We start from the raw sequence: 104,566 nt of genomic DNA on the forward strand, positions 1-104,566 counted from the left end.
CAGCTTTGGGCGCGCGCGACCTCGCCGGCGCCCGGCGTTGTTTTATTTTGGCGAGCTGCCACGGTAACGAGCCTGTTCGTCTGGCTCTTTCTGCGGCTCGGACGCACGCGTCTGGAACCCCGCTTGTATTTGGGGGCCCTCCAAGTCCTCTCGGCCAGGCCCCTGTGGGCGCAGGCTTACGCAACGTCCCCTCACGACGGCCGGTTGTGTAACCGACTGCCAATAGAAAACGCCGGGCTGCAGCCTCGCAACACCAACCCAGCGGCCTCTTTAAGGGACGGCGGTGCAAAAGCTGACGAGTCGTCATGTGGAGCGTGCCAAAACGGACCTGTGTTTGGTTCTTCCTCTCATTTTATGGCCTCTCGCTATATGCTTGCTGATTATCACGACTTGGTGTTGAGATCTGAGAGTTGATTGGTTAAACGGCGCCGTGCGTGTGCGTGCGTGTGCGACGTCTCACTTTGCACACTGATGGGCGCTGTATAAACATAACGGTATCGTATAAACGCCGCTCTCACGCCTCGTTGCGACGCTGCGACGCCTTGTCCGCGTATTTACCGGCCGCCCCCGACGTGGCGTCCGCGCCGAGTGTGACGCGTCGGGACGGCGGACGGGAGCGAGGCTCGTCGCTTTAATGAGCGACCAATCAGGGCGCTCGCGCTGCCTCGGTGGGGGGGGGGGGATTGAACCATCATCCACCTTCAATCTCGAGCAGCTGGAGGAACGCGCGAGTCGCCGAGACCTCGTCCCGCTGTGATGGTGGCCAGGACCTGACAGCCGAGCAGCGCGAGAGGGGGGCAAGATTACGTCAGCAGGTGACTGTAGAGTCCAGTACGGTACATCTTTCTGAATATACGGTGGGGAGGGGGGGTGGGGGTCCTGGTCCTGGCTTCGTGTCCGGCATTGTAGTCCTCACAACAAACGGCACGTATCTCTTAGCTGCTGATTAATTTGGCCGTGGTTTCGTTTTTGCTTTGGTGTGTTATATCTCTTCTTCTGTTGCCTTGGTGTGGTAGAATAATGCTGAGCGAGGTGCCACTGTGATATATATATGTATATATTTATATAAAATATAAAGTGGGGCTTGACTTCGTCGTGGGTTTCCGCGGATGAAACTGTCGGTGACGCGGTTCGCAGGTAGTGCCCCGCTCTCTGTCACGCGCCGCGGGAACAACAACAGTGGTCACGTGGTCTCGCGTGTCGCCGCGCCGCTTTCGCAGGTTTACGTAACCCGCGCAAGAAACGGAAGTTACGCCGCGTCGTAACTCGAACCAGCGACGGTTTTCTAAGCGCGGGCCTCGGTAGCACCTGTGTGGCCGGTGCGCCGCGGTGATTGGCTGACCCTGTCTCGTTGCCCCTGTGATGTGAGGCTCGTGCAGTGCAGGTACTCCGCGTGAAAACCTTATCTGTGCTTTAATTACCCCCCCTCCCCCCCCCACGAGGAGGATCAGCCCCACGTCCTCAGCTGTGCGCGTGTGCTTTTACAGCATTTAGATCAGCGTTGTTTCTGGAAGATGCGCGCGGCCGTGTTATGATTTACGAGTACGCCCCCTTCTGTTTCACAGGTGCGGGGGGGGGGTGGTGGTGGGGGGAAACACTTTCCACCACGTGTTTATGACGCGTTGATTGGCGGTTGGCAGATTATTAATGACAGGGCTGGGATACTCCCGTTTTGACACGTCTTCCAGCCCAGGAGCTGAGTCACGTTACTCCTACCGGAGCCATGATGTTCAGAGGGGGCCATGAGGATGCTCATGGTGTTCGTTTCCTCCCCAGTGGATGATGGGCTTATAGCCCCCTTCTCCCCCATATGTTGGATTAGGCACGCATGAGGAGAGGAAACGCTCGTTTGTCCCAGATTTCCCCGCGCTGGGCTGCAGCACGCTGGTCCGAGAGCCACTGGCTTCTGTCATAAGCGATTAACCTCAAGGTGTAAATGAGTCTACTTTGTTTGCCACGACTCCTCTCGCATCCAGGTCAGCTCCTGAAACCGAGGGCAGAAATAAATACTGCAGGGCTCGCTGCTGGTATCACCATCGCCCAGGTTTTGTGTCGTAGGAAAGTCTCTAGAGCAGTGTTTCTCAACCCAGTCCTCAAAGACCCCCTATCCTGCAGATTTTCATTGTAACCCTGCATAGGTAGCCCTGCTTGTACTTACTCGACCAAGCATCTCGCAGCACTTAATTATGCAAGGTGTGCAACATCTGACATAATTCATTGCTGATTGGTTGAATAACTACAAACGGGTACCTATTCAGGGTTGCAAAGAACATATGCAGGATAGGGGGTCCTTGAGGACTGGGTTGAGAAACACTGCTCTAACATCTAACCAGGGTCGGTGAGGGGTTTGCCTGGACTAACTCACAACAGGAGCTGGTGTGTAGTTGGAACAGCTGACAATTTTATTGCCTCACACAACAGCAAAATATACACAGCGCTGACTTTTACATAAAAGAATTGAAATAAAACAAAATAGAGCTCGTTAAAGTGAATGAAATAATAAACCTCGTTCAGATCACAACCCTCAGTGAGTGTTAGCAGTTGGAGGTGAAAGAAAAGGTCGGCTCCTTGTCCGTGAGTGTGTGTGTTGGTCCAGGAGTTCGGTTCCTGATCCGTGAGTGTATTGGATATGCTCCAACCATGACTATTTCTACCCTGGTAGAGGCAATAGGCTGGTGTGTATGGGTTCTTATCTGCTGTCTGGATGATGATTCAGGCTCGTCAGACGGTTCCTGGGCCAGATCCTACAGAAGGCCACCGCTTCTGTGATGGTCCACAGTCTCACCGGGCTGGGCTCGCCATCACCATCTTCCAAATTCTATCTGGTGGTTCAAAAAAACAACAATCGGACTTCCAAACACTTAAAACTCAACAGACCTCCGTCTCGTAAGCTCACAGATGAGATTCTGATCATACACAACACTCTTCACAATCGAAACATGTCAATAACTTTCCGAGGCTACGTATAATGAAATTCAGCCGTCGGCTCAAGAGCACAATTTCCAGGGTGTTCACAAAAAGAAAAGAGAGAGAGAGAGAAAAGAAAGAAAAGTAAAACCGAAGGCTGAGTTCAACATCAGTAATTTGATAGTCGCCAGGAATTTCATCACATTTCGTGTTTCACGACTTCCTTTCAACACTAAATTAGAGCTGCAGGATGACCAGTAGCTGAACTGGACACACAGGTTGGCCTTCACGCCGATACGAGAACATCTCAACACGAACCGTCCTTAATGAGGCCAGGTGATGATGCAGTTTTACATCGCAGACTTGGGGGGGGGGGGGTTATGTCTTAAAAGCATAAATCGCAAAACAAAGCAGCGGTGACTGGATCGCCGTCAGATTCCCAGGCCCATCGGGACGCGTCTGCCGCGTTCGGCGTCGTTTGTTTTGCACCGAGAAGTTACGTAAGGACCCCTCGGCCTCCTGCATGTCGACACGCACTGCGGCTCCGTTTGTGTGGACGCCGCTGCCAGCGAGGAACAGTGCTGCTCCTCACTGTTTCACCACACGCGGATGGATGACATCTTGGTCTCTGGTTCGGGGGTGGAGGGGGGGACAGGGACAATGTGGGGACCTCAGACCTAAGGCCCATGTATGATGATGTAATCCCCCCTCTCTCTCTCCCCGTCCCCGTCTCCCTCCGACCGTCCTCTCTCTCGTTGTCTCCCGGTGAGGACGCGGCCGGCTGCGGTCTCCGGGGGACTCGGCTGAGAGGAGCGGGGACGGGGACAGACCGGGACATCGGAGAGGTTTCGTCTGGTACAGTCAGGTCCTGCACAGTGGTGCAGTACGGAAACAGCGGGGTTTGTAGCGGGTCCACCGAGATGACCTCCCTGTCCACCAGGGAGGACGCGAGGCCTCATTCGTCTCACTCGGCCCCGGGGGTCATGTGGCAGGCAAGGTGCGTTTGGTTTCGATGGGGGGATGGGGGGGGGTCAGCCGTTTGGGCAGGCTGGGAATTGTGGTGCAACGGTGGTTTCCTTTGCCGTTAGCGATCGGCTGACGGGGTTGCATTCCAGAGCAGCTGCCTGGCTCGGACAGCGGTCCAGATAGAAAGCAGATGGGGTCTCGGCATGCCCAGTCACCATGAAGGCACGGCGGAGGAACAGCCTCCCACACACACACACACACACACACCTCGCACAGACGCCCCAAATCCCCCCGTCAGCGGCGGCGTCCTTCACAGGCGTGCACACGAAACCATCTGCCAAACCAATAGGATTCGTATATTTCCGTGTTTTTGGTATCGGGTGTCGGTGTTGTGTCTTGTCTTGCCGGCCAATCGCTTCTCCTCCGAGCGGGTTGAGCGCTCCAGCCGAGGCCTCGTCTGCCGTTCCTATAAATAGATGCTGTTCGAAATGGGTCAATTTCTAGTCAAAGCGCTCATCTGTGCACACGTATCGCCAGAAGGCGAGCGTGTATGTAAGTGTATGTACGCATGCTGTCATCCAGTCACGCGGCCTCCCGAGATCGGGCCGCAACCAAATGGCGTCTCCTTTGTGTTCGGCAAAATGGAGCCGAGAAAAAAAACAAAAAACGGCGAAAGACAAGAACCGTTATACAACCGTGGTCCCTCAGCATGTGAGACTTAATGGAAATTAGCTTCTTGGGCTGCGGTCAAACCACAGCAGCCGGAGTGGGTTACCAACATCGCGGTCGAACCCTTTCCGGTCGTGTTCTCCAGGCGGACGCTTTCGGTTTGGCCCCGTGCACATTTCATATCCTCCTCCGACGCTTTTTATGATGTTTTTACGTGAATGTGTGTGTGTGTGTGGGCCCTGTGACGGCGTTGGCGGCCTGTCCAGGGTGTCTCCCCGCCTGCCGCCCAGTGACGGCTGGGGACAGGCTCCGGCATCCCCGCCACCCTGAGAGCAGCATAAGCGGTTCAGATGATGGATGGACGGATGATTTTTATTTTGTTCCCATCTCTGTTTCCGTTCACGTGTGTTGCCGGTGTACCGACCCGGTCCTCCTGTCGAGGCCAGAAACGTTCCACCTGATTCTGTCTAAAACACAAATTCCCGGCTTAACCAAACACCCGGCAGGCAGCGAGCCAGGTACAGATGATGACGGCCTCTGCTTCCTACCATGTCAGCAATATCATGAGTAGAACTACTGTAAAAGAAAAACAGAACTCCGTTGCTGAACTGAGCCGCAAGTGAGGAATGAAACCATCCATCCCATCCCATCCTATCCATCCATCCCATCCCATCCCCTCCCATCCATCCATCCATCCATCCCACCCCATCCTATCCATCCATCCCATCCTATCCATCCCATCCATCCTATCCATCCATCCCATCCCATCCTATCCATCCCATCCATCCTATCCATCCATCCCCTCCCATCCTATCCATCCCATCCCATCCTATCCATCCATCCCATCCCATCCTATCCATCCCATCCATCCATTCATTGTCCGAACCGCTTATCCTGCTCTCAGGGTCGTGGGGATGCTGGAGCCTATCCCAGCAGTCATTGGGCGGCAGGCGGGGAGACACCCTGGACAGGCCGCCAGACCATCACACAGCCCCCCCCCCCTCACACACACACACACACATTCATACCTAGGAACAATTTAGTATGGCCGATTAACCTGACCTATATGTCTTTGGACTGTGGGAGGAAACCGGAGCACCCGGAGGAAACCCACGCAGACACGAGGAGAACATGCAAACTCCACACAGAGGACGACCCGGGACGACCCCCAAGGTTGGACTACCCCGGGGCTCGAACCCAGGACCTTCTTGCTGTGAGGTGACTGCACCGCGCCGCCAGAATGAAACCAAACAAATCTAATTTTTTCACCATCTCGTTTCTCGGTCCCTGAACGTTGCAGACGGCCTGCATCCCAAGTCCTCACCCCGATGCGACTTGAGGAGACTTTCTCACCCGGAGGACCAAAGCACTTGAGACAACTGACTCCGAATTGAAGGGAGAGGGTGAAAAGATTCCTTTGTTGCGCATCGATTTTGCTCCCGAGTGGGGACACAAAGGCCGATACAGAGCAAGGACTCTATAGAGGAGGATGAACAACGGCCACAGAAAATAATCAGCCGCTTACTCAACCCCACACATTCATCATCCTCATGATCACCATCATCATACCACACCACGCACACCACGCCAACCTGCCATATCGGGGTATTACACCTTCTGAAACTGAAACTGAAACGTTTCGCAACTTGAGCTCCGGTGAATGAGTGGAAGATCAGGTTGTGACGTCCAGTGCAAGATGAGACAGGATCGTCTCAGCTGACTAATCTAGTAAGGCTGGTGCCTACTTCTAACTATCATCAGATCTCACGTTAAGGTCTTGCAGGAGACCGTTAAGGTATCAGAAGCCTCTTTTTTGACTCGACAGTAAAATCAGACCTGAGAACTAGTTGTGGGTTGGCGTGTAGGCGTTTGGTGGTCAGCTGATGTTCTCTGTAGCTCCTGTAGGCTCATTATATCTTGTGCCGCACGTCCTTTTGAGTTGAGAAAGATTGAGTTGTTTTCCCATCTCAGATGATTATGCTTTCATTAACCAGTCCTGGAGGTCTTTTTTCTTATCGACCACATGAAGCTGTGTCTGATGACTACCAAACTAAACCAAGTGAAACCGAAAAAGTGGATTTCGACAGCTACTAATTGAAAAAACAGACATTTTCAAGAAATATATTGTGTGAATTTGATTTCAATTATATATGAAGCTATAAATGGTTGCTTTTATCGGTACTTCTGAGTGATGTAGAAAATAAGTTGTATATTGAGTGATGATAGGATCTCAGTGGCACGGTGGCGCAGTGGTTAGCGCGGTCGCCTCACAGCAAGAAGGTCCGGGGTTCGAGCCCCGGGGTAGTCCAACCCTTGGGGTCGTCCCGGGTCGTCCTCTGTGTGGAGTTTGCATGTTCTCCCCGTGTCTGCGTGGGTTTCCTCCGGGTGCTCCGGTTTCCTCCCACAGTCCAAAGACATGGAGGTCGGGTGAATCGGCCGTACTAAACTGTCCCTAGGTGTGAATGTGTGTGGGCCCTGTGATGGCCTGGCGGCCTGTCCAGGGTGTCTCCCCGCCTGCCACCCAATGACTGCTGGGATAGGCTCCAGCATCCCCGCAACCCTGCCTAGGATAAGCGGTTCGGATGATGGATGGATGGATGGATGGATAGGATCTCACTGTTGCAAAACAAATGATTTCCCATCCATGAGCGCGACATACTTTATATATCATCTTCTACTCTGAGTGATGCATTTGACATAAGACTGGAGCTTTAACAAACCTGAAAAAGTCCATCTTGTCTGACTTGGCCCCGAGTCCTCGATGACATATGGCCAAACCCCTGACACCAGTAGAGATGCTTGGCGATGTCGCCATGTGTGTGTGTGTGTGTGTGTGCGATAGACGGGCATGTCGGGCCCAGACAGAGAAAGCACCGGCACACTGGACAATGGATCCCCAGTGTCCGTGCCCCTGAATGCCATTTATTCATACCCATTAATAATCTCTTCTTTCTGTTCACCTCGAGAACTGATGTGCCACATGTAATGGCCTCGCGCAGGGTCAGTTGTTGGGTCTGCTGTAGGCCAGTTGAGTGTAAGCCGTTCACATGTGTGATTGTTTGCAACGCAGTGATGAAAACAAAAACCTTTTTTTAACTTCATGCCACAGATGAGTGTGTGTGAGAGAGAGAGAGAGAGAGAGAGAGAGAGAGAGAGAGAGAGAGAGAGAGAGAGAGAGAGAGAGAGAGAAAACACTATGTTGGCATTGTGAAATAAAGAGACACCCTGTGGGAACACAAGTAGCCGGGGCAGAGATTTTAGACTACATGGGGAACAGCATCTCCCAGCACTTCATTGCTCATCGTAGGAGTAAGTGTGACTACCGAAAAGACGTTTTGAGAGACGTTGTTGGGGGGGGATACTTTGCCATGGCAACAGAGGTTTTTGCAAGGATGCTGAGTTAACTATGGGAACGGCTGGAAGGTGAGCTCCACGTGCATCGCTTCATGTTTCGCTCGCGGGTACGTCGTTGTTACGCATGCGGTGGGTTTGTGTCGTGCTGAAAACGCGAGGATGCTCTTTGCACGTCGCGAGTTTTGAAAGCAACTCAAATTTCCCCCCTCGCGTCGCTCGACAAATGACCAAATAAGCCTTTTCGAGGAGTGTCGTGACCAGGCGGCGGTTGCGAAATACGATCGGTGTCTTGTGCCGAGACACAAATCAAGCCAGTGATGTGTTTAGAGAGGAATCCCGGTCCTCGGACTTGATGAACTCCTCCCGAGGCTGGAGAGAGAAGGAGCGAGCCGCTGCTTGGACAGCAGCTCTTAGCAGGCGAGCGAGAGAAGCAGAGCCGGGCCCGGGTCAGGACCCTCAGAGTAGGACTGCCGCACGGACGATATTCTAAACAAGGGCCATAATCTAAACAAGACGTGTGAAAGTAAGTTGTGGTTTGCAATGACAGTCTATCCGCGGTCGGGTTCCACTTGCAGGTGTTTGTGATTTGCACTTAGGAAAACGATGTAATCTGGTTCGGTTTTTCTCAGGCCAGGATTGGACTCGAGTTGAATGTTGTCCTGTTAACGTCTCGAGGAGTAGCTACGGAGATGTTATCGCTTTATGTGCTAAGGGTTTTGGTTCAATTCCATTTCAGCACGGCTATCTCGCAAGATGCAAGAGTCTCACACGTGGCTCTTGTAGAACAACACTCACATTTTCCATTCTCTGCTTTCCTTCTATCACTTTCCCCCTCAATCTCATGCACACGCCCACAGATATGTAGACACATAAAGGTGTACACACAAACACCCGCTCTCAACGTATTCATTTTTATTTTCATCTGTTATTTTCTGCAGCACGAAGAGAAAACAGAAGTCGACTAATCTAAACAGTGCCGAGGGGGAGCCGAATTCCTGCACCAGCATGGCGGACCAGAAGTAAGTTGTGGCAAAGATCTGTTAAGATTTGCGCGAGCCCCGAGTACCGTGCGCAGTTGTGCACGCACGGTGCATCACCCTGCACGTTGTGTGTTTTCTTGATTTGGCCGTCCATCTGTTTTCTTGGCACTTGATTAGTCTGTTCTTGAGCTCGGCAGAGATCTATTAATACCCTCCGCCGCGGTGCCAGAACACTTCACACATCTGCTCATTCACAGGCGGCCCTCAGTTGCAACACCTCTCTGAAAACTGTCTAAGCTTGCCCCTCGGTACACAGCTACCGCACAAAAGGGAGCGACGGAGGCGAATCGGCAAGCTGTGTCTTGACCGCGAGGTGAGCGCTGCTGTTCGCTGTTGCAGCAGATCTTGAAGAACAGGGTCAGATCAGATAGCCGCACATTCACCTTCCCTTTAGAAGAAATGTGTTGTAAGTGCACATTATCTCTACCTCCTTGTTGATTTGTGTTCTCCCCAATTGCACTTGGCCAATTACCCCACCTTTCCGAGCCATCCCGGTCGCTGCTCCACCCCCTCTGCCGATCCGGGGAGGGGCTGCAGACTACCACATGCCTCCTCCGATACATGTGGAGTCGCCAGCCGCTTTTTTTCACCCGACAGTGAGGAGTTTCGCCAGGGGGACGTAGCGCGTGGGAGGATCAAGCTATTCCCCCCCAGTTCCCCCTCCCCCCTGAACAGGCGCCCCGGCCGACCAGAGGAGGCGCTAGTGCAGCAACCAGGACACATACCCACATCCGGCTTCCCACCAGCGGGCATGGCCAATTGTATCTGTAGGGACGCCTGACGAAGCCAGAGGTAACATGGGGATTCGAACCGGCGATCCCCGTGTTGGTAGGCAACGGAATAGACCGTCACGCCAACTGGATGCCCATTGTTGTTTTTTTTTTCAAGGATTTTGGCAATTTTTGCTCCACTATGCAGTATAGTAAAGTGAGACAGGAAGTTTGTTCAACTGTTGCCGCTACTTTTAGGGTTGATCAACAAGTTGAACGGTTTGGGTTGGAATTGTTTTGCTCGCCAGTGTTTGTAGTTGTTTGTTTTTTTTCCTTAATTTAACTGCACTTTTGAAAATACACAGTTCAGTGTGTTGACGCGATAGTTTGAAAGCTGTGTCAGGGATTCTACACAAATACACAGTTTGCGTGACATCATCAGCCCATATGAAAATTCCTGTGATGAGTTGTAAAATTGTCGGAACGTTTCTCGGTGGACAGAAAATCATTCCATTTCCGTAACCTGAAGTCAGTCGCTGTTTTCCATTTCAGAGACAACATAAACGATTTCAAGGTCCAGACGGCCAAGCACCCCGGCATCAGCACCGTTCCGTTACGACCACCCAGCGAACACTCCAAGGACCGAGCCTCCAAGAGGCTCTCGTCCGAGTCCAACGGAACCAGCGAAGGAGGCGTCGGAGCGTCCACGCCGGTGGAGGTGACTGCTTTGGAAGAGTCGTTCCGTCGCTTTGCCATCCACGGCGACACGCGCGCCACGGGCAAGGAGATGCACGGCAAGAACTGGTCCAAGCTCTGCAAGGACTGCGGGGTCATCGATGGAAAAAACATTACCCTCACTGACGTGGACATCGTCTTCAGCAAAGTCAAGTAAGACAACCATTGACTGTGCAATGAAAACTTTTTTTCATTACATTTTGGGTTTTTTTTGCCTCCTCTTAAGAATGTTGTGTTTATGTCAGCATCCCAACAAGTCAGATTCTTCAAACTTACTTTGCCAACAATAAAGAAAAATTGACCCTGTGATGGCCTGGCGGCTTGTCCAGGGTGTTTCCCTGTCTGCCGCCTAATAACTGCTGGGATAGTTTCCAGCGGCCCTGAGTGGGATAAGCGGTTTGGATAATGGATGGATGGATGGGGAAAAAATTGATCCTACATTTTGAAAAACTAGATATTGCTGAATCCCATCTGCCAGGGATCCAGGAAGGACTGTTCTGGAGGCCAAGTCTCGACACAGCAGGAAAATGCTTCTGTGCAGCCTAGTATAGACCGAACACACATTAATGGAAATCTAACACTGCTCAATGTGGAGTTAATATTGTGAGTTAATAGCCTATTCTTGGTTATAGCTTTTACAAATTTGGCTGCAGTGTATAGTTTTGATCCTATTTAGCATTTCATCGTCTCAATTAAACATCCGCATTGTTCAAAATGGGATATTAGACCAGCCCAGCTGATCCAAAATTGACTCTTGACTCACTACGCTGGTTTTTTTCCTTTTTAATTCCTGCTTCATGATAGTGAGGATTAGGGCTGCATAATATTGGGGGAAAAAAATCACATTGCGATATCCCCCCCCCCCTCTGCAATATATATTGCGATAAGAAAAAAGTACAGAATTTTTCACCAGGTGACTTGAATAAGCTCTATTTGGAAAGAATTAATCATCCTAGAATGATTGGGGGTGATTTTGTAGGGGACTTGTTGGGAACTTGTGAAAAGTAAGTGGGACCTTTTTTCGCCATTAGTACGGGAGGAGTATGGGAAGATGGAGCCAGACCGATGACGCAGAGCAACAGCCGAGAAGTCATGCGTACGCATAATGATCCACCCGCCACCCACCCGAACGAATTATTTTCTCCTAGTCAAGGTTCGACTCTTTTTACTGACTCGAGTTTGTATGAGTCATTCACTAAAGAGTGTCGGGTTTTTGAGTCACTCGAGTTACTGAGTCAGTCATCCAGAGTCCGGCGAATCCCCCACTGACCCCAGCGCCTATAGAGCATGCGCACCAGAGACTTTCTCCGATTTAGAGACCCGCGCCCGATCACACATTACCGTTGTTTCTCAGTGGGATATATGTAAGTGTGAGGAGATGGTAACATATTACACCATGTTTGAGGTACCAGTTTTGTGGCAGTACCAGTTTTCTTCGCAGCTGTTGCATATGACATACCCAGCACTTGACTCGTCATGGTTAAGTATTTAACACAGAACTTTTCTGCCCTTCATTTTTGTATTTAATTCTCCTTTTTTTAATTTTATCTCAGTTGGTGTGATGATGAATGTTATCAGCGCATATGCCCCGCAAGTTGGGTGTGAGATGGAAGAGAAAGAATTCTGGAGTGAGTTGGATGAAGTGGTGGAGAGTGTACCCAAGGAGGAGAGAGTGATGATTGGAGCGGACTTCAATGGGCATGTTGGTGAAGGGAACAGAGGTGATGAGGAGGTGATGGGTAGGTATGGTGTCAAGGAGAGGAATGTGGAAGGACAGATGGTGGTGGGTTTTGTGAAAAGGATGGAAATGGTTGTGGTGAATACATATTTCAAGAAGCGGGAGGAACACAAGGTGACATAAAAGTGGAGGAAGGGGCACACAGTTGGACTATATCTTATGTAGAAGGCGCCATCTAAAAGGGATTGGAGACTGCAAGGTGGTGACAGGGGAGAACGTAGCTAGGCAGCATCGGATGGTGGTCTGTAAGATGACTTTGGAGATCAAGAAGAGGAAGAGAGAGAAGGCAGAGCCAAGGATCAAATGGTGGAAGTTAGAAGGAAGACTGTTGTGTGGAGTTCGGGACGGAGTTAAGACAGGCACTGGGTGGTAGTGAAGAGTTGCCGGATGGCTGGGCAACCACTGCAGAAATAGTGAGGGAGACAGCTAGGAAGGTACTTGATGTGTCATCTGGACAGAGAAAGGAAGACAAGGAGACTTGGTGGTGGAATGAGGAAGTACAGCAAATTATACAGAGGAAGAGGTTGGCAAAGAAGAAGTGGGATACTCACAGAGAGGAAGAAAGTAGACAGCAGTGCAAGGAGATGCAGCGTAAAGCGAAGAGAGAGGTGGCAAAGGAAAAGGCGTATAGTGAGTTGTATGAGAGGTTAGACACTAAGGAAGGAGAAAAGGTCTTGTACCGACTGGCTAGACAGAAGGACCAAGTTGGGAAGGATGTGCAGCAGGTTAGGGCGATCAAGGATAGAGATGGAAATGTGCTGACAAAGAGGGAAGGTGTGTTGAGAAGGTGGAAGGAGTACTTTGAGGGGCTGATGAATGAAGAAAGGGACAGAGAGAGAAGGTTGGATGATGTGGGGATAGTGGATCAGGAAGCGTGGTGGATTACCAAGGAGGAAGTGAGGGCAGCTATATAGAGGATGAAGACTGGAAAGGCAGTTGGTCCAGATGACATACCTGTGGAGGCATGGAGGTGTTTAGGAGAGATGGTTGTCAAGTCAAGTCAAACTATACAAATGAATAGAACAGAAATAAAATTAATAAAGAAATGACAAGAATCCAGTAACAAACAGTATATTTGTACATAATTTTTTTCTTTTCTTTTCTGTTTTATTTTTTTATTCAAAAGTTTTTTGCCTTATGGCTAACGGCAAATGACTAATGACTGATGGATCAAACCAAACCGCTGAACCTGCCAAAATAAAAGGGAGGGGGGAAAAGGGAAAAGGTTTTTGGTCATTGAGAGGAATCCAGTTAAAAAAAACCTTCGGGTTGCATCAGTCTCTTTCACACGGGGAAGCTGCACATACAGGAAGTCCGCAGGTTACAAACAAGTTCTGTTTTTGAGTCTGTTCTTACATTGAATTTGTATGTAAGTCGGAACAGTAACCTACAATTCACATCTAGCGTCAATTAGTCAAAGGGTTGTCTTAAAGTATATATTTGACCTAAAACATCATAAACATAATAATGCAGTAATAATAATATAAATGTAACTACAGTATAGTGTTTATAATTGGCAGAATGTGTGTATAGGTATAAAGGTAAGTGAAAAAACGATGAGCGTTTCACCTCTCTGAACACTTTATTTTCACTTTCGTTTCAATCGTGATAGTTTTCCTTGTCTTTGACGCATCACCATCACCTGCATCAGATTTACGCTTTGAAGCCACGATTATGAGGGGAAAAACACGAAAATTCTAAGTCTAAACATGACGCACACAACAACGTTTACGCGGTCTGACTTAAAATGGCGAAGACGCCTTGGAGTTGTTCCCCCTCAGGCCGATGAACCGCCTAAAACGCACAGTGTTTTGAGCATCGTTCATTGCGCAAAGTAGTCCGTCTGTTCGTTAGTATGAACCATTGTGTGTAACTAATTTTTTAAAAATAATAAGGTTTTACGGAGGTCGGTTCGTAAGTATGGGAGTTCGTAAGTTGGGTGTTCGTAACCTGGGGACTACCTGTATTCTTAAAAACATAACTTGACAATGGCAGTGGCGTTTTTAACTAGATTGTTTAACACGATCTTGGAAAGTGAGAGGACGCCTGAGGAGTGGAGAAGAAGCATACTGGTACCGATTTTCATGAATAAGGGTGATGTGTTCATCATCCACAGCATGAAGATATGGGAAAGAGTAACAGAAGCTAGGTTAAGAGGAGAGGTGACGATTAGCGAGCAGCAGTATGGTTTCATGCCAGGACAGAGCACCACAGATGTGATGTTTGCTTTGAGAATGTTGATGGAGAAGCACAGAGAAGGCCAGAAGGAGTTACATTGTGTCTTTGTGGATTTAGAGAAAGCATACGACAGGGTGTCGAGAGAGGAGGTGTGGTATTGTATGAGGTAGTTTGGAGTTGCAGAGAAGCATGTAAGAGTTGTGTGGGATGTGTATGAGGGCAGTGTGACACTGGTGAGGTGTGCGGTAGGAGTGACAGATGGGTTCAAGGTGGAGGTGGGATTACATCAAGGATCGGCTCTGAGCCCTTTATTGTTTGCAATGGTGATGGACAGGTTGACGGACGCGATCAGGCAGGAGTCTCCGAGGACTATGAAGTTTGCGGATGACATTGTGATCTGTAGTGCGTGATCAGCCTCAAACCATCAGATCACAAGTTGCTTGTTTTTGTGTTGTAAGTACACATTTGACAAATAAAGACTCAGATTATGTTTCATTAACGTTCTGTTCAACTTGTTTGAGCAGGAGATAGTTTAACATTAGATGCTAATGCTAACGCTATCACAAATCGCTAGTGACCAAATGCTAAGGCTTGATTAGAAAGTGCTGTGCTGTCACTTTCAATTAACCCGCAACACACCGTTTATAAGATGCTGATCTACGTAAGAGGAGAAGCATGCAGACAAACGGACACAGCTATACTCACACAGTAGTGTTTGATGAAGCAGATCTACACAGGCAGATTTGAGGGACTTTCATCATGAAATTCACTCTTTAAAGCTGTTCCTACGTGCGGTTGATATAGATTTAAAAAAAATTTTTTAGGGTATTTCTAGGCAACAGAGGAACGTTTGCTTTTTACGGCAAAATCTCGATTATTTGTGCTGAACATACACCAGAAACATTGCAAATACAAAGTTTTAGATTATAATGGCGGTCTATGGAGAAATGCTCCTTTTGGCACCTTTTTTTCCACCCCCTGCAGACTGAAATGCTTTTGGCTTCAAAACCGAAAGAAACATTGATCCCCTGAGTAGAACAGTAAAGGTAGAGGAAAAGAGGTAGAGGAAGGTTGCTCCAGTTTTGAAATAAACAAAGACTTCATCTCTCTCTTTTATGCATTAATGATATCTGAAGGGCATGCTGCAGTGACACCTCGCTATCGAATGACTGACTGCTCGTTTGGTGCGACCCATATTTTGAAGTAATACCGAAAGACATTAGAAACGGCAGCTAGAGCCAGGGGTCACGGAGACCTCATCCTGTTTCTCTTCAGGCCTGATAGTCATCCTTTACTCCCTGGTTTAAGTGGGTCAGGCTCTAATAATAAGCAGCAACCTCGAAAATATTTCACCACAGTAAACCCCTTTATTTGTGGAATGAAAATTCTGTTTAAGTGTGTGGAATGTGCTGAATGTCCCTAAACTAAACAGACTAGGGGCACTTCGAGAAACGGGGGAATACGTCTGCCCTGGCATATTGAGCATGATCCTCTAAATGCAGGTGAAGTTCGTTTGCCTCACATAACAGAGATCCAAATAAGAGTCTACTACTACTACTAGAAATCCAAATAAGAGTCTACTGCTGCTACTAGAAATCCAAATAAGAGTCTACTGCTACTACTAGAGATCCAAATAAGAGTCTACTACTACTACTATTAGAGATCCAAATAAGAGTCTACTACTACTACTACTACTACTACTACTAGAGATCCAAATAAAAGTCTACTACTACTACTACTACTACTAGAGATCCAAATAAGAGTCTACTACTACTACTAGAGATCCAAATAAGAGTCTACTACTACTACTACTAGAGATCCAAATAAGAGTCTACTACTACTACTACTACTACTACTACTACTACTAGAGATCCAAATAAGAGTCTACTACTACTACTAGAGATCCAAATAAGAGTCTACTACTACTACTAGAGATCAAAATAAGAGTCTATTACTACTACTACTACTACTACTACTAGAGATCCAAATAAGAGTCTACTACTACTACTACTAGAGATCCAAATAAGAGTCTACTACTACTACTACTAGAGATCCAAATAAGAGTCTACTACTACTACTACTACTACTACTACTAGAGATCCAAATAAGAGTCTACTACTACTACTACTAGAGATCCAAATAAGAGTCTACTACTACTACTACTAGAGATCCAAATAAGAGTCTACTACTACTACTAGAGATCCAAATAAGAGTCTACTACTACTAGAGATCAAAATAAGAGTCTACTACTACTACTACTAGAGATCAAAATAAGAGTCTACTACTACTACTACTACTACTAGAGATCCAAATAAGAGTCTACTACTACTACTATTACTACTACTAGAGATCCAAATAAGAGTCTACTACTACTACTACTAGAGATCCAAATAAGAGTCTACTACTACTACTAGAGATCCAAATAAGAGTCTACTCCTACTACTAGAGATCCAAATAAGAGTCTACTACTACTAGAGATCCAAATAAGAGTCTACTACTACTACTACTACTAGAGATCCAAATAAGAGTCTACTACTACTACTACTAGAGATCCAAATAAGAGTATTAGTTGGATAACGGAGCTTTAATAATGTTCGCTATTGTGTGTTTTGTGTGCAGTCATTTCGGAGCTCTTCAGTCACGCACAATACAGCTTCGATTTTTTTTCCCCTTCACTCTGGGTGAACACCGAGAATAAGAATTATTCTGCTAGACAGCATCAGGACAAAACAGCGTGGCTGAGAGCCAGTCATCGGCTCTCCGCTGCTGCAGGGATGAAACGTCAACCAAGTCCGCTCAGGAATCCCGCAATGATTTAGGGGAGTTTTCCACCTCCTGTTTGCGTGCGTCCCTGCACAGTGCAATGTAAGTCACAATACGTAAGCACTAAGATTAGTTAAGGGCTCCGAAGGGGTTCTCGGAGGTGTGGCTCTGCTCGGAAGTCGCGCTGTCCTGAGGGAAGTCGAGCTAAAAAAAAAAAAGAGCTCAGAGATCCTAACTAAAGATAAAAAGTTATATAAAAGAAAAGCCCTTTAAGCCTCTTTATTTCATTCCTGAACAACCGCAGGTCGGGGTGACTACACTCTTTCTAGTAAGAGTGATTTTTTTTTTCCTTCTAGGAAGGGGTGATCAGTGTATAATGAAAGCAAACAAATGTGGAGTCGACGTGATAAGTGTATTTCTCTAAAGTGCATCAAGCGATTAGGACTAAAAGACTTCCTGTGTGGCTCGATTGCATCAAAGAGAAGAAGAAAAAAAATGTTCTTGGTCCAAATTCAAAACGCATTAACTAGAGTTCACGTCAACTCTCTGGCCATAGACGATGATTTCCACACTGCAGAACAAGCCTTTAAAGCAGCAGGCCTTGAGAGGCGGCGGTTTGCTGTTTAATTTACAAAACTATTTGTGCCATTATCTCGCACATTTGTCGAGATTTGCCATTTTAATGTCGTTAACTACCTTCAAATACCATGCTTATTTTCTGAACTTGTAGTCAACCTCATCCACAGCGTCAGGGTTATAGGCATAGCTTTGTGTGTTAAGGGTTACCTCTGTATGCACCACTTGCCTTTTTTTGTTGGCGACTGTGTTAAGGGAGAAACTGAATACTAAACAGATAGATATGGGCTAATACAGCAAACCTTTTGAATGTAGGCGTTACCAAGGTGTGGTTTTTTTAGCTTGTTTATGTGTGCCCAAATCCCCGTCTGTTAGAGATAGAATAATTAATGTGAGTACAGTTGTAGGTGTGTGTATAAAACACTAAATGCGCATGTTCATGTTTCCACAGTTCATTTATACACTTGTGCACGTGTGTGTGGTGACGGTGTGCAACATATTATACATGCATACATACATACATACATACATAGATACATACATACATACATGAGGCCCCTGGACTCATTTCTGGCATGTGACTCTCTGGCCTAAAAGGCCTGGGTCCTTTTTTGGGCTTCGAAATTTCCCAGAAAGCCAGCTCCTTAGCCTTGTTTTGTCTGTGACGCTGTGTTCAAAAGCAAAATCCTGACAAGGCATGTGGTGTGTGACTATTCCAGAGCCAGGCAAAGGATGGGGAGGACTCTTAATCAGAATCAAAGCTCTTTGCTAGCACATAAAGAATTAAATGGCGTAATGGGCACAGTATGGCTCAATAAATTTTTATTACTGCTGGACGGAAAGGTCTACTTTACCGCACCAAGTCTCGGCTGTTAATGTCTGCCCACTTAGATCCCGAGTACCACAACATAAATTATGACTGAGATCGAAATTGAAATCTGCCGTGGACTAATTAATTACAAGAATATTCCCATTCTGACTTCATACGCCGGGCTTCAGCCAGCCGGCATTCTATTCACCAAACTGTCTCACAGGTTGCATGGCAACATCTGCACAATCTTCTGCACAATATATATATATATATATATATATATATATATATATATATATATATATATATATACACTACCGTTCAAAAGTTTGGGATCACCCAAACAATTTCGTGTTTTCCATGAAAAGTCACACTTATTCACCACCATATGTTGTGAAATGAATAGAAAATAGAGTCAAGACATTGACAAGGTTAGAAATAATGATTTGTATTTGAAATAAGATTTTTTTTACATCAAACTTTGCTTTCGTCAAAGAATCCTCCATTTGCAGCAATTACAGCATTGCAGACCTTTGGCATTCTAGCTGTTAATTTGTCGAGGTAATCGAGAGAAATTGCAACCCACGCTTCCAGAAGCAGCTCCCACAAGTTGGATTGGTTGGATGGGCACTTCTTTGAGCAGATTGAGTTTCTGGAGCATCACATTTGTGGGGTCAATTAAACGCTCAAAATGGCCAGAAAAAGCGAACTTTCATCTGAAACTCGACAGTCTATTCTTGTTCTTAGAAATGAAGGCTATTCCATGCGAGAAATTGCTAAGAAATTGAAGATTTCCTACACCGGTGTGTACTACTCCCTTCAGAGGACAGCACAAACAGGCTCTAACAGGTACTATTTAATGAAGATGCCAGTTGGGGACCTGTGAGGCGTCTGTTTCTCAAACTAGAGACTCTAATGTACTTATCTTCTTGCTCAGTTGTGCAACGCGGCCTCCCACTTCTTTTTCTACTCTGGTTAGAGCCTGTTTGTGCTGTCCTCTGAAGGGAGTAGTACACACCGGTGTAGGAAATCTTCAATTTCTTAGCAATTTCTCGCATGGAATAGCCTTCATTTCTAAGAACAAGAATAGACTGTCGAGTTTCAGATGAAAGTTCTCTTTTTCTGGCCATTTTGAGCGTTTAATTGACCCCACAAATGTGATGCTCCAGAAACTCAATCTGCTCAAAGAAGTGCCCATCCAACCAATCCAACTTTTGGGAGCTGCTTCTGGAAGCGTGGGGTGCAATTTCTCCAGATTACCTCAACAAATTAACAGCTAGAATGCCAAAGGTCTGCAATGCTGTAATTGCTGCAAATGGAGGATTCTTTGACGAAAGCAAAGTTTGATGTAAAAAAAATCTTATTTCAAATACAAATCATTATTTCTAACCTTGTCAATGTCTTGACTCTATTTTCTATTCATTTCACAACATATGGTGGTGAATAAGTGTGACTTTTCATGGAAAACACAAAATTGTTTGGGTGATCCCAAACTTTTGAACGGTAGTGTATATATATTCATTCATCATCAGCGGCTTCTTTGGGGTTGCAGTGGCAGCAAGCTAAGTAGGGCACTGCAGACGTCCCTCTCTCCAGCAACGTCCTCCAGCTCCTTCTGGGGGATCCCAAGGCCTTCCCAGGCCAGATTGGACATGTAGTCACTCTGGTGAGTTTTGGGTCTACCCCGGGGTCTCCTCCCAGTTGGCTGTGCCTGGTAAACCTCCAAAGAAAGGTGCCCAGGAGGCATCCTAATCAGATGCCCGAACCACCTCAACTGGCTCCTTTTGATGCGAAGGAGCAGCAGCTCTACTCCGAGCTCCCTCCGGATGTCCGAGCTCCTCACCCTATCTGAGCCCTGGCTTGGTAACCATCAAATGTGGCATATACCAAGGTGATGATAACAGACATACAGGACTTTACAAGCACCTGGGTATTCCACAGGCAAATGGAAACCACGAGGAGGCAGCAAGGAGGTCAGCTACAGCCAAATACCTCCAGAGAGTGAGGCAGGTCCTGAGGAGCCAGCTCAATGGGAAGATTAAGACCCAAGCCATTAACACATATGCCCTACCAGTCATCAGATACCCAGCTGGAATAATAAGCTGGGCAAAGGAGGAAGATAAAGGCCACAGATATCAGGAAACAGAAATACATCCACATGGACTGCTGCACAAGGAAGCTGTGGTATATCCAAGTCCAAACCTGAGTTTTTGTTTCTGTTGTTGTTTTAATGACCCCCTTCTCAAATTTAATCACAGATGCCCCTGATGCGGATTTGTTGTCTAATTACATAGCTGGACTAATTTGCATACTGCTGCGAGTTTAGTTGTTTTAATGGGGGGGGGGGATTTTCAGTGAGATGTAGTTGTCTTCCTGGGACAGAACACGCCAACTGGAAGTCCAATTTCCCTTCTGACATTAGACAGCATGGAACAGGCACAGGAATGAGGCTCTCAAATGTTCAGCACTGACGGATTGCCCAAACAAAACCAGTCACTGAAGAAGTCAAATGAATAATAAACCAAACAGGCCTGTTTACTGTAGCCTGTTGCTATGACAGCAGGTATCCCAGGGAGACCGCAGGCTTTATAGGCTGTTGTTTATGTGATTTATCACCACAGCAATGGCTGTTTGTGTTTGTGTTACTATGCATGTTTAACATGGAAGTGAAGGGGGCAACAGGCCAGTTAAACAACTGTGGCCCTCTCAGAGAAAAGAATGCAGTTGCGGAGGCTGATCCGGCTCATGACTGAGATACGGAACCGTGTTGTGCTATTGTCAGTAGGAACAGTCATTAGAACAGCCATATGTCTACGGTTGTACATCTTATACACGGTACAGCAGAGCACAGCATGAAGAGACGGTCGCTTACAGTATGCAGACATTGCATGAGCGTAGATTTGTTTGGGATATAATTTTTCACGGCACACTGCACACATCACACAATCATCGCATGCACACATCTGCAAATGTGCTTGGACAGACACACTTATATGAACACATATGGAAGCCTAAAAGGTACTTTATTAAAAGGACAATTTAGACTTGAAAATGAAATTCCACAACAGCATTATAATTTCCCACATATGTATGGAGTAAAAATGAAAATGCGATAATCCAATGTGCATTTTCATTTTCACATACTCATATATGCACTATGGCCATGTCAAAATGAACATGGAAAAGATGTTTGACATTTAAACTTTAAAGTCATAACCCGGTGATCAGCAGCCAATATTCAAACGTTAATTCAAATTTGAAAATCCCCACCTGCCGCCCAGTGACTGCTGGGCCAGGCTCCAGCATCCCCGCGGCCCTGAGAGCAGGATAAGCGGTTCGGATAATGGACGGATGGAAATGCAATATAAACAATGTCACCTGATTTATGCAATCAATGTTTAAGTCACAATTAAATTAAAATGCAATTTTCCAACAATTTAAAAATGCAAACAGCATTATTTCATCTTCAGAGACTTTACCCCGCTGAACAGTGGACAGTATTCAAATGTTAATTTACACGTGAAAATTAAAATGCAACACAAACAGCGTAACTTCATTTGTCATTTATGCAAATTTGAAGATGAAAACGACATTTGACATTTCATTTTCAAGGACTTAACCCAGCTGTACTGTGGACAATAGTCAAATGTTAAATCAAATTTGAAAATTAGAATGCCATATAAACAATGTAGCCTAATTTTACATTAATTACATTAAAACACAATTTTTGAACAATTTGAAAATGAAAATGGCATTTGACATCTCATTTTCAAAGACTTACCATGCTGTACAATGGACAATATCCACATGCAATAAGCGAAACAGAGCCGCCAGTCTATTGCGTTTACATTTACATGTAACCATGCTGTTTTGAGGACGACATTAAAATGGAAATCCAATCTGTCTGTCCTCTCATCAAGCAAGGCTATAGCCTGGGAACCAGACGAATGTGCTAGCTCTTGTTTTATTTGCTCTGCCAGATGCGTCTGGACCCCCTCCCCTTCACACAGCATTCCAGCCGACCTGGCCCGGGTCGGACCAATCACAACCGTCTGGGGCGGGTTTGATGCGATGACTGTACAGAGGAGCGCCGTTGAGGCGTTTTCATAAACAACCAAGATGGCTGCCGCTGATAAGGAACGACCTGCGGAATCCGGTATCGCGACAGTATTGCAGCGAATTCCGGGGGCAGTCTGGGAGACCGTCGCCACAGCCGGGACGCGAACCCGTGTCTCCCGCTCCGCAAGCGACAACGTTAACCAGTCGACTAAAGGGTCCGACCCGTTAGTCAAAGACCAACGTGTCTACTTATCAATGCACGTTACACTACCCCCCTCCTTCGGGAAGGCTCCCTCAAGCCTCTGGCCGCACGCGCTTCCGATGACCTCACGGTCTCACCATCCCACTTCTGATACCAATGCAGCGAATTCGGGGGGCAGTCTGGGAAAACGTCCTCACAGCCGGGACGCGAACCCGTGTCTCCCGCCCCGCAAGCGACAACGTTAACCAGTCGCCTAAAGGGTGCGACCCGTTAGCCAAGGGCTACCGAGCCCATTCATCCGTGATCGTTCCATTGCCTCCTTTCCTTCGGGAAGGGCGTCCCCGGTTGGACCGTCACAGACGGGGCGCGAATCTGGGGCTCCCGCACTGCAGGCGACAACGTTAACCAGTCGACTAAAGGGTCCGACCCGTTAGCCAAGGGCCAACGTGTCTACTTATCCATGCATGTTACAGTATTAAACAAACTGGACGGTTTATGTTCTCTCAAAGAAGAACAAACAACCGCACTTAAAGCTTTTGTTGATAATAAAGATGTTTGCTGTACTTCCGATAGGCTCGGCGCTACGTCACACATTGGTTGTAGCCTGCAACCAATTATATCTAGCATGCCTAATATCTAGCACCAGCTACTTCCTGCTCCCAACTACTGCCTGTAATACCCGAGTTTAGCTAGGATAGCTAGCTAGCATTAACATCATGTGACAGGAAGGTGCAGAGGACAGGAGGGGATGGAAACGGATTATCTGCTGTGGCGACCCCTAACGGGAGCAGCCGGAAGTAGTAGTAGTAGTAGTAGATAGCATTAAAATAGCCTATGCAGTTGTGGGCAAATACACATCGAACTTATATAACAAGAGCAAAGCTTATTAATAAACCAGTCCAATAACACCTCCTGGAAATCGAAAGTGACCTGTGAGGTTAGCAAGGTTAGGCCTTTGAAAATGAAAATCAAATGTCATTTTCAAAGTTTTAGAAATTTGCATTTTAATTTCAGTTGCAACTGAAATAATCCTTGCATAAATAGCAAATGGTACCAAATTCCTGGAGAGGGGCTGGACTCTTTTCCAGAGTTGGCCAAGGTGACAGGCACCGGATGGGTGTGGGGATACAAGTCCCCGGTTGAGCACCGCCGTGTTGGAGTTCTCCCCTGGGAATGAGATGGTCGCCTCTATATGACTGTGAGTCGCTGGGGTGAAGGCTCTGACTGTTGTGTGTGCTTATGCACCGAATAGCAGTTTGGAGTATCCGGCCTTCTTGGAGTCTCTGGTGTCCTGGATAGGGTTCCGCCTGCGGACTCTATAGTTCTGCTGGGGGACTTCAGCGCTCACATGGGCAACGATGGCGAAACCTGGAGGGGCGTGATTGGGAGGAATGGCCTCCCCGATCTGAACCTGAGTGGTGTCTTGTTGTTGGACTTCTGTGCGAGTCATGGATTGGCCATAACAAACACCATGTTCGATCATAAGGTAGTTCAAAAGTGTACTTGGTACCAGAACACTTTTGGCCAAAGATCGATGATAGACTTTGTCGTCATATCATCAGATCTGCAGCCGTATGTTTTGGGCACTCAGGTGAAGAGAGGAGCAGAGCTGTCAACTGATCACCACCTGGTGGTGAGTTGGATCAGATGGCGGGGGAGGCTGCCAGACTGACCTGGCAAACCCAAACGTGTAGTGAGGGTGAACTGGAAATGTCTGCCAGAGGCCCCTGTCTGTGAGGTCTTCAACTCTCACCTCCAGAAGAAGTTCTCATGTATCCTGAGGGAGGCTGGGACATGGAGTCTGAGTGGGCCATGTTCAAAGCCTCTATTGCATATGCGGCAGGTAGGAGCTATGGTCATAAGGTCATCGGTGCCTGTAAAGGCGGTAACATAAGAACCCGCTGGTGGACACTGGCGGTGAGGGAAGCCGTCAGGCTGAAGAAGGAGGCCTTTCGAGCTTGGTTGGCCCAGGAGTCTCCTGAAGCAGCCGTCAGGTACCGGAAGGCCAGAAGGACTGTGGCTTCGGCAGTCACAGTAGCAAAAACTCGGATGTAGGAGTTCGGAGAGGCTATGGAGGAGGTCTTTTGGTTGGCCTCAAGGAAGTTCTAGCAAACCATTCGGCGACTCAGGACGGGGAAGCAGGGCTTGACTCAGGTTGTGTTCAGCCAGGGAGGGGAACTGCTAACCCGGACTGGGGATGTTGTCGGGCGGTGGAAAGAACACTTTGAGGAGCTCCTGAACCCGGCTAACACATCTTCACTGGAGGAGATAGAGTCTGAAGACTCAGGGGACGCCCCACCCATATCCTTGGCAGAGATCTCTGAGGTAGTTAAGAAGCTCCTCGGTGGCAAGGCAGCGGGTGTGGATGAGATTCGCCCTGACATGCTGAAGGCTCTGGACACTGTTCGGCTGTCTTGGCTGACAGGCCTCTTCAGTGTCGCATGGAGGTCGGGGACAGTACCTGTGGAGTGGCAGACTGGGGTGGTGGTTCCCATATTTAAAAAAAGGGGACCAGAGGGTGTGCTCCAATTATTGGGGCATCATACTGCTCAGCCTCCCTGGGAAAGTCTACTCTAGGGTGCTGGAAAGGAGGCCCCGACCGATTGTTAAACCTCGGATCCAGTAGGGACAATGCGGATTCCGTCCTGGCTGTGGAACAACGGACCAACTCTGTACCCTTGCGGAAGTGTTGAGGGAGACATGGGGGTTGGACCAGCCAGTCTACATGTGTTTTGTGGACTTGGAGAAGGCTTACGATTGTGTACCCCGGGGCACTCTGTGGGGGGTACTGTGGGAGTATGGGGTACTGGGGCAGTTGCTACAAGCCATCCGGCCCTTGTATAACCAAAGTAAGAGCTGTGTCCATATTCTCGGCACAAAGTCAAACAATGTTTTCGGTGGGTGTTGGATTCTGCCAAAGTTGGCCCTTTTCTCCGATTCTGTTTGTGATATTCATGGACAGGATCTCAAGTGCAGCCAAGGTGAGGAGTGTGTCCATTTTGAGAACCTCAGAATTGCATCTCAGCTCTTCGCAGATGATGTGGTTTTGTTGGCTTCATCAGAATGCAACCTCCAATGCGCACTGGGGCGGTTTGCAGCTGAGTGTGAAATGGCCGGGTTGAGAGTCAGCACCTCCAAGTCTGAGGCAATGTTTCTCTACTGGAAAATGGTGGATTGCTCCCTCCAGGTTGGGGATGAGTTGTTGCCTCAAGTGAAGAAATTTAAGTATCTCGGGGTCTTGTTCACGTGAGGGTAAGATGGAGCAGGAGATTGACAGGCGGATTGGTGCATCATCAGCAGTAATGCAGACGTTGTGGTGAAGAGGGAGCTGAACCAGAAGGCAAAGCTCTTAATTTACCAGTCAATCTTTGTTCCAACCCGCACCGATGGTCATGAGCTTTGGGTAATGACCAAAAGGGTGAGATCGCGGATACAAGCGGCTGAAATGAGTTTCCTCCGTAGGGTGTCTGGGCTCAGCCTTAGAGATAGGGTGAGGAGCTCAGACATCTGGAGGGAGCTTGGAGTAGAGCCGCTGCTCCTTCGCGTCGAAAGGAGCCAGTTGCGGTGTCTCAGGCATGATTAGGATGCCTCCTGGGCGCCTTCCTTTGGAGGTTTTCCAGGCACGTCCAACTGGGAGGAGACTCCGGGGTAGACCCAGAACTTGCTGGAGGGACTACATGTCCAATCTGGCCTGGAACGCCTCGGGATCCCCCAGGAGGAGCTGGAGGGCATTGCTGGAGAGAGGGGCATCTGGAGTGCCCTACTTAGCTTGCTGCCACTGCAGCCCGACCTCGGAGAAACAGCTGATGATGAATGAATTGAGTTAGGCTCAGACCTGGGGGAAAATTAACACTTTCAAAATCTTTAGATTGCATTTTGATTGAGTAAATCAGACTCAGGACCTGCTATGAATCATCAAATAAGAGACGTTGCTGCCACTTGCCGAGGCCAATCACATTTGTGCATAATAACGTGCTCGAGCGGGCTGACCCTCAGAGCAACGACTAGCCAAGCAGATAGCTAACTAGGTTAGTCTGACGTAAGCCGATTTAAAAAAAACAACAAATGTGGAAAAACCAGAAAGAACTCAAGCAACCATACAAAAATATTCCATTCCATTTGGCTCTTTAACCATACTTTACACCATCCTGGATGCTTCTCTTATTTTCTGTATGAACAATAGCTTATGGTAAAATACGATAATTTCAAGGTCTCAGTGCGATATTTCTATATTTTCTATCCGGCAACACTGGGAGACTTTTCCCCTCTGTCCTCACCCTAAGCAACGCCTATAGGCCAGTAGTCTTAGCCCAATGTGTACACCAACACCAGGACAGCAAAGAGCGAAAAACAATGGGACTGGGACAAGATCCAAACAGCAACCACTTTCATACCATTTATCTCGTGAAGACACCATCTTCCTGTTGCTTCCCTACATCTGCTATGTTGAAGTGCTCCAAAGTGGCCTTAATCACACAACATTGTCTGGTCAGCTTCCTAGCTCTCAAGTCTGTAACAGGTCTATAAAAGAGATGCATTCATTTACCTTGGCATGCTCAACTGGAGAATAGCTAATTACATGGATCAGTGCCAAACATGGTTCACTGACTGAGTTTTTTTTTCTCCTTTTGCCTCCACACCCATATTCTAGGAAGAAATCCTCTCGTACCATTATATTCGATGAATTCAAGGCAGCACTTGCAGAGCTGGCCAGGAAGAAATATAAGGAAAAGGCAGTGGAGGAGGCTGAGGCGGAGGTGTTCAAGTTGATCGAAGGGAAGGGGCCCATCATCTCAGGAGTCACGGTAAGAGTTAGCCCCGTGCAGGACTACTAGCTCAAACCACTATGTGGGTGCTAGTGGAAATGCATTAACCATTTCCTGGGAAAATGCATTTTGCACCATTTGCGACACCTTTGACTTGGGTTGGGCAAGGTTTCCCGCCCAAAATTTTCCAATCTGATAACCTCTCTGAAATCCTTAAATCCTTTTTCAGTTACCCAAGTGAAGCATATTTAGAAATGTATGTTAAAAAAAAAAAGGAAGCATGAAAATCCACCTTTGTATGACTTAAGTCCACTTTCAAATGCATGGGTCAATATGGACACTCCTGTTCCTTCTATGCCTCGTTTTCTGAATCCATAGAGGAACACTGAACACATTTTTTTCAAGAGGCTTTTTATCATTCCTCCTTAAAATAAATAATTCTATTTCATCCAGTATTATTTCCATGATGGTAACGAACAATTAAGCTACGGGGAATATTTTCCCGGCGCACAGTAAAGAAGTATAGAAGAACTGGAGTGCTCATATTGACAAAATCTTTTAAATGTAGACTTGGACAAGCAGCACAGATCTTATCAGAGGTGGGACCAAGTCATGGCTTTCCAAATAACAAGTAAACCAAGTGATGAAATCCTAAACAAGTCATCGTGCTCTTCATCAAATTTAATGTCTTTTCATAATTTCAACAATGTAAAAGTAAATATATGAAATTGTGCAAATCTTGAATGCTTTTTAGAATTTATATTTATCACGGATTGATTCAAAGTGGATCTGTAATTATGGAAATGAAGACTTGATTGGCTGCACTTTTTAAAAGCTGCTTTTTTTTAACCTGTGCTGTCGGCAGGCCAATGTGTCCTAGACAGAGTTAATGTGCATGTGGAGCTCAGGTTCTCCGCCTGCAAAAGTAATCTTTATCAACTATCAAGAACTGCTTATAACAAAATACTTCTATGGGAGGACAAGAGCACAGGGTTTCTATAATACATATACTGTCTTTTTATTACACAGATTTTATATTTGGGCTTGGAGAAGATTTCAAGTCAAAAGACTCAATTCCAGGTCAAGTTACAAGTCATTGGTGTCATAATCAAAGTGGACTTTCGGCGTTCGGGCAGTGTAGCAGTCTGTTCCATTGCCTACTAACATGGGGATCGCCAATTTGAATCCCCGTGTTACCTACGGCTTGGTCAGGCGTCCCTCCAGACACAATTGGCCATGTCTGTGGTTGGGAAGACGGATGTGGGTATGTGTCCTGGTTGCTGCACTAGCATCTCCTCTGGTCGGTTGGGGCGCCTGTTCAGGGGGGAGGGGGAACTGGGGGGAATAGTGTGATCCTCCCACGCACTACGTGCCCCTGGTGAAACTCCTCACTGTCAGGTGAAAAGAAGCGGCTGGCGACTCCACATGTACCAGAGGAGGCATGTGGTAGTCTGCAGCCCTCCCCGGATCAGCGGAGGGGGTGGAGCAGCGACCGGGACTGCTCGGAAGAGTGGGATAATTGACCGGATACAACTGGGGAGAAAAAGGGTGAAAAAAATACCCCCCCCCCAAAAAAGTGGACTTTCAAGTCTTTTTCAGTTTTGTCAAGTCTAAAGTCATCAAATTTTTGACTTGAGTCCAAGTCACGTGACTCAAGTCCACACCACTGGATTTTATATATTTATTGTAATTATTTTCAAACAAGATGTTTCACACGGCTAACAGAGAATGGTTCACGGATTTCAGACAGCTTGACTGACAAACGTCAGTCAAGAAGTCTTGCCCAACTCAAATCAACAGTGCCGCAAATGTCGCAAAAACGAGTTTTCCAGGAAACGTCTTCCTATCCACGGGACTACCACCCACGCAGCTATTCGTGCTTGTCCCAAACAGGCCTAGGTAAGACAATGACATAATAATCACCACGTTTTAAGCATTCTGTGGTCAACTGTCTTTATCCCATACGTCCCCACAGAGGGCAGTGGCCTCGCCGACGGTGTCCCGTCTCACGGACACCAGCAAGTTTACCGGCTCGCACAAGGAGCGTTTCGATGACAGCGGCCGTGGGAAGGGTAAGGCGGGACGAGTTGACGTTGTGGACACGTCGGGATACGTCTCGGGATACAAACACCGGGGGTCGTACGAGAAAAAAATCAGCAAGCCCCTGCCCAACAAGCCTATGTGAGGGAGAAGAGGAGGAGATAAACATTAGATCAACTACTAGGATGATTTTATATGGAGAAAAAAAAAACAAAACTCAATGAAAGCACAAAAGGATAGCATTTCATATATTTTCCCACCCATCGAATTGTGTGTGTGTGTGTGTAAATGAGAAGTTTTGAGTTCCTCTTTTTGTGAAGTGTGACAACTGGAATACTGTTTACATCCATTTTTTTTCTAAATCATCACCAGCTGGTACATTCCTTTCCGATAGCAAATTGCAGCCAAACACTGAAATCAATCAACGAGGAAACGGTTGTCCTAGGAGTTGAATTTTGAAGCTTTGTGATGACGATAGGGCCTGACAACAATAAGCACAGTTAACATTCTGAAATTACACAACAGTTTAATGAATTAACAACATTTGCACTTTCCCATTGATGCTCCAAAAGCTGCATTACATTCAATTTAAGAATTTGTTTGCTTAGTCTCAGTGATCATCGGCACAGATCGCTGGCGTGGAGAATCTTATTGCTTCTTAAGACCAAGACTGACAAGTCAGCCACTGTGTAAACAGTCTACATGCTTCCCCTATGGCCCACATCGCCGTCAAGTCTTATTCTAGCGTGCCATTCATTTGTTTTTTTTCAAACCTCAGCAGTTACACACGCCGGCCCGTCAGTTCGCCTGGAAGCCAAAACCATAAACAGGAAATGGAAGATTTGTGCATGCCTATTTTGAAGAGCTTAAGAGAAACACGGCGATGCAGTTAATTTTGTGAGATCCAACATCTGTAATCTCTGCATGAACATCCATCTGGCTTTATGAAACGTTAATTTCTATGAGAACATCTCCAAGGTCCTCGTGCGTGTAAGCCGAATGGGCCTGCTTAGAAAAGCCGCCGTTTGGAATTTTGAATTCAGTAAGATTTATCTGCTTTAATCGTCTTTCTCACTGAGATGTGGTGTTGTTATATTATGCTGACCCTGAGATGTTCCCACACACACGGACCCTTCTCACAACATGCATTTTTCAAGAACTATATAAAGAACTGGCGGCAGGGGGAAGGACTTACTGCGGTTGATGATAATGATGATGAGCTGGGTTGGTTACGATTGTATTTTTAACATTTTACCCACATCGTTTCCTTCTCCAATTTATACGGCTCTTATATATTTGTGGTATGATTGTGTATACTTCTAAAATGTATAGCCGCATGGCTTCAGTAAAAACACTGTTGTTTTTTTTTTCTATAATTGCTGTTCTCCGTGCATGTTCTCATGTATACTGCATTTGATTCAGAAGCACATAGACTATAGTAGGAATCAGCCCGACGTCTGTCGCGTACCTTTTAAACTGCTGTGCCTGTTGTGAGGACGGACTACTAGACGGACTAAACCACCCTCGCTTACGAAATGAGACGAAAAAGAGGAAAGCGCAGCTTTGCAGACCAGTTCAGGGATGTCGGAGAGTGACTACTTTGAACGTAAATAAATAAATAAACAAAACCCGCCACGCTTTCAAAGCACTAACTCGACACGAAACCAGGGTATTACTGTTGCAACGTAAAAAAGAGATACTGTATAAGACAAAGGGAAAATTTACTGCCGAGAGGTTCTACTTTTATAGGATATCTATTTTTCAGACATAGCGACATACTGTTCCTTTCACACTGTCAAACTACTTGTAGCCTCGGCTGATGAAGAGTCATGCGTCAAGCGGAAGAAGAAGCCCAGCAGCCCTCAGTGTGTATTAGTTTTGTCGTATGCTTTAGTATCTTTGGTAGGCTCTGTCTCGTGTGCTTAATGCCAAATACTGTGCACCTTTATTACGTGGAGGAACAATATGGTCTTATTTTTTCAAACTAACTTTTTAATGTACTGTTGTGCCATGGGTGCATGCAATGTTTTTTTGGTTGTTGTTCTTTATACCTTTTTAATGTGTGTTCATGATTTGTAGTGCATTATTGAGAATAAAAAAAAAAAACAATAATAAAAATTATAAAGAAAAATGCTATCCCAGAGTCTCTGTGGGGGACAACAGGGGTGTCGATCATAAAAACCTCTACATAGCATAGCCATGCTGAAGTACTTTGTAGTGGTCGCTGGTGACTTACACCGCTCACTTAGCTGCATAAAGAAAAAATAAAATTAAAATAAAATTAGAAGTTATACGTGCTTATTGTATTTGCTCTGATTTGTATTAACATGGCAGTCTGTGAGAGATCATCCCTGTGGCATCCCTCTTTGTGTGTTTGTGTGTGTGTGTGGGGGGGGGGCATGCATGCACACATTTGTGTAGGTAAGCTTCTCTCCAGCCTGAAGGCAGAGGCATAAATAAAGGCTCGGTGCAGCTGGAAACCGGGCGCGTTCCTTTCGCTGCAGCCTGTTCGGCAGATGGAGAAACCCATTACCAGAGACCGGGGGAGGAAAAAATCAAGACAGAATCCCACCGCCGATGCAGCAAGTACACACTGGCCTTCTCAGTAACCTTTCCTCGCCAATTACCATTTGCTCAACATAACAGGCTTGTCATAGAAACATGGAAAAATAAAATCTTTGGATATCTCCGTAGCCGAACGGTTACAGCTCATACCACGTGGTCACATGGTTGCAACTGTCGCCGGTTTGATTCCAGTCGGACACCTTTGTTTCACGTCATACCCCCCCCCATTTCCTGTCTTGCCTTTTCACTTTCGCTGTCTAATAAAGGCAAAAATATAGCAAAAACATTTCTTCCACTGTTATTTACATTGCCGGGCAAACTATTTTTAGAAAAATAATTCCTCAATTTGTCCAACCTAAAAATGAATAAATAAAAGGTATAATTTACACTGCAGTGATATGCAAATAAAGCTACATTTATAGCATATGTGATGGAAATATCATCTAAAGGAAAGGGAAAATAGGTAGGGGTCAGTAGTTAATAAGGCCACTGCAGCAAACCAAGGTGAAGGAGAACAATGGTTGGTATTTTTCAGCACTCATGCAGATAGACCGCTCGGCAACCGCCTGAGACTTTTGTACTTGTGCCGTTTTTCCTCCAGATCCTCAGCAACGCTCTCCATTTGACTTCAGTCCACCCAGCAAATGCTCATTGGTCGCCACCAGTGACCTGTCCAGTGACACAAAAACAGGTCAAACAGCATCAGTTCAAGTAACTGGGTCTTTGGAGAAGACAAATTGAGAAGCAGGATTCATATAAATACAGGATTCCTAAAATGTTGTCAAATTCCTTCTTGTTAGGTGTGCAGATACAGTGCAAAAAAAAAGAAAGACAGATGAAGCAAGAAGGATCACATCTTGTTTTTAACACACAACAATAACAATATCATCAATCTCACGGTTACTTCCATGACAGTGTCGTCTTACCTGTGGCTTTCCTGCAGCATATCTGCCAATTCTTTCACTTTCTCAGCCTCCCAGACCTTTTCTCTAAGCCCCTCTATCTCTTTCCTAAGCCTCGCCACTTCTGTCTGTGCCTCTGTGGACAAACCCAAAAGACAGTGTCATAGTGGAAAAGAATGGCTTGACAGGGTTTATAAATCTCACTGAAGGTTTTTTGTTTTTTTTGCATTTTTGCCAATTTCTGCGTTACAGTGTGGTGGCAAGGGACCTATACTCAGGCCTGAGCCCACATGCCATGCACTCACTCATACAGTTAATCCAGCAGGATGCCTCAAATTCTGTTTTTCCATCCCTTTCATCTCACCCTTTATCTGAGTAATAGGTGAATTGTTCATCACGGACTTGAGGTACTGCTGTTCCAATTTGATCTGCTGTCTCTGCAGAGCAACATTCTCCTTCAAGACAATCCTCAATTGCTCATTCAAATTGTCCTGTTATGAATAATAAAAAAATGTTTTTAAATTTTTTAAAAAAAAACCAAGACCGTGTTAATATCAGTATTGTCAAGGGCGCATGTGGATAAATTGCATCGCTGCTGCTGTCGTCCAACTCACCACCGCATTCTGAGCCTCCTCGAGCTGGGATGAGAGATTACGGACTTCTAATTTATGCGCTTCCTCTCGTACATCCGCCTGCTGGCTGAGTGCGTCGACTTCCCCTCTCAGGGCCCTGACCTCGGCTTCTCGACTCGAGATGTCATTTTCCATCATGGAGAAGATCTTGACCGCCTCGGCTGGGAAGGGAGGGGGTGAAATGTCACGACACTTAGTCAGGGAAAGACGAGTACGAGAGGCTCAAGTTAGCACGGCCACACTTAGGTGGGTTCCAACTCACACAGGAAGTTATTGTTGTGATGGAGTGACCTCTCCCCTGCCCAGTGCTTGTCCACGAGGTTGAGAAGCATCTCCAGTGGTTTTCTGTAACCGCCCTGGAAAACATACTGAAGAATAAGATTACACGACAAAGAGGCAGAACTTGACATAAAACCTTCAATAGTGTAATTTCTAGAGACGGCCAAGTTTTATTAACACTAGCTAAGTAAGTTTGCACATGCAATCATTTTGACTTGGTGGGTTGCTCATATGAAAAAAGAAACTACACAGGACATAACATGCTACTCCTGAGCAGAAAAACTAAAGCATCTAAAAATAGCTAGAAGGAGGTATCTAATTAACTATGGTAACTAACTAAAGAACATCTGTATCTAAAATTAATTAAGGTTGGTGAAGGAATTCAGGGAATGACACTGACGATGTCTTTTGTGCAAAGGAAATGCATGCGTGCATGGATGAATTAACTGATTAATTATTTAATGAGTGAAAAATCAAAAGAGCTTGATGTTTTCTCTTACTCTTCTTCTCTGTTGATGAGCTTTTTGCGGTTGGCTGACGCCCCCTGCTGTCCGGTCGAAGCTAGAGTATGAGACTCTTGGAGGATGCAAGACGGGGTTGGAGGGGTCAGAGAGATTCAAACCATGATTTGTTGGACTGGGAGGCTGGGTGTTCATCGGAGAAGAACATTGGTTCCCCATCAAGTGACCTTGAGCTTTCAAAATGTGTTAAGACAAGGAGGAATTCAGCTTTGTGAAGGAAATCAATCAATCGATCGATCAATCAATCAATCAACCAGTTGCATTTTATATAGCAATTGAAATGAAAATTATTATATTATAAATAATAATTATATGATTATAATAATTTATTCATATAATGTTGATTTATATTAATGTTAAATACAATAATATTATTATCATATTAATTTATAATGTTGTTATAAATAATTGTGTATTTATTGTAATTATTATGAAATACTCAATGAGGGAAAGGTCTCACCAGGATTAGGGGTAAAATGGCCTTTGGCTGCTGGAAGTCTGGTTTGGCCAGAAAAGCCCTTTTGCTTTGGTTTTCTTGAGACCGGTTTGTATTTCTCCACATAGGGACCAAAGGACACCTTTGGTTTATCAGTCACTTTTGATGAGGTAGAACTTTTTTTCTGAGATGACTCCGTCATCTGTGGCACTTTGGACTGGGTAGGACCTGGTTAATGAAAGACACCCCAACATTAATTATTAATACCATAGTAATAATGATTTCCCTTAGCTAGGCACAAGATCAGACCAGACATCGACCTTAGCTCGTGCATCTGTCTTCATCTACTGGTGGTTTTATGTATCATAGCATTGATAGCTTTTGTTATGATGGAAGTCCAATTATGGGGCACAACAACTGTGGCAACTTGGAGAACAAACAAACCTTGATTTCTACCAAAATTATAGGAGATGTAAGGAGAGGCAAACAGGGGGTAATTATAGAGATTTCACTTATTTGGTCCTTCAATTTGGCAGAATCCCTCAAGCATATTTTTTTTACCAACTAACAGGGGTTGTGAGCTGGGATTAGACTGCCGTGAGAAAGGCTATTTTTAACCAACTATGACAAGATGTTGCAATACTAATCCTCAAAATAGATGGAACTTTTACAATCCTATTGGGAAACTGGATCTAGATATGCTCCCTCTACACAATCCCCATTTTCATTACTACTCTCAGTTCATCTCAGTGCAGCACAACAGGATACAGTGCAGACTCACCATGGTTCATCTCGGAATATCTGAGGATGGATTTAGTTGTTTCCTATGGACAGACAGCAGATTCATACAATAATACTTCACATGCGTATCATATTATTCAACAAAATCCCTACAATTTCAAATATATTACCTGTTTTTGAGAAGTAGAACTCTCCGGTTCTGAAACATACCCATCTCTGGGTTCTAGGACAGAACATCGTCACAGATGAAGTGGTGTTTCAAAACAAAAATGGGCCCAGTTGATATGTAATACATTTTGTTTTTGATTAATCTTTTCTTGCAGTTTATAATAAAATTTTGATACTATGTTCTTATTTTTAGGGACAGGGGAAGGAGTGAGGCTTACTTTGGTAGTGTTTAAGCTTTGTCACAAAGTTCAAGACAACATCATCAGTGGCATCCAGGAGAGAGAGCTTCTTAGTTAAGCAGTCAACTGAAGCCAACCTCTGAGCACTGCTTCTGTAAAACCACAAGCAAGGTAGCAAATACATCCATCAGTCGGTTTCTTTCTACAGATTCCAAATACCTTGGCATTACAAATTTCTAGATTTCTTTGTTCCAGTATTCAACATTTCTGCAGGAAAATGCCCATCATGCCCTAATTCCTTTAAGTAATTGTCAATTCATATATTCTCAGATACCATTCAGTTTTTTTCTTTAGAATGTTTCCTCTATGTCTTTAGAGTTCCTTTTGTTGAGCATTCCACAGTCAAATTCTCTGTACAGTATTTTCAACTTAACCTTACAACAATAATAAAAAACTTGAACTTGCTGCTGAGTACTGAACTCAAGGGACAGTCAAGTCAGGTCAATTCAATTTTATTTTATCCTTAGACCCTCGCATTGGATAAGGAACAACTCCCTAAAAAAACCCTTTAACACAGAGAACAAAATGGGGCGAAACCTCAGGGAGAGCAACAGAGGAGGGATCTCTCTCCCAAGACAGACAACGTGCAATGGATGTTGTATTTACACAATTTACAGAATACGACATTGAAAGAAGATAACAGAATTATAATGGAATCATAAAATTCAGTGAAATATAAAATTCAGAGACAGTGGTGGGAATATTAAGTTACCTCAAGATAACTGATATTACAAAGGAGATGAGAGGTATTCATGAAGTCCAGTGTGGTTATGAATACATAATTTATGCTAATTTTCTTTGGATTCTTTTCAACATTTTTTTGCAAACCCCATCATTTGCAACATTTAAAGAGGCAATTATACTTATCTTCTATATGGTCCAGACATGAAACCAACCCTCTTTTCCAAATAGAATTTGATCTATAAACCTGACATGCATATGACATCCAATGTACCTTTGGTCAACTGCTGGATTCAAAGAGGGTTGCTCCTGCTGAGGTACAAACGATGAGAACTGGATGATGGCAACTTTCCTCTCCGTGTCCCTGACTGGACAGTCGTCTAGAAAACACAGGAAGACATCTAGTAATACTAAGAAATGGTCCGAGATGTGACAAACGTATTCAAGGTAGTTACTGGTAATGATGATGACGAAGATGTGCAATCAGTATTTGAATTCTACGTGTGACTATTGCTTACCTAGTTTGCGCAAGCTGGACATAGTATGCACCAGATACAGGCGGTAGTGTGGGTCGTTTTTGGTAAAAGGGTTCAGCCTTAGGTCTAACTCTGTCAGTGCCGGGAGGTCACATAACGGTTTGACCTCTTCCATGGAGGATATGCAGTTATAGTACAGGTTCAGCCTCTTCAGCATCTTCAAGTGATGCAACCCCTTCATTTAAGGAATCAGATGGCCAAACAGTTCACGTCACCCTTAAACTTGTCCACAACATCCACGACAAAACTAAGGGGGGGGGGGGCGTAAACTCACCTGAACAGAGACCAGGGCATTACAGGAGAGATCGAGAGTCTTTAAACGTACAAAGTTCCTCAGTGCACTTCCTATGTGTCTGATCTTCTCCTCGTAAGTCCCTGGGAGGCTCAGTGATCCGACATCTCCTGTGGGGGGGGGGGGGGGGTACATATTATTTTGATTGTGGTATTTTGGCACAACCCGGGTGACAGAAGTAGCGAGGCTAACAAGGTTATGGTAGCTAACGTGTGCTGGACAGTCATACTGGTCTGGGCCGGTGTCCCGGCCATTTATGCTGCCTTGTCGAAAAACGCTACCGCAGCGCGAATCGATAGCAGGAGTCCAACCCTGACCTCGCCACCATGGCAGAACTGCTAAGCAGCACTATCCTCGACGGGTAGCGCATATCGCCAGAACACCGGCATTTCCCTTCGGTTGGGATAAAACTCCCAACATGACATCGCGTTTGAACATCTGCACCGTCGTTTGCTATGATAGTACAATACATGTCTTTACACGGAAAAACTTTACCAAGACAGTGACGCTTTAGCTTCAGTCTCTCCCGTATCCATCGCTCGGTGATGGTCGTCAAGCGCTCCGCCGCCATGCTGTTCGAATGTCCGCGCATGCGCGATGAGCGTGTCACGTGTCACGTGTCAAAACAATACGCGCCGAAGGGGGAACTACTTCCTATGCGTCTGCCGAGTCCGCCTGTAGAGGCAACAGCTGTCGGCGCGTAGTGCAGTTTCACTCTGCCCTCCTAAAATAACCTGGTTAGAAATCGTCCAACTTTGGCGCTGGTGTTGCCGTGCTAACGTTAGTACGAACTACTTACCATGTTTTCATGAGATGTGTCGCTTCAGTTGATTGTTTTTTACATCAATGGCCTCTTGTACAATAAACTGGACAACGGCATGTTCCAACACCATTCTGTCCTCCACCGCGCTGTATTCCTCCTATCGGCTCTTTAAGGTAGGCTCTGTGACGCACTGAAAGTCCGACCCTTCTAGACCAATCATGTTTCTGTTATCCTTGATGGGACTGTAACCGGTTATTTTCTTGCCCGGTGCGGGATTCGATACGGGGTGTACTGCACCACAAGGCGACATCACTAACCGCTCGGCTAAAGGGTCAGACCCGTTGATTAGGGACTAACGCGACTTATTACAAGTTTACAGTGGTCACCCTCTCCCGGAAGCGCGCCCTCGCGCTTTGTTATTCCCGCGCTCCGAAGAGACTTCTGAGGATCTGCACACTTCCGGATCCCACCGCTGCCACCAATGTAACCGGTTATTTTCTTGCCCGGTGCGGGATTCGATACGAGGTGTACTGCACCACAAGGCGACGTCACTAACCGCTCGACTAAAGCAGTGTTTCTCAACCGGGGGTCCGCGGACCGCTAGTGCTCCGTGGTGTAATTGCAAGGGGTCCGTGAAAATAAAATATCTTTAAAAAAAGATCCTATGACATTTATAGAAATAGGATTATTTTACTCAAATGTGACTGAGACCTTTATCTACCTAAACTATAAAGGGTAACAGGACTTTTTTCTCTAATTACATCTATTTCACAAGCGTAATTTATTGTATTTTAATAAGAGATCTCGCTCCCGTTTGCATCGTTAAAAGTTACTGCATAAGAATTCTGTTTTGTTATATATATCTAAGTTACAACTGAAAGCTCTTATTTTTGCCCCAAAGAGTGAATAAATGCTATAATGCAATTTAAAATGCAGTTTCTACTGTTTCTATCAAATTGCAACCCCCCTCCCCCAAGATCAGGTGGAGGGGTCCTCAGGGTAGCTCAAAAATACGCAGGGGGTCCAGGACCCCAAAAAGGTTGAGAACCACTGGACTAAAGGGTCAGACCCGTTAGCTAGGGACTAACGTGTCTTATTAGTAGTTTACTGTAGTGGGAGAAATCTTACCCCTCCACTATAGTTATTGTTTTGTACTCTTGGATCTGGACATTTCAATGCCAGAGCTGTTCTGGGCACTATTGCGAGGGATGGCATCCCTGCGTTTCCGGTGTCATGTAGCAGCTGTAAGATGGTCGCTCACAGACTGAAGGATACCAGTCACGCCAGGCAGGGATCAGGATCTGCACATCTACTCATATATTTTCGGAATGTGGTGTTAGTGTGTGTGTGTGTGTGTGTGTGTGTGTGTGTGTGTGTGTGTGTGTGTGTGTGTGTGTGTGTGTGTGTGTGTGTGTGTGTGTGTGTGTGTGTTAGTTAGTGTGGATAGCGGGACCGAAAACTAAAGCAATTATGACCCTAATTCTTTCTGGAGGTGGTAGGTATTGTCTCAGAGAGTAAGGGGAAAATCCCTGAAAATTAAAATTGTGCATAATTATGCATAAATGTGCAAAATATGCATTTTTCTAAAAATGGCTACAAACCACTTTTCTCGGCATTTCAGATGAGTCTGAGCATCTTTGATTTTTTCACCTATATAAAAAAAATTTCTGGGACTTGGAAAGGTTTTGGCATTATGCAAAATAAATGCATTTTTGCAAAAATGCACTTGTGATCCTAATTTTTTTCGGAGGTGGTAGGTATTGTTCCAGAGAAGACCAGAGAAATAGCAGAAAATTAAAATAACCATAATAATTATGCATGATTATGCAAAATATGCATTTTCTAAAAAATGGCTAAAAACCACTTTTCTTGGCATTTCAGATGATTCTGAGCATTTGGGGGGAGGGAGTTGGAGTGGGGGGGGGTTAGGGGTAGGGGGAAGGCGGTTAGCTGGCAGGATGAAGAGGAGGGAGATTTAGACGGGTGGCTAACCAAACGGCTACATTGTAGCGGGGTTCTTCTAGTTTATTCCATAAAAGCAGCATGGGGTAGTCGATACACACCCACAGTGGCAGGCTGTCTCACATTCCCCATTACAAAATCTGCTCAAGTTTTTTTTGGTGTGTGTTGCAAGTACATGTATAACAAGATACTGCTATAAAATGTGTGCACACTAAAAGAATGTATGTCCTTACGGTGCTTACACGTGTATTTGAAATCAGTAATTAAAGTAAAAGCAGAAACAAAAAAATGAATAAGTAAAACTAATATCCACTGGGGAAAAATGTTACGTTCACCGACCTTTTAGCCAGCTTGTTTTCTTTTCTTTCTTTTTTACACGCAAACTGGGATTAATATCACTTCATTTAAGATTAAGATAAGCATTAAATGCAAGTCGACGTCACCTGGCAACTTTGCTTTTTTTGCTGCTTCTGTGTTTCACCATTTCCTCTCTCCTTTCAGGATCACAGGGCCCCTTCTGCAGGCCTGTTCCTTCTCGGGATCTCGGCAGGATTTTGTTGTCTGCATCTTTCCAACCCCCACCTCACCGCCCTCCGAAACGAGGTGGAGTGGGCTAGTGAGGTCTTGGCCCCGGCTCTAGTCTCGTTTGACTTCCTGTGGCTCAGTGAAGACCGCAGCACGGCCCATATCCTCCTGTGTGGCTCCTGCCTCTTTCTCGGACTTTGCGACCGGTTGTCGGCAGACGCGATCGTACTGATGACCCGCTGTCTGACCCTCTCCTCTCTGTCCTGCTGCTTGACGGTCTGTCTTTTCGCAGGAAATGCTCTGGGCGCCCTCGGCAGTGTGGCCCTCAGCCTACCCTCGCTTGTGGCCCCCAGGGTTGAAGTCGACGCTCTGGGTCCCCTCATCTCGTCAGCTGCCGCTGAAGGAGTGCTGAAGTGGCTGCTGAAAGGATCCATGTCTGTAGGCTGCTGGGCCTCCACATGTGCCTTGAGGAAGTTTCAATCAGAGGTGAACACATGGACTGACTGACCAATGAAGACATTTGATGAGTCGAAGGACTTGCGTAATTAGTTAAGATCAGTTTTTAACACGTCTAAGCCCCGCCCGTGTCTTCAACTGCTTACTGTTAGTGGACAAAGTGAGAAAATGATGTGTCTAACCTGAGTCGTGATTCATTCCCTAGTGTTAACGAAGCAGCTCTAACCCACACGTGGCTTTAATTTCCTAACGAGGAGTTCGTAGGCGTCAGAAGACGAGGTGTTTTCCAGTTAATGAGAAAACTAAATACTGTATGTCTTTTTTTTAAATTGAGACACCTCAATATAATTATTCCCAGTAGAACAATAGTTCCTTATAAAATATGATGTTAACGTTGCAGTTTTCACTTCAAAACTTCAGCAAACCGATGCTGCGGCGCACGCCGTGTTATGCAAACTTAATAAATTGCTGACTTAAGTTGGCGCCTCATCTTTCTTTTGCTTGCACACATCGTAAGGACACATTGAATTAAACGTTATTTACAACCGCAACACAGGATTTGATGGCAGAGACATTTTTTGCTGATTTTTTTAAAAATGCGTAACCTTTCAAAGCCTGATTCCAACGCCGGGGTGTTATTTATCGGCTGCTCTTAGACTACGGGCGGAGCTGGCTGGCGGCCATTCATTTCCAAGCGGGCAGTGATCCGCACTCACTTAAGGTTTGGCTCTTGATACACGAGTCACATCTCTGCGCTAATAGGTTTTTTTGGGTGAATCCGCTCAGAGGTCCAAAGCGGACAGCCGGCTCGGATGCTGGATACTTGTGACCACCCCGCGGCGTCAGCTGTAAAGTTATTGAAACATCTGCAGCGGCCCAGGCTAAAGTGGGTTTCTTCATCTTTAACTGTACTTTTTCAGGAAAAACTCCCTTTTTGTGACGTATTCGTCGTGCATATTTGTTCAACGTGACTCACAAGAGATGATAATTTATTTTTTTTTTGGTGGATAATGCACGTTTGGATTTATTCTCGGGAGGGCCGTGGTTTCTTTTCTTGAGAGAACGAAGGAACGCTGCAGCCTCTGAGTTGCAGACACCTGCCTCAGCGTTTTCACTGCAGCGGGTCCAAGGCCGCGTGCCCATCTCTGGGACAAAGAGCTGCTCAAAATTCAGAGAACGCTCCGCCCAAGGGTGTTCTGTACATTATCCGTAGCGTTTAGTTGCAGACTTCTGTAGATTCAGTGAGGCAAAACGATCAAATGGTTTTGTGACGGTTCAGTTTTTATGATTTATTGCTTTGATTAGCGTCGACGGGATGCTTTGCAGTCATTTTTAAGTGTACGTATGTCACTGGGAAACTAAAACCCATGATTGCCAGCTGCAGAGAGGTCCACGGATAAATAACTACGCTGTTGATCAAATAAAGCCCAGTCATGTAACTTCCTGTCACAATGCCAGAAAGACGTCTCCCTCCTGGCACCACGTCCTGCTGTTGTGTTAGCGTTAGCATTTATCAGACCGAGGTGCTTGTGCAAACACACAAACAGAGGCTCTTTTGTCTTTTCCATACGAGCAGCCACCACGACCTGGCCCGTCTCTCGGCTCGGGCCGCAAGTGTGACTGAGAGAGCTCCAGCAGCCAAATCAATCTTCATCACCAACCTCTTCGCCACTGCAGAGGACCGGGATGCTGCACTGGGCATGCTCGCTGCAGCTGCAGCCTGTGGACGACACTAAGTGGGGAGGAGGCGGAGGGGGAGGTTAAGGGGAGGAGAGAGGGATAACTGAGAGGGAATTAGACGAGCCGTTGCGACTCCGGGAAGGAGGAGGTGCCGCCGGGAGGCTTTGTCATTGAAAATAAACGGATGGAATGTGAAAGATGAACACAGGAAAACGGTGGGACGTTGGCTCGTCGTCACTGTGAAGAGGAGGATATGTGAACGGTAAGGGGTGGGATGGAGGATGAGAGAAGAAGAAGACGAGCATAATTACATTAAATTCAAACAAATTATAGAAAACCGCTGGCATTACCAGACAGGATCCGAATAGTCGTGTTACAAATTAGCCCGTCACCTTTAGCTGTGACCTCTTTGTCGTTTGTTTGTCATCCATCTTTCATATTATTGTGTTGCAAATACAAAAAAAAAGAAAAGAGCAGCCACTGCATTTTCTTCCGTCCACCTTTTCTGCAGCGCGAGTGGAGGTGCGAGACAGTGACTCCGTCTTTGTGCTTACCCGGTCAGGCTGTCACCGTCGGTGACTGTGGGACGGGACGGAGGAGATGTACGCCTTCTATTCGCTGTTAGTCTACATCTTCTACACCGTCTTCAAGAAGGAGGAGGAGGAGGAGGAATCCTTGGAGGGGGCGTGTGGAGCCGCCTCAGAGGTGAGTGAGTCTCATCCGCGGGGGGCCCGTGGTCCTCAGCTGGCTTTTGCCGGGTGAGCAAATATCCAGCTCGTCTCTCCACGGGCCCACACACATCCGTCAGATTGGCGGTGGGCACTGTGAGAGATGGGAGAGCGCCTTCGTTTCCTGTGCATAATAATTAGACGCCATGTGACGACACGGGGACTCTACTGTGCGGTGGCGTCTGTGCGCGTGTTTCATGTGCTGTGTAAACATTTTGACCATGTATCACCGTCTCGCCTATCAACACGACACGTCTGTTGCTATGATCAGGAGCCAGGACATGTTTCTATGGAAACAGGGAGCAGAAGGAGAAATGGCCACACCCCCAAGATGAGAAAAAAAGCTTGCGCTAGGTGCAGTGATTCAAGTGAGTGCTGAACAACTCTGTCTGATAACCATACCCATGTCTAATGGCTGTAACATAGCAAGTCATGTGACATATCGGCGGTCACTATAGCGATGGCTGATGCTAATTGAACGACAACGTGAATACCTTTGCTCACTGATGTGAATGCGAGTCATTATCACCTTAGGCAGCAGCAGTGACAGTGATGGCCTTTCTCTGAGTGATGAAGATGAGGACGGCAGTCCGGACATCCCGGCGTGCACTCCTCTGGGCGCCTTCCTGTCTTTCAAGCAGGAGGCCGAGAAGAGGAGGGCCTCTCAAGTACAACTGGAGACAGCAGGAAAGGTAATCGAGCTAGTTAGCGGCCCTTCAGGTTTGCACCTGGCTCGGCAGTAGCTGCATAAATCAGCAGCTGTCCAGTTCGGGGGTTCTGTTCCTGAACTGTGGAAGTGAACATGACTGAAAGGATATATTTTTGGTCATGTGACCATTTCATGTCCTGTATCGTGTGACCACTATGAAGCCCTATATAGATCACATGTCATTAGTTACACTCATGCTCTGATGAAGGCCTGTAGCAGCAGGCCCGAAACGTTAGCATGTTTCGCTGGCCAACATAAATTGGCACTGTGAGGCACTGTCCCTGTCCTTGTTCAAATTGGCGAGTGCTACCCTACATCCTTGGATGTGGTTTTCGAAGGACATATTTTCATTTTCTTGCTCAGCTGAATCAAGGATTATAATTTTCAGATACATTTTTGGGATGATTTAGCCTTTCAGACAGGGAGGAGCAGACGTGGTGAAACCAGGCCCAGAAAGGATAAATCTTAGCCATGTATTTGCTCCACCCATGTGCTAAACCAGTTGATTCTAAACAACACCACCCTTTAGCTAGTTAGAGGAGCTAGTTAGAGAAATCAGCTGATGGGTGGAGGAAATACACAGTTCTGGCTTTTATTTTCTAGACCTGGTTTTCCCACCTCTGGTGATGAGAGACAGGAAATGGGGCGTCCGGGTAGCGTAGCGGTCTATTCGGTTGCCTACCAACACGGGGATCACCGGTTTGAATCCCCATGTTACCTCCAGCTTGGTCGGGCGTCCCTACAGACACAATTGGCCATGTCTGCGGGTGGGAAGCCAGAAGTGGGTATGTGTCCTGGTTGCTGCACTAGCGCCTCCTCTGGTCGGTCAGGGCGCCTGTTCAGGGGGGAGGGGGAACTGGGGATAATAGCATGATCCTCCCATGCGCTACGTCCCCCTGGTGAAACTCCTCACTCTCAGGTGAAAAGTAGTGGCTGGCGACTCCACATGTATCGGAGGAGGCATGTGGTAGTCTGCAGCCCTCCCCGGATCGGCAGAGGGGGTGGAGCAACGACCGGGGATGGGTTGGAGGAGTGGGGTAATTGGCCGGATACAATTTTGGAGAAAAAGGTAGGGGGTGGGGGGGGGCAGGAAATTTAGCTGAGCTGGATTTGAACTCAGGATGCTGCGTTCAGGCCTGAGCATAGGTGGTGCACACTTAACTAGCAGGACTACCAGGACACCCCAAGAGAATTGAGTTTCTGAACTGTGGCGGTGTTTATGCCTCAACTTGGAACTTACACACAGCCGTGTGCAAAACCCACATATATGTGTATATATATATATATATATATATATATATATATATATATACTTGTTTTGTCACCTTCAGTTGACAGAGTCTCCCTTGGTGGCGGTGATGTCCCACTTGCTGAGCTTTCTGGAGCAGTACTCCCACTTCCAGCAGCTGCAGCAGCAGGCCGACCAGTACCGAGTCCAGCTGAAGCGGCACCGTGTCCAGCACCGCCGGCAGATGAAGGCCCTCCGATCCTCCTACCGTCAGCGCCTCAGGGACAAGAAGAGCATCATCAGCAGCCTGGAGGAGGCCATCAGCCAGCAGCAGAGCCCCAGCCCGGGGAGCGAGGGTAAAGGAGGGAGGGGGAGAAAGAGGGGGATGGAACATTGGAGGTGGAAGAAAAAGCAAATTAGAGAAAGGAGGAGGGTAAAGTAAGGTGTGGATGGGTTGGTTTGGCGGGATAATGTAGAAGATAGGAGAGAGGTAAAGGACAGAGAGCCGTTGTTTTAGCTGTAGAGAGGAAGATGTGAAACGGAAGCCAAAAGGGATGGACAGGAGTCAGTGGGAACCACGAAAAGGGGAGCAAAAAATACTCCGCGGACTAAATGTCTTCAGCTTTAAGGTCACAGTTTGCTTGAGATCATGAGGAGGAGGGCTGATAAGTAAGCCATTCTCAATATAATCTTATAAATGGTATTTGCATAGATTGGTTTTATCTCTGTGGGTGTACGCCCAAGGGATGAATTAGCCATTAGAAACTCTAGGGCGGGGGTGGGCATTCTTATCCCGAAGGTGCCGGTGTGGGTGCAGGTTTTGGTTCCAACCAAGCAGTTGCACACCTGTGTCTCCTCATCAAGTTCCTCAGCAAGGACTCTTCTGGTTGATTCGTGGGATCAGCCAGCCTGCCCACCCCTGCTCTAAGGTATTGTTTCATGTATTTTTTTTCCTTTAAAGATGAAGATGAAGAGGTTGTAACAGGAGGCGTGTTGATTCACTATCAGCAAAGGGATTTTGTTCTTTAAAAGAGGTGAAAAAACATCTATTGCATGATATTCCTACATGGTGTGGTCATTTTAGTGGTGACTGTCTGGGTTTGGGATGGGAACGTGCAGCGTACCCTTCCAAAAGAGAATAAAGTTCACCGGCACATGAGCAGACTGGTTAGATTGGCGAGTGTGTTGGTGTAAATCAAATTGGCATCAGAGACGACGGCAGCAGGCCGCCTGAGGCTGCACAGCTGTGACCGACCTCAAAGCTCTGGATGTCTGGATCACAAACACATGTTCTTGGAACAGGAGGCAGACCCACCAGCATCACTGTGTTACATCACTTTGTTATGTCAGGTCGTGTGTGTGTGTGTGTGTGTGTGTGTGTGTGTTCATCGATCATTTTGAGGACCAATTCTTAGTTTTTAACCAAGGACCTTTTTGCAAAGTGAGGTCATTTTGGTGAGTTCTCGCTTGTCTAAGGAGCTATTTTAAGGTTAGGATTGGGATCAGGTTAAGGTTAGCATTGGGGGGCTAGGGACTGAATATAGTCAGTGAGGGTCCTCACAAGTATAGAAGAGCAAATGTGTGTGTGTGTGTGTTACATACACAGTAACATCCATGTCCCTGTGAGAGGGTGTTTTTAGGGCGTTGTTCTTTATCCGATGCGAGGGTCTAAGGACAGGATGTTGCATTGCTGTGAAGCCCTCTGGGGCAAATTTGTAATCTGTGATAATGGGCTATAACAAATAAAACTGACTCAAACCGAAGGTGACATCACAGCGTGTCATCTTTGAAATTGCCCTGACCTCTGAAGGCCGGCTCTGCCCAGGAAGCCTCGGACGAGGCCGGAGGTGGCTGGGTGTGTGGGTGTCTTCAGTGGCGCGTCTGAAACATACTGCCTCTCATTATGTGTAGGATAAAGATACATGGCTACTTGGCAAGAGACTGTGGCACTCCGCTAGTGACTCGGTTGCTTTCCAACATAAATAAAATATCCATGAGAGCCGCTACTTTCCTCCACAGCTAGTGCATTTACAAGCCCTGGCACATGCTAGCCTGCCCCGTGTACGCGTGTTGGCCTATAAATAGCCTGAGGACCACATCCAAGTGTTATGAGGCAGAGGTTGCCTGGTTTGGCTAGTGGCTGTTTTGTGGTGCTCAGCACTGGGTGTTGGAGGATTGCTTTGCCTCTTTCAACATCTGTTTAGAACCAATGCGTCATTTATATTGCAATCTAATCAGTATTTAGTATTTTTTTCCCCCCACTAATATCTTATTGGAAGGACCATCGGGTGTACAAAAAAAACCATACAAATACAATGGAAATGGAAATGATTGTCCCTCCATATTTTGGTAATACCCCCCAGCCCCCTCCCACCCAACCCTCACTCATTGCCGATGCACAAAAGGTTAAAAAATATGAATTACAGTAATAATTATAAGATAAAACAAAAACTACAAAATACAAACAGGAAAAGGTTAGAGAGCTTTACATCAATAAGATGCATTCAGTCATCTCATAAGTACCAAGCTGAGGGACAGGGAGTACAGAGCACCGTGTACAAATGAACTGTTAGTAGTCGTTTCTGATTACATCATTCATGCTTTATGATGTCATACATTTTAGAGATTGGAGAAAAATATATCTCATATACCATAAGTATAGTAGTGTACACTGATACACAGCATCTGATTAAAATTAAAATATATAATACAAATAATACGAGTGGTCTTAATCATAGAGAAGCACTGTTAGTTGGTCGAAGTAAGATAAGTGGGGCTGCCAAGTAGAGTCAAATTTCTGCGCTGATCCGCAAATTTAAAATTTTTCTAGTTTAAGGAACATCATCATGTCCTTTATCAGGGGACTTCCAAAGAAGTAGTATCCCTCTGCAAGAAGAGAACTGAAGGTGATCATGTTTAGCTGCATCGATGTGGAGTTTTCAACTAAGGCTGGCCCTCCAAAAATAGCTACCAGGTAGGACCTACATTCCAATGACTTCAGAAATTATTTAAAAAAAGGAGGACCAGAAAGTTATCAATTTAGGGCATGACCAGAAAATGTGTGTTAGGTCAGCTGGGGATTGGACACAGCAGTCAAACTTGTCACCTACTTCAGGGTAAAATTTTGAAAGAGAGATGAGATGTGGAATCTTAAACTGGATTAGCCTCAGACGGGCACAGGAGGAAGAGGAGATGACGCATGCAATAGCCCTCTCCCACCAGTCATCATCAGGCTCTGTACCCAACTCCTTCTCCCAGGCACACTTAATATTGCTAAGATGTATGGTCTTTGAAAGATATAATTTGATTATAGATCTGTGAGATGAGTCTTCTAGGCGTGAGAGGGGTGTGTCCGTGCCAGACGTGGGTGGTAATATTGGAAATTGTGGGTTATGGATGTTTAGGAACGGGTGTATTTGAAAATATCGAAAAAGGTTTGAGCTGGGCAGGTTACATTTAGCAGCTAAGGTCTCAAAGCTAGCAAAGGTACCATCAATATAAAAGTCACTAAAATATTTTAGTCCCCTTCTGTTCCACTGCCCAAAAATAGCATCCAGCCTTGCAGGGAGGGACAAGTGATTATTACAAATAGACCCCAGCAGGGAGAAATTTCAAAATTTCAAATGCTGATGAAATTGTGTCTAAATTTTAAGTGTGGCTTTGACAATGGGGCTAGAGGTACGTCAGGAGGGGGATGACGGTAAGGGGGTGCAAACAAGAGCTAGAAGGGAAGACGAACAGGAGTCAGCCTCCATGCAGCACCAGTCCATGTCTGGATGATGTAGCCAAAAAATTATCTTTTGGATGTTTGCTGCCCAATAATAAAACATAAAGTTTGGAAGAGCTAAGCCCCCTTTTGACCTATTTCTCTGAAGCAGAGATTTATTTGTGCGTGGAATGCGGCTCCTCCATATCAAGGTTGAGATCAAGCTGTCAACTGAGAGGAAAAAAAGGTTTGGCCAGAAAAAGAGGCAAACACATAAAAAGATAAAGATGGGCAAAACATTCATTTTCACACATTGAACTCTGCCCGTTAAAGATAAAGGAATCAGGTCTGATCTCACATTTTCCACCAGGGTTGTAAAATTCTCTTTATGAAGAGGTCTAATGGAATGAGTGATTTTTATACCCAGGTATTTAAAACTAGGTTTTAGAAAAATGAAAAGGAAGCTCACCTTGGTTGATTATTAATGCCGAGTTGTTAACCGGAAAACACTCGCTCTTTGTGAAATTCAATTTATATCCAGAGAAAGTGCCAAGTTTTTCGATATATCTAATATTTCTGGTACACAGGCAACAGGGTCAGTGACATGAAATACAAACCCCAATTCCAGTGAAGTTGGGACGTTGTGTAAAACGTAAATAAAAACAATACAATGATTTGCAAATCCTTTTCGGCCTATATTCAATTGAATACACTACAAAGACAAGATATTTAATGTTCAAACTGATAAACTTTATTGTTTTTTTGCAAATATTCACTCATTTTGAATTTGATGCCTGCAACATGCTCCAAAAAAGCTGGGACAGGGGTATGTTCACCACTGTGTTACATCACCTTTCCTTTTAACAACACTCAATAAGCGTTTGGGAACTGAGGACACTACTTGTTGAAGCTTTGTAGGTGGAATTCTTTCCCATTCTTGCTTGATGTACGACTTCAGTTGCTCAACAGTCCGGGGTCTCCATTGTCGTATTTTGCGCTTCATAATGCACCACACAGTTTCAATGGGAGACAGGTCTGGACTGCAGGCAGGCCAGTCTAGTACCCGCACTCTTTTACTATGAAGCCCCGCTGGTGTAACCCCCCCATACCGTCACAGATGCTGGCTTTTGGACTTTGCGCTGATAACAATCTGGATGGTCCTTTTCCTCTTTAGCCCGGAGGACACGACGTCCATGATTTCCAAAAACAATGTGAAATGTGGACTCGTCAGCCACAGCACACTTCTCCACTTTGCGTCAGTCCATCTCAGATGAGCTCGGGCCCAGAGAAGCCGGTGGTGTTTCTGGGTGGTGTTGATATATGGCTTTCGCTTTGCATGGTCGAGTTTTAACTTGCACTTGTAGATGTAGCGACCAACTGTGTTAACTGATGATGGTTTTCCCAAGTGTTCCTGAGCCCACGTGGTAATATCCTTTACAGAATGATGTCAGTTTTTAATGCAGTGCTGCCTGAGGGGTCGAAGGTCACGGGCGTTCAATGTTTGGTTTTCGGCCTTGCCGCTTACGTGCAAAGATTTCTCCGGATTCTCTGAATCTTTTGATGATATTATGGACTGGAGATGATGAAATCCCTAAATTCCTTGCAGTTGTATGTTGAGAAACGTTCTTAAACTGTTGGACTATTTGCTCACGCGGTTGTTCACAAAGTGGTGAACCTCGCCCCATCCTTGCTTGTGAACGACTGAGCCTTTCGGGGATGCTCCTTTTATACCCAATCACGACACTCACCTGTTTCCAATTAACCTGTTCACCTGTGGAATGTTCCAAACAGGTGTTTTTTGAGCATTCCCCAACTTTCCCAGTCTTTTGTTGCCCCTGTCCCAGCTTCTTTGGAACGTGTTGCAGGCATCAAATTCAAAATGAGTGAATATTTGCAAAAAACAATAATTTTTATCAGTTTGAACATTAAATATCTTGTCTTTGTAGCGTATTCAATTTAATATAGGTCGAAAAGGATTTGCAAATCATTGTATTCTGTTTTATTCACGTTTTGCACAACGTCCCAACTTCATTGGAATGGGGGTTTGTAATAGGTCATCTGCATAAAAAGACAAACTATGTTCAATACCCCAACGACGAATGCCCTTAATCAATGGGGACGCATTTAACGCTATGGAGAGGGGTTCAATGGCTATAGCAAATAAAAGAGGTGATCAGGGGCAGCCTTGGTGAGTTCCTCGTGAGAGGGGGAAATATGGAGAATCATGTAAATTATTGGTACAGATGAAAGCCTGTGGAGAGGACTAGAGAAGGCGGACCATTGAGGGGAATTTTTCCCCAAAACCAAATTTTTCCAAGACAGCAAATAAATATCCTGATCCCACCCTGTTGAATACTTTTTCTGCATCTAATGAGATAACTACCTCTGCGGCATCCGATGGAGATGTGGAATAAATAACATTTAGGAGCCAGTGTACATTAGAAAAAGAGTGGCGGCCCTTCATAAACCAGTCTGGTCCACTGAAATAATATCCACCAAAACGGTATCCAAATGGCTTGCTTGCATTTTTGCCGGTATTTTCACATCCACGTTCAAAGTTGAAATAGGACGGGAGGAGGCACAGTTTGTAGGCTCCTTGCCAGGTTTTAACAAAAGTGAGATTGATGCTTGGGTCAATGTTGGAGGCAAAGAGCCTGTAGAAATGGCATCATCAAACATTTCCAAAAGAAGAGGGGCTAGTTTATTTGAAAACATTTTAAAAAATTAATTAGGGTACCCACCGGGATCTGGGGATTCGCCATTTTGCATACTTTGAATAGAGCTTACCGTTTCCTCCAATAAGAAAGGTTTGTCCAACTCTAGATTTAATTCTGTGCTAGTGGTAGGACTTTCTAAGTTATTAAGAAAATTATTCATGGGTGTTATGTCACTAGAGGCTTCTGATGTATACAGGCCGGAGTAATGAGATGAAAATGTATTATTAATGATAACAGAGAATGATAGAGAGTTAAATTTTGAGAGGAGTCCACAATTTGGGAAATCATGCGTGATGCAGATTTACATTTTATTTGATGAGGAAGGAGCCGACTTGCCTTCTTTCCATATTCATAAAAGTACCACATGTATGGAGCAACAGTTTTTCTGTTTTGGCAGTAGATAGTGGCGGCCTGTCCAGGGTGTCTCCCCGCCTGCCGCCCAGTGACTGCTGGGATAGGCTCCGGCATCCCTGCAACCCTGAGAGCAGGATAAGCAGTTTGGATAATGGATGGATGGATGGATAGATAGTAAACTGAATTCTGTCCGGAGGCCCAATCTCTTTTTGTATAACTCTGGAGTAGGTGTCTCTGAGTATTGCCGATCAAGGTCTAAAATGGATTCGGTCAGTTCTTGCATTTTGATCCTGCGCTGTTTAACAGCACGAGCAGAGTAAAAAAATAATTCAGCCCCTGAGAACAGCTTTCAATGTTTCCCAGAGCAATGAAAGAGAAACAGCATCAGTTTTGTTAGTTTGTAAGAAGTGGTCAATAGAAGGGGTTATATAATCACAAAATGATTTGCCTGATCATGGAGAGGAATTTAGCCCCATAGAGGGTGTTGGGGGGGGAAGCAGATGGGAAGGACAATTCTAGTAAGAGAGGGGCATAATCCAAGATCACAATGGCTTTATATTCTACTGATTCAACAAAAGAGAGAGGTGTCTTGTCAATGGAAAAAAAAATCTATTCTAGTCTACAAGTGATGCACATGAGAAAAGAATGAACATTCTTCTTTAGCCTTTGGGTAAAGAAGTCTCCGTTGGTCCACATATCCCATTTGGTTCTTAAATGATGATATGGCTTTGGACATTTTAGAGGGGAGTGTATTTTTAGGAATGGAGTGGTCCAGTTTGGGGTCAATCACGTAGTTCAAGTCCCCGCCTAGGATTAAATAGCGAGTATTAAGACTGGGAAAAAGAGAACAGAGTTTGGTTACAAATTCAGCATCATCCCAGTTGGGGGTGTAGACTTCGGGACAGGGACCCAGTTATTATAAAGACCCTGTGGGTCAGGGATAAAGAAGGGGATTTTTTTGTGGATAAATATAGCTGTAGCTCTGGACTTTGTATTAAATTTAATATGAAAGATCTGGCCCACCCAAGATTTACGCAATTGGTTTTGGTCTAAGTCACGTAAAATGTGTTTTTTGCAGACATGCAGTCCCTTCAGATGTGGAAAAAAAACCCTTGTTCGCTTTACTGGCCCATATAAACCTTTCACATTCTATGAGATCAGCCTAACAGGCATGTTCTCAACGTTATGGGAATTAGCCATTAAGGTTAGTGCTGACAAAAATACGTATTAGTAGGCCTAGTATGTGTACATAGGGATGGAATGAAGTGTAAATGCAACATGAGAAAGACCACTTGAATGGTGTGCGATTCATATGCCGGACATCGGATGCAAAGCACACAAAAGTACAACAAATCTCTGCCAAAATGAATGTCAGTGTAAAGCTTCTGTTCAGTGTGGTTATTTCAAAGGCAGTCGGCACCCCCTTACAACCCCCGTGACCCCTTCCTCGAACACTAACCCAGGGGAAAAAGATAAAGGCAAAGAAAAGCCGAACAGCAGGCGTCTATAACTGCACAACTTCCCGTAGAACATACTCCCTATCCAATACTCCATTCTCCTAAGGAGGCCCCCAAATATCGAAATAGCTGCACCATACTGAGTGAACAGCACTGACATTAACTTGTCTAACATGTTGTAAAAGTAAAAGAAATGGATTGAAATAATTAAGCTAAATTGATATATCAGTTCGGAATGAGTGTAGAGAACTGGCCCGGTCTGTGGTAAATAGGTTGTTACCCCACTTGAAATAATTTAACTGTGCCTGATGAAGACCACCTAACCTGAATCCAACAACGTTAACCACACAAATATCATTCAGGACAACATTTGCAATGATCCGGTTTAAAGCAATATCTAGACTGCAAACTAGAAAGGAGAATAACGTCGCTGGCACTGTTAGCTCTGTCTAGAATATGAAATATTCAGCTGAATATGAAAACCCGTACCCCCCCTCTCCCCACGGTTCTTGGAGTCACGTTCATGCTAATGGCTCTGAGGTGCAGAAGTCGGAGTCTCTCCCTCGTCTGGGCTGCCCCGGATTCTCCTCCGCTGTATCACCCGTCTCCACCCGTCTCCACCCTCCCACTGCACCGTTGCGACACGGCCAACCACACGTTGCTCAGGGCCGCCCAGATTTCTATTGGGGGTGTGTTGGGGTCAACCAGGTGAAGCACGCGTACCATACCATACGGTCCCCGTCCCTGCAGGGACGGCCTGGGTTAAAGTTGCAATCCGTAACTTTTTCTTTAGTAATATGTTTTTAGGAAATTCAAATGAATGATGTAGTCGAGTAAAAGCCAAACACTGGTATATTTCCTGTTTGTTGGCCCTTTCTGTACTCTGCTATGTAGAGCTGTAGATTGGGGCGCACACTTCCCATAGCCTATCCCCCCCCCCCACCCAATTGTATCTGGCCATAATTACCCCACTCTTCTGAGCCGTCCCGGTCTCTGCTCCACCCCCTCTGCCGATCCGGGGAGGGCTGCAGACTACCACATGCCTCCTCCCATACATGTGGAGTCGCCAGCCGCTTCTTTTCACCTGACAGTGAGGAGTTTCTCCAGGGGTACGTAGCACGTGGGAAGATCACGCTATTCCCCCCCAGTTCCCCCTCCCTCCAGAACAGGTGCTCCGACCGACCAGAGGAGGCGCTAGTGCAGCGACCAGGACACATACCCACTTCCAGCTTCCACCCCGCAGACACGGCCAGTTGTGTCTGTAGAGATACTCGACCAAGCCGGACGTAACACGGGGATTCGAACTGGCGATCCCCGTGTTGGTAGGCGACGGAACAGGCCGCTACGCCACCCGGACGCCCTCAGTTCCCATAGACTATGAAAAAGGATGTATTGCCTGTGACATCACCCACTGGTTTTTGATTTTTGACTGAATTTTGAAGCCAACAGTTTTGGCTTTTATTCCTGCCGCCATCTTCCCAGTTGGAGCCAGAAAATCCAAATTTGGGAAACGGGGTGGAGCGTTAGTGACACCTCGCTGACAGACAGGTTGACAGACCTATCAATCAAGGCAGACACGCCTCAATGTGGCACTTTTTAACCCTTAATATCACCCGCCCAATGACTGCTGGGATAGGCTCCATCATCCCCGCGACCCTGAGAGCAGGATAAGCAGTTGGGATGATGGATGGATGGATGGATGGATGGATGGATGGATGGAGGGACATCTTTAACAGAACAATGAATTTCAAAGTAGCCAGCCTCACGCTGTGTGCCAGGCATGAAATTAGGGATTGACACCCAGGAATTATAAACTTTGTAAAAAATTTTTTGAAAACGTTGTATTTAAAGGTAGAAGTTTGGGAACTCGCTCCCTGACTTCAGTGGACTGTATAGTTTTTGGAGCTAGCCACCCAGTATGGTGCAACTTCCACGTTGGTTTCAGCTTCCCTCCCCGGTGGTTGCCGGTCAACAAGAAGTGACGCAATTTTCACACCATGCTCCCCGTTTCAACAGAAAAAAAGGTCACCTGAAGAAACGCCATCCAGGTTTTTAAAATGACCGACTCGGCTAAACGGCAGACTTCCGCAACCGACTGGAGAAGGCGGAGGCGCCGATCTGAGGCGAGCCAAGAAACCTAATCCGTAGGCCCGGGTGAGTGACATCAACATGTCTGCTTTCAAAGAGAGGCGTGGCCCGGTGTCAGAACTAAAGAAGCTGTCTGGATCAATCAATCAATCAATCAATCAATCAATCAATCAATCAATCAATCAACCAATCAATCAACCAATCAATCAAATTGCATTGCCTTCAAGCTGAAACCTAACGTACAGTGAACAGATGTAAACCTCGTCTGGATGTTTGCATACAAATCTTCGATGTTGTGGCTTTAATGAAGAAAAACGTGGGAATCCTGGTTCTCCAAGTCAGTCCACTGGGATGGAGGAGGCTGCGCACGATGTGAGAGCTGCGGGGTGAGGAAGTCTCCGTTGACACCGGGGGGAGGGGGGGGAGAAAAGCGGTAACGCTGCAGCAGTCATGTTCCCTCCTCTGTGATGCACCGTGACTACACATGCGTGAAAGAGCTTTAAGTGCACACTCCATGTCCTTCATGAATATTAACGCACAAGTCCAGTCATACAGGTGTGCTGCGGTACCCAGACTTGACTGGAGAGCCCTAAATATATAAAAGAGGTCGGGGGATGTAGGCTGCCACTATTTCTGGACGGCCTAGTATTAAACGGAGTCCAGTAATGATAATGGACGATGACTAAGATGAGCCTGCTGTTGGTGATGATGATGATGATGATGATGATGATGATGATGATATTAGTGATGATGGTACCGGTGAGACTGACTGTGCTGGTGTTTCTCATGGCCCCCAGGTGAGTTTGGCGGTGACGCGGGGACCCAGGCTGGGGTTCACCGGCTGGTTGAATCTCTGTACGGCCTGCAAGGTGAACGGAGCAAACTGAGAGGAGAGCTCCGGCTGCTGCGCTCCGAGCTGGAACTGAACGAACAGGACCGGCACTCCCGCATACAGGCCTTCCAGCAGCAGGTCGGTCCGCGGGTCTGCGTACAGACGCTCTCTTGCAAGAAGTTTTTAGACCCATATTCTGTGTATCTGAGTTTGTTCTGTCTGGAGAAACAAACATTCATATGGCAAAGGAGTTCAGATGACCAACCCTACTATAGTGTTGATGGGGACCCCAAAAGAATGCTTCATTTCCATGTTTTGTTTTGTAAAATAGGGTGTTGTGTCAGCTTTTCTTTTTTTTTTCGGTCCATCCGAGGAAGCAACGACATCCGCAATCAATTAACTAAGAGCCTATGAAGGATTAATTAAGACTATCTCCCCTCTCTCTACCCCGCCTGTCCCGTTTTGCCCTGCTTTCACGTGCTCAGCACATGTGAGGTACACCATCACATGCACTCTGCAGAGAGACGGAGAGAGGGAGAGAGAGAGGGGAGAGACGGAGAGAGAGTGGAGAGAGGGGGGGTGGAGAGAGAGGGGAGAGAAAGACAAAGAGAGGGGGGGGGTGAAGAGAGGGGGAGTGGAGAGAGAGGGGGAGTGGAGAGAGAGAGGAAAGAGAGAGAGAGACAGAGTGGAGAGAGACAGAGCGGAGAGAGAGAAACGGAGTGGAGAAAGGGAGAGGGGAGAGAGAGAGAGAGAGTGGAGAGAGACAGAATGGAGAGAGAGAGATGGAGAGAGAGCGAGAGAGACAGAGAGAGTGGAGAGAGACAGAGTGGAGAGAGAGAGACGGAGTGGAGAAAGGGAGAGGGGAGAGAGAGAGACAGAGCGGAGAGAGACAGAGTGGAGAGAGAGAGACGGAGTGGAGAAAGCGAGAGGGGAGAGAGAGAGACAGAGCGGAGAGAGACAGAGTGGAGAGAGACAGAGTGGAGAGAGACAGAGCGGAGAGAGACAGAGTGGAGAGAGACAGAGTGGAGAGAGACAGAGCGGAGAGAGACAGAGTGGAGAGAGACAGAGCGGAGAGAGACAGAGTGGAGAGAGACAGAGTGGAGAGAGACAGAGTGGAGAGAGACAGAGTGGAGAGAGACAGAGCGGAGAGAGACAGAGCGGAGAGAGACAGAGTGGAGAGAGACAGAGTGGAGAGAGACAGAGTGGAGAGAGACAGAGTGGAGAGAGACAGAGCGGAGAGAGACAGAGCGGAGAGAGACAGAGTGGAGAGAGAGAGATGGAGTGGAGAAAGGGAGAGGGGAGAGAGAGAGACAGAGAGAGACAGAGTGGAGAGAGAGAGAGCGGAGAGAGACAGAGTGGAGAGAGAGAGATGGAGTGGAGAGAGACAGAGTGGAGAGAGAGAGATGGAGTGGAGAAAGGGAGAGGGGAGAGAGAGAGATGGAGTGGAGAAAGGGAGAGGGGAGAGAGAGAGATGGAGTGGAGAAAGGGAGAGGGGAGAGAGAGAGACAGAGAGAGACAGAGTGGAGAGAGAGAGACGGAGTGGAGAAAGGGAGAGGGGAGAGAGAGAGACAGAGCGGAGAGAGACAGAGTGGAGAGAGAGAGATGGAGTGGAGAAAGGGAGAGGGGAGAGAGAGAGATGGAGTGGAGAGAGACAGAGTGGAGAGAGAGAGATGGAGTGGAGAAAGGGAGAGGGGAGAGAGAGAGACAGAGAGAGACAGAGTGGAGAGAGAGAGACGGAGTGGAGAAAGGGAGAGGGGAGAGAGAGAGACAGAGAGAGACAGAGTGGAGAGAGAGAGATGGAGTGGAGAAAGGGAGAGGGGAGAGAGAGAGATGGAGTGGAGAGAGACAGAGTGGAGAGAGAGAGATGGAGTGGAGAAAGGGAGAGGGGAGAGAGAGAGACAGAGAGAGACAGAGTGGAGAGAGAGAGATGGAGTGGAGAAAGGGAGAGGGGAGAGAGAGAGATGGAGTGGAGAGAGACAGAGTGGAGAGAGAGAGATGGAGTGGAGAAAGGGAGAGGGGAGAGAGAGAGACAGAGAGAGACAGAGTGGAGAGAGAGAGATGGAGTGGAGAAAGGGAGAGGGGAGAGAGAGAGATGGAGTGGAGAGAGACAGAGTGGAGAGAGAGAGATGGAGTGGAGAAAGGGAGAGGGGAGAGAGAGAGACAGAGAGAGACAGAGTGGAGAGAGAGAGACGGAGTGGAGAAAGGGAGAGGGGAGAGAGAGAGACAGAGCGGAGAGAGACAGAGTGGAGAGAGACAGAGTGGAGAGAGAGAGATGGAGTGGAGAGAGACAGAGTGGAGAAAGGGAGAGGAGAGAGAGAGAGACAGAGTGGAGAGAGAGAGAGACGGAGTGGAGAGAGAGAGAGACGGAGTGGAGAGAGAGAGACGGAGTGGAGAGAGAGAGAGACGGAGTGGAGAGAGATGGAGTGAGAGCGAGAGAGACAGAGAGAGTGGAAAGAGGGAGAGTGGAGAGAAAGGAGAGAGGGGGAGGTGTTTGTACTCGCTGCTCATTGTGTGATTCTTCTCTAACTCTGCTAGTTGTGTGTTGAATGTACTGAAGAAAGCCTGCCCTCGTACAGCATCACAGCATCACAGCATCGATACCTACGTTGTCTTTAGGACAGTGAAGACACTAGAAAGACGGACCAACCAGGTCCCCTTTCGACTGCTATTTGTGGCCCGGTGAAGCACCGCTTAAGATACTAACTTAGATTTACTGATATTACCTCATTACCACACCAGGTCATGTCAGACCCCGGTCTCCCACAGGTCTGAAGTAGCTATGGGGCCACATACTGTTATAAGGATTCCTGTACAGGATCCCCTCCTCCTTCCTACGGCCACCGGACCTGCTTCTTTCCGTCTGTCCATCTTCACATCCCGTTTCTTTCCTGTTTTGTGTTTACACTCAATATTAATTTGCATGAAGCAGAGTGAGAGGCTTGCCAGAACCATCCCCACAGATGAAAACTGACCGAGATGTGCTCTCCTCCCCCCCCTCCCCCCCACCCCCCACAGATCGACGAGCTGAAGAGCTGCATCGAGGAGCGTGAGGAGGAGCTGTCCAGACTGAGAAACGCCTCGGTAAGCACCGCCCGCCGCCGCCGCCTTCATTCATCCCCATTTCTCTCCGGATCAGCTGAAAGGACACGTCCCACCTGCCAAGTCGTCGAGCCGCCGTGTTGGGTTTTAAACGAGTGAAATGTTGGCCTGCGGCGAGGCCCTGAAGGGCACAGAAATGTGCAAGCTACAGACCTGCACCAATCAGAGAGGAGGAGGAGGAGGAGGAGGAGGATGTAGAGGTTGATGTGAAACTGGTCGACTATGATGATGATGATGATGAAGATGAAGATGAGGTGTATTAAATGTATAGTTCTTATTTCCTTCTTTGCATCCCGAATGGTGTCACTGAAAGGCGGTAGCTATGACTAAGTTGCTCCTTGGGGAGAATTATCCTGTTGCAATATGTCGGTCCAAATAACGGAGGCGAATGAGCTTTAACCAGATATACACTAGTGTCGAAAAACTGGATTTACGATTAGGGGTTACTGACGTCATAAGCTGATAACCGTGACTCGGCTACCACTTAGGAAGGGCTACCATACCAAAACGTCATCTACAGACATGTACCTTTTCAAAAATCAAAAATCCCAATCAAGTTTTGCCCCCCTGAGCTGGACGAAATAGTGAAATGTTGGCCTCTGGCCCGCGGACTAGAAGGAGAGCTGGTCCATCCCGCCCCGCGGCTTCTCCACGGAGCAGGAGGACGTGTCCCGCCCTGATGGATCCGTCTCTTTCTCAGGGAGCTACAGACTCGGAGAAGCGGGTGCTGTGTCTGTCAGTGGAAAACGAGAGTCTCAAGCAGAACCTGAGTGTCACCCAGGGCCTCCTGCAGCAGCTGTCAGTCATCCCCTCCCAGTCCAGTTCCATGCTGGTCAAGGTAAGGCTGCCCGGCGGCCATCAAAAAACCCTCGTGTGTTTCAAAATAAAGCCTGAGAAGACGTCGGAGGAGCAGCAGCCTGCGGACAGAAACTGCCGTGGCTGTGCTGACTCGATCAACCTATCAGTCTGTCTGTCTGTCTGTCTGTCTGTCTGTCTGTCTGTCTGTCTGTCTGTCTGTCTGTCCGTCCGTCCGTCCATCAGGAGAACGAGACGCTGCGTAGCCGGGTCCAGCAGCTGGAGACGTCTCTGCAGCAGCGCGCAGAGCAGCTGTCCCAGCTGGAGAGAAGGAGCGAGGAGAGCGAGTGGAGGAAAAGGGAGGAGCTGAAGAAGCGAGAGGAGAGAGTGAGGGAGCTGCAGCTGGAGCTGGATCGAGAGCGAGGCAAGGAGCCGGCGGTCAAGGTGAGTTGGTTACCTGCGAGGGTTTTTCCAACACTAGTCTGAACAGCGGTGTCGCTACAGAGGCCCCCCAAAAATACTGATGGCAGGTCCTATAGAGAGTCGAGAAGTGATAACTAGGATAGAGGGAAATAGGATTGTACAACAGGAGTTACATAAGAAATGTGTATTTATCCCAGCACTCTGACTCCTCCAATGACTCCTCCAGTGACTGCTGGGATAGGAGGCTCCAGCATCCCCGCGACCCTGAGAGCAGGATGAGCGGTTTGGATAATGGATGGATGGATGGATGGATGGATGGATGGGTATGAATGGGGCAGCACGGTGGCACAGTGGTTAGCGCGGTCGCCTCACAGCAAGAAGGTCCTGGGTTCGAGCCCCGGGGTAGTCCAACCTTGGGGGTCGTCCTCTGTGTGGAGTTTGCATGTTCTCCCCGTGTCTGCGTGGGTTTCCTCCGGGGGCTCTGGTTTCCTCCCAAAGTCCAAAGACATGTAGGTCAGGTGGATCGGCCGTACTGAATTGTCCCTAGGTGTGTGTGTGTGTGTGTGTGTGTGTGTGTGGGGAGGGCCCTGTGATGGACTGGTGGCCTGTCCAGGGTGTCTCCCTGCCTGCCACCCAATGACTGCTGGGATAGGCTCCAGCATCCCCATGACCCTGAGAGCAGGATCAGTGGTTTGGATAATGGATGGATGGGTATGAATGGGACCGTTGACCTGTCCGGGTCCATGGTGTCCCTTTTGCCCAGTACCGGCTGGAACAGGCTCCCAATCGCCTGTGACCAAGAACCGGATCAACTGGGTCCAGAGAATGAGTGAACCAAATGTGCATTTCATGGAAAAGCCCCGACACACCGGCCCCTTCCGACGATGTCCATTATTCATCGACTGAACCGTAAACGGTCCTAACTGGAAGTTTCTTCTCGCCCAGTACGTCACCCAGACCGTGGAGGTGGAGTCGCCCGCCACACTAAAGCAGCTGGGGAAAGCTCGGCAGAGGAGCGAGCTCCTGTCGGAGAAGCTCTCCAGACAGAACCAACGCTGCAAGGACCTGGAGGAGAAAATCAGGAAATCTGACGAATACAGCTGTAACCTCCAGCACAAGGTATCAGAAGAACCCAAAGATGAATTTGAAATATCCCACTTTGCAAAAACGCCAAACCTGATAACTGAAGGATTGATTTGGGGGGGGGGGGGTTTGTGCCGGACCTTCAGATTGCAGCCTACGAGCGAGAAATCAGCAAGCTGAGAGAAGAGCTGCTGAAGGAGATCGGCCACCTAGAGGAGAAGAAGGAGGAGGCGGTGAAGGCGGCAGCGAACTGCTCTGCAGAACACTTCCAGAGCCTGCAGGACCAGTTCTTCAGTGAGTCGCCCCAAACCACAAATAACATCCTTTAGTCGGGGGTGGGTGGCCGGGTGGTATTTGCCAAGTCAGGCGAACCAATAAGAAATCTGCATGGAGAAGGTCATTACTAGCTCGCAGAAAATGATCCGTATGTATCAGAATCAGTGTTGGGTCAATCAATCAATCAATCAATCAATCAATCAATCAATCAATCAATCAATCAATCAATCAATCAATCAATCAATCAATATTTGTTATATATATAAGAAAAATTGACCTTTTTACACAGATAAACAGTGCACTGATAGCAAGTTGTAATGTTTGCTTTTGGAGAAAAAAGTAAAACCCCTTCCAGTATCCCTGACCCCCCCCCCTAAAAATAACAACCAAATAAATAAATAAATGTTGGTCCTTGGGCAACATGTATAGATAAATATTTTTTTTTCTGTAAACTATAATATACTAAGTATGTGAACATATCACTGACATACTTTTTTTTTTTTTACTTTCTTTCTTTGGCAGGCCTACAGAAGCGTCTGACAGCTCTCCCTCCCAACCTGCGCTCCATGAAGACCGACTACGCCAGCCTGAGGAGCCAGGTCCGCAACTTCTCCGACTTCTATGGAGCCGCCATCAACGAAGCCAAAAAACAGGTCAGCACCTTGTGATAGATAGATAGATAGATAGATAGATAGATAGATAGATAGATAGATAGATAGATAGATAGATAGATAGATAGATAGATAGATAGATAGATAGATAGATAGATAGATAGATAGATAGATAGATAGATAGATAGATAGATAGATAGATAGATAGATAGACAGACGGATAGACGGATAGATAGACAGACGGATAGACGGATAGATAGATAGACAGACATGCACAGATAGATAGATAGATAGATAGATAGATAGATAGATAGATAGATAGATAGATAGATAGATAGATAGATAGATAGATAGATAGATAGATAGATAGACAGACGGATAGACGGATAGATAGATAGACAGACATGCACAGATAGAGAGATGAATTTGAGATTATTGTTGTTTTATTGTTGTTTACTTTATTGTCTTGCTGGAAATAAATTCCCTAACGTGAGTCAACTGAAGCAACAAAATTCGTCACCATCTTTTCCCCCCTGCCTTCGCTGCAGATTTCTGCAGCTATCAGTGAAATGTCGGAGGCCAACAAAGATCTTCTGGAGAAGTACAGGAAGGAAGTGGCGCTGCGCAGGAAGTACCACGAGCAGCTGGTGGAGCTTAAAGGTATGGACAAGCTGAAATTTGTGGTAAAAAAAAAAAATCATTTGAACTAAATTTGCACCAAAAATGTCATACCTTCATCTTTACTTGGTCAACTTGCTGATATGGACTGCACCAATATGATAACGGGGGGGGGGGGGGTTGTACGTTAAGCCCAATGATCGACAGACTTCCCCCTCAGAAAGATCAAAGAGCCTGATCAAACCGATTTATTTTTAGAATTTAAAGACAAGGATGGAGCCGACCCAAAAATTGTCTGGGATACTTACTGTTGGCCGTATCTGCGGGTGGGAAGCCGGATGTGGGTGTGTGTCCTGGTCACTGCCCTAGCGCCTCCTCTGGTCAGTCGGGGTGCCTGTTCGGTGGGGGGGGGGTGAACTGGGGGCTACGTCCCCCTGGCGAAACTCCTCACTGTCGGGTGAAAAGAAGCGGCTGGCGACTCCACGTGTATCGGAGGAGGCCTGTGGTAGTCTGCAGCCCTCCCCGGATCCGGAGGGAGCTCGGAGTAGAGCCGCTGCTCCTTCGCGTCAAAAGGAGCCATTTGAGGTGGTTTGGCCGTCTGATTAGGAGGCCTCCAATCTGGCCTGGGAACGCCTTGGGGTCCCCCAGGAGGAGCTGGAGGGCATTGCTGGGGAGAGGGATGTCTGGGGTTCCCTACTTAGCTAGCTGCCACCATGACCCGACCCCGGAGAAGCGGCTGATGATGAGATGAGATGAGATGAGATGAGACGAGATGAGACGAGATGAGATGAGACGAGATGAGACGAGATGAGACGAGATGAGACGAGACGAGACGAGACGAGACGAGATGAGACGAGATGAGACGAGATGAGACGAGACGAGATGAGATGAGACGAGATGAGATGAGACGAGACGAGATGAGACGAGATGAGACGAGACGAGATGAGATGAGACGAGATGAGACGAGACGAGATGAGACGAGACGAGATGAGATGAGATGAGACGAGATGAGACGAAATGAGACGAGATGAGACGAGACGAGATGAGACGAGATGAGACGAGATGAGACGAGATGAGACGAGACGAGATGAGATGAGACGAGATGAGACGAGACGAGATGAGACGAGATGAGATGAGATGAGACGAGACGAGATGAGATGATGCTTATTACATCTTCACAAATACTACACTTTGCTTGCCTTTCTGTGATTCATTTCATGATAAAATGACCACTTGAGGGTTGTTTTGCCTGCTGGTCAGACTAAACAGCTTTGAGATCACTTTTGGTTCTGGGAACTTCAAGGTTCAAGATTTAGTTTACTGTCATTTCATTATGTACCTGCATACATAAAAAAAACGAAATGCCGTTTCTCCCAGCCCACAGCAGCGCAACAGAAAAGATAAAAATATAAACCTAAAAATTCCCTAAAAACGATACCACTAAAAACAGAGAACAGAACAGTTAACAACACAGTCCATTAAAGTGCCATTTCAGTTCAATGGCGACAGCTGGTGTCTGTCAACGAGTGACCAGCACTGATGGGGGCGAGGGGGGGGGGCTTGACCCTGTGTGGGGACACCGTTTGTTAATGATCCTGACTGCTTGTGGGTAGAAGCTATTTAGCATCCTGCTGGATTGACCACAGATGCTCCTGTACCTCCTCCCAGATGGCAGGGGGGGAGAACAGGTTGGTGGTGGGGGTGGTGGGGGTCCTCATTGAGGCTGGAGGCTCTGCGACCACAGCGCTGATCGCAAATCTCCAACGGGAAGGGGAGAGGGGCGCAAACGATCTCGCTAGCTGTCTTCGTTACCCTGTTCGGCTGGTGTCGTTCGGTCGCTTTGCAGTTAGCGAACCAGGAGGCGAGACCGTAGGTTAGAGTACTTTCAGTGGTGCCCCTGGAGAAGGTGGCGAGGGCTGGAATGGGGAGGCTTGCCCCTTTTAAGTCTCTGGAGGGGATGGAGCCGCTGGTGGGCCTTTTTGACGATGGCCAAAGTGTCAATGGTTGAGGTCAGGTCATCCAGCAGGGGCACTCCTAGGAACTTGATGTTACTGGGGTGGGGGTGGGGTGGGGGGGGCATTTGTCATTACTTTTCTATACACCAAATGACAAGTCAGTTATTGGGAAAAAATAATCAATACGTCACTTGACAGTGAAAATAATTGTTAGCTTCAGCTCCATTGTGCATGCATGTGGTTGTGTTGGTCGGCAGCGTTGGGGCAGGACTCGGACCCAGGCAGGGGTAGATGTGGAGGGGGGTCGGTGTTGGTGACTGACCCGCATGACATACAAATCAACAAACCAGACTCATGTGCACCCTTGTGTCTCTAGGCAACATCCGGGTGCTGTGCCGCGTAAAGCCCGTGCTGAAGGAGGACCAGCACGAGGACGGCCAGTCAGTCGTCGTGACAACGGACCCCAACAACGAATCGGCCCTGAACGTGATGAGCAAAGGAAAGAGTCGAGTCTTTGAACTGGACAAGGTCTTCCACCCTCAAGCTACACAGGAAGAGGTAGGGCTCGCTTTCAAATGACGGGAAGATACAAATAGTGTTCAGGTGCACCCCCTGGGACCCCCCCCCCCACACACAACCTTGAATTAGAAAGAGCGGGTGTCAGCAACAGAGGTGGGACCAAGTCATTGTTTTCCCAAGTCCCAAGTCCTAAACTTCTGAGCTTCAAGTCCTCAAAAAGTAATTATGCGCTCTTCATCGAATTGAATGGCATTTAAATATTTCAACAACAGAGTGATAATTACCATGCGGAATTTACTCAAATCACGAACGCTTTCTAAAATTGGTCTTTGCTACAAATGATTCAAAGTGGCTCTGTAGTTATGGAAACGAGGAGTTGATTGGCGTTTTATCTTTGGGCTTGGAGAGGGTATCAGGTCTTACAAGTTGAAAGGCTCGAGTCCAAGTCCAAGTCACGAGTCACCGGCGTTAGACTCCAAGTCGAGTTGTATTTTCAGTTTTGTCAAGTCTAAAGTCATCAAATTTGTGACTTGACTCTGACTCAAGTCCAAGTCACGTGACTTGAGTCCTCACCTCTGATGAGCAATACATGAACGACATTATTAACTGGGACATAACTTTTAATCTATTACCATCAGGTCTTCCAGGAGATTGAACCTCTTGTGACTTCCTGCATCGATGGTTACCACGTCTGCATATTTGCCTACGGACAGACAGGCTCAGGGAAGACGTACACCATGGAGGTACGCTCTACCTTTAGAGCCACACAAAAGGCTTTTTTATGGTCGCCCGAGAGCGCGAGATAAAATGGGCCGTCGTCCTTACGAATCATCAAGGTCATGATTTAATCTGTAATTCTGGCGCGGTGTCATCGCAACTCCTCCAACTGTGACTTCCAGGGCAGCGCGGAGAACCCGGGTATCAACCAGCGAGCCCTGAAACACCTCTTCAGCGAGATAGAGGACAGGAAGGACATGTGGTCCTACGCCGTCAGTGTCAGCTCTGTGGAGATCTACAACGAGGTGCTCAGGTACGGCTCCCGTCCCTTTCGGATATCCTTTACGGGCTCAATAAGTTAATCTAAGTTTGTGAGTAAGCTCTGCAGTCGGATAGACGAGGAATTGGACTCGGTGTGAAGCTCGGGACAAAGAACACAAACACATCATGCCAACATGAAAACGGAGAAAGATGTACCCAAGAATGGTTATACGAGAGTATCTGAGTGCCCGAGACAAGTAAATAAAATAGCTGGGGAGGGATGAATATATATATATATATATATATATATATATATATATATATATACAGAAAAAAATGAAATCCCATATAAATATGTAGTATGTCTGCACAGAGTGCCTTACAGTTTCACAGATGGGAAAAATAATTGCTGCTTTTATTTGGTTAACAGGGACCTGCTCAGTAAGGACGGGGAGAAACTGGACATAAAAATCAACCCAGATGGGACAGGTCAGCTGCATGTGCCGGGCCTCAGGGTCATCGAGGTCAAGAGCTTTCAGCACATCAAGAAGGTAAAGCTGACGCTTCTCCCTCTTGGTGCAACTCGCACATCTGCACGTCCTGTGCAGGAACATAATCGGCATAATCTGCTGCTGAGGTTTTATTCTGATTATTTCTGCTGCTCGTCCAGATCCTGGCGATGGCGCGCCGAAACAGGATCACTTTCGGCACCCAGATGAACCAGCACAGCTCCCGCTCCCACGCTCTGCTCTGCATTACTGTGCTGGGAACAGACTTGGCCAGCGGGACCAAGACCACAGGTCGGTCCCAGATAACACAAATACCCCACTGCTGGTATCCACCAGCATATCCACTCTTTTCTTTTTTTCTGGTCAATTATTAGTGTATTCTTATGAAACGTTGCGCCAGCACCAAAGAAAATATATAAATCTGCATTATGTTCTCAAGAATATCATCTCTTGTGTGTCATATTCTTTAATGTGACTACTGTATAACTGCAATTACTGAACAGAGGCCCGTAATCGTGCATTTCCTTTGCTCTCGATGCCTCTTACATTATTACCACATGGACATTATGTGTTACTTGCACTGGTTTTATGTAGGGAATTCAGATTCCAAATGTGTGCATCATCCCGTGTTACTCCAAGTAAGACAGAGATGGTCATTCCTAGTCCAAATGTAGTGCCTGTATAAAAGGATGAAAACCTGTTAAAAATATGTGCCCTGTATTAAGTCAAACTATATTTGGTGTGCTTGAGTAAATTATGCCTTTTACTAAAGAAGAGAGTCCACTTTCCTCAGTTTTGTTTAATTGATTGATTGATTGATTGATTGATTGATGAACTTTACTGATCACCTTAAGAGGAAATTCGTTAGCCATGACACACAGGAACATGTACACCAACAACACGAGGAAAAACCAACACTATAAACCAACAGCATCATCTCCATTGAGAGTTATGTGAGAGGTACATGAAAAGGGGTGGGGGTAGGTGGTGGGCTTAAAGGGGTCAAAGGGGACACGCCTCTGCTGGAATTTGGGTCTCGGCCAGCCGAGGCAACGAGCAAATCCAGAGATGGGGTTCTTAACCACCACACTGCCGCTGAGCGATTCCCGCTTTTCCTTTCTCAGGCAAGCTGAACCTGGTGGATTTGGCCGGGTCTGAGCGGGTTTGGAAGTCTGGTGCCGAGGGGGAGAGGCTGAAGGAAGCCCAGAATATCAACCGCTCCCTGCTGGCCCTGGGAGACGTGATCCAGGCTCTGAGGGGCCGGCAGACACACATCCCTTTCAGGAACTCCCGCCTTACGTATCTACTACAGGACTCTCTGGGCAAAGGCAACAAGACGGCCATGGTCGTGCAGGTAGGGTCAAATACATCTGGAAACGTGTAACCCTCCGGCCATCGCAACGTAGCCTGGCGGCAAGTTTTGTTGTGTCACAGCAAGAGGATCCTGGGTTTAATCCAAGTTCCTTTTGTGCAGCATTTGCATGGGTTTCCTACCACAGCCCACAAGAGTGTTAAAATGGCCATCAGCAATTTTAATGGTGAACACTTTTTATAATATTTGGTCAAACTCATTCTACATCCCGACAGCTATCAAGTATACAGATGCAGTGAGAAATAGGCGCGGTCTCTGTGCCCTAGATGCTGCAAACTGAGACAGAACGTTTTCTCTGTACCTGCTTCTTATAAGCCAATCGGGAGAGTTCTTTATCAGCCGGCATCTCCATTGGTCCCTACTTGCGGTCAACCAGTTTGCGCGTTCACTTGGCTCTTAGGCAGAAGTGAGGGGGCGGATTCTTTTACAGGAAGTTTTTAAAGTGTAGCTAGCTAGCTCTTGCTAACATCCGCCAAGGATCGCTTGCCCACACCAGGGATTTGGTGAGTCTAGATAGCACACAGGTGAGTGAGTGATTGTGTATGTTATGGGCTCTGTGATGGACAGGGGACCTGTTCAGGGTCTCTCACTGGCTTAAACCCAATGGCTGCTGTGATAAGTCAAGCCAATTTCATTTGTGTAGCCCATTATCACAAATTTGCCTCAGTGGGCTATATAGGAACACAACATCCTGTCCTTAGACCCTCACATCGGATAAGAAACAACTCCTCTTCAACAGAGGGGGAAATGGGGAGAACCCTCAGGAAGAACAACAGAGGAGGGATCTCTCTCCCAAGATGGACAGACAAGCAGTGGATGTTGTGTGTACAGAACAGAACACAAGTTACAGAATACAACATTAAAAGAGGATAGCAGAATTATAATGGGTCTAATGCGATAGACTCCAGCCCCTTCTCGCTTTGAATTGGACTAAGCGGGTACAGAAAATTAATAAATGAATACCTTTCTGATATACAGCATGGAGAACAAATCCAGTTTCATAGTTGTTTTTTTTTTTTACTTTGTATTTCAGGTGTCTTCTCTGGAGAGGAACGTGGGAGAGACGTTGTGCTCCTTAAAGTTCGCTCAGAGGGTGTGCAAGGTGGAGCTTGGTCCTGCCGCCAGGAAGATTGAATCTGGTGGATGCCATTATGACTCGCAGACTTGAAAATTGTCCACTTCCTGTTTCCAAGGATCACCACAGCCCCAGGGACCCCGTAACCGACCGAAACCGGCTGGAGATAAACCACCCGCCCTACCAACCAGCGATGGGGCCGCCAGCTGAATCGAAAACACAATCCTGCTCAAGGGCTATAACGCTGCAGCTTTGCCCAACATGAGGATCTCTATCCCATAAAGGGGAATAATTGATATGATGTATTAAGCATTTTAGAGTCCCCCCCCCCCACAACCAGCTGTTTTTCTTCCCCTGACAAGTAGCAGCCCTTTATCGTGAGCTGGTCCGCATGCAGCTGTCTTTATCCTTCCACGTAAGTGTGCCAAGATGACCTCCGCATCACACTTGATGCATCGCAGAAACTGTAGTTTCCTGTGACACTCGCCAAAAAGCCAGGAGTCATCTCACCCCTCTCTCTCTCTCGTCACTTTTCTCACATTTAGAGAGCTGCTTTACGTTCGAATAGGTCGAGAGACAACCAGCGCCACAGTTAGTGACACTTACGTTTGTGCTTTTTTGCAGTCACCTCGTTACCGACGTCATTTGTGAGCTTGGATTTCAGTGTGCTATGTTTCTGAAGGCCGTGACATGCAGGGGAGGCCGACTGTCGTGCGGCAACAGATGACCTCTTGGACCATTTGATTGACACCCGAATCACATGTTTAACGTGTAGGTTTTGTGAAGTTCAGAATGTTTTTATTCCCCAACTCAACAAGATAATTTGCATTTTTGGAGGGAAAAAGTTGAAGGGGGATGACAGCCTTGTGTGAGATTGTAGTCATGCTACCAGCCTCTGCAGTGCAATATCTTCCTCAATGGAGGACACGGCGTCAGTCTAAGAGATGGAACGCACTAAAGATTAGCGTGGCCTTTTAGGTGCTTACAGTAGATGACACTAGTTAATATCAAAAACAGCTTTATTGTGATTTGCTCATCATTGTTGTCCCTGTATTTATCATCCCAACCTCAACTATTGGATCAAAAGTAATTACTGATTCAATAGAGTAGCAAGAATTCCGTGTTGCAGTAATTCTTAGGTGCATACAGGTCAATTCATGGAGATGATTAGGTAGTACATTTTCAGATGGTTTTCCGAATAAATAAAGAAAATGTCTGGGTTTATCTCAAACAGAAATTCTCTCGGGCCGTGGGTAGATCCAAATATTTTTTACTTTAAGCACACAAACCTTACAAAAATAAGACATCGATAGTCACAATGACACTCCACATCGTGGAACTCGGTGAGAAGTATGATTAGATGCATCGGTCCAGTCACATGTAGCAGGAAACTCAAACGGTGTGACTGAGGGAACACAACATCTGGTGGTGACATACAGAGAGGTCATGTCACTTCTCGCTGCTACCGTAGCAACCGGCACAGTCTGTCTTCGGATGACGTAAGCAAGAGCTGTACACTGGGGAGCCGGGCCGTCGCCATGGCGACAGTCTGTAGTCTCTGCCCTTCTTTCTTTACAGTAGCGCCGTGGGTTCAGTCCGAGTCTCCTTCCGTTACTCCGACTGCGCCCACGGCTCCCGCCAGCTCCTCCTCACTGCCTCGTAGACGGTCCCCTGGACACAAACACACTCGCGGTCAAGCATGTTCACTCTTCGTATAGTCGTCATTATGGCAGTGAAACAGTCTGATGAAGGCTAGCAACACTACAAGATAATCCAGCCGATTTTGGGCCCAATGCCCCCCTTCCGACTAGTCCTGATTTTTGGCAGGACTGGCTGGAACGCCAGCCTAACAAAGACGAATGTCCCCGACTGACTGAGTGATTTTTTTTTGGGGGGGGGGGGTTCCCCCCTTTTTCTTCCTAATTGTGCCCGTCCAATCATGCCTCTCTTCCGAGCCGTCCCAGTCGCTGCTTCACCCCCTCTGCCGATCCGGGGAGGGCTGCAGACTACCACATGCCTCCTCCGAGACACGTGGAGTCACCGGGGGCTTTTTTTTTCACCTGACAGTGAGGAGTTTCACCAGGGGGATGTGGCGCGTAAGGATCACGCTATCCCCCCAGTTCCCCCTCCTCCCTGAACAGGTGCCCCGACCGACCAGAGGAGGCACTAGTGCAGCGACCGGGACACATACCCACATCCTGCTTCCCACACGCAGACACGGCCAGTTATGTCTGTAGGGGCGGCCGACCAAGCTGGAGGCAACATGGGGATTTGAACCGGCGATCCCCGTGTTGGTAGGCAACGGAATAGACCGCCACGCTACCCGGACGAGAATATCACTTTTTGATTTAACAGAGATCGAAATCCTACACAAATGCAGGTTGCCAGGTCAAACACTTCTTGCTATACTTGATGACATCAAGGACGACACTGGACCTCCTTCATCAATCGTTTGTAAGAACAAATTGTTCTTACACACCCATGGAATTTTTTAGCTCTCAAGATTGTCTGACAGCCAGTAGCAAAACCTGGTGGTTATTTCTAATTCCTTCCCCCTAACCTCTATTGTCTACCTCTTGCAACGAGCAACCGCCAGGCTCGCAAAGACATCAGTGTTAGCCAACTGGTGTCTAAAGCCAGGGGTTATCCAGGTTCTACACTGGTCTCTGAGACAAACTTCAGGGCTAAAATCCCATGGGTGTGCAATACTAAATTTGTATGTATGGATGATTGATGAATGACTCCCATTGAACCAGCCATCTGTTCTTGGTGCAAAGCCACCGTTTACACTTTGCCATATAAATAATTGCAATCAGACGCAAAACAAGGAGAAATTGCACTCAGCAGCACAACTTTATGGGCCTGTTTGCACTGTAATGTATTTTGTGAATTGGACCTTGAGATGGGGCAAATAGCGGTTGCAAGTGACGCGCAATTCATGGTGCTATCAGCGGCCTCAATCCATTCGCCTGCCAATACAGAGTGAGTCTTAGAAAAACGAGTGACATCCGCAGACAGAAACAGATGAAAGAGGGGAGTTAACAGATAATTAGAATAGGAATACTTACAATTAAATTAAGTTCTCTTTCAAATCAAACATCCCAAGATATGGGTGGAAAGTATTATTGCAACTGCATTATAACCTTTTTTTTTGTGACTCAAACATAGCTTAACCATGTCATGTGATACGCTATTTCAGTACACTTTAACAATTACTTGGACCACTACACAAAATTACAGATCAACTTTTAATATCCAGGGTCCTCATGTATCAAATATGAGCAAATTTGTTTGCACACACCCATGGAATTTTTTAACCCTCAAGATCGTGTGACAGTCAGCAGCAAAGCATGATGGTTATTTGTAATTCCTTCCTCCTAACATCTGTTGTCTACCTCTTGCAATGAGCAACCACCCAGGCCTGCAAAGACATTGGTGTTAGCCAATCAGTGTCTAGATTCAGAGGTTACCCAGGTTCTACACTGGTCTCTGAGACAAACTTCAGGGCTAAAAAATCCCATGGGTGTGTAAGAACAAATATGCCCATAGTAACGATTGATACATGAGGCCCCTGGAGAGCAGGACAGGCAGTTTGGATAATGAATGAATGAATGAATAAATTCATATTATAGACACTACCACTGATTGTCCCTGTAACAAATTGGCCACAATTTCCTACACGGTCCAGACATATACTAGGTTTTGACCTAGTCTTGATCTGATCTTAATCTTGATCTGATCAATATCCCGTAGTGTTGGGGGAATGCCGAGGATGCAGTCTGTGGACTGTCACACGAAAAAGACCGACAACCAATTGGGAGCCAAGCTGTCTGACGTGGTAGAACTCATGAACACTACGGCATCTATGAAAGTCACATGTGACTGCAAGAGATTTACGAGATTTCTAGTTTTGAGAGTCGGCACTGTGGTTGATCTTTGTCGACTGTGAATAGAATATTCCATAGGTCAGTCTGGAATACGCAAAGCAGTTAACACCAACAACTGCACAGCCGAGCCCAGATGTGCTCTTGGCGGCAGCAGGGACGGCCGGCAATAACAAGGCAAACAAGAACCGTGAGATACTGACTGATGAGTTCTGCAATGGCCCGCTGAGTTCTCCTCTCCAGCTTCTCCAGTTTCTTCGCCACGTCTCGCTTGAGATCCCTATGTACAGAACCAAGTCGGTTTATAAGAGAATCATTTATACAAGCAGCCAAGCCTGACCAAAGTGCTGTACAATTTAAAAAGAATAAAAAAGACAACACAATAAATAATCTGACAACAGCACAAAAAGACAAAAACGGTGATTAAAATGACAAAAATTAAATCAATTTCAAGGTAAAACCAATGGAACAGAGAGGTGCACTTTAATGAACAATGTAGCTCTGGGGCATTCAAATATTCTTTAAAAGGGTCTTACCAATCTGGCTTTCTTGGGGCAAGGTTTGCCAAATCCTGGAGAAGGGAAAAAAGAAAAAAGAACCAATTGAACCCAGTTGAAGACGGCGAATGCCGACGCTACAACCACAAAAGTGAGATTTGCCAAAAAGGGAGCGCTTACCACTTCTTCAATGATGGGCTCTGGATTAGCCGCCTCCAACTGGTCTTTTACTTTATCTTCCACTGAAAAACAAAGTCAAACAATCACACGTTTGATATATGGTGGCCGGTTGATTGAGGAGTCCATCTTTAGACTGTAGGACCCGAGTTCAGACCCAAGATCAGCAAGCATCTGCTCTCCTGTACTGGCACTGAATCCCATCCAGCTCCAGGCACACCACTCCCTTCCTGACCCTGATCCTGCATTATGAACAATGTTAGGCATTACTATATTAAATTTTTCAGTTTCATAAATAACACTCAGTTCCAATTTATAAAAAGTCCTTCATTTTGTTTCACCCCCATTCTAACAGAGAGAATTTCACTTACCCCAAAACTATGAGCGACTCCCAAACGCTGATTCTTTCACCCATTACTTTTTTTTTCCAGCTGACACGCATACATTAAGCTAACGTTCAGGGCCGTCCGAGTAGCATAGCGGTCTATTCTGTTGCCTACCAACAAAGAGAATGCCGGTTCGAATCCCTGTGTTACCTCCGGCTTGGTCGGGCGTCCCTACAGACACATTTGGCCGTGTCTGCGGGTGGGAAGCCGGATGTGGGTATGTGTCCTGGTTGCTGCACTAGCGCCTCCTCTGGTCGGTCGGGGGCGCCTGTACAGGGGGGGGGGACTGGGGGGAATAGCGTGATCCTCCCATGTGCTACATCACCCTGGTGAAACTCCTCACTGTCAGGTGAAAAGAAGCGGCTGGTGACTCCACATGTATGGGAGGAGGCATGTGGTAGTCTGCAGCCCTCCCCGGATCGGCAGAAGGGGTGGAGCAGCGACCGGGACGGCTCAGAAGAGTCGGGTAATTGCCCGGACACAATTGGGGAGAAAAAGGGAGAAAAAGTCCAGAACAAAAGCTAACTTTCAGTAGATGTAAAGGCAAACTGGTAGAAAACTTTACTTTTCCTGGCTGGAGGCATTTCTACAACTCAAGAGCGTTGGATGTCAGCAAACGTAAAAGAGGAAGAAAACACCAATTTTGTGGACGTAATGTCACAAAAACTCTTCACACATTACTGCTCCCTGGAAATCGGCCATGCTGTAGTGGTTTCACTTCTGACCTGGATGAGTAAATATCACTTTACCGGGTAATACGGTGAACACTGATAAGAACGGTGATGATTATAAATCCCAGAGTCTTAAAAAGCAAAATGCAGACAAAGCAAACATCAAGGCTATTATTCCATCGCCACCAGTCACACCATCTTTCCTTTTCCTTATTAATATATATATATATATATATACACACATAATTTTATTTTTTTTAAACCAGTTTCTTGTTTATAATGAAGCGATCTCACCTGATGCAGGCTTAGCTTTGGGCACCTGTCTCTCCTTCAGCTCCTCATCCTCTGGGGTGTAGTTCCTCAGCTTAAGTTCTCTGGAGACAGAGAGAGAGAGAGAGAGAGAGACAGAGAGAGAGAGAGAGAGAGACAGTGAGAGAGAGAGAGAGAGAGAGAGAGAGAGAGAGAGCCATTAGTCTACTTTACTCTCCCTCACGCAAACAACACCAATACATTACAACACTGAACATATTCTCTCATTAGTCATTCTCCAATTCTCTCTCTCTCTCTCACACACACACACACACACACACACACACACACACACACACACACACACACACACACACACACACACACACACACACACACACACACACACACTACGGTTAGAGTCCAGGGGGTGGCAGTGCAGCCAAATATATTCCACCATAGTGTAAGGTATGGAAAAGACCATCTGCAAACCCTACACAGCTCTGTGTCTGTATGTGTGTGTGTGTGGTGGTGGTGGTGGTGGTGGGGGGGGGGGGGGGTTAGGGCTAGCAGACTGGGGAATAGTACCTTCCTTTATTTGTATGAACAGAACACATCTAATTAGCACGTTCCACCTGCTCCGTGGGGTTTTAGCCGTGCAGGAAAACAGCTGAGGAATTCTGCTGGAGCCAAACCATGTTGTCCATCAGCACGGCTCAGCCCAGAGGGATCTCCTCCTCACCAGTCTGGTGGACAACTCTATAGACGTGTACCCCCCGGGCCCAGAGACAGAGCTCTGCCATTGTCACAATACATGTAGAACGATAGATAGATAGATGGAGAGAAAGAATGAGAGAGAGAGAGAACGTGTAAGAGACGTAGGTGGAGATAGAGGTAGTGGTAAAGAAAGAGAACGAGTAAGGGAGCGATGAAAGAAAGGTATAGAGGGAGAGAGTGAGAGAGAGAGAGAGAGAGAGAGAGAGAGAGAGAGAGAGCAGCTGTTGTGATCTGACCATGGAGTTGTGATGAAGCTTGAGAGGAGGGTACGACATGACTACATTCATTACACCCACACTGCCCAACAACAGACACATGCCTTGTATGGGTACGAGTAGTAATGCAGGTCATGTTCTGCCCCTGGCTGACTGCAGTCCAGCCTTAAAGCTGCAACTCCCCCAAGTGCTACGTGCAAACAAGCCCAGTCGTTCTTCTTGCTTCGGTTTCCTCCACTGGCGAGTTAAGACCCACAGCCTGAAGCACAAGTAACTAAGTAAGTAAGTAGGTAAATAAATAAGGAAGGAAGTAAGGAAGTAAGTAGTAATACCTAATATTCACACATATCTAGATCATAAGTGTCTTTTTCCAGTTGCTTGTTTGAATGCATACTGTCGGGTAGGACCTTACTGGGGAAACTGACGTGGTGCATAGCATTTTATGTGTCACCACTGAAGACATGAAATGTGTTTCATCAACACGTACACACGCGCAGACACACACTATCAGGAAATGTTTTCAATTAATCATTTAGTCGATTAAAAGTCAAGAATACTGGGGCGTCCTGGTGGTGTGGTGGTCTATCCCGTTGCCTACCAACACGGGGATCGCCGGTTCAAATCCCCGTGTTACCTCCGGCTTGGTCGGGCGTCCCGACAGACACAATTGGCCGTGTCTGTGGGTAGGAAGCCGGATGTGGGTATGTGTCCTGGTCGCTGCACTAGCGCCTCCTCTAGTCGGTCGGGGCGCCTGTTCAGGGGGGGAGGGGGAACTGGGGGGAATAGTGTGATCCTCCCACGCGCTACGTCCCCCTGGTGAAACTCCTCACTGTCAGGTGAAAAGAAGCGGCTGGCGACTCCACATGTATTGGAGGAGGCACGTGGTAGTCTGCAGCCCTCCCCAAATCAGCAGAGGGAGTGGAGCAGTGACCGGGACGGCTTGAAAGAGTGGGGCAATTGGCCAAGTACAATTGGGGCAAAAAAGGGGGAGAAAAATCCCCCCCCCCCAAAAAAAGAAAGCAAAGTTTCTGAGGGCCAATGAGCAGATATGGTCGAACAAGCTCGTAGAAGACCTTCCCCAACACATACCACAAACAGCTGAGACTCGGGTTCGGCTGTGTTTTGTTGTTGGCCGGCGGGGAAGGTGCTGACACCGGGTCATCTCAAATAGATCTCAAATGCCAGTGTAGGTACACCATCACCACTGATGTCAGTAAAAAATGATGTAGCTTTAAAAACTGTAGCTTTACTCCACACCTCTCTGCCTCGACAAAAGAAAATATTTCCCTTGGAAGCCTTTATCTCAAGACTCACCTCAGCTCAATGGAGATGTACTCCTTCCTTTCAACACCTTCCAACTGAGTTCCCAAAATGATTCAGGCCATCACAGCTTCTGACACTCTTTCTGCGCACTACCGCTTTTACAATTCGGTAAAGACGTGGCGTAACTCATTTATTTTACAAAACCATGAACATGAGCGGAATAGCCCTTTTCCACACAGGATGTAGACAAAATATACATTTAATCTGCCAGCCAGTAAGGCACACAAATATATCAAGTATGGAATCACAGCAAGTTTACCTTAATATAAAAATTATCCAAAAATCTATCAGTGAAAACGTGTTTTGAGAAGTGGCTGAAAAGATGTCACAGGTTATGCCAACCTTTAGTTTCTCAGATGGAAAGAACAAAAATCCAGTTCACACAGAGCATTAAGCCAATAGGAACCCACCAGAAGATCTCAGGGCCATCCCACCTTAGAAGGGATAAACGGATGAGGGAGAACGTGACCATATTGTTTTCAGGTTCCTGGGCTGAGATCATTGCTTTCTTCATACTTGTCACGTCATTTTAGGATCCAGATCAGTCGACATTTTTAGAAATCGCCACTTCCAAACACTGTAACAAAGGGGGCCTATTCATAAATTCAGAGCTCTCACTGTTTGAATAGCCAGAGCAGAGACAGCTTTGTGACCGACGAGGAGGCAAAGCAGCATTCAAATGTTTACAATGGATGGAATCAAGCTACCCAGCCTGCTGCTCCCAGTAAACCACTGTAAAAAATAACTACCAGAAAATGACGTCCCAGATGTTTTAATTTCCACCTAAACTACATGGATTTTTTTTTCTCCACTCATCAATATAAAGAATAACTCTCTAAGAAACAGCTTGTCACAACCTTTTCATGAAACCTGAGCTCAAAGGACTACAAGTGTCAAGACAACGGTTCCCTATAATATGTGCCATCCAGAACCAAGAATACACAAGATTTCATACAAGCTAAAACTCGCACAAAATGAAGCTGCTACTACCAGACAGGAAGTAACTAGTTGGCAAGCTGCAATCAGACAATAATTTACTAAATTCAAACTTTCCTTCATCATATTTACTATGTGTACCTGTAAAACGTTGTACTGGACCGTTGTGGTGAAGAGGGAGCTGAGCCGGAAGGCAAAGCTCTCAATTTACCAATCTTTGTTCCAACCCTCACCTATGGTGATGAGCTTTGGGTCGTGACCGAAAGGGTGAGATCGTGGACAGAAGCGGCTGAAATGAGCTTCCTCCGTAGGGTGTCTGGGATCAGCCTTAGAGATAGGGTGAGGAGCTCGGACATCTGGAGGGAGCTCAGAGTAGAGCCGCTGCTCCTTCGCATCGAAAGGATCCAGTTGAGGTGGTTCGGGCATCTGATTAGGATGCCTCCTGGGCGCCTTCCTTGGAGGTTTACCAGGCACGGCCAACTGGGAGGAGACCCCGGGGTAGACCCAGAACTTGCTGGAGGGACTACATGTCCAATCTGGCCTGGGAACACCTTGGGATCCCCCAGGAAGAACTGGAGGGCGTTGCTGGGAAGACGGACATCTGGAGTGCCCTACTCAGTTTGCTGCCACCGCGACCCGAACCCGGACAAGCGGCTGAAGATGAATGAATGAATGAACCTGTAAAACCCACCTCTTTCTCTGTGCCAATGGAATGTGTGTGTTCCTTCTATAATGGTGAGCTGTAACAGGAAATGCTTTATGATGTCTTGATGTTGAATGGGGGGGTGGGATGTATTTAATTTTTTATGCACAAGGTCCATTGTTTTGACTTGTTAGCATTCCAACTCATTCAAACACTCTTTTCAGTATGAATATTTTCAGACCACACGCACGTCTACCGTACATCACGTTCACCAATGCAACGGTCTAGCCATGGGTCAGGCAATGGACTCTTCCATCCATCCATCCATTATCCAAACTGCTTATCCTGCTCTCAGGGTCGCGGGGATGCTGGAGCCTATCCTAGTAGTCACTGGGCGGCAGGCGGGGAGACACCCTGAACAGACTGCCAGGCCATCACACAGGGCCGACACACACAGTCATACCTAGGGACAATTTAGTAATGCCGATACACCTGACCTACATGTCTTTGGACTGTGGGAGGAAACCGGAGCACCCAGGGGAAACCCACGCAGACACGGGGAGAACATGCAAACTCCACACAGAGGACGACCCCCAAGGTTGGACTACCAGAAACCAGGACCTTCTTGCTGTGAGGCTGTGAAGGATCGTCCATGCAATTTCAATACTCATCACGAGATACGTTACCCCCGCACTTTGCTACCAATTTGAGCCTTGAGTCAACAAAGCATCTCTGACAGCCAACCAGAATTCATCTGACTAATTCATTGTTTTCATAGACACACTCCTGAATTGGGTGTGAACTCTGGTCACATGACAGAGAACCCTGTCCTCTTGGGACAGAAGGGAGTGTCTCTAAATGAAGTTACCAAACAGTCATTCCACCTAAACAATGGAAAAGGAAAAAAACTCCAGCCAGACAGGAGAGATAACTGCTCTTTCCGATGGCCTTTGACAAAGTTAAGCAAGCTGAAGGATATTTGAGCAGCTAATCGCACAGGGCTGTGATCCAGCCCAGAGTAAACAGTGCGTCCCAAGATGTGCACCGAGAAAATTATCTTTGTCACCGGAAGATGTTGTTCCTGATAAAGAGGCAGATGAATCTTCTGGTGTCCTCTTATTGCATTATCTGATTGTTTTGGAATGTGATTAAAAAAATGTTTTGGGTCTTTGGTATCCTGGACCAACCTGTGCTTCTCCCCTTCTTCCTCTGCTTCCATGGCTCTCTTCCGCTCAGGCTCTCCATCTTCCTGGTCTCGGCCCTGTTGGGATATCCATCACACTTCTATTAAAAGTTAACTCTTGCCAACAGTGCACTGACGGCAAAAAGATTATTCTTTGGTCAATTAAATACACAAAATTAGCACAAATTAACATTCTGTACACTGCAGCAATGATTCATTTATTTATTTTTTTCAAATAACTCCTCAAAGATTAACCTTGTTAATGAAAATAACTCGTGTTTAAAATATGAAGCAACCCTATCTTGCAGGCGTGGGACATACTTTCACACTGGGCTGAGATTTCCATAGGTAAAGAAGGAAAAGAAGAAAGAAAGCCACTTCATTTTTGTCATTGTAGAGGTTGCAACAAAATGTGTTCTCTGCATTTAACCCATCCTATTGTATAGGAGCAGTGGGCATATGCAGCGCCCGGGGACCAACTCCAGTTCTACTTTCCATTGTCTTGCTCAGGGGCACAGACAGGCGTATTAACCCTAACATGCATGTCTTTCTCATGGTGGTAACATCAAAACTGATCCTCCGTGGATCGTGTACATGTCATTTGGTAGTCAAACAGCACATTTACATTCTGATCTTTAACATTTCCGTAATATTCAAGGAGAATATTAGCTTCAGGGCCTGGGTCGGCCTAACGAGTTACGCTAATCAGATCATTAGCTCCACCAGGACTTATTCAAGGATGTAGAGGAAAAATCTGGGGTAGCAATTATGGCTAAAGTAAAGTAATTTATTAAATGTAGTTTTATCAAAGTGGGTTTCTTCATATTTAAGGTTGTCTATTTCACAAGATTTGCTGTGGGGAAACTGCATGGGGCGTTCTTCTGTGCAGATTTAATAGTTCCCGAGGTGAAAATAAAACAAGTTGATTGCTGGCAGAATTTTGAATATAAAACAATGTCTATTTCTATGAAATATCACTTTGACGCCCCAGTAGCCAAATGGTTATGGCGCATGCCACATAACCGCAATGTCCCTGGTTCGATTCCATCCAGCGACTTTTGTTGCATGTCGTGCCCATCCTTCTCTCCCCTTGTTTTATCTGCCACTTCACTATCCAAAAAAAAAAAAAAAAAAAACCAAAAAATTTCCATATCTCAAGCCCTCTTTCATGGAGGTGCTAAGAGGTTCCTTGCATAGCCATAACAAATCAGATCTCAGATTTGCACAAGCTCTTTGCCTTGTAAAGAAGAAAATGAGCTGTGAAGCACTGGTAAAAATGTGAAAGAAAAAAAAAATACTGGCCTCAAGTGAGAAGCTATAACAAAGGACATTGAAAGCCTCCCATTTTGCATTTTCCTGAAGAGGCTTCCTGTCCACCTGCAAGAACAATTCAGGAGACTGACTCATTCTTGAAGTACAGTGCACCAGGAAAACAATCCCATGTATCAGGAATGTCAAGTCGTTTCTCAAACACTGCAAACCAGGCCAACGTGCTTTGTGTCCAACAGCGGCTTCTAGTCAAACACAGCAAAGGATGCTTGGTGTAATGGCCGGAACAGTGGCTTAACCTCGGAAAAGGGTCGCTAGTGCATGAAGAATAGAGAAATTTTTTTTGAGTATTTACAAAGCGAAGCAGAATAACAGTACGTGTTAAACAAGTGCACTGAAAAATAGGATAATTTCACTCTCCACAACACTGACAACCGACCTGCTGAGGACCAAGTGAAATGCTGTGGCATGGCGCACTGCCTTCAGCACACTACTTTGATATCTGGGGCAAGACTCACTACCCAGCAGCAAGCTACTGTAGTAAATTGGTTAGCAACACAGCTCATTTCAGTTAGAATGTGTGGAAAAGAGTAAAACTGCCCTAATTTTATTATCGCTTCCATGAACATAGACATAATGGTGACCTTTCACATGTTCGGCAAAGAGCTGAACATACTAGCCTATATAATGAATATAGGGTCAGCTATAGTTTGACGTTGTGTTTTATTTGAGTCTATACAATAGGGAGCCTTGTTGCATTAAAATCCTCAACACTGTAAAAAAAAGGTCTTCCCAGCAAAGCAGAAGGGTTTCTCACTGGTAAGAGACATTCCAAAACATGTGCATTCCCTGTGACAGGGAACTTGCTCAGTCATTCACTCTTTATTCCCACTTAATTCAACTCCAGGTCGCAGGAGTTGGAGACTATCATTGGATAATCCAGTCCATCATAGGGTCCACACGATACAAACAACCACTCACAATGCCTCCATACCTATGGGCATTTTAGACATTCCAACTGAGCGAAGATGCATGTCTTTCACATGCATGTATTCAGAGTGTGAGAAGGGAGGCCATGAGAACCCCACACAGAAGGGCCAGGACCCTCTTTCTGTTTGGTGACAATCTACTATTACTTTTGGCTGCTCCCGTTAGGGGTCGCCACAGTGGATCATCTATTTCCATTTCTTCCTGTTTTCTGCATCTTCCTCTGTCAAACCAGCCACCTGCATGTCCTCTCTCACCACATTCATAAACCTCCTCTTTGGCCTTCCTCTTTTCCTCTTCCCTGGCAGCTCCATATTCAGCATCCTTCTCCCAATATACCCAGCATCTCTCCTCCACAGATGTCCAAACCATCTCAATCTTGCCTCTCTTGCTTTATCTCCAAACCCTCCAACCTGAGCTGTCCCTCTAATATACTCGTTCCTAATCCTGTCCTTCTTTATCACTCCCAATGAAAATCTGAGCATCTTCAACTCTGCCACCCCCAGCTTCGCCTCCTGTCTTTTCGCCAGTGCCAGCTTCTCCAAACCACATAACATAGCTGGTTTCACTGCCATCTTGTAAACCTTCCCTGCTGGTACCCTCCTGTTGCAAGTCACTCCTGACGCTTCTCCACCCACCCCACCCTGCCTGCACTCTCTTCTTCTCCTCCTGCACTCCCCGTTACTTTGGACAGTTGACCCCAAGTATTTAAACTCATACGCCTTCATCACCTCTACTCCTTGCATCCTTAACATTCCACTGTCCTCCCTCTCATTCATGCATAGGTATTCCGTCTTGCTCCTACTGACTTTCATTCCAGTGCATACCTCCACCTCTCCAGGCTCTCCTCAACCTGCACCCTACTTTCGCTACAGATCACAATGTCATCCGCAAACATCATAGTCCACGGAGACTCCTTCCTGATCTCATCCATCAATCTGTCCATCACCATTGCAAACAAGAAAGGGCTCAGAGCCGATCCTTGATGTAATCCTACCTCCACTTTGAACCCATCCGTCATTCCAACCGCACACCTCACCACTGTTACACTGCCCTCATACATGCCCTGCACCACTCCCACATACTTCTCTGCAACTCCCGACCTCCTCATACAATCCCACACCTCCTCTCTCGGCACCCTGTCATATGCTCTAAATCCACAAAGACACCATGTAACTCCTTCTGGCCATCGCTATACTTCTCAATTAACATTCTCAAAGCAAACATCGCATCTGTAGTGCTCTTTCGTGGCATGAAACCATACTGCTGCTCAGTAATCATCATCTCTCCTCTTAACCTAGCTTCTATTATTCTTTGCCATATCTTCATGCTGTGGCTGATCAACTTTATACCTCTGTAGTTACCACAGTTCTGCACATCACCCTTGTTCTTGAAAATCGGTACCAGTAATTCTCCACTCCTCAGGTATCCTCTCACTTTCTAAGATTGTTCTAAACAACCTAGTAAAACTCCACTGCCACCTCTCCTAAACATCTCCATACCTCCACAGGTATGTCATCTGGACCAACTGCCTTTCCATTCTTCATCCTCTTCATAGCTGCCCTCACTTCCTCCTCGCTAATCCACTGCACTTCCTGCGTCATTATCCCCACATCATCCAACCTTCTCTCTCTCTCATTTTCTTCATTCATCAGCCCCTCAAAGTACTCCTTCCACCTTCTCAACACACTCTCCTCACTTGTCAGCACATTTGCATCTCCATCCTTGATTGCCCTAACTTGCTGCACATCCTTCCCAGCGCAGTCCCTCTGTCTAGCCAATCGGTACAAGTCCTTTTCTCCTTCCTTAGTGTCTAACCTCTCATACAACTCACTATACGCCTTTTCCTTTGCCACCTCTCTCTTCGCTTTACGCTGTATCTCCTTGTACTCCTGTCTACTTTCTTCATCTCTCTGACTATCCCACTTCATCTTTGCCAACCTCTTCCTCTGTATATTTTGCTGCACTGCCTCATTCCACCACCAAGTCTCCTTGTTTTCCTTCCTCTGTCCTAATGAGACATCAAGTACCTTCCTAGCTGTCTCCCTCACTATTTCTGCAGTAGGTGCTCAGCCATACGGCAACTCTTCACTACCACCCAGTGCCTTTTTTAACTTCTCCCTGAACTCCACATAACAGTTTTACTTCTTCAACTTCCACCATTTGATCCTTGGCTCTGCCTTCACTCTCTTCCTCTTCTTGGTTTCCAAAGTCATCCTACACTCCACCATCCAATGCTGCCTAGCTTTGTTCTCCTGTCACCATCTTGCAGTCTCCAATCCCTTTCAGATCACACCTTCTACATAAGATATAGTCCACCTGTGTTCACTTTCCTCCACTCTTATATGTAGCCCTTTTTTCACCACAGCTATTTCCATCCTTTTCACAAAATCCACCACCATCTGTCCTTCCACATTTCTCTCCTTGACAACATACCTGCCCATCACCTCCTCATCATCTCTGTTCCCTTCACCAACATACCCACTGAAGTCTGCTCCAATCACCACTCTCCCCCTTGATACACTCTCCACCACTTCATCCAACTCACTCCAGAATTCTTCTTTCTTTTCCATCTCACACCCAATTTGCAGGGCATATACGCTGATAACATTCATCAACACATCTGCGATTTCCAGCTTCATACTCATCACTCTGTCCGACACTCTCTTCACCTCCAACACACTCCTGACATACTCTTCCTTCAGAATTACCCCTACCCCATTTTTCCTCCCAGTCGCACTGTGGCAGAAGAGTTTGAACCCACCTCCAATGTTCCTGGGCTTACTCCCCTTCCACGTGGTCTCTTGCACACCTTTCTTCTTTCCATCATATCAGCCAGCTCTCTCCCTTTACCAGTCATGGAGCCAACATTCAAAGTTCCAACTCTCACCTCCACACTCCTACCCTTCCTCCTCTCCCACTGCTTGTGGACATGCCTTCCCCCTCTCCTTCGCCCAACAGCACCTCCACACTCCTACCCTTCCTCCACTCCCGCTGCCTCTGGACATGCCTTCCCCGTATCCTTCTCCTTCGCCTAACAGTGGCTGTTGGGTGACAAGCTGATGATTAAGCCACTGAGCTGCTTCCGCTGTATCGCCCTAATGACAGCTGCTAAGTGTCCTTGGCCAAAAAATTGTAGTCACTATGGATAAGACTGGCAGCTAGATGGAATAAATGCAGGCAGACATAGCTGTTGAAACTGCTCAAGAAACTCATTAGGTTACATCAAACAGTCTGGAGAATGCAAAAACTTTTGGTATGTTGGCCTTGAAAAATCATCTCGAGTCTAGCCACTGCTTTAGATATGGTCATGTTCATTGCACTTGTAAAATGGAATAATTGAAATAACACAGCACGTGGGAGCAAAGAGAGTTAAAGAATAATCCCGTTTTTTTGCCACCTGTGTCATGTCTTCAAAGTTTTTGCCATTGTGAATTATGAGTTATGTTATCATTTTACTAATCAGCTTCAGTGTAGAGATCTCAGACACAGGACCACCGCTGAACTCAGCTTTACAACGATGCCTCACAGGGCCATGGAATAAGAGTCTAAAATCTGTCCTTTCACAAAAAAAGAAAATAAAACAAGTGCCTCAGGTAAACTGTGTACACGATTTCCCATTATCTGACTTCTCTCAGCTGCGATGGCCAGGCTGTTAATTATCGATTACTACCACATACCGTAAGTAAGATAATTATTCCTAAAAGCTGAACAGGAAGTAGCTCAGAAATGCGATCAACAGTGCGCCCGGGCAGCATGGCGGTCTATTCCGTTGCCTACCAATATGGGGATCACCGGTTCAAAGCCCCATGTCACCTCCGGCTTGGTCAGGCATCCCTACAGACACAATTGGCCGTGACTGTGGGTGGGAAGCTGAATGTGGGTAAGTGTGCCCTGGTCACTGCACTAGTGCCTCCTCTGGTTGGTTGGGGTGCCTGTTCGGGAGGGAGGGGGGAATAGCGTGATCCTCCCATGTGGTATGTCCCCCTGGCGTAACTCCTCTCGGTCAGGTGAAAAGAAGAGGCTGGCGACTCCACATGTATCGGAGGAGACATGTGGTAGTCTGCAGCCCTCCGCGGATCAGCAGAGGGGGTGGAGCAGAGACTGGGATGGCTTGGAAGAGTAGGGTAATTGGCTGGATATAATTGGGAGAAAAAAGGGTAAAAAAAAATCCAAAAAAAAAAAAGAAACGCGATCAACCATTGTCAATAGTATGGGACAACTCAAGTAATAACTTTTAACTTTCATTTCCATTTCCACTTTCAAATACATGGTTTAGATAATTGGGTCGGACTTGCTGAAACATGCCTGACAATCATATTTCAGGGCCTCATATGACAACACTGTAAACCTGAGTCCAGTGGTATTCCCATATCTGAGATCTCCATAATGATGCCAGTGAGTAAAATATCATAACCGATATGCACAAAAGGTAAAAACTCCAAAAATAAGACCCAGGTTGTAAGAAAAAAAAAGATTTTCTTTCAAACACTCCTTGTCTGACTTCTATGTGATCGCTTTTGTCTAATGAAAGCATATCAAGTATGAAAAGGTTGTATAAGTTTACCTTTTAATAAATCACACTGATGTTATTAACAAGCTGTCAAATTTATGTATTCTAGTTAAGAAACAGAAACATCTTGATCCAACCAGATTTTTTTTTCATGTTGTGAGTCAGTCAGCCTATAAGCTGAATGTGATGATAGAGGCAAAGTGCAGACATCAGACCTTTCCCTGACTATATCGGATACAGTCCAAGACTATATCTGATAAAGTCTGCATCACAAAGGGTTTGCAGATTTGAAGCATCCCCTTTCTACCAATTTGCTCAAGACCTAGCAAACAATTAAGCCAAGAAGCCTCTCCTACTCTAAGTAATATTTCACATATTCCATATTTCTCTCTTTCACCGGCATATAAGTTCAACTGCCCATTACTCTCAGTGAAATTGCACAGGATTCTGGCAGCATTAAACTACTGTGGATGGATATGCAAAGCATGTTGACTAAGTAGTTAAGAATTTATAAAATGAGGGCACAAAAGCCCAACTTAAAAGAAATTTTTCAAAATCTGGCCATCCAATTTTGATCTCAGAGAATACTAAATATGTACAGATATAAAAAAGCTTCTTCTTCTCTTTTTTTTTAAGATTACACAAGCAGTACATGAGTTTGTGCGGCAATCCCCTGAGCATCACCTTTATGTCTTTTTGGTAAACTTTACCCAATCTTATGTATGTTATCACTATTTATTCTGCACTGCACTGGGCCGTTCATAGTAATTGGTCCGGAAACGTGGTTGTCTTGATATATAAAATATTTAAAAATCTTTGAAAACTGGCCTCTAATCGAACATTTCCTGTTTACATACTGGGGGCTATTGCTTTTCTTACTCTCTAGGGATTATGGGCCAAGAGAAAGTGGTCTACATGGCCATGGCGCACACACTGAGCCCTTGAGCCCTTGTTACGGGGCTCTAAGAAGACCCACAACTTCAACGTTGAGCCCTTTAAGCACTATCAGAGTACACTAAATGTGAACATTTAGTGTACTCTTTAAGCACTATCAGAGTACACTAAATGTGAACATTTAGTGTACTCTGATAGTGCTTAAAGGGCTCAACGTTGAAGTTGTGGGTCTTCTTAGAGCCCCGTAACAAGGGCTCACGCTAACCAGGCTAGCTAGCTAACAAGCTAATTTGTTAGCTAGCCGACTAAATCCCGTAGGTGCGTTTCTTTTATAAGACGTAAGCAGTGAAATAAACTACTCGGGGCCCCATACCTGAAGCTGTCGGTTTTTTAACGCCTTTAACCTCTCCTTTCTCTTCACAGCTTGCTGCTGTAACGACCCAACGTTTCGCTCCATGGTTCTCTCTCGACACGTCGATCCCTTCTATCGGAAATCTACTTTTACAGCCCTGCGAAGGGAGTACAGGCGAGCGCCGAGCACATCGATTTCAAAGGCCCGTGTCATGATAGCGCAGGGCTGTTGAGCTTCGATTGGAAAATCAACCTTGCAATTAATTCCTTTAATTGTTTGAAATTATCCAGTTGTGGAATACAGATTTGGTTTAGTGTTTAGTGTTTTTTGTGATTGCCAAACCCCCCCCCCAAAAAAACAATTACGTGCCAACCAAGACAACCCATAAACTTAAAAGTCTTTTTATTTTTGGGCTTTTAAACCAATCAGGATCTTACATAAAGTATTCTGATCCTGATTATATTCCTGGGTGCACAGATCTACACATAGGTGGTTAATGTGAATAAACGTGCGAAATTATAACATGCGCAAGAATGCCATGCTGTCATCTGGCAGTGGCACACCGAGGGCCACGGGGTCGGTCCTGGAGTGGAATGTAGGGCGTTGCCATGGCAATACAGCTGCATCGAGGTTCTCCGCGTCCATCCTCCTGCTGACCAATACGGAGCGATAACAAAACAATCGTGTCGAAGATGCACCGATTTCAAATGCGAAGTTTGTTATAAGATGTCGGACTGTGTCAAAGGGACGTCAGATCATCAGATGGGTTATTGCTTGTTTTATGACGTAAACCTTTAAGAAGTTTTACTTGTGCCAGCGGGGGTCACGGTGTACAGGACTTCAGCAAGTCACACCGGTAGCAAACTGTTGGAAGTTGTCTCAACTGTTACCGATTCAAGTCGTTTTATGGCGTGTGGACGTCCGCATGTCTCACTTGTAGTGAAATCAGCAGCCATTCCGATAGCCTACGGCGCAACGTGTTTGATCATTTAGGCGAATTATGCGCTTTTGGTGCGTAATGTTGGGGTCAGAAACCCCAAGGCCTTTGCTTTTAACTCGGTTATAACTTTGTTGTAGGGTTTTCTGATCATAACTCACGCAGACTCCGTCTGATCTTAACCGCAAGGCAGCCTTGATCGGCCGTGTTTGAGTGTGCGTGTGTCTTTAAGACCGTCAGCCTACCTGTTGTGGGCATAGTCTGCGGTCAACTCCGCAACGTGTTCTGTGTGTTCTGGAGTCGGGCGGGGGGGCGAGGGGCGAGGGAGCTGGACCGTCCCCTCATCACCGGACACGGACGACGTGACACGCGACCGTCACGGTCTCGTTTGGGAACCGCCGTAGTCGGGCGCTGAGCGGGCGAGCGTGGCCGTCGCTCCCGTGGGAACTCCCGTGCGATCGGCGTCACAGGCGACCGCGAGATCGAACCAAAAACGCCAGCATGCGCCTTTCTCCCGCCGCGCGTCGGCGCTACGGGCATGACATCGACGGCTGATCGCGGTGTCACGGTCTCCGGTTTTCGGCCCCGCTCCGACGGCAACTTTAGGAGGGCTCGTTCGTCGCCCGCCGCACTTTTTTGGATCGTGTCGGAATTTTCAAAATGGTTCACGGGAGCCTTCCGCGCCCCGTCTCCTGCCAACTACCACGGAGCCCCCTCGTCGCCGGCGAGCGCAAAAGTTCGGCGGTTTGCTGAAGAAGCGAGATCAACGAGCAGCCACCCGGGCGGAGGAATGGCAACCAAGGAGCGGCTGTACGAGCTGTGGATGCTGTATTACACGAAGGTGAGTCAAGTGCCGCACACCCGACAGTGTAACACCTGTTGCCGCACCAGCTCGTTCGAGCCCGAGCTAAAAACGAGAAGATGTGCTGGAGGTGATGTTCCGGGTTGTCCTCTGGCAACATCTCCCGTCTTCTGCCGTCTGCAGCGAACGAGAATCAATTAGCCTCCTATGAGGAAGTAGTCCATTTTGCATGATTAGTGTTGCAAATTGAAGTCCATGATCAAACATGACCACCTGTAATAGCGCAGTGGCTGGGGGCTTTTCGGGTTTATGAGGGTTGTGAGTAGCGTTATTCGGGGTATTTGGAGCGGAATGCTTTCCAGCGTGCGGCGCATCGGCTCTGGTGAGTACCTGCTATGCAGGTGTTACTGCGGCTACTTCCTGTATAGCGAATTCACAGTCTTAAGCAAGCAAACTCGCTGTGTATCGGTCTTCATTTTAAACCACACTGTCATGTCTGTGTTTTTGTGATCGATGTCACCATTAATACCAGAGCTGGTGCAACTTTCTGCGCTGTTTAGATGTGCAACATATATATTTTTTGAATTGATTATTAAGGTTAAGAATGCCCGGGCTGTTAAAGAGCACCGCACATGGAGGCCACGTGTATTGACCATGGCAGGTTTGCACGCCCTGCAATATTAATTAGTGACATTTCCTACTCATTCCAATTTGGTGTCAAATGCCCTTTTGGCAAATGAGCTCCTTGGGGCACATATAAGATGTGTGGTGAGGTTGAGAAACGTTGCCCCCTATGGGTGTGCCCCCCCCCCATCTTCTTGTAGTTGAAGTGCAATAGGTTGACCGAGATGTTCCGAGTTCAAAGTGACATTGCAGAAATGCATGAGTCCTCTAGAAAGAGCAGATTGTCTGTCTGTGAATAAATTAGTCATCTCAGTATCATTATTTAATGGGGTTGCAATCTGTTTCCATGCCTAAGGAGAGGGGGGGCGGGGAGTTGCTGAAATGCAGGAAAGTTTTCCATGTTGGTTTTGTGTTTGTAGCTGTGCACGGGGCCTTGGCGTTGCCCTTACAAGAGATCTTAAGGGCTCGACAGGGTCAACCTGTTCTCCTTACCAATGTTGTTTCCAGCTGAAACGCATCCTTCGTGCATCCTCCTACGCCGAAGGTGTGGAATGATTACAACGTGCGTTGGAAGAAGTTAAACGTCTAGGTAGTGATGGTGGTGGCTGGGTGTTTCTGGCTGTTACTGTGGGATGTGCACAAGAGGCTATGTAGGTATTATTCAGGACAATAGGTTGTGGTTTATGGAAGACTGTCCTCATTAGACTTAGGCCTACAAATTATACAAATCAATCACGGAGGTGTGGGATGAACAAGAAATCTATCCCTGTGGGCAAAGTACTCAACTTTGAACTGCTCCACCGGAGCAGAACAGTGGCTAACAGTACAATTAAAGTCAGCAATTAAGGAATTAAGTTAGTAAAACTTTCTTTATACATGGGTGTTGCCATGGAAGGGTTGTCGAGTGGCTCGTTTCACCAACCACAAAAAACAAAAAGGTCTGGAAGCTAGACAAGTGAGCTCATAGTTATTACATACAATGATTTTAAGCCAGAAATATCCATTATTTGGCAATCCTTCCACTGAACTACGAGTTATAGTATACTATAAGCGTATTTGTAGTCATGGCAGGTTCAAGGCTGCCTTGCATTAGGTATCCTGTGCTCAGAATAGAAATGTTAAAAAGTCCACATTTTTGGGGGGAAAAAGACTACAGTCTTTACAGGCTGAAGCCGTCATCCATTTAACCACGGCTGAGAGCAATGAAGCTAGACAACATTGAGCAATCGTCAACACCGCTGTTATCAATGCTATGCCCATCCCTATCTTGGCAAACCGTGTGCCCCAAGGTCCGCCAAATGTTTTTTCAAACCAGTCCATGTTCCACATACCATGACCAGCGTTCTCTTTGAGTTCTGTCGCCAGATTGTCGAGCTGGGCCATGGCTCTCGTAAATGTGCCATTGGGAGCAGTGTTATTAGGGATGAATGTGCAACAAGCATCACCGAACATTGCACAGATTCCTCCCTTCTTTGCTGTTCTGCCCTGTCATTTACGATGCCTTTAGTGCAGTGCTAGTGTAGCTAACAAATCGTCGTTAGCTGTAATACAGGTCCTTTCGAAAAGTTAATATATTACCACCACAAGTTCTGTTGCACTAAAAATATATCTATATATCTTTATTTATATCTATATCTATATATCTATAATATTATTATTTATATATTTATTATATTTAATGTTATATGCTTATATTATTATAACAATATAATATATGAATATATAATTATTCATTATATAATAATTATATTATAATATGAAATATATATATTATATTTTGAAACTAATGTAAGCATATAATAGTATTAAATATAATAAATATATAAATAATAATGTAATACAATAAAGATATATGATATGTATTGATTATTACCATATATGATATATAATATTGATATTTGTTTACCAGGCTCGGTAAACAAAGTTACAAAAAAACGTGATGAATATAACATAATCGTGATGAATGTATTGTAACTGTGATGAATATAATATAATTGAGATGATTATTGAAGGGGAAGAGAAGATCTTCTGTACTTCAACCCAGATGCTTTACACATCGTTGAGGGCCACCACTGTGGAGAGGTTACAAGCACATTCGATGCACGGATTCCACTGTCTGCCCTAGAAGGCTGTCCAATTTCTGCTGTAAGCTGTAGGGGATGTTTCACCACATGACATCATCAGTTACATGAATGTTCACAACCTCAAACTTCGTCCGAGCGACAATTACAGCATGACGACCCATAAACTCATCTAAAACTGCAGGCATCCACATAAGTTCAGGATACATCAAAGACTAAATGATCAGTTGTTTCTTCAACCGGTACATACAATACTGCAGTGTAGGACCAGGTGGACTCAGCAGGAATACAAACAGTGTCATATTTTTACAATAATACTTATTCTAATAAATATGGAACAAAGTTCAGCAATTGGCTGGGGTGGAAAAGAGACAGAAAGGTCTGGCTCCCATTCTCCAAAACCATCAAAAAAGAATATCTGGTCAGGCAGAAATGAAAGCGCCACTGCCCTCCTGAAGACATTGGCCAGACTGTCATAATAAACTTCATGAAAGGGGGCGGGGATACTCCATGTGTTGTCTCACTTTGACCAGTATCTATGTTTCTGTGTCTGCTACCTTGCAAATGGTGTAGTCAGCAATGTGGTCCCCTGTACGTGCAATAAACATCCAAATCAATCAGACTGCCCTCCGTAGAAGGAGTCATAGCGATAGCAGGGGTCACATGAAATTGTCCAGACATAAAAAATTATCCACACATGGCAGCCGTCATTTGTTTAACCAAAGCTGAGAGCAATGGAGCTAGACAACATGGAGCAATCATCAACTCCACTATTATCAATGCTATACCCATCTCTAGCTTGGCAAACGGTGCACCCCAAGGTCCGCCGAATGTTTTTTTCAAACCAGTCCATGTCCCACATACCATGAGTAGCGTTCTCTTTGAGTACTATCACCAGATTGTCAAGCTGGGCCATGGCTCTCATGCATTGGGAGCAGTATTATTAGGGATGAATGTACAACAAGCATCACCGAACATTGCACAGACTCCTCCTTTCTCCGCTAGCAGCATATCCAGTGCCATCCTGTTCTGTCATGTCATTTGTAATCTGGCTTGGACTTGCTCAGCTAATGCCTTTAGTGCAGTGTTAGTGTAGTTACCAAATCGTTGTTGGTTGTAATACAGCTCCTTTCGAAAAGTTAACATATTGTCACCACAAGTTCTGTTGCATTAAATAGTTTTGCTGCAGTTCTGTCAGACTGGTCCCATAGCAATTCTCAACTAAGCTTCGCTTGGTGCGATTGGTGGGATGTCCTTCAGGTGATAGGAATATTATTAGTAAGGTGATTATCAAACCTATTACTAACAGCACACACAGGCCCCCTTCAGAGGCCACATCCTAGCCTACGGAGTGTGTGCCATGGTCTCACTTGGCCCTTTCTCCTCACTGTCTCCATCCTCATGAGGTATAATTTCCTCAGCCTGTCTTTCCGCTGCTCCTTGTAGATCCTCTCTAACTTCCCTTAGTGTTCATTCTGGTTCCTCAGCTCAGCAACACTGGTTGAGATTATACCAAACAGTCTTACCTTCAACCTTGAGTGCAGTGGCAGTGGTCAGAATCACCTTATAGGGTCCTTTACGCCTTTTCTCGTTCCAATTTCACACGTACACACCTTGATTTCCCCCCGGGTCTCCCGGATTTACTGCTTGAAGGTTTTCTGGGATATCAGTTGTCCTTCCCCCGGTGGCACCTTTCACCTGTTGGAATATAGTCTTATGTATTGAGGTTAGGTGTTGCACATTGTTAGCCAACTCCTGCTGGAGTTGCTCAAGTGGAGGAAAGTATGGTACTGGCATGGGGCGCCCCATTAACATTTCATGCGGTGTTAGATGCGTGCTTCTGTTGGTATGCATTCTCATGCTCATTAAAGCCAAAGGCAGTGCTTCCACCCAATTAAGCTTGCCATTGCTGTCTGCACATATTTTGGCTATTTTTGCTTTTAGGCTGCCATTGGCCCTTTCCACCATCCCCTGTGACTGTGGATGGTATACACATCCAAACTGTTGTCTAATTCCCAATGCCATTGTTTTTGCTACAAAATGTGCCCCCATTGTCTGAACTGATCTTTTCTGGTATGGCGAACCTGGGAAACACCTCAACACAAAAACTTTGCCACTGATGTTTCCTCTGGTTTGGCAGTGGGTATTGCTTCTGCTCATGTACTGAATCGGTCCACAGCCACTAGCGTGTATCTTTTATTTTGCACTGGTGTGATCATGTCCACATAGTCTCTCATGAGATGTCTGAATGGTCCATCAGGTGGTGGAATGTGCCCAATTGGCGCTGAAAAGGTCTTTCTGTTGTTATTTGCCACACATATCTCACAATTGTGTAGTGCGTGGTCTCCCATCCCTGCTAAATAAGGTGACCACCAGGTCCTTTGAATCCTTTTTATGACTTCCCCCCTCGCGCAATGGTCCTGACCATGCACATCTGAGCTCAAAGTATGGATTAATGAAGTGGGCACCACAAAATGTCCTGCGGGGCCTCTCTACAACCCCTTGTGTGGGCCTTCTTCTGCGTTTTTGATCAACCCCCTTTTTAGCCAAACACTTTTTTCATACACACTGGCTTTGTCTTGTGCTTGTGTTGAGAGCATTGGTGACATCACTTCCCCCTTATCTCATGTCTTCCAGCTGTCATCCCACCAAAGCCATTTCTCCAATTAGTGTGTACTTACCTGCTACACTCAGTGAGTCTCCCATACATCCCTCTGCTATCAACCAACAATTAACAATAGGCCTTTATTTGTGCACCTGGAGAAGACACTTTATAAGACTACCTTTGTTCTGTTACACATGGACTTTAAGCATCTATCTAAGCAATGTAAAATAAGGTTAAACATGGCATAGGTCATACATGGTGAAAGATTAAAAGTAAGCAAACATCAAGTATGAATTGCTCTCAATCCCCTGTTTTTGATTACTTTTAATCAATAACAAATCGTCAAGATAAAACATCAAATGAAAACATGACAATTGTTATACATCATGGGGAACATCTTATCTCATACAGAATAACTGTGGGGTCCGTCTGTCAGTTGTAAGCCAACTGAAATGCATCAGCTTTATATCAACACACTCCAAACAAACTCAACAGTCAGACAGAAGTCACAATTATGCCATGTCCTCTCAAGCCAAACATCTGACCCCACTCTTGACTAGAAATGAGTAAAAGACTGGAAACATTATCTACACTAATCTGAGCAGACACATTGCACACAAAAAAATAAACCCCAGTGTTGACAAATTTTGAAAAACTTATGTGAATGCCCAAAATTCATCCAAAAGCACAACACAGTTCCCAGTGACATTAAACGATGGTTAAAATGATGAAACAATAAATGAGAGATATATTCATAACACACAGATCAACTAAGTAAGCATTAACATAAGGAAAAGGAAAAGAAACCAATAACTACTACTTTTGACTGCTCCCATTAGGGGTCGCCACAGCAAATCATCCGTTTCCATCTCTTCCTGTCCTCTCCATCTTTCTCTGTCACACCAGCCACCTGCATGTCCTCTCTCAACATGTCCTTAAACCTCCTCTTTGGCATTCCTCTTTTCCTCTTCCCTGGTAGCTCCATATTCAGCATCCTTCTCCCAATATACCCAGCAAGAGAAGCAAGACTGAGATGGCTTGGACATGTGTCTCCACACATGTCCAAGCCATCTCAGTCTTGCTTCTCTTGCTGTGTCTCCAAACCGTCCAACTTGAGCTGTCCCTCTAATATACTCGTTGCTAATCCTTTCCTTCTTCGTCACTCCCAATAAAAATCTGAGCATCTTCAACTCTGCCACCTCCAGCTCTGCCTCCTGTCTTTTCGTCAGTGCCACTGTCTCCAAACTATATAACATAGCTGGTCTCACAACCATCTTGTAAACCTTCCCTTTAACTCTTGCTGGTACCCTTCTGTCACAAATCACTCCTGACACTCTTCTCCACCCACTCTGCCCTGCCTGCACTCTCTTCTTCACCTCTCTTCTGCACTCCCCGTTACTTTGGACATTTGACCCCAAGTATTTAAACTAATACGCCTTTGTCACCTCTACTTCTTGCATCCTCACCATTTCACTATCTTCCCTGTCATTCATGCATATGTATTCCGTCTTGCTCCTACTGACTTTCATTCCTCTTCTCTCCAGTGCATACCGCCACCTCTCCAGGCTCTCTTCAACCTGCACCCTACTCTCACTACAAATCACAATGTCATCAGCGAACATCATAGTCCACGGAGACTCCTGCCTAATCTCATCCATTAACCTCTTCATCACCATTGCAAACAAGAAAGGGCTCAGAGCTGATCCTTGATGTCATCCCACCTCCACCTTGAACCCATCTGTTCTGCCATTCCAACCTCACATCTCACCACTGTCACACTTCCCTTATACATATGCTGCACCACTCCTACATGCTTTTCTGCAACTCCGGACTTCCTCATACAATACCACACCTCCTCTCTTCGCACCCTGTCATATCCTTTCTCTAAATCCACAAACACACAATGTAACTCCTTCTGGCCTTCTCTATACTTCTCAATCAACATTCTCAAAGCAAGCATCGCATCTGTAGTGCTGTTTCGTGGCATGAAACCATACTACTCCTCCCTAATCATCACCTCTCCTCTTAACCAAGCTTCTATTACTCGTTCCCATATTTTCATGCTGTGGCTGATCAACTTTATACCTCTGTAGTTGCTATAGTTCTGCACATCGCCCTTGTTCTTGAAAATCGGTACCAATGTAATTCTTCTCCACTCCTCAGGCATCCTCTCACTTTCCAAGATTGTGTTAAACAATCTAGTTAAAAGCTCCACTGCCATCTCCCCTAAACATCTTCATGCCTCCACAGGTATGTCATCTGGACCAACTGCCTTTCCACTGCCCTCACTTCCTCCTTGCAAATCTACCACACTTCCTGATTCACTTTCCCAACATCATCCAACCTTCTCTCTCTTTCATTTTCTTCATTCATCAGCCCCTCAACGTACTCCTTCCACCTTCTCAACACACTCTCCTCACTTGTCAGCACATTTCCATCTTTATCCTTGATCGCCCTTACCTGCTGCACATCCTTCCTAGCTCGGTCCCTCTGTCTAGCCAATCGGTGCAAGTCCCTTTCTCCTTCCTTAGCATCTAACCTCTCATACAACTCACTATACTCCATTTCCTTTGGCTTTGCCACCTCTCTCTTCGCTTTACACTGCATCTCCTAGTACTCCTGTCTACTTTCTTCATCTCTCTGACTATCCCACTTCTTCTTTGCCAATCTCTTCCTCTGTATACTTTGCTGTACTTCCTCATTCCACCACCAAGTCTCCTTGTCTTCTATCCTCTGTCCTGGTTACACACCAAGTACCTTCCTAGCTGTCTCCCTCTCTATTTCTGCAGTGGTTGCCCAGCCATGCGGCAACTCTTCACTACAACCCAGTGCTTGTTTTAAATCCCCCTTGAACGCCACACAACAGTCTTCCTTCTTCACGTTCCACCATTTGATCCTTGTCTCTGCCTTCACTCTCTTCCTCTTTTTGGTCTCCAAAGTCATCCTACAGACCACCATCTGATGCTGCCTAGCTACGTTCTCCCCTGTCACCACTTTGCAGTTCCCAATCCCTTTCAGATCACACCTTCTACATGAGATATAGTCCACCTGTGTGTACTTTCCTCCACTCTTATACCTCACCCTGTGTTCTGCCCTCTTCTTGAAATATGTATTCACCAGTCATTTCCATACTTTTCACAAAATCCACCACCATCTGTTCTTCCACATTTCTCTCTTTGACACCATATCTACCCATCACCTCCTCCCTCACCAACATGTCCATTGGAGTCTGCTCCAATCACTACTCTCTCCCCCTTGGATACCCTCTCCACCACTTCATCCAACTCACTCCAGAATTCTTCTTTCTCTTCCATCTCACACCCAACTTGCGGGGCATATGCGCTGATAAAATTCATCAACACACCTTCAATTTCCAGCTTCATACTCATCACTCTGTCCAACACACTCTTCACCTCCAACACACTCTTGACATATTCTTCCTTCAAAATTACCCCTTCCCCATTTCTCCTCCCATTCACACCATGGTAGAAGAGTTTCAACCCACCTCCGATGCTCCTGGCCTTACTCCCCTTCCAACTGGTCTCTTGCACACACAGTATACCTACCTTTCTTCTTTCCATCATATCATCCAGCACTCTCCCTCTACCAGTCATAGTACCAACATTCAAAGTTCCGACTCTCACCTCCACCTCCTACCCTTCTTCCTGTCCTACTGCCTCTGGACATGCCTTCCCCCTCGCCTTCTCCTTCACCCAACAGTAGCGTAGTTTCCACTGGCACCCTGCTGGCCAACAGTACTGATGGCGGTCGTTGGTACCTCGACTGATCCGACATGGAACTCTGATTTATGATCCACATATTTGATTTGGCAAAGCTCTTATGCTGTATGCCCTTCCTGACGCAACCCTCCCCATTTATCCGGGCTTGGGACTGGCACTAAGAATGCACTGGCATGTGCATCCTTAGTGGCTGGGTTAAAAAAGAAACCAATAATTAAATTTAAAAAAAAAAGTATTTGGGGGAACTACTCTGTCAAGTGAGGTCACTGCAGAGGCTTGCTAAAATCCTGATCAGTATCATCATCACTGGAACGGTAGAGGGAGCCCTTGCTAATACCAGCATAAAGGGCATTACAGTAGTCAAGCTGAGAATAGATAAAAGCATGTACAACTTTCTGCAGATCGGCAATTGATAAGAATGACATAACTTTGGGGATTAGCTTGAGCTGGAGAAAGCATTTATTATTATTGGGGTATCGTTCTTTAAATAAAGCCAGCTTATCTTCTGCTTTCTTGCCATGTGTTTTCCAAATTGTAAAATGTCCCACACTAATCCGTACAATGTTTACTTCCTCACCAACTATGCCTCTTTTCTGTCCATATTTTCTCCTTAGTGATTTTTTCACTGTTGCTTCCCAAATGAGTCTAAATTAAATCCTTCATTTTGTGACCGACATAACCCCTATCTCGAAATCTTCCCTCTCATGTGCTACTATTTTAGTATTATGACTCCAAATGAACGCTGACACTTTTTCCTGTCCTAATTTAGTGTCTCAAATATCCAAGTATTCAGCTGGTTCAATACGTAAGACACGTCCCAGTCATACAATTTCTAGCACATTCGCTCCACATGCACACTGTTCTGAGTACGCCTCAGATTTCTGGCCAGTGTCACTAGTACTCCTAACGACTTTATTGATTACCCGCTCTCTGACACCTACTTGATGCCTTCCTCAACACAAGTAGGTCTCTATTTGACACACTTCCTCGACACAAATAGAGTGTTATTTCTGTAGTTTATTCTTCTTCTTCTTTACATATAAACATTTATCCACAAACAAAACACAAAACTATCACTTTTCCACACAGACTCAGGACAACACAGCCCTATTTTCCTTCTATTTTTTCCATCTTTGGCTACACTGCTGCAAGGCTAAATGTATCATTACTGTACACCTGGCTCTTGCCTAGTCACCCTTATCTTTTTAATTGCCCACACAAGAATTTGCCCTGTCTCCCATACACACACACCAAATCCAACTTCTTTCTGCTTATTAATAACTACCTGCCCATTCAGGCCTCTTTCTGACACACAGAAAGAGCAGCATCCACAGGCTGTATGTTCTTTATGCCACCTGCCCGTTCAATCCCGGTCAGGGAGTTACGCCTTCAGACTCAGAGAGAGCCTTTCGCTCGAATCCCGGTCAGGGAACCACACTCCCCAACTCAGAGAGAGAGCCTGCTCGAATCCCGGTCAGGGCTTCCCCAACACAGAGAGAATGGTGTTTACAGGAGCTGCACTGGCTAAAAGCAGATATCTACAATTTTCCACGTTCACAAAAAAACACAGGACAACGCAGAATAACACCAATACACAACCAATCTAGCCACACTACTCTTACTGCCAGTAATACTTCAAGGCCAAATGTATCAGTTCTCCAGCAAACAAAGCACAGAGAATCAACCATCTTATTGTCCTTACATTCAGCACTCGCTCAGTCATCTTTCTTTCCACCCCTGTTCACCTGAACTTGCTCTGGCCTTGACTCTCTCTTCCCCTCATGCACACAATATCACGTCAGACTCTTTAGCAACTTTAGCCATTTTTTTCTTTTCTTTTTTTTTCTTTTTTAACAATTTTAGGTTCTTTTAGAGGAGAGGCCAAGTAGTGCTTTAATCCGGGCGGCCACACACTGCTTCTCAGAAACAACCACTCATGCAGATTTTGTCAATAGGTTCTGCTTTACCTCTTTTTGCTGGGCCCTGCTGTTCTGTGCTACAGCTCGCACCGTCCAGATGTCCAGCTTCCCCAAACCCCTCCTGGCTGGCTCGCCATTTAAATGTGGGAGAATTTTATTCTCGACACACTGTTTTTAAAAGTCATTCAATCAAGGTCCAATAGTCAATCAATCAATGTCCAATACTTACGAGTCTGATGTAATAGGTTTATTGTTAGTATCACAAAAATAGGTACAACAGTATACTGTGAATTGCTCCATGGAGCAACTGAAGCAACCTGTCCAAAGCACTTTCTTACATACTGTAGCTTGATCCACCTACTATGGAGTTTAATCTTAGACCACGCCTTTGACTCTAGATCATGCCCCACTATACACCATTATTTTCTTATTAACACATTGTTTTGGGTTGCCAGAATCTAACGGTGTCTCGATTACCTATAATAGTTACCATTATAATCCAGCATTTGATTCTTGGTTAATAGAATCATACATTGTATAAAAACAAGCCCATTGATTGTAGATGACTCTCTTAAGGTAGCCAAATGCCTCATCATCCAAATAGTGATTGGCATGAATAGATGAGGCATCACGGTGGCACAGTGGTTAACCTGGTCGTCTCACAGCAGGAAGGTCCTGGGTTCGAGCCCCAGAGTCGCCCAACCTTGGGGGTTGTCCCGGGTCATTCGCTGTGTGGAGTATGCGTGTCTCAACCTTGAGTGCAGTGGGGGTGGTCAGAATCACCTTATAGTGTCCTTCACGCCTTTTCTTGTTCCACTTTCTCTTGAACACCTTGATGAACACCCAGTCTCCCGGAGTTACTGCTTGAAGGTTTTCCTGGATATCGGTTGTCTTTCCCCCAGTGGCACCTTTCACCTGTTGGAATATAGTCTTATGTATTAAGGTTAGGTGTTGCACATAGTTAGCCAACTCCTCCTTAAAACCTAAAAAATCAGAAGGATCATGAGGCCCCGCTTCACGATCTGTATTCATATTGAAAATCAAGATCAAGCGAGCGTTTGCTCTTCTGCTCCACGGGAGGTTTCTGTCCTCAAAGAGCTCACCTTAGGACACCTGCATTACCGTTTGACAGGTGTAACACCCCCAACGACCGTCGCTGCTAAACAAATGCAAATCAATAGCTCTGATAATGACAGGTGTGGCCATAACATTGCTACACAAAAGAGCCACTCATATCTATGGCTCTGTTAGCGACGGGCGTTGGTAAACATTGGATCACAAAGAGCCACGCAAATCAATAGCTCTGACAGTGACTCCTATAAGATAAATTCTGAGTCTCATCACCAGCCAGTCAGACTAGCTTGGTCTAGTCAGAAAGGCACGAACTGAGGAAGCCTCTTGGATGAGAGGCGAAACGTCTTCACGGATATATACCAAGTCCAGTTGCACTTGATTCAACTCCTATGGATAACCATGACCTGGATGAATGAGAACATTCACAAACAGCACTCACGTAAGTTTTCCCCAAATGTCAACACTGGGGTTTCTTTTGCACTGTTTCTGCTCAGATTAGTGTAGATAACGTCTTGAGTCTTTTGCTCATTTCTAGTCAAGAGTGGGGTGAGATGTTTGGCTCAAGAGGACATGAAATAATTGTGAATTCTGTCTGACTGCTGAGTTTATATAGAGTGTGCTGATGTAAAGCTGGCGCATTTCAGTTGGCTTACAACTGACAGACAGGCCTCACAGTTATTCTGTATGAGGTAAGATGTTCCCCAGTATGTATAACCATTGTCATGTTTTCATTTGGCGGCGCAGTGGTTGGCGCAGTCGCCTTACAGCAAGAAGGTCCTGGGTTCGAGCCCCGGGGTAGTCCAATCTTGGGGGTCGTCCCGGGTCATCCTCTATGTGGAGTTGGCATGTTCCACGCTTCTCTGTGACATCTCCACGGGTCCGCCCCGGCCCATGGTGCCCACTGGCTTGTGACGGTGGTTTTTTTAATGCCATCCATGGCATTTCACACCCAGGCGTGAAGGCTTCAATGAAGTTGGTGGGGGCAAGGTTTGTGTGGCACAGCCTCAGGAAGGACGTCAAGGACTGGGCAGGCACCTGCGTGGCGTGTCAGCGCTCCAAGGTTCATTGCCACACCAAGGCCCCCCTGGCGCCATTCCTGGTGCCCAGGAGGCATTTCGACCATGTCAATATGGACCTGGTGGGATCCCCTTCCCTCATCCCGTGGTTTCACCCACCTCCTCACCATGGTGGACAGGACCACCAGGTGGCCAGAGGCTATTCCGCTGTCATCCACCATGTCCACCGAGATTGCCCAGGCGTTCATTGGGTCCTGGATGGGCCGGTTTGGCATGTTGTTTGACCTCACTTCTGACCGGGGCCTGCAGTTCACGTCCGAGCTCTGGATTGCAGTCACTGAAGGCTGGGTGTGAAGCTCCGCTGCACCACGGCATACAACCCGCAGGGCAACGATTTGTGTGAATGGTTCCATCATTCAATGACGGCCACTCTTCGGGCTAGCCTCACAGATGGCAGCTGGGTTGACCGGCTCCTGTAGGTCATGCTTGGCCTGCGGTCCACCCCCTATAGGAGACCTTCAGTCCTCATTGGCCGAGCTGGTTTTTGGCCAGCCATTGCAGGTCCCGGGGGAATTTCTCCCGGATGGCGCAGCATCCTGGTCTGCTGCCCGCCAATGGACCGTGTTCCGGGATGGCACCACTGCTTTCACGCCAGTCCCAACTTCGCAGCACGGCCTCGCTCAGTGTTACGTCCCCAAGGACCTGCAGTTGGCCAGGTACGTCTTCATCTGCCCACCATACTCCCCTGCAGCCCCGCTACGATGGCCCCTTCTGTGTCCTGGCGGCAG

At 46.3% G+C, this 104,566-nt stretch overlaps 5 protein-coding genes across 5 annotated transcripts; 3 read left to right on the forward strand and 2 right to left on the reverse strand.

Annotated features, from left to right (window-relative positions):
- Nucleotides 1–3,808: 3,808 nt before the first annotated feature.
- LOC130117783 (tubulin polymerization-promoting protein) lies at nt 3,809–32,282 on the forward strand. Its single transcript, XM_056286005.1, has 5 exons — nt 3,809–3,904; nt 8,835–8,915; nt 10,199–10,534; nt 27,360–27,513; nt 29,450–32,282. The coding sequence occupies exons 1-5, from the start codon at nt 3,828–3,830 to the stop codon at nt 29,657–29,659; spliced, it is 858 nt and encodes a 285-aa protein (XP_056141980.1). The 5' UTR covers nt 3,809–3,827; the 3' UTR covers nt 29,660–32,282.
- Nucleotides 32,283–32,428: 146 nt separating this feature from the next.
- Nucleotides 32,429–38,104, reverse strand: cep72 (centrosomal protein 72). Its single transcript, XM_056287021.1, has 14 exons — nt 38,002–38,104; nt 37,489–37,616; nt 37,197–37,389; nt 36,953–37,058; nt 35,977–36,089; nt 35,761–35,813; nt 35,631–35,673; nt 34,874–35,077; nt 34,393–34,580; nt 33,876–33,969; nt 33,596–33,774; nt 33,346–33,472; nt 33,006–33,117; nt 32,429–32,748 (listed from the first exon to the last, which is right to left on the reverse strand). The coding sequence occupies exons 1-14, from the start codon at nt 38,096–38,098 to the stop codon at nt 32,685–32,687; spliced, it is 1,701 nt and encodes a 566-aa protein (XP_056142996.1). The 5' UTR covers nt 38,099–38,104; the 3' UTR covers nt 32,429–32,684.
- Nucleotides 38,105–38,177: 73 nt separating this feature from the next.
- Nucleotides 38,178–41,677, forward strand: LOC130118433 (transmembrane protein 276-like). Its single transcript, XM_056286878.1, has 2 exons — nt 38,178–38,442; nt 40,733–41,677. The coding sequence occupies exons 1-2, from the start codon at nt 38,353–38,355 to the stop codon at nt 41,261–41,263; spliced, it is 621 nt and encodes a 206-aa protein (XP_056142853.1). The 5' UTR covers nt 38,178–38,352; the 3' UTR covers nt 41,264–41,677.
- Nucleotides 41,678–43,053: 1,376 nt separating this feature from the next.
- On the forward strand, nt 43,054–70,117 carry si:ch211-257p13.3 (kinesin-like protein KIFC3). The gene is made up of 20 exons (XM_056286640.1): nt 43,054–43,154; nt 43,404–43,597; nt 43,892–43,988; nt 44,155–44,312; nt 45,661–45,913; nt 56,677–56,849; nt 59,727–59,792; nt 60,511–60,648; nt 60,852–61,049; nt 61,974–62,147; nt 62,258–62,405; nt 62,910–63,040; nt 63,547–63,658; nt 65,948–66,129; nt 66,729–66,833; nt 66,990–67,120; nt 67,499–67,619; nt 67,739–67,868; nt 68,702–68,931; nt 69,983–70,117. The coding sequence occupies exons 2-20, from the start codon at nt 43,493–43,495 to the stop codon at nt 70,115–70,117; spliced, it is 2,787 nt and encodes a 928-aa protein (XP_056142615.1). The 5' UTR covers nt 43,054–43,154; nt 43,404–43,492.
- A 313-nt stretch (nt 70,118–70,430) lies between these two features.
- ccdc12 (coiled-coil domain containing 12) lies at nt 70,431–89,133 on the reverse strand. Its single transcript, XM_056286327.1, has 7 exons — nt 89,002–89,133; nt 80,970–81,043; nt 75,934–76,013; nt 74,586–74,647; nt 74,445–74,479; nt 74,112–74,188; nt 70,431–71,695 (listed from the first exon to the last, which is right to left on the reverse strand). The coding sequence occupies exons 1-7, from the start codon at nt 89,083–89,085 to the stop codon at nt 71,616–71,618; spliced, it is 492 nt and encodes a 163-aa protein (XP_056142302.1). The 5' UTR covers nt 89,086–89,133; the 3' UTR covers nt 70,431–71,615.
- Between the last annotated feature and the right edge of the window lie 15,433 nt (nt 89,134–104,566).

The sequence above is a fragment of the Lampris incognitus genome, chromosome 9, assembly GCF_029633865.1.
Source record: "Lampris incognitus isolate fLamInc1 chromosome 9, fLamInc1.hap2, whole genome shotgun sequence".
Taxonomy (NCBI): Eukaryota; Metazoa; Chordata; class Actinopteri; order Lampriformes; family Lampridae; genus Lampris; species Lampris incognitus.

Excerpts from the sequence above, each read along its gene's own strand:
- LOC130117783 (XM_056286005.1), top strand. The coding sequence starts at position 3,828 with ATGACCTCCCTGTCCACCAGGGAGGACGCGAGGCCTCATTCGTCTCAC. Across the intron at positions 8,916-10,198 it reads ACCAGCATGGCGGACCAGAA|AGACAACATAAACGATTTCA; the intron begins GTAAGTTGTGGC and ends TTTCCATTTCAG. Across the intron at positions 10,535-27,359 it reads ATCGTCTTCAGCAAAGTCAA|GAAGAAATCCTCTCGTACCA; the intron begins GTAAGACAACCA and ends CCCATATTCTAG.
- cep72 (XM_056287021.1), bottom strand. The coding sequence starts at position 38,098 with ATGCGCGGACATTCGAACAGCATGGCGGCGGAGCGCTTGACGACCATC. Across the intron at positions 33,970-34,392 it reads CTCATCAACAGAGAAGAAGA|GGCGGTTACAGAAAACCACT; the intron begins GTAAGAGAAAAC and ends TATGTTTTCCAG. Across the intron at positions 33,473-33,595 it reads AGGAGGCTCAGAATGCGGTG|GACAATTTGAATGAGCAATT; the intron begins GTGAGTTGGACG and ends TATTCATAACAG.
- LOC130118433 (XM_056286878.1), top strand. The coding sequence starts at position 38,353 with ATGGCCTCTTGTACAATAAACTGGACAACGGCATGTTCCAACACCATT. Across the intron at positions 38,443-40,732 it reads CCTCCTATCGGCTCTTTAAG|GATCACAGGGCCCCTTCTGC; the intron begins GTAGGCTCTGTG and ends CTCTCCTTTCAG.
- si:ch211-257p13.3 (XM_056286640.1), top strand. The coding sequence starts at position 43,493 with ATGTACGCCTTCTATTCGCTGTTAGTCTACATCTTCTACACCGTCTTC. Across the intron at positions 62,148-62,257 it reads GCTGTAACCTCCAGCACAAG|ATTGCAGCCTACGAGCGAGA; the intron begins GTATCAGAAGAA and ends CCGGACCTTCAG. Across the intron at positions 66,834-66,989 it reads GGAAGACGTACACCATGGAG|GGCAGCGCGGAGAACCCGGG; the intron begins GTACGCTCTACC and ends TGTGACTTCCAG.
- ccdc12 (XM_056286327.1), bottom strand. The coding sequence starts at position 89,085 with ATGGAGCGAAACGTTGGGTCGTTACAGCAGCAAGCTGTGAAGAGAAAG. Across the intron at positions 76,014-80,969 it reads GAAGAAGGGGAGAAGCACAG|AGAACTTAAGCTGAGGAACT; the intron begins GTTGGTCCAGGA and ends CTCTGTCTCCAG. Across the intron at positions 74,480-74,585 it reads AGCCCATCATTGAAGAAGTG|GATTTGGCAAACCTTGCCCC; the intron begins GTAAGCGCTCCC and ends TCCCTTCTCCAG.